The 142,141-nt window shown below is 46.7% G+C and overlaps 2 protein-coding genes across 7 annotated transcripts; one reads left to right on the forward strand and one right to left on the reverse strand.

Moving 5' to 3' along the window:
* Positions 1-26,389: 26,389 nt before the first annotated feature.
* CAST (calpastatin) lies at positions 26,390-91,637 on the forward strand. Of its 6 annotated transcripts, none has more exons than XM_075021108.1 (30): positions 26,390-26,536; positions 31,884-31,949; positions 42,825-42,896; positions 61,732-61,791; positions 66,026-66,076; positions 66,401-66,457; positions 66,626-66,742; positions 68,354-68,440; positions 68,939-69,040; positions 69,828-69,908; positions 70,007-70,060; positions 70,626-70,721; positions 70,869-70,964; positions 71,686-71,784; positions 72,936-73,019; positions 74,005-74,052; positions 76,572-76,676; positions 76,991-77,089; positions 77,785-77,886; positions 78,945-79,028; positions 79,740-79,787; positions 79,957-80,052; positions 80,627-80,725; positions 81,927-82,028; positions 83,749-83,841; positions 84,700-84,753; positions 85,171-85,260; positions 87,994-88,073; positions 89,211-89,277; positions 90,377-91,637. In XM_075021108.1, the coding sequence occupies exons 1-29, from the start codon at positions 26,495-26,497 to the stop codon at positions 89,266-89,268; spliced, it is 2,322 nt and encodes a 773-aa protein (XP_074877209.1). In that variant the 5' UTR covers positions 26,390-26,494; the 3' UTR covers positions 89,269-89,277; positions 90,377-91,637. The 6 variants fall into 6 exon arrangements, with proteins under 6 accessions (XP_074877209.1, XP_074877211.1, XP_074877208.1 ...); XM_075021110.1 differs by having other exon boundaries at positions 61,735-61,791; positions 76,988-77,089; XM_075021107.1 differs by having other exon boundaries at positions 26,391-26,536; positions 76,988-77,089.
* Positions 91,638-95,503: 3,866 nt separating this feature from the next.
* Positions 95,504-116,802, reverse strand: ERAP1 (endoplasmic reticulum aminopeptidase 1). The gene is given in 30 exon segments (XM_075020852.1): positions 95,504-95,574; positions 95,577-95,649; positions 97,583-97,647; positions 97,682-97,698; positions 97,772-97,912; positions 98,779-98,940; positions 99,701-99,785; positions 99,788-99,884; positions 99,975-100,133; positions 100,233-100,244; positions 101,581-101,681; positions 101,791-101,844; positions 102,129-102,211; positions 102,710-102,856; positions 102,858-102,865; positions 103,312-103,395; positions 103,542-103,576; positions 103,579-103,672; positions 104,209-104,340; positions 105,194-105,307; positions 105,872-106,029; positions 106,387-106,507; positions 107,089-107,106; positions 107,108-107,224; positions 109,648-109,670; positions 109,673-109,753; positions 110,790-111,015; positions 111,017-111,169; positions 115,236-115,305; positions 116,552-116,802. Coding segments are annotated over 30 exon segments (2,952 nt in total).
* Positions 116,803-142,141: the final 25,339 nt, after the last annotated feature.

Here is a 142,141-nt window from a genome sequence, read left to right on the forward strand (position 1 = left end):
AGGTGGGAGCACAGTGATTCTCCTGGCTGCAGCTGGGAGCCAGGTTTGCAGCCCCTTCCCTAGGCTGGGACAGAAGGGTTGGGGCTGTGGCCGGACAGCTGATGTTCATCCTGCTCCTGAGAGACCCCAGGGAAGAAAGATGGCTCCGACAGCTTGTCTGTGTTGCTGAGGTACAAATCAAAAAAAAATAGTGATTGTAAAACAATTCAGTCCCTTCTGGCCAGGTTCTCCAAAATGCTGCAGTGGTATCTTAACAAATGGAGCGTACAGAGAATGAACCATCTCATGTGGAAGAGGAGCTTTCCTAACCTAATTTTCTACAGATATTTTTATAAAACACTAGAAACTGTCTTTCAGCACCATGCCTCAGAGGCAATGTTGAGAAAACATCAGCAGAAATGCAGCAGTGATTCCTGTTGGGTAGTCCTGGTCCTCCTAAAGGCAATGGGATGTGTGTTAAGGATTTCACAGAGCCAGTCCTACTCAAGGTTTACAATCCAGCAGTAAGCACTGGGCATCCTTTTTATCGCACACGCGCAATTTGGCTGTACTCTGTAAGATTCTGTAGCTCTGTCTGAACCCTGAGCTCTGTCTGGCAAGGGTAGAAAAGGACATGGATGTTTTTGAGATGTTCGTAGCTTGACAGAACAGAGAATAGGGTTCGACAAGCTGGCAGACTTCTGACTGCTGCTTTGCAGAAGATCACAGGAGATTTGAGGCAATATAAATCAAACAGGCACGGAAGGGATTATGAAATAGGATTAGTGGGCAGAAACATTTTCTGCACAGTGAGGAACAAATCTTAAATGAAACTGGGGTAAAAGGTGTATTAACAAAAGAGCAGCAGAGACGATGGGCAGTGCTGGAAGGCATATCTCAGTGGCCTGAAGGATGATGTTAAAATCCTGCCTCCACACATTCAGAAGCAAACCTTTCACTGGCTTGTCAGGCCAAGACTCCCTTTTTGAACAAGGCTTAGCTAGAATTAAAACAGGGTTTGGTAAGTCGTCCTCAGCATGGAGAAACTGAGTTTCATGATATCTTTATCGGGGCTGGATGCAGCTATAGCCAGCATGACTGCTCGGTGCTTATATTCACACCTACACAAAAGATGGCAGGACCAAAACCCACATAACTGCACACTGGGCTTCTCCAGGTCCCTCCACAGTGCAAGTGATCCCCCCTGAAACTCGGTAGTGCTGTGTCTGCCGATACCAGGATGAGTCTGGCCCTTAGAGTTTGACCACAAGTAGGGCTGCCCCAATGTTATTGACCATCCGTGCCAGCTGCTGAAATTCCTCTGGTCCATCCGATTTATTTTCAGAAGTTTGGCTGCCAGTATAACAGGAGGGAAGCAAATCCAATGGCCTGTTTTTAACAGAAAAGTTGTTTGCACGTCATCCTGGCTGTATACAAGGCTGCCGCAACCCCTGTGAAACAGCCAAGTCCTTTGACTTGCACACAGCAGAGAAGTTCATTCCATAATCTCCGGTGCAGCCGGCCACTCTAATTAACAGCTCTCCCACAGCGGTTTAGGGAAAGGGCTGAGGAAGAAACCACTGTGGCAAGATGACAGCTTGCAGAGAGGCAGCCAGTGCTCTGCTAACAAGCCATGAACATACCCACTGATTAAAAAAGGCTGGTGAGCGGAACAGATTATTCTTGCTCCTACTTAGCAAAATGATCATCTTTCCAAAGATATGACAGCAGGGAGGTAATAGCTCCAATCTTCCAGGATAACATCTTCTATAAAAAAACACGAGTAGTTTAAGGTGTATTTCTAACAACAGTCTGGAGTGTTTGCAAAGATCGGGGGCAGGATAAGAAAAATTTTTAGTTTGGCAGCAGGCACTCAAAATAGTAATATATAATGGGAGATATTAAACGTGGAGGAGAAGTTGGAAAGGAAATATAGCATCATATCGACTGAGATTGTTCAATAAAATATTTGGTGCTGAAAGAGATGAAGGCACCATTAACAGTGGGGAGCCCTGAAGAAAGGATTTCAGGATAAAATTTATTCTGCGCTACTGTCCCAATAGCTGCAAAATGCAAATCACTTGCAGACCCAGTGGTGAAATTCCTTTACTCTCCAGTTGTGTTGCTTCTGTAAGATGCAAATGATCAATGAAGCTTCACAATAAAACCTGCAATGGTTAATAATGCAAAGCTGATATAGAATAAAGGCAGTTATTTATAACAGTCAGTATGAATGTCACATTATTTGGGAAAGCCTCTGCTTTCCAGGGCAAGGCATGATAAGAACTGATATAGGATTTCTCATCCTGATTTCAGCAAAACCTCTCAAAAATTAAGTTCATGCAAGGGAAAGAGTTCCCACATATTGATGCCCTTTTTCTGTCAGAAAGACTTCCATATTTCTGCAAATGATAAAAATCAGGCAAGATCTAGGACAGAGATCAGACTTGTGTTGCTCTGAGAGATGAGCAGCTTCACCTCATCATCCAGCTGCAGCAGCTTGGGGGCTTTTTTCTCAACAAGGATGCTGAGAAGTAGCATAGTGCCCCTTTTTTTGTGTGTGTGAGGGGGGGCATACACTGTCCGTACTCTCACGGTTAGGGGGCTGCTGAATTTCCAGATGTAACCCCAACACCTTTGGTCACAGAAGCCATGCTCTATGACCTGCTGTTTTTGAAGACTCAGGGAGTTCATGTATGGTGAAAATGCCAGTTTAAGCCTCCTCTAAAAGACAGACAATACTGAAAGCAATACTGGAAACCAGCTGAATCTTGTCCAAGATACTAATAATTACTAAATGTATTTGTTTCCTGGGCTATTATTTTCCTAAAGCAAATTCTATCTTGTGTTTTTAGCCTAGTTTCCTAAAGAGCTTTGAATCCTGTGAAACTCTGTTTTGAGGGTTTTTTTCTAGTTGTACAAGAAATACAACAGACCCAGTGGAAGAAGGCCATATAGACTGTCAATGCTGGGAATAATGCCTAGCTGTTTTCAGTTGTCATTGTAACTGGTATTAGCTGAAAGGAAAACTTCCCTCAGAGTTCACAATGTGTCAGGCACTAGAGGACGCTCCACTTATTTTCTCTCCTAACTTTGTTTTGAAGTTCAGAAAGGCATTTTGGCACCTAAAAGGCTAAAGCCTCTCCAGCTGCGTCTTATGGGATCTTCAGCATATACGTCTGTTTCGGCTTAAGCCCAGCTGGTAACAAAGCATGACGAAACTTCTCACTCACTCCTCCCCCCAGCCCTGGTGAGTTGAGGAGGAAAAAATAAAAAGAAACACTCGTGGGTCAAGACAGGGACAGGGAGGGATCACTCACCAATTATGGTCACTGGCAAAGGACAGGCTCAACTTGGGGAAAAAACAAAATGAATTTATATACTAGCAATCAAATCAAAACAAGGATAATGAGAAGTAAAACCAAATCTTAAAACACCTTCCCCCCACCCCTCCCTTCTTCCCGCGCACAGCTTCACTCCCGAGTTCTCTACCTACCCCCACAGCAGCACAGGGGGACGGGGAATGGGGGTTCTGCTCAGTTCCTCACACGTTGTCTCTGCCGCTCCTTCCTCCTCAGGGGGAGGAGGACTCCTCGCTCTTCCCCTGCTCCACCGTGGGGTCCCTCCCACGAGAGACAGTCCTCCAAGAACTTCTCCGTCGTGGGTCCTTTCTGCGAGCTGCAGTCCTTCAGGCAGAGACTGCTCCAGCGCGGGCTTTCCCATGGAGTCACAGCCATCTTCGGGGGCATCTCTTCCCCACTCCCCTCCATGGGCTGGGGGGGACAGCCTGCTGCCTCACCGCGGGCTGCGGGGGCATCCCCTCCTCCCCTCCTTCTTCACTGACCTCGGTATCCGCAGAGGGGTTCTCTCACATCCCAATCCCACTACTCACTGCAGGTTCCCCTTCTGAAATCTCTTCTCCCAGAGGCACTACCACTGTCACTGGTGGGCTCAGCCTTGGCCAGAGGCAGGTCCGACTAGGAGCCAGGGAAGCTTCTAGCAGCTTCTCATAGGAGCCGGCCCTGCAGCCCCTCCCCTGCTACCAAAAACTCCACCACATAAACCCAAAACAACAGCTTTTAATATCTAGCAAGGTGGGTCCTTCTGCTGCAACCTTATTATAAAAGTTGGTAGGAAACAATCAACTAGAAGGCACAAATTTGTAGAGAATAAGGCACCTTCCACTCCCAGGATCACGGAGCTACATGTTTTACTGGATTTTACTTGGGAAAAATTGTCTTAAATTTTAAAATTGCTTTTTATGTTCCTTAAGAGAGCATGAAGTCTTGCTTAGATGAACAGAGCTTGTGCTTTGGCCAGCACATTGCCTTCTCACTTGCTTGTGGGACTTAGCTTGTTCCTGCTGAAGTGCTGACCCTGCGTAGTCATGGACACCGGGAGGAGGACATTCGCCTAGCCCTGAACCACAAAGAATGAAGTCCACCTATAGTGGATTTGTAACGATCCTGACAAACGAGGAGGTAACAGCCAAACCAAAAAAAAAGCCCCTGTACTTCTCCTAGATTAGCACAGAGTGTCACCCTTGCTCCATGTGTTACTCCGCTAGGTTGCATTTGTAAGGAGCTAGAAAGGGGTGTGAACTGGCTGCGTAGGAAAGTAGTTTTCATGTTGGAATCTGACCTTACTTATCGCTGGCTGGCTTGCTCTCGTTTGGCTGTTCTCTGCAGGAGAATATGCAAAGACTGGAAAAAAGCTCAAAAGTCCTTATGTACATGTACCAACACTTCTTAGTCCTCAAAGCATCCAAATAGTTGCAATAAAAGCCTGTAGCATGTATTAAAGATCAGATATTATAAATTGCAAGAAAAGGACAAACATTGAAAATGTTGGCATGTAACCACAACCCAATACAGCTGCCGTATGTCCACTGGAGTCCAGATGTCTCACTTGCAATGACATTGGTGCTTCCAGTGTAAAATAACCAGAATGAAAGAATCAGTTTCATCACTGCATGCAAATTGTTTCATGCAAATTAGATGCAGATTTAGTTTCAATGCATTGACAAGCAGACTGAGAAGAACTGTGATGACAGCTAGAGTTACAGTCGCTCTGGGGGAAACAGCCTGTGTGGTACAATGATATGTTGGTATCACCTAGTATTGGCAATGTATGCGGCTGTTCATCACTGCAGCTGTTTTCTCTTTTGTTCACCAAGAAAAAATGCCTAAAAAATCATCTCATTTTATTTACTTTGAACTATTTAAAAAAAAAAAAAAAGTTTTGTGAGATTTTAGTTTAGGCAACAATTCCATTTTTATATTAAGGACCAATGTTGATTGGCATAGTGTTTGTACCCACTGAGCTCAAAAGCCTCTGAAGGAAAATGCCAGCTTTCATCTGATTTTTGAACACCAATCTTTGAAATTGAGTCAATATGTTCACACCGGAAATATCATTATGATTTCGTCCCCTTTGCTATTGTAAAACAGTGAACAGATACATCTCTTAATGGTCACTAAACAGAAGTCATGCCACAGAAAGTCTAGGAGTGTAAAGTAAATTACTGATAGAATATAACAAGGATCAACCTTGCTGATGATTTTAAAAAACAAGTTATTTTACACTAAGCAGAAACTAGAATTAATTTCCTGGTATGATATAGTTACAAAATATTTTTACACTACTGCATGGCTCTGGTGACTACAGCCACAGATATATAGTAGTTGAAAAGGCTTATTCTATAAGCACGTGGGAGAATTCTCACAGTCGCTAGACCTTGTTCTCAGGGGTGACTTCAACTTACCAGATGCCTGCTGGAAATACAATACAGGAGAGAGGAAACAGTCTAGGAGGTTCCTGGAGTGTGTAGAAGATAACCTCCTGCCACAGCTGGTGTGTGAGCCGGCTAGGGAAGGCTGGTCCTGTTGTTTGTGAACAGAGATGGACTTGTGGGTGATGTGATGGTTGGAGGCCGTCTCAGACACGGCGGTCACGAAATGGTAGAGTTTTTGATTCTTGGAGAAGTAAGGAGGGGATCAGCAGAACTGCCACCTTGGACTTCTGGAGGGCAGACTTTGGCCTCTGTAGGGGCCTGGTTGAGAGAGTCCCTTGGGAGGCAGTCCTGAAGGGCAAAGCAGTCCAGGAAGGCTGGACATTCTTCAAGAAGGAAATCTTCAAGTTGCAGGAGCAGACCGTCCCCATGTGCTGAAAGACGAGCTGGCAGGGAAGAAGACCGGCCTGGCTGAACAGAGAGCTTTGGCTGGAACTCAGGAAAAAAAGGAGAGTTTATGAACTTTAAAAGAAGAAGGGGCAGGCAACTCAGGAGGACTACAAAGACGTCATGAGGTTATGCAAGGAGAAAATTAGAAGGGCCAAAGCCCAGCTAGAACTTCACCTGGCTACTATCATAAAAGACAATAAAAAATATTTCTATAAATACATTAGCAACAAAAGGAGGGCTAAGGAGAATCTCCATCCCTTATTGGACGTGGGGGAAAACATAATGACAAAGCATGAGGAAAAGGCTGAGGTACTTAACACCTTCTTTGCCTCAGTCTTTAAAAAGAAGAGTTGTCTTCAGGGTGCCCAGCCCCCTGAGCTGGAAGACAGGGAGAGGGAGCAGAATGAGCCCCCATAATCCAAGGGGAAATGATTAGTGACCTGCTACACCACTTAAACACACCCAAGTCTATGGGGCTGAATGGGATCCACCCAAGGGTACTGAGGGAGCTTGCAGAAGTGCTCACCAAGCCACTTACCATCATTTATCAGCAGCCCTGGCTGACCAGGGAGGTCCCAATTGACCGGAGGTTAGCAACTGTGAAGCCCATCTAGAAGAAGCACAAGAAGGAGGATCTGGGGAACTACAAGCCTATCAGCCTTGGTGCTGGAGAACGTCATGGAGCAGATCTTCTTGAGTGCCATCACATGGCACATACAGGACAACCAGGTGATCAGTCAGTATGGGTTTATGAAAGGCAGATCTTGCTTGATGAACCTGATCTTCTTCTGTGACAAGGTAACCTGCTTAGTGGATGAGGGAAAGGCTGTGGATGTTGTCTACCCAGATTTTAGTAAAGCCTTTGACACCATTTCCCACAGCATTCTCCTGGATAAACTGGCTGCTCATGGCTTGGACGGGTGTACTGTTTGCTGGGTAAAAAACTGGCTGGATGGCTGGGCCCAAAGAGTGGTGGTGAATGGAGTGAAATCCAGTTGGTGGCCGGTCACAAGTGGTGCTCATTTTTGGGGCCAGTTCTGTTTAATATCTTTATCAATGATCTGGACGAGGGGATCAAGTACACCCTCAGTAAGTTTGCAGATGACACCAAGCTGGGCAGGAGTGTTGATCTGCTTGAATATGAACGGATAGGCTCTGCAGAAGGATCTGGACAGGCTGGATCAATGGGCCAAGGGCAATTGTATGAGGTTTGACAAGTGCCGGGTCCCACACTTGGGTCACAACAACCCCATGCAGCGCTACAGGCCTGGGGAAGAGCGGCTGGAAAGCTGCCCGGCAGAAAAGGACCTGGGGGTGCTGGTCGACAGCCGAATGAATATGAGCCACCAGTGTGCCCAGGTGGCCAAGAAGGTCGATGGCATCCTGGCCTGTATCAGATATAGGGTGGCCAGCAGGAGCAGGGAGGTGATGGTCCCACTGTACTCAGCACTGGTGAGGCTGCACCTTGAGTCCTGTGTTCAGTTTTGGGCCCCTCACTACAAGACAGACATTGGGGTGCTGGAGCGTGTCCAGAGAAGGGCAACGAAGCTGGTGAGGGGTCTGGAGCACAAGTCTGATGAGGAGCAGCTGAGGGAACTGGGGCTGTTTAGCCTGGAGAAAAGGAGGCTGAGGGGAGACCTGATCGCTCTCTACAACTACCTGAAGGGGGGTTGTAGTGAGGTGGGGGTCCACCTCTTCTCCCAAGTAACAAGTGATAGGACAAGAGGAAATGGCCTCAAGTTGCGGCAGGGGAGGTTTAGACTGGATATTAGGAAAAATTTCTTCACTGAAGGGCTTATCAAGCATTGGAACAGGCTGCCCAGGGAAGTGGTGGTGTCACCATCCCTGGAGGTATTTAAAAGACATGTAGACGTGGTGCCTGGGGACACAGTTTAGTGGTGGACCCGGCAGAGCTGGGTTAACAGTTGGACTCAATGTTCTTACAGGTCCTTTTCAACCTAAATGATTCTATGAGTCTATGATGCATTTGTCTACCTTCACAAGACACAAACAGAGCCATGGCAGAGGCACAAGCCTCTTCTGTTCTGTGTGTTGGCACGGATAATCTGCCCACAGACTCCTCTCTTTGGAATAATTTAATATCACCCTATGGATTGCTATCTGTTTTACAAGTGCCATCTCTTTTCCAGCCAGCCCAGTCTCTTCTTTCCACCTCTACTGTCATAATGCACGTGTGAATCTGCAGATTTGCCCTTTTCCAGGGATATCATTATATTAGAAACAGAGCTTGGTGCGAAACCCAGGGGTGGGTACTTGGGCACATAGAAATATCAGTACTGCAGACTCTCAGCAATGCAGATCTGAGGCTCCTGCACAGCGTTTTTGCTGGCTTTTGGAAAGTGTTGCTCTGCAGGCGCGGCATTGCCTCTTCCCACAAAGCCAGAACAGCTCCCCAGGGAGCAATGCAGAGACTTCTGGAGCCGCAGCTCCTGATTACAGCAGTACTTTTGGGTAGTGGGAGATGAAATGCAGGAGGTGCACGTCACGGACAGAGCCATGCCTCGCACCAGGCTGCTCCCGCGCTGGCTTGGATCAGGATATCCCTGTGATTTCGACCCATCACCTCAGGCTTCCTCAAGGGAGCTGCCCCCAGTTCCCCTCGCAAGCCCTAAGAAGGTGTTGTTGGGATCAAGAGAGTGTGTGAGTTTGCTTTTCCCTTATGTCCTCTGTTTCTTCAGGCCCTCAGAGGAGGACTCCTCAAGGCAATGAAAGGAAAGTATTTGGGCTGCCCATATGAATAAAGAGAAACTTATTGGAAACCTTAAGTAAAGGTTTTCATTATGAAATCTTCATTAAGAAATTTTCACTAAGGAGGGTTGCTGCCATAATGAGAAGGTATCTTAAAGGACAACCTGACTAGTGCAAAGTATAACAAATGTCTGTAATAACAAACAACAGCAAAAAGCCTAGCAGCAAAATTCCAGGCTGTATGACTCCATCCCTTTAACACCTTTAAGCTTGCTGCTGGAGTAGGATCAAATGCCTTTTTCACCCCCAAATATACATCTTAATGGGACACTATTTGAGACATGGAGAATGTGTACTGCAGCACAGGGCTGTTTGTTACAGCAGCAAACCCAAAGGTTGATAACGGCCCTTCCAAGGAGAATGGACCTGTTCCCTTGCTCAGATTTAATGAGGAGTCTTGTCCAGCATCTCTGACCCCGCACCCTGGGTGTACGTGTGGGAGCAGCCCCTGAGGGGATGCTGTGGCTCATGAGGGGATGCTGCAGCCCACGAAGGGATGCTGTAGCTCACGAGGGGATGCTGTAGCTCACGAGGGGATGCTGCAGCCCACAAAGGGATGCTGTGGCTCATGAAGGGATGCTGCAGCCCACAAAGGGATGCTGTGGCTCATGAAGGGATGCTGCAGCCCACGAAGGGATGCTGCCATCCTCGAAGGGATGCTACAGCCCACGAAGAGACACTGTGGCTCATGAAAGGATGCTGCAGCCCACGAAGGGATGCTGTGACTCACAAGGGGATGCTACAGCCCACGAAGGGATGCTGCAGTCCACCAAGGGATGCTCCAGGTCACTGCGGGTGGGAAGCCACAGGCAGAGCCAGCTGCGGGGCCTGCCTGTGCCTGGCAGCAAGTTGCCATGGCTACAAGGTAAACTGCTATGGGGGAAAAAAGGGAAAGATGAACTCTGGCAGGGCTGCCAGTCTGCAGCCTGCCCTGCGTGCGAGCTGGAGTGGCGGTGATACCTTGTGCGGGGCGGACAAGGGCAGGAGAATCTCTGACCCCTTGAAAAGCCGCTGCCGGCTCCAGGGCTCTCAGCTTTGCTGTCGAACATGAATTTCCACATGCAGAGGGACCCCTAGGAAAAAATTATTAATCCAAATATGATTACTTCATTTTCCTATTACTCACATGCATTCTTTAGCCTTTCAAACTTAGTTGAAAAGGGAGGTAGAAAGGTTATGCTGGCAAAGAGAGTGCACAGTGTCCTCCTCACAGCAAACACCAGAATTTGTGCTAAAAATAGGGGAAAACAGCCCCCATGTCACAAGGCAGCAAAGACCCTGCTCCTTCTCTATGCTGGGTGTCCAAGCTTTGTATGCTGCTGAACCTTCAGTGATCCATGTGTTTGAGCTTGTTGTGTTTTAATTTTATTTTTTTTTTTTTTTTAGTATTGCATTTTTAAATATATTTAATGCTGTGAAAACTATCATCACATTCACACAGACTCTTTCAGTACAGAATGGGTACCTCCAGTGTGTGGGACAGGAGCATCGCTGAATGTAAAGCACCATTGAAGCCAACGAACGGCAGACGAAAAAATGCCACTTCTCCTACTCCTAGCAAATGTCAGTAAAATCACTCTGGGTTACCTGGACTGAAACCCATGCAGTGTTTTGCCATTGGACCCCATGGGTTACCCTTCCTCTCCCTGCCTCAGTTTCTTCCCCGGGCACCCCAGTCTCTCACATTAAGCTCACTTTGCTACGGGGTTGATCCAGCAGAGCCCTGACACCCCGGCATAGCAGCACGAATTGACCCAGGGCTCGTGGCAGGAATTTCAACCCCCCCAACAGAGTCCAGCAACAGGAGACCACTGCTGCTTTGCTGCAGGCAAGGGGCAGAAAGCGGAGGAGTATGAAGGTACCAAGATTACAGCTGTGGGGATTCAAAACTGTCTGAGGGAAAGATTTCAAGACTAACATCCATCAATCAACAATAAAAAAATACTTAAAACTTCAGGAAATCTTCGTCTGAGGAAGGAAAATACAATGGAAAAAGCTATAATCCCATAGCAGTTTTTCAATCCTTTTTTTCCCTTTTCCTCTTGGTTTTTTCCTAACCAGTTCCTATCCAGGACCCTGGTTCTCCTAGAGCATCCACCTCCATTCAGGTTGGAAGCAATAATCCCTCTTACGCGCACAGACATTTATCTTTGTGGCCCATTACTGGACCTTCAGGAGTGAGACGAAGAGGATGCTCTGATCTGTCTAGCAGAGGCACTGTCTTCAAATATTCTCTTTTTAAACCCTGAGATTCCCCTCTGAAAACCTCTGGCAGTCTTTCTTTAGCAAAGCCAGTGCCTTCCTGAATATTTCTTAAGGACTGAGATGGATTACTTCACATCACCCAGGAATAAACCTCAGCTTTGTCACTGTCTTATTCATATTTGATAGCATGAATTGCTAACAGGCTTATATTTGCATATTAGATTAATGAGATGCTGTCTTCTTGGTCTTGCCTGAAAAACTTTATGATGTGTCAAATTAAAGTCTACACAGATTTGTTTCACGCTCGGGATTTTTTGTAATGTGTGTTTAATTTTCATTTTACTGGAAATTAATTAATGCTGAGTGCAGAGCAGGCAGGTGACAGACACATTGCCTCATGTGAAGGGAGGATGACGAGTGATGCAAAACACACATTTCTCAACCAGACCCGCTGTTTCTGCAGGTTGCAAGGCTCACACCAGCTGGGTGGATGCCAATAGACACGTGTTACCCATAGGAAGATCGAGTGGCTGAAATCACAGAGGTCCCCAGCAGTACACACAGAGCACTGCCCAGTTCTAGGGCAGAAGGTTTGCTACAACTGGGTATCTCTAGCTGCCTGTTTCCCCAAGATGGGAGGAGATGGGAACTGATGCACACCCATCTCTTATCCCATGCTTCCCTAGGCTTGTTTTCATCCAGACCTGCTGACTCCATGGCTTGTATGGTAATGCAGTAACTGGCCCAGGCTAGATGTTTCCCTGTGTTCCCAACAAACACAAATGATCCCAAAAACACAGAGGGCAGGAAAACCACAGAGGTCTGACACTATGCTAGGACAAGAGGATATTTTTCCTCTTGTTCACAGTTTTTTCTACTGTGAATATGTATTCACATCACATAAAGAGTCCCTGCCACTACTCCTCTAATGGTCGGGTAGGACAAGGTTCGGGCACAGCAGCCTGCTGCTTTTGACAAAGCATCACAACAAAACACTGATGCTCTGTGTCACTCCTTGGTTTGGGCTTGCACTAGCTGGCAGTTCAGCTAGCCATCTCATTTGTTTGCTTCTGGAAATCCTTTGGCCATGCCTTCTTTGCAGGACAGCCCGTAACTACTACTTCTCCCCAGAAGCCCTTCCTGGGAGGGCAGGTCCTTGGGATGGCCCATTTTCCCCCAACCTATTGATAAAAAATGACAGAGAAACTCTGATTATTGCATTGCAGAGAGCCCTGTGGAATGTAACCCCAGAAGTCCTCCAGGCACACAGAAAGGAAGGACAACACCATTGGAGGGTTTCCAGTGCTGCTGGTCACCTTGGGCAAATGCTCAAAACGGGCTGTAAATCATGTCAGAAGGCATGGCACAGAAAAAATATTTCTTATTGCCATAGTGCCTAGGAATTCACACATCTAAAGCAGTTTACAATCTGTATGTATTTTTAAATGGATTGAAAATAAGCTTTTTCAGTTTTAGGCTTGTAATACTCTTTTTACCTTTAAGGATATCGTGTAAGCACAGACTCTTCAGAAAAGACCACACTCTTCTATGATGCTCTACCTGACACAGAATGTCAGCTGGTAATAATAATAATAATCAGATATAATCTATATTTCATAGGGTCTTATTTTCATTGATTACATGGGCCATATATTAGCAGATCCCATCACTCAACTGCAGTTTGAAGCAGTGATTAGTCTACGAAAAGGATCAAGAGAGGACCAAGATTATAATGCCAGATTTCTAATATGATAACTGAGAACAGTCGGGTCAGTATGAAAAGGTCTGTCTGGTGATCCAATTATCACTTTTATTTGGATTGGGGGACCCAGACATCCTCCTCCCAAAAGCGAGGACAACCTTTTGATATGTCTTAGCTGTCATTGTGAAGGAAATACAGGTTTTAATGGAAGTCCACCCATGCTATTAAACAAAGAAAGAAAAAACTGAGCACTCCTTTAAAGTGTATTGTCTTTGGACAATCCAAAAAGACTGTTCCCTGGCCAGCATCTGGCAGTGAAAGAGCAGTGCCTGTCCCCACCAGCTTGCTAAATCTTCTGGGCACCACAAGAGCAGAAGCACAGCAAGAGTCTCCTTGGGCTGGCTCAGAACTGCCAGAGCTCTGCCTCGTTTCCCAAAACTGCTCGGCAGGCTCAGCATTTCCCTCACTCCAGAGTGCACCTCTGCCAAAATGCTTTTTCTTGGCTCGCATCAGCAAGAAATCGAAAGCATCTCATCAGGGATGAAATGTGTGCACACACAGAGATGCACATAGGAATCTCCTGGCCATGGATCAGTTTTTAGCTGTTTTCCCTGCCTCCAAAAGGAAAGAAAAGAAGAAGAAAAAGAAGAAGAAAGAAAAAAAGAAAAAGAAAAAGAAAAAGAAAAAGAAAAAGAAAAAGAAAAAGAAAAAGAAAAAGAAAAAGAAAAAGAAAAAGTAAAAGAAAGAGAAAAAGAAAAAGGAAGAAAAAGAAAAAAGCAAATGAAAGCCATGACCTCACCAGATGGCACATGTTTCAGTGTTTCAAGAGAAAATAAGGAATGAACTAACAGACTCTACCAACATGACCTAATCTCTCTTCTGCCAGTTCGACTCCTGTTTATAATTAGTAGTAAATGCATTAAGAGAAATGAAATGGGCTCTGCAGTACTGGCATTTTAGCTGTGTCTTCTCATGTATACTGGAAGAACTGCCTCTCTCTCTGCATCAGATTTTAATTGCAATCAGCCTTGAAGTTGGAACCCTGCAGATAAACACACTAGCACAAACATCTCCTCCAAGGAGTTTTCAACCTTGAGAACCACTCCTCTGCTTCTGGTCAGATGTTATTCAGTTTGTTTACCTCCAAGGCACCCTGCAAGTATGATTGATTTATCTGGATGATTCCTACAGAAGTGCAGTGCCTTGTGTTCCAATTGGACAGTTTTAATTTTCCCAGGCAGCACAAAATTATGTAAAAGCACACACACTGAAGCACACTATGGCAGCTCACACTGCTTCAGTCTCACATCTGACCACATCTCTGGTGTTTTTATTTATAGCAGTGAACCTTTGCTACTATAGTGCCATGTTTTATCTGTTAAAACTGAACTGAAGGCTGTAAAAAAATGGGATGCATCTGATAGAGTCAACAGCAGTTTGTTGTTTCTCAGCGCTAAGGAGAGCATATCCATAGGATAGGTAGTTTCCAAATGTAGGTCTCTCCACACAACCCGATGTCAGCCTGGACACTGACTTTGCAGCCCAATTTCCATTTCCGTACCCTTTCACCATCCTGTGCATCATGTGTTAGGCCCAACATGACAACAGTCCTTCAACTCCAGTCACAGTATCCATGAGTGCATCTCTTTGGATGTGGCAAGGTGTAATAACTTTTCACAGAAGCACAAAAACTCAGTGGCACATCACCAGTGGCCTATTCAAATAGATGGAGAACTGGAAAAACCCCACCCTTATCCTTATTTTCCCCTATAGTGGTAAGAAGCTAAATCCCAGAGTTTAGTTATGCTAAATGGAGATTGCATTATTTTCAGATTCCGACCATTGAGGTTTCATTGCCTTCTGTCCTAAAGTTGTTACAAATAATGACACAAACTGCATCTGAGTGACAGGTGAAAAATAATCTAAGAAAGGCAGGAGGATAACTAAAACTTTTCTTGTTTTCAATCCCAGAAAGGATTGGTTTCTCTGGCAAAGAAAGGATCACATATCTTGAAAAATATAAAGACTGGATGTCTGCTGTACTATGCATGTACAAGGGAAGGGTCTCACGCACAGACCAGGAATGCATGCACCCCAATTTCCCTGACAGCTCGCTTTCGGGAAGCGTGCCTCCCACCACAAGGACCGCAGCAGGTGGCACTGCCAACCCAGCGATTTCTGCCTCCACTCGCCACTTCAGATCTTCATTTATACTAAGATTTTGAGACTGAAGTTTGAGGCTACTTGACTTTTTGAGTTATTGTTGCTGGCAGCTCTCTGCACATTTGCACAACAGGAATATAAAATGGCTCTATATGCAGATAACTGGATTTTTTTCCCCACCTTTCCTTACATATCAGACTGTATATGAAGCCTCACCGAGGTGCCTACAGACAAGGCTCTCTGCATGCTGTGGGAAAAAAGGCAAGATTTTGGACAACGTGATAGATTCACTTGTTTTTGTAACAAGTTTTGCTGCTGCAGAGGGGAAGAGCAAGCTATAAGCTCTGGCAGCAGACAGGATGAGATGAGCCATACAAGGAAATGAGTCACGGCCCAAGGGGGGCAAGGGAGTTCCCGAGAGAAGAGGCAGCAAAAAATCAAAGCCTGCTGTTCTAGTGGGGCATCCTGAAGAGGAGGAGATGTGAGCTGGGGCCAAACATACCATGGGACAAGGAGAACCCAGTACCACCATGCAACTGATGTTTGGAGCCATTTTAAGCAAGAGAAAGGGCTGTCTAGGTCTTAGAGCTTAAACTCCTCCGATTCTGTCTTTCTGCCACATACTTGGACATTTCTCAGTATAGGGGGGTGCTTGAGACTCCCAGATGTCCTCAGAGTATAAGAAAAAAGGTTGAATAATATTATTTAACCAAATTAATAAAAGTTGCTTAATTGATGCTGTTTTGATTCCCAGTGGGAGTGGTTGGAACCAGGGTACTTCAGAGACCACTTCCAAATGACTTAAGGGATGAGAAGCAAGCCTGTGTTCAGCAAACACTAACCTAGGTATGTGTTGCCTTGAAAGAACCTGCACTGCCAGTAGGACATTTTTAAGCATCCAGCAGTCCAAAAAGAGGTGAAAATCACTGAGGTGAAATTTATTTAGCAAAACCTAGAAGGGTCTTAACAGAGAGCTGCAACTGTGAAAGGCAGGGATATAAAACCTGGTACCTCAGGTGGGGATTTCCTGGGTACCTGGTATAGCTGAGGGCTTTTTGGGTGGTTTACAGAGCCCTGGTACACATGGTGGGGAGATGGAGGGGACGGGAGTTGGCACAGCCCCAGTGACTGGGGGGAGGTCCCCCCCCAACAGCGCAGGCGCAGCAATGTCTGACTTGCCCCAAACATGCCGTTGCTCTATGCTCAGAAATTCAGAGCCAACCCAGAATGACTCTTGCAAACCTTTCTGTACAAGATTTCTGGAAGACGAACAACAAAAACAAGGAGTGCAAGTGCAGTCACATCAACAGGTCTGTGCAGAGGGACCCAGCTCATCTGCAGAGTCAGGGTACAGAAAGGAAGGTTTTGGGTTTAACAACCCACCACTGCGATAGTCTCTGCACCACCGCGGATGAGTCACGCTTTGTGCATCTCTTAAAGATCTGGTCTGCAACCCTGCCGTCAGTAAACACGCCAGAGCGCAGAGAGAGAGGAGCGGAGGAGAACAGCAGGATTGCAGTCAGAGGGAAGAAAATCAACTGGCAGCCATCCACCAATTCCAGCAAACCCTGGAAATGGGGCGCAAACAAAGTTCTCCCCAGAGACAAGCCATCGCCCTGAAAGACCGGGGCTGGGCTGAGCAAAGGGCGATTCTGCCCCCCATCTCAGACCACCGTCATGATTTCTCCAAGCCCTCCTGTGCTTTGGGAGTCTCTTTTGCATTTCCAGCTTTATAGGCTGTATTTAGTTTCCCCCCTCCGGTGTGTCCTGGTTCCCCAGGGATGGGGGATTATCTCTCTTTGGCATGTGAAGCATGTCCCCTGACTTTAGCTGCAAACCACGTGTTTTGGCAGCAGAGGCAGAGGATGTGGAGGAAATGTCTGAGCTGGCATCAGGGCACAGATACAGGCACGCTGACACTTAACTGTTTGTTCACCACAAATATCAGCATGCTAGCAACCTGCTGGTAGCGGGTGTGAGTGTATTCAGTCTGTTAGAAAGGATGTAGTATCTTCTGACAGCAGTATGCAGTGCTGGCAGAGCTTTCTGGAGTTTTGTGTAAAAGGATAATGGACTTTGGTGTCCTGGTTTATACACTTTTTTTCCAATTTTCCCATTACAAGAAGGAAAGGGGATTTTCATACATGCAGCTATCTGGACCTAGTTCATGTGAAGTACTGTTTACATACTTTAATGTTGCAGAAATAATGTTTTTTGGACTTGATCTAAAACTCACTTGGGGCAGTGGGAAGCCATTATTTGCAGTGAGGTTTGAAGCAGGTCCCTGGCAGGCACAAGTGACCACATTTCCTCCAGTTATGCCAGATTGTGAGCGGTGGAGGAGGATTTTAATTTCTCCAGTGCCTGGTGTAGGAGGGAGGCACTTGTGCTCATGCACTGTTTGCAAAAATCTCATCTGAGTTTTCAGGGTCTTACGGCAGGGAGTGTTTATTTTCTCACTCGAGGCCATTATTTTTGCCACATTTAACAATTACACATTAATTCTTTGGCTTATTACTCCACCCTGAAGCTGCTGTGCCGCTGGACTGGGGCCCTTCGAGAGAAGAGCAGGACAGATTTGTCATCGACGCTGGCTGGCGGTGAGTCACAGCAGAGGCACGGGGGGAGCAGCAGGCATGGGGCGAGGGCATGATCCACCTCCCAACGTGGGTGCCCGTGGTCCAGCCCCTCTCTCCTGCCAGGAGACTTCCCTGCCTCTTGTCATGGGCATCAGGAGGTAGCCTGGGCACCTTGGATTTGGGGAATGGGGCAGGGGTCCCCTTCTGGTGCCGGGGAGGCAGCTGGGGAGTGAGCAGAGCACACTCACTGCAGGCACGAGCCAGGGTGGTTTGGGCAGGACAAGCCTGGGCATGGTGTGGTTGTCCTGGGCAGCATCATTGCAAGTCACTCTGCAACAAACAAATGCATTTCCTCAGGCGGAGAACTTTCCCTCAGATACTGCTCTGCTGCCCCATGGAGACGTGTAATACTTTGCATTTTGCAATGCTTGGGGCTGATGTCTACAAAATGTGAGCTCCTGCAGAGCCGCCGTGCGTTTGCTGCCCACCCCCATTTGCTACAGTCGTTGTGCATTTGTAAACGGAGTTTCTGTCGCCCACACCTCTGATGCCCTGGGCAGCCTGTGCTGTGCGGCAACGGGCACCCGGACACCCATGCACAGCGTTCGGATGGTCACTGTCCGGGGGGAGGAGAGCATCACTTTGGCTGGCGGGGCTGGCTGGCTCCACCAGACTGCCTTGGGGGAGCATCACAGTCCTCCAGGTAGAAATGACAGATTTGGGGTTTTGTGATGTGCTCAGGACTCTGTTACGTCTCATAATGATTTGCACATCAGCTGGACTGAGATTGTGCTGGGTTGCTCTACCAAGCAGTTTCACCGCAAACCAAGTCCCCTGCACTCCTGCGCTGACGCCTGGTCCTGAACGTGCGTGGAAACTGGTCTTGCTGCAATGCAGGGCTACCCCACCGCACATCTCGGGAGAAACGTGAAACTAATGCACAGGTTGAAATAGGAAGGAGAATTAATCCCCAGAGAGAGCAGTGCGTGCTGAGGGGAAGTTTAACGAACTTCCATTAACGAACGCCGTGTCTGTTTTGAGAGGAGCATGAGCAGAAAGGGGAGCTGTTGCAAGCAGGGATGTCCCTGAGCAACACGCCGCAGAGGCTCTCGCCCTGTCACTGCTGCTTGGCCACCCAGGCGAATCAATCGTTTATATGATCGTGCTACTTTGCAGCTACAAAACAGCTGCAATCAGTTACCAAGGTGGGAGCTATCTGTTTAGCACACAGCGAAAGAAGCAAAAAGTGAGAAGTTTTTTTTTTTTTTACTTGCTTTGAACTGAATGTCGAGCCATGCTGCACAGAGTGCTGTGGTCCTACTTCCAGATGCTCACTTATATCTGGTTCTGTTCAATGTTAGTCCAATTTGCTTTCTTTTTTAATTATGAAAAATGTATAGTGCCTTCAAAAGAACATTTGCCTGCAAAATATTTTCTGTGTTATCCACGTTTCCCTTCAGACCAATCCCAGTTTCTTATTTTCTCACATTTCTGAAACAGGAAAGAATTTCCTGCAAAGCATTGTTGCAATTTTCCATAAAACATTTCTGTACCAGCCTGTACTTACTTTGACTTCCTTTCTGTTGTTTTGACTGGAAGTTATGCTTCTTAAAAGGCACAGATTACAGTATTAATCTAAGAAGAGACTTGTGAGACTCAGTCCTGTAGAAAGCATACATTCGCCAGTGATGAAGAAGAGCTTGAACCACACAACTGAGAAAACATTTGAGCAGGGAAGTAATGGGAAAGCAGTAGATGGCTATAATGGATTCAGGGATGTCACGCTGTAAGCAGAGTTGTCTTCTGAAGATGTGGTTATTAACATTAATGCAGCTTTTAACATTTTAGTCTCACTTTCAGATGAGGCAGTAGTCAGCCAAGTTAAGTACAGGATGAACCAGACACTAACAAGGCTGCTAAATGCACAACATCCACCAACCCTGATCAGGCCAATCCGCAATTATTCAGCAATGTGGTGCTCTTCTAAGGAACAGCACTGTCCGCTCTTATCCTTGTTTCTAGGCAAATGACACAACTCTGATTGGCAAAGTATTTGACAATGTTTTTTCCTAACTCTACAGTGTAATTAATAAATTATTTGTGTGCGTGTGTATATTTGAAATGTGTGTATGATTGCACAAATGTATGCGTCTGCATACAAATACATCTTGCAGACATAATTATGCCATTACGCATGAGTGATGTTTAGCCGAAAGTCACAGTTAGGTTTCTCCCAGCCGGCACACCGGAGGGGACAGGCTATGTAGCAACTTTTCTTCATGGTTGATATAGCCCCCTTTTTAAGCTTGATAATCAGATCAGAAATGTGGGTGACTGAAAGGATTGCACATAAACAAAACTCAAGGTCAATGCCATTATCTGCTACAAGCACCTTGAGTGACCCCAGACATCCCCCAGTCCTCCTGAGCCTCAGTTTACCGGCAGCAAAGACAACAGCCTCCCCCAGAAATGCGAACGAAAGCCTGGGGTCCTCAATCCCTGCAGTTGCAGGGGCTGCATCCCTGTAGGAATGGCAGATGTGTTACAGCTCATGAGAGCTGCCAGAGCCCAGCAATATAATTTCCTTCTCCTCAACAGGAATTTCTTGTTTGCCAGAGGTTACTTCATAACCTGTCACAAGTGCAAAGGGAAATACTATGGAAGTACTCTTGTAATTACTGACATCTTGTTTCATAGGCAGCTGCTGAAAGTATATGAGAAGAACCGTCACTGCCTAGCCAACACAGCATTGGGGAAGAGCTTTCAAACACTAGCAGGGAGCAAAAAACATATTTAGCAGTGTTGGCAAAAGAGCATTTTGTGTTTTCTAACAAGCAGTTGTGTCCAGTACACTCCCAGGAGCATGCTCCTATAGGGCCCCAAAGAACAGCCACAAAAATGACCGTCTTTTGTGGTATTAAAAGAGTCATGGATACTCTGTGCTGCTTGTATCACTAGTAGCTGCAACGGATATCCAAGTACAGGCTTATGCTGTCGCTACTCCTTAGGAAAGCTGAGTGGATTCAGGTGGAGGAGGTACTTTTCTGCCTTTCCTGGCCCTAGAGATTCTCCAAAGTTTCTATGAAAATTCTTAATATTTTGTTGTGTAAGTTAATTATATCTTTCAGTGCTGTTTTGCTTTAAATTATTATTGTTTAATCTTTAGTCAGTAGTCTTTTATTTTACCTGAGAATCATGGGAATACTGGTTAGTAATACAGTGCATTACATCAAATACTTGTATAAAATAGTTGCAAGACAGACAGACATACATGTATGTATGTATGAATGTATATACATACCATATATAAAGTAGTCGAGTGTTGGGGTAGGTTGGGTTTTGGTTGGTTTTTTTTTTTTTTGCTTTTGGGTTAGTTGTAAACTATACTTTGATCTGTCTTGGGCTCCTTCAGCCCTAATTGGGTGTGTATCTGTGCATGGGTAAGACAGTGAGAAAAAAGAAAACATAAACCAAAATACAAACAGAGATGTTGTGTCATGTAAAACCTTTTCTTCATTACCCTGGGATGACTCATCAAAAGTCACCCACATGAATTATTTACTGCATCTTTGCAAACCAGTACAAACAATTTTTAGCTTGTTTTACAGGATGCGTTTCAGAAAACCATGGCTATTTTTCATAACCCTTCCCCTGTGAAGCCTCTATTAATAACAAGAATCTTAGGATTACTTTAATCTGAAGGAAAGTATTGCCCTGAGGGGACCATTGCACACCTCGATGATTAGGGGTAAGTGCAGCGTTGCACTGGAGGGAATGCTATTACTCTCAAGGAAAGCAGTGTTTCTGTGGCAAACGGAGATTAAGTAAGAAAATAACCAAGTGCATGAAACTTTTAATCTCTTGCATGGGTTTTATGATTTGCAAGATACAGCACTGACACAGATAAAAACATTTTGCAAAATCTTGCATGTTGAAAATGTAAACTGTGCTTAAAAGGTAAGTATTTTATTTTACTGGCATGATTTTCTACTGATTTTGAAGCTTTCTAGTGTATAAAGACTTGAAAGTTTACTTCTAAATACATAGAATTTTTTTGCCTCACCTCACAGAGAGCTCTACAAAGTTTTCCTTATCTGCGGTTTCTAGTTATAGTCTGATCTAAGCCTACAGGTCGAGAATCTGAGAGAAATGGTGTTGTCATTTTCACATACATAAATCTTGCTTTCAGCAGAGTTCCTCCAGGTTTATAAAAGTCAGAAATGTCTAGGACATACATTTTACTGTAATTTCATAATTTAGCTTACACTTGAGAGACTAATACCTCATCTCAGGGAAACTGTTTTTAGACAAAACCAGCAGACAGAAATGAGCTGCAGGTTAGCCACTCCTACATAGCTGCAATGTTTGACATTCACTGGGGTAACGCCTAGCTCGTCGTGCTGTACTTCCTTCTGGACCTCACATTGGAGTCATAGCCTTGCACTGTTTGCATCTGTATCCAGTCCAGGGAAATGACTGTGATTTGCTAAAGGCTGAATTTATACTGAAACAAATCAATGATGGGAAACACAAATTCCCAAACCGTTTCCAAATCAGCAGCTAGAACTATTCTGGGGATATGGTGGTCTCACCTTAGCTGCCTCAAATCTCTGCTGACTCCCAAACCTGACAGCACTGTTTGGCTTCCCCAGTAGAAACTGGCTGTGGAGAAAAGAGAGGACCATACACACAGGGGTGGAACAAAGTCCTGTACCATAAAGGCTACAAACATGTTTTTTTCACTGTGGGTTGTATGTGATACATTGTGCCAAAGCTTTGGGATCTGCTCTATTTCAGTGTAACAACATAGAACTTCTGGATAAATAAAACCTTCTGTGCATATCACCCAAGTTCAGCTCCAGTAATTATTCAAATTTAATTTCAAAGTTAATTATTTTTTTATTAAAGCTCAGCTCAGTATTTACGGATTTACAAAATAAAATAAAAAAAAAACCCAAACAAAGAAGTCTATGGAATCAGTGCTGATTTTCTCGTGGTTGGTGTCAAAGTTTGGGACCTCTGTCTGTGGAAAGGAAATTTCCATTCAGCAGTGGGATGGAGTCCAGCAGGAAATCTTTAAACCACACTAAACAAGCAGAGGACACACCATTTATGTGATAAAAGAGAACATGTTTATAACATGTACAAATATATGTATCAATATATAGGGAAAGAAACCTTTCTTTTCAATAGTAAGGATTTGAATTATTGCTTTATAGAGCAAGGATGCTATCGAACTATTTGCTCTTATCAGCAAATAGGATTTCCATTCACTGAAAATTCCAACTTCCATTTACTGAACACTTTGTGAACAAAAACAGTAGAAGAAGAAATGAAATGTACTTGTCTGTCCTTGTTATGGTGGTGTGTTAAAACAGGGTGGGACTGCGTGCATCAAATTTAAAAAAAAAAAGTAAATCCTGATGGTTTAGGTTTTGGGAGGAAGAGAACAGAATGAAAACTTGTGAGAAGTTTCTTGGTAGACCAGAAGAAGAAGAGGAGGAAAGAGATTAAATGAACAACTTGTCTGACTGGTTTTTATACTTACTTTTAGACTTTTTTTAAACTACCCTAGATAAAAATCCAGTTACACAAGAGACTTTGTGCTTTATTTTGTAAATTTGGTAAATGACTCATAAGCTTGCAGTAGTACTATTATGCAAGTTATACTAATAAAATATGTATGCTTGGCAAAAATTTCATCTGATGCTGCCAGAATTTTGAGCACCTTTTTATTCAGAGGCATTTGACATCAACTGGTGCCCTTTGGAGACAGAGTATGGTAGGGAAAAATGAGTCTGTGAGTCTGGATTCCAATTTTAGCCTTCCAATACCTTGAATTACATGTAAACTTATGCATGAAATGTATCTCTAAATGACTATTAAAAGCATACAAAGTGTTTTTTAAATACTTGTTTACATTACACATTATCACAGTAAAGAACCTGTGTTCCTGATGTGGCCACCTGCTGTTGCTCCAGCCCATATACATTGAACAAAGCTACGTCTGGACCATCCATCATCTCCTGCGTCTGTTTCTGATCAGCCCTGCGCAGAACTCCACTACCAGTACCACATAAAAATCTCAGCAGGCATTAGTGGGTTTGTTTGCTTGCAGATGCTGTAAAGGAATAAGTAGAAAATGCAACAGAAAACACAAAGTGACTTTGAAATGACACACCTGCATGGTACAGAATGCTGCAAGAAAAACGTATTTTTTCCTGGTTACAGATAATAAGTGTCAGACTGACTTGGATAACTAGTAGCAACTCCTCCACTCAAATACCCAAATCTTTACCCAAACAAGCAAACTGTTGGAGTGGTGTTCAGGCCTGCGGTAGTTCAAGAGCTGACTCAGGCACCCATCAGCTGAGAGCACTTCTGCTAAGAGGACGAAGTACCTGCTTTTCCATTCCCTGGTAAATGTGTGCTGTCTACACCCTTCACATATCAAAGCAATCTAAACTAGTTAAGAATAATTTATGCAGAAGTTGCCAATAAACAATGGTTTCTTAAAGCAGTGGCAGACTACAGGAGCCTTCTAATAGAAACAACAGTGCCAACCCTTTCGCCCCAAAGTAAGATTTCCTCGCAAGGCTGGAGCCCAGTTGGTTTCCAAAACAGACACATGCAGTGGCTTTGGGAACTGGAGTTTAGCGTCTGGGCAGCTCTCCTCCTTCCTGCAGCTACCCAGTGTTGAAATCTCATCTGTATACCTAACTTCTTACTAGGAGAGCTTAGAATCGATGATGTGCTTCTGGATCAGCAGAACCCTCAATGCCCAGTATGACACAGACCGACATCACCAAGGATTTAATGTATTACTGCCTCATTACTGCGGAACTCCACAGTTTCAATTACTGTCAGCTCCAGTTGCTTGTCATCAGGCACGTAGCAATAAGAGTGGTGAAGCTCACTGAAGGCTTCTTGGAGCACTGTGTCAGCAGGGAGGGTCTGCTGCCTGAGGCCGAGGAATGCAGTACAATCAGTTAGACCTGTCAGAGCGACCCTGGATAAAACAGCACACAACAGCCTCGTGTGAAAGCCATGCATTAAACACGGCCCCTGCCTTCATCTCCGCTGGAACACTTTGCCTAGATGCACACCCTTATAAGACGGTCCTGCGTAACTGCTTTACACTTCCATGGCCAAATGCGATGCAGAGCTCAGGTAAAGGCTGGTTACTTAAAATTTTAGGCAGGTGACCTGTCGAGTGGAATGCAAACCCTGTACACGTCACAGGTTGAAACACTTCAAAGGCCAGCCATAAATCTGCACGGACCTAATCAGAAAGGAAGATCAGGGATGGCTTTAGGCAGACAACACATCTGAACACTCCTTCCTCTCTGGAGGTTGAAGCCATTCCCCAAGGCCTCGAGGGGTTCACCTACACCCACTCGTCTCCTTCTTTCTGTCTGACAGGAGAGGGCAGAAGCACTAATTGGGTTTACAGACTTCCCACTAAGTGACTTACTCCTACTGCCTCTTCCCTGGAGGAAGCAGGGAGTAGCTGCTTAGGTGGTGAGCACTCCCTAAAGACTCAGATGCTTTTGCTTCCTCCTGCTGATAGACATGGCCTCCTCGCACGTGCCTGTGTCCAGGAACCGCTGCTGCTGTTACGTCTTCGGAGTATTACAGCTCATCCAACGGCTGTTCTACCAGGCCAGCCTAAACCTGGGATCCCCTAGCATAGAACACCCCGAACGCCTATTTCTTTTAGTTAATCTGTGCACAAACAAGACCCGGGGGGAGACAAAGCGGGTGAACCGTGCCAACTCCCGCACACAACCTCGGTGTTTGAGTGTGCGTGCACCTACACGCAGCTAGGCAAGTATTGCATTTTGGACCCCTTTCACCGCAGGTTGACTTCATGTTATTAATCACATCGTTCGTGCCACAAGGCTTCAAGAATATTTGTTGCACCCCTTCAGTTTGTTTCTTTACTGAGGTGGCTTCGGAGAGCCGCTCTCGTTGAACGATGAATTTTTCACTCCAGCTACACATCCGCACGAACAGGAGACTTGGCCAAAGCGGGCTCGGGATTGCACCATTCCTGCTGACGGAGGGTTTTCCAGCTGCTGATCAGGGCGGTTTGGTCGTGCTTAATCTTCCTTCAGCTTTGACCGACCATTACCTGTTCCCGTGGTGTTTCCGAAGAGCCGCCAGTACATCTTGGGCAGCTCCTTTTGTGTGAAGACTCGCACGGGCCAGCACATTCGGGGCTCACTCTTAAAAACCCATCAGACCTCCAAAGCTTTCCCATTTCATATCCCCAGCTACGGTGAATCCCCCAGACGTGAGCGTTACCACCACACCGCCCCACATGAAACGTGACCGACTTCAAAACCGAGGGCATTTGCACGGCGGGAAGGCGTCCCTTGCCTTTCGGGACAGTTTGGGCCGAGGCTGTCGGAGAAGCCGGGGAGCACCCGCCGCCCGGCTCCCTCTCAGGTGAAGCCATGACGGGTCAGGAGCTGCCCCGGCGCCAGCCTCCAGCTGAGGGTGGGCTGTCCGTACCCAACGCTTTTCCAAGGGGAAAGCCTTTCATGAGGAAAAGGCAACAGTCTGTGCATTCCCCCCCCCCACAGTTCAACTTCTAAGTAAAGCCACTCTTGTCTCGGGTGAGCGTCGTCGGGCACCGGGGCCCACCGCCTCACGCCCCGTACCCGCCCGCCTTCAGCCCCGGGCCTGAGTCACAGCCGCCGGCTGCCTCCCGCCTCCCCCACGGGGGCCCCCCCCACCCCGGTCCCAGTCCCCGATCCCGGCCCGGCCCCAGCAGGAAGGGGAGGGACCGTCCGCATTGCGAGAGGCCTTGCGGGCGCTGGGACGGCTCCTCACCGCCACCGGCTGCACACCCCGCGGCAGCGCCTGGGGGGGCGGGGGGGTGGGGGCTAGACGGCAAGGAACCCCGCCGCCATGTCGCAGCCCGGGACGGGGAGGCAGGCGCCCCCCGCCGCGGTAAGATGGGGCAGAGGGAAGGGGGGGGGGGGGGGCTCGGAGGTGGGTGCGTGGGGCGGTGGCGGCCACACCGACGCGACGCGTTGCCCCCGGCCGCCCCACGGGCCCCTACGGTGAGGCTGAGGCCGCCGCCGCCCCGCTGTGTGGGGGGGAGCCCGGCGGCGGGAGGCCCGCTGAGGCGGCGGGGTGCCGCCCTGGGGTGGAGGCGGCTGCCGGGGCGCGGCCCGGGCCGTGGCGTGGCGTGGCGTGGCGGTGAGGAGCTGCGGGCAGCGCCATGGCCTTCGCGCGGTGGTGGTACGCCATGGTAAATAGGGGGTTGAGGGGCAAGGGGGGGGGCTGGACGGTGAGGCTGGGGCAGCCCCGGGGAGCGGGTGGGCTGCGGTGAAGGCTCCCTCCCTTCGGGGGTGTTGAGGCTCGAGGAGGGGTGAGGGAAGGTTTTTGTGGGGAACCGGAGGCAAATCGGCGCCTTTTTTTTTAAGCGCTCGTGTGGTAAATTAGTCTTTCGCGTTCGGATGAGAACGTGGTGTTCTCGGGGCGTACTTCCAGAATCCCTCTGCGGTCTTTTACAAGCGGTTCCGAAAAGCGGGCTTTTTCGTGCTGTTGGCTGTTTTCGTCATCTTCCGGATCACGCAAGCTCGCCAGCTGACGAAAACTGTACCGCTCCGTCAAAACACGGTGATTTTCGACGTCGGGCAGAGTTTGTATGGGATTGTTTCGGCTGTGGGAAGAACCCCGCCGTGCGCCTTTTTTCAGAAGCATATTCTTAACTGCAGGTGGGTGGTGGAGCTGCCAGGAATAGCCGTCGCTTGCTAGAGCAAACCACAGCTCTCTGATGGCTCCGTGCAGTTTGGCTGGACTTGGGTCGCTACCCATTGCTGTGACAAACCTGCGATTGCTTTAAAAAGTCTTCTTTATAATTTATTTAGTCATATGAGGAAATGGTCTCTCTACGGAGTGGTGAAAAAAAGGTTTGCATAAAGTTTTTCAGAAAGTGTGCATTGTGTAAGGTGCCTTTCAGGGAAAACATCACTTCAATGTATTTCCTAAATATATAACTAGGGAGATGAAATCTGCTGAACTTTTAGCTGTACTTTTAAATTGCTCTAAGTAGCTTGGATCAGTGTTTAGTAATCTTTTCAAGTATCGTGCATTGTGTCAAGTCAAATCAGTGATGCAGCGTGGTGGACGTGACACAAAGTCACAGGGAAGAAATTTGGGAATTGCTGCATTACGTGATGACACAAATGTTAAAGGCCTTGGTAGTCCTGGGTCACTGAATCCAGGGTAGGAAGAGACACTAGGACAATGTGATTCTCTCTGATCAGGTAGGGAAACCTCTCCTCCACAGGCTCCATTGGAAACCCATTGTTACCGTTGTTGGCAGCAGTGTAGGACCTGCTGGCCTCCACGTGAGACTGGAGTCCTCCCTTGTCCAGTGCACGTGCATCACACAGGGCGGTCTCTGCCTGGAAGACCTTACAGTCTAAAGGATGAGTAAGCAAAGCAGAAAAGGTGGGAGAGAGGAACAGATGCAAAAGAGGTTCACCGGTTGCTCTACCAAGGTTTTTACTGGCTGGTTTGTTCAAAGCAGAATGGGATGGCTGCAAGAAGAACCTAATTTTCACCTTTCCATTACTTGCATTGCTTAGTGGTAGTTCCCCAATACCTCTTTCCATCTGGCAGTTCTCTGAGCAGCATCAAAGATCTCCATCTTCTTCCCAATTTCAACTGAAAATGGAAGGTCAGATTCCTGTCCACATAAAATGACATGTCTCCTTTAATATCTGTAATGCAAAGTTGCTTGACTTCAGCTGAGAATCTTGCAGGGAGACTTCCCTTCTCACCCAGTTACCAAGCATGTCGTCACTGCAGTCCTCTGAGATGCTGCGCAGTGGCTTTGAACCAAAGGCTCATTAATGCTGGTGGGGCTCCTGAGGTCTAGGAGGAATTTCTTGAAGCAAGACCTTTAGTTGAGGTCTGATTTTTGGAAGCGTGGGCTGAGAATGTGGTTGTGTGTTCAGCTGTTAGTATTTTGCTCTGTGCTTTTCACCTAGACCAGTTACTTTCTGGTTTACAAATCAGAAGTTAAAGGTGTGTCTATAAAACAATTGTGTCGTGACATTTGCGGGACATTTGTAGGACAGGGTGAAGATCTCAGGATAAACTTCCTTATTCGTGATACTTCGTTGTGTATTTTGTGAAGCTGTGATTATGGGTGGGTTTGCATGTTTTGTTTTTAGTTAGTAAAGTTGGAAAATATCTTTGGCCAACTTAACAACTGTAAGGAATTGTTGTTAGCTCATTAGTTAAACTAGAAATGTAACTTCAGCTGTACGCCCACTGTTTGTGTGACAGAGCTGGAGCTGCTCCTGTCCACTGGCTTGGTTATGGATATGTTTTTTTGGCATTGTAAGGAAAGTTGAGCAGAAAAAGGAGAGAGCACCCAAAGGAAAGGTAGACTCTCTCATCCACTTGGGAATGTAAAGGAGCAATGCATGCACACTGTCCCAGAAAACCTGAGTTTAGTCTCTGGCTAAGCAGATTGATTTCTTGGCTTTATTTTATATATGTATTTATTTTTTTACTAGAAGGTTCGGTGCTTGGAAAAACAGAGCAGAAAAGAGCTGTGGAAGGGCATTTTTGAAACAGGGTCCCTTCTCATACCTAAAGCATCAGCCGTTCAGGGAAACAGCATGGTCTTCTCAGAAGGTGTATTAGGAAGTTGTGCTTTCCAAGGTTACCTCCTCAGGATGGCAGACTTTCAAGTGAGGTAATACTTTCATAGGCTGTTTTATAATCTGAGGCCAGAGAGTGTCAGCGCTTAATGTGTACACACTGCATGACTCCAACTTATGGGATAAAAAATTACTTTGGTTGAGCCATACGCACTTTGCTCCCACAGTTCACATAAACAGTATTTGGCCTTTAAGTCAAAGTCTCGTTATTATAGGTGCTGTTTGACATAGCCTTCTGGAGGGAAGACAGCATGCATTTAATCTCTCTCCAACTTGAGTTTAGGGGTGGCAAAGTTGTGGTCCTTGTCCTGGTCCATTCCTTCTCCTCTCTGACCAGTGAAGCTGTCCTGGGGTCCCTCAGGGACGTGGAGTTGATATTCTACTTGAAGGGTGGTTGAAGGAATCCTGCCAGCCCCCTTGTCCTGCCCTCTGCAGGCAGCACAGGCTGCTGTACCTGACTGCCTGGTCTGGGGATGGGAAAACAGAAGAGTCTGCCGAGGCGGGCAGATGCAGAAGCCTTGACACCCACAAGGAGATGCTCCAAGCTCCATCCACCAGCTGGGACACAGCGTATCCCCTTCCCCATAATCCTGGGACTGGGTGCCCTATTGATGCCGTGTCCTGCCTGGTACGGGTTTCCTTGGTGTGAAGATGATGAGACAGACTTAGCGAGGAAGAGTAACACCAGATTTGGGCCTGGTAAGAGTCTGGCATGCTCAGTAGGAGCTAAGTAAGGCTCCTGTACTCAGTGTCTTGGTTTAATAAAAGAAAAAAAATTAAAATCTGGGCTTTAATTGGCATTGCTGTTTTTAAAGCTATGTCCAAATTTGAAGAAGCAAATGAATAAAAGCAATAAAATACAAGCAATGCACATAAAGTTGTGCTTGCTTTATTAGCTGAATTACCTGAATTCAGGGCAGCGCTTGGCTTGGCTTTTAGACTGCTGTGATGCCAAGGGTATCCATTTAGGAAGAGAGCCTGGCCTACACAACAGAGTTTTGCTGGGCAGGTGCTGTAGCTCCTAAGCCTGGCTCTGGAGATACAATTTTGTCAGCAAGAGCACGCTCGCTGACGTTGCTTTTACTGGTATGTATGTGGTGTGCTTTTATTGTAGCAGTAAAAAGCACAGATAACTGGGTTAATTGTGTCTACACTGAAAGTGCTATTATGGGGCAGTGAATCAATTCATCTCTCACCTGAAAAGACAAACTTGCGGGGCTTGTTATTCCTCTGAAGAGGCACAATTGGAATATGAGAATAGCATTTTCAATTTTAAAACTTGTCAAGTATCTTAGTGATGCCCAAATTAATTTTAAAAACTTGAATTACTAGAGGTTGTCTAACACAATTTTTAAAATTTTTGTCATGTAACACCATAATGGAAACAGATTAGAGACGTGCTGGTTTTTTTAGTTTTAGTTTTATTTGTTCATTCAGCTATAGTGTTTTCCCAGCCTGTCTGCTGATGTGCTTGAACACATTCCTGTTGAAGATAGTGCAGTGATACATGGATCATTACTTTCTCCCTATAGCCATGTAAAGAAAAATCCATAGGAGCTCATTACTTTAGTGGCTTAGCAAACTTTACCTCCTGCTGCTCAGCCCTCAAAACAGAAGGGGATAAATGGGTCTCAAATCATCTCCTGTCTTTACTTAAAACAAATCAGACATGAATCCTCGTTCCCAGATGTCTCAGTTGCTGTGGGAAGTTACACTAGCTGAGATATTAGATAATAGATATATTATGTTGACTTTTCTACTCATGGTAAAATTTCTTGCTTTTTTTTTTTTAATTCTAAAGATTAAACAATATGCTTTTGAAAAAGATTTTTTTGAGGGACCGTGTTCACCGCTTTTCAGAGATGCAGAGAGTAAAATATGTGCTGGATGCCAGCATGCATGCTGAACGAACTGTGTCTTTCTGTACATTGTCATGCATGGAGAGCAAATGGGATTGCACATCAGATTAGATGAAAACAAGAGGTTTAAAGTCTTGGAGGGGGAGAAAGATGCAAGGGGTTTGGGGAACCTGGAAGAACTGTATTTCCTGAAGTGCACCTGTGCCTGAACTGTTACAGCATTTATTTTTTGTATATCAGCAGCAGAATTCTAGAAATTGTAGTAACAGCTTTCTTCCAGATAGCGAGGGCTGGGCATAATGAGCATTTTAATGTGTCTGAGGAAAGTTCAAATGTCGGAGTGGGTGCTCATGATTGCGCATGTTGTGTTGGTCTCTCTGAGAGCTGTTGAGTTTCTGCTGAAGCCTGTGGCACTGACAGTGTTTCTGAAGCAAGTATTCGGAGAGTGCTGTGCTGGTGAGGAATGAGTTGATAAGCTTAATATCTTCTAGAACTTTGCACAAGAACAATCATGTTATTACGTGTAGTGCCCTGGAAGTCATGACTTTACGACTGTGATTTCACTTTAAGGTATCTAGCAGGTCATTTAGAAATCCTGTCCATTAGTGAGAAGGGAAGCTTAAAATGTTCCCTTCTGTCGTATCGTGGTAGGTGAAAGGAATCACATGTGCACTAAGATGTTTGCGAATTTCCCTACATAGAACATATAATTTAAGATCTTAATAACTACACATCTATTTTCTCTACTTACAGCATGGTGACAAGAAGGCAAGTGGAGCTTCTTCCAAATCGGGAGAGAAAAAAGCAGAAGCGGCAGAGGTAAATTCAACTGTTTTAACATATTGAGAAGAAAAGTTGGTAATGAATTTCCTCCTATACAGATTTTTGTCTTTTGCTATCAAAAGTGCTAGTTTTCAGGTAATTAACTGGTGACTATATTCACTCATTGTTCATTCCAGGAATGTACAGTTTTTGTCTTGTGCTGCTGTGCAGCCTACTGAAAATATTTCTTTGCTCTGTTCATCCTTTCACAAATAGTTCATGTTAGTATTGGTGGAAGAGATCTCAGTGGATGTGTCTGTTCTGCAGTGCAGGTACACTGTGGGACACATCTGATGGTCCTTGTTTTTCAACTGTCCAGAAGTATGGATGAAGTGAGTGCGCTGTGATGCTTCCCACCTTGTCTGCCTCCTGGCTTTTCTTCCAAAGATACAAATCCAAATTCATACGTAGATGTTGCGTGTCTGGGCCATCTCCTGACACACTTGCAAATATGTAGTCAGTGCTGTATGTTAGAAAAAACACTTATTTTTCAAGATGCTGCCTCCTCAGGAACTGGTATTTACTCCTGGGTTATAACATTGAGCTTACACAAGCAACTTTATAGTCTGAGCATAGTGGCTATTGTTGACAATCAGAAGCTTTGTGGGTTGCAGGCAGTGTTAGGATCAGTACTTGGAAGGGTCACCTCTAGCAGCTGCAAGCCCTGTTAGCCACTTGGGGGTGGGTCCTTGTGTGCGATGGTGAGTCAGGCTGGTATCGCAAAGAGGAGGTGCTGGTACTGCTCATTAATTAGTTCCCCAACAGCCTCTGCTATTGCAAGCAGGAGCAGCGCTTTTCCAAGGAATGCTGACAGCAGATTCAGAATAAGAAGGAACTCCTAGAAGGTTCTGATACTAGTTGTCTACTTGTTGGCTTCAAATGTCAATCAGTGGTATAGGGAAGCCAGAAGTAGGTGTGCCTGATACTTTGTTCATAGCAGAAGCTGTTTGGAAAATAAACTTTGTCTAAGCTGTGGTGTGTTTAACTGCACTGCAAATCAAGGCCAGTGAGTGCTTTTCTTACTGTCCTCTGAAGTAGATGATTAAAGCAATTACCTTTCTTTCCTGTCCAAATACCAAGGAAGGCTTGTCTAGCCTGGGAACATGTTCCTCCTTTTCTCTGTAGACAGTTTAGTTTTTTCTTAAATAGCATTGTTGTCTTATACATTCTTAGTTCAATGCCAAATTCTTTGCACATTGTTGCTCTTAATATAGAAGTGCTGACTTTGTGGGAAGTGTGGGAGTTGAAGCCTGTGGTAGGGGTTGTGGAGTTACTGTTTCTGACCTCTCATTGAGAAGATCTGTTTCTAGCTAGCAAAAGAAGGCTGTTACTAAGTTTATTGTCCTGATGGTTTTGCTTTTTGAGTCCTTAGAGTACTGTGCGTGTGTTTCCTCTTGTGAATTTCTTTGTATATTTGACTTGTTCCATTGACTCTACAATGCTTAAAAGTGAAGGTAGATCATAACACTTCTCCTTAGGCCCATTGAACAGCATTAGCTCCACTGTGGTTCACATCTACCTCCAGAACACTCTGATTTTTTAAGCAGTTGAGGTAGCAACTCAGAATCTTTGTACAGCTTTCCCAAGAGTCTGCAATGTTATATTTTTGTTTAAAAGTCAGAGGTTATTCCTGTAGTCTTCAATTTTTGAACCTGAAATTTATAATCTATCTGTCGATAGCTGTGGACAGCCTTGTCTAAAATATTGAGTTTGTTCACCTCCCTTCTAGAAAAGGTTTGGTAATGCATTATAAAAATGACAAGGAAATACAAAGATCTTTGAAGAGTTCATATTCATATTGAAGGGAAAATTGGAAAAGCCCATATGCTCATTTAGCTAAAAATAACAATAAACGACTCTGTCTCTCAGATTCTTTGTGTATACAGTCCTGAAGGAGTGAGAGAAGAAGAGTAAAGCTTTGAAAAGTACAGGTATGAAAGGTCTGACACAGATGCTAATTAGCCATGACATCAAGGAGAACTCGCAGTGAGTACTGTTAAGGTGTAGAATAGGCTTCTTAAACCTTTTCTTCTTGGAGACATAAAAGTAGATTGAAAAAAACACAGCAGGTTTACTGTAAACAGGAACCTGCTTGGTAAAACATGCATGTGTACAGAGGTTCTGAGAGGATTAAATGGCTCCATAAGATTTTTTCCATTTCTAGCATCATAATACAGTACAATAAAATAATGCTTTAAAAGAGTTAGGAGTTACCAGTGTGAATATGATCTATTTAATAACACTGTAGTTTTGGAATTACATGTAATCATAGCAGGAAGTACGTGCACTTTATCTATCAAGTACCAAGAGACATTAGTTCCTAAGATTGTTTCTTCAGGAAGTACTTACTTTTTAAGTTTGCAGTGACTTACGGCTTAACTATCACGCAGTACTTTCATCCTTAGATCTTAAAGCATTGTATAAAGGAGACTAGATGCATTACCTGAGTGACATAGATAAAATGTGGGGAAGGAGAGGTGCTGAAGCACAGAGATGGACTCGCCTTACTTAAGGTCACCCAGCTGCTCAGTAGGAGAGAATAGAAACCAGGTCACCAGGTACCAGGCTGGTGCATGCAGCTGCGTGATAAACAGCATCCTCAAAGCTCAGAGGGGAAGCCGTGTGCTCACTGAAGGCAGTGAGCCTTTCCCTGTGAATCATGGAGCAGGCTTCCCTTCCTGCGTGGTGTCAGTAGTGTAGCTGGCAGCTGTGGCTTGTATCTACTCCTCACTTAAAAATGAAGCTTCTAAAATCCATTGTGTTGTACTACACTGGAGTGGCTGACAATGAATTCACGCAGCTAGAGCTTGCTGACTGGCTGGTAGAGACAGGCATCAGGTGAGTTAAGCAGCTGTTTCCAGCAACCTCCGTTCTGCTTGATGGCTGTCTAGCTTGGAAAGTAAAGGATGCACACAAGTCTTTCCCTGCTGCTGTTCCCAAGGGTCCACATTCACCTCTTCTGCTCAGTGGCCAGAAACATAAAGCTTGCCACAGCACTAAGGCTCCAAGTCTTCCTTCTAGAATGCTAAATTTAGTCTGTTCAGTTTCTGAAAACAAGAACTAAGATGTGGCCTTAAGGCTATATACCCATTTTACTTTAACCCTGATCCTTCAGAGTAGCCTATGGTAGTTACTTGAAAGCATGTTGGTTACGCTAATATTCAGTGCCATTGCATCTATCACAGGAGAGAAGTATCATGGAATGGTTTGGTAAGGACAGGACTGTCATATTCTGCTTTTCAGGGCCATGTCCCTCTTGGAAAGATTGATCTCCTCCATTACTTTATATATGTTATCAAAGGAAAGGAAAGAGCAACTGATATCATCTACCTGGACTTGTGCAAAGCATTTTGACACTGTCCTGCATGACATCCTTGTCTCTAAATTGAAGAGGCATGGATTTGATGGATGGACCACTTGGTGGATAAGGAATTGGCTGGATGATCGCACTCAAAGAGTTGCAGTCAACCGCTCAATGTCCAAGTGGAGACCAGTGATGAGTGACGTTCCTCAGGGGTCGGTATTGGGACTTGTAATCCAAGTAAGATTTCACAGTACATTGCAAAAACCCCTCTACTCTGCTCTGGTGAGACCCCACCTGGAGTACTGTGTTCAGCTCTGGGACCCCCACCAGAAGAAGGACATGGACCTGTTGGAACAAGTCCAGAGGAGGGCCGTGAAGATGATCAGGGGGCTAGAGCACCTCTCTGATGAAGGCAGGCTGAGACAGTTGGGGTTTTTCATCCTGGAGAAGAGAAGGCTCTGGGGAGACCTTACAGTAGCCTTCCAGTACCTAAAGGGGGCCTACAAGAAAGCTGGAGAGGGACTTTTTACAAGGGCATGTAGCGATAGGACAAGGGGTAATGGCTTTAAACGGAAAGAAGGTAGATTTAGATTAATCTAAGGAAGAAGTTCTTCACTGTGAGGGTGGTGAGGCACTGGAACAGGTTGCCCAGAGAGTTTATGGATGCCACATCCCTGGCAGTGTTGAAGGCCAGGTTGGATGGGGCTTTGAGCAACCTGGTCTAGTGGAAGGTGTCCCTGCCGATGGCAGGGGGGTTGGAACTAGATGATCTTTAAGGTCCCTTCCAACCCAAACCCTTCTATGACACTGAAATCCAGTTTACCTCATTTCAGCATTGCCACTCAAGCTTCAAGTCTAGACAGACTGGGGGAGCTACTTGCTACAGGAACGGTCAGCTTTAGGTTGAGATACACATAATCTGTCAATGTAATGATGAGCAACTGAATGTATCTGTACATGGTGTCTTGTGGAAGTAGGCAGATTTGCTGGAGGGACAGAGTTGGAAACTGCAGATGTGTTAGAATATGTAACCAAAAAAAGATACAGGCAGTTCTCTATCAGTGTAATGGACAGTGAAAGTGTCCACGTATTATGGTTGTATTGGGCACTGCTCAAGGACAAAGGTTCAAGTCACAGGGATATACCATAACTCCTTATGTCTTCATTTTCAGAACCTTAGATTTGTTGAATTCACATTCTAAGGAGAATCAGACAGGTTTTGAGAATCTAAATCAGCTTTAATGAAACATTTTCATTCCTTGTGGATGTGCGTATGGTAGATGTTAACAGAAAAGAATCGATCATTGTTGGAATTGGTGGTTGCTCTTGCCCTTGAAGCTGTTGCATATGTTTGCAGCTGGGATGCACCTGCCATCCAGTAAAAGTGAGTGATGTGCTGCTATTTTCCAGTATCTGTCTCTCTGTTTTCTCACTGTGTTTTGACATCATGGTCCTGAGTCAACATATTTGTACCATGCTACTGCAAAGTGTATGAAATAGCAAATTTCCTTTTTTCTCCTTCCCTCCTGATGTTCCAAGGCTTTTAGCAATTTGTATGTAAAGTGTTAGGATGTGAGAGACAGCTGGTGTGGTTTTCCTTTACCCCTCATCTTGACATCTTCAGCTTACGTGTGCCCCTCCACCAATTTCAGATCACTGCAGACTTTGTATGCCATCAAGGCATTAGTGCTCTAGAAGCTTTTGGATGCTAAAATATAAATACTTTCACGGGGACATGGGATGAAATCACTGAAGAGAAACCCAGGACAGTTTATACAATACACTGAAATTAAGAAGTCCCTGAGCCACAAATTGTTTGAATCTATGAGAGTATTTAGAAGGAGTATCAACATGTACCTGATGTATTTCTACATCACTGTACTGTTTTGTATCTGCTGTTGGCTACTGCTAGAGACAGGGAAATGAGGTAAGTGAAATTTTGGCCGGACTCAGCAAGGCAGGTCTTGTGTCGTAATGAGTTGCATGGTCCTGCTGTCCTGTTCTTGAATGCCTTGTTCAGTATTGCTCCTCAGAGGGCTGCCCTTGGGGGCACAGTATGCTTTAGTATATAACCATGTGTGTAATTTGCAAGATCAATGCAAACCAAACATTGCCACTGTGTGAGATTCTGCTCTGAAAACCCCCTACTCTGTTTTGAATTGATTCATGCTTGTGTTATTAACTGCATGTAATCTGGAAAGACCTATCCTCTTTTTACTGTTATAGAGGGGAATACCCCAGAGAGCTTCTGTATCAGTTTAAAAGTCCAGCCTGTGGATTGCTGGTATGAATGTAAAAATGTGATATTAAGAGGAAGATGGAGCCGTATTGTCTAGGAATTTGAAGCCCCAGCTTAGAGTGGAGCCAAGTTTTACCAGATATGGTATGAAATGACCCTCCCTAACACACCCTGCCATGTCGAGTCATGCTTTACAGCATGTACTATGTGCTGCTTGCCCAGCTCATTATTCATAACAGGAAATACATTCTTTACTTTGAAGGGATGACAGTGATAATTGGCGCTGAAGCATTATTGTTCTTATAGAATTGATTCTTTGCCCTGACATCAGGATTTCTGTGATAGTTTTTAATCCTGACGCTTGTTGTTTAGGATTCCTTATCTAGAAAAAGCATTAAGAGTTACTCAGAGTCCAGGGGCATAATGCTGAGTAAAGACATTGTGACTGGTAAAATCCATTGGGGTGCCCACTACTGGTCTGAATTATGAAGGTGTATAAGTAACTTTGATTGGAGTGTTTGTGAGGTTACTTTCTAGTTTGGTACCAAATCATTTATTTTAAACTGCATTGTTTGTTTGTGGTTTTTTCCCCCTGCACCAAGGGCTGGGGGGGCTGGCGGGGGTGTCCACCCCCTCGGCCCGGACATGCCAGGGGCACCTGGTGGCCGCAGGGTTTCTTCTGCCATCCTTGGTGGAGGTGTGGAGGGCTTCTGAGGACTACAGCACTGGCCGCACTTGCCTGTTTTCCCTTTCTGTTTTTGTTCTTCTTTGGCTGAGGTGCAAAAAGTAGTTGAAAAATAGCATTATTTCAATTAAGCTTTGGTACTCTTTGGGTTCTGTTATGATGTGAGGCTCTTCCCACCATAGGAAGAAATAGAGTGTGATTGCTGCTCAAGCAATTCTTGAATGAATGATTGAAAGGTAGAGGCTTAAGTGCTGCTTATGGTTGTCAAAAGCATTTCCAGGACAGAGATTGCATGTTCTTTCCTCATGTGATTTTTTTTTTTTCCCCACCTATGTGAATGCATGTACCATATGCATTCTCATTGCAGTATTAAAACAAACACTTGAATATTACAGTCCGAAATGAACATTTAATCTATATTTCTAGACACCAGACTTAATGAGTGACTTCCCTTGGAAAATCTACATTTCAAAGGGACATGTATTTTATTTGCCCTTTATTAAACATGAGGGAATTAATATTCCACTATGAAACAGTGTTTTGGCTTTTTGTTTTGAAGCACTGCTAATAATGAAAAGTAGATTATAAGTACCTGTATGCCACAGCTTTTACTCCTTCACACACAATTCTATACAGGCTTTTGATTCTTCTAATTCATTTCATAAAGAAGATATGCTTTGGTAATTCATTAGCTCTGTTATTATCAGGTTAGGAAGCGAGGTGTGGGTACAGCTGCAACGTGATTCTTCAGCTGATTGTGTCTGAGACTGTCACAGAGAAAAAATACTGTTCCACTTCTTGTAGGGGGAGAAGATGGGAACAGCTCTGATGGATTTGTTGATAAAGGGTGCCAGAGCTAGTTTGCCTTGAGGGAGCATTGTGGAGAGGATGCTGGGAAGCTAACATCATTATTTTAATAAGCTTAAAAGAAGGATGAACCAAGCATGATGTGGCCAATTTTTCTGCTTTTACAGATGTATTAGGGGGGTAGATACCAAAGAAGTTAGTGTTGGAAGATGACCCTGGAAACTAAAATGTATTACTCTATTTAGCCTATCGTGGTCAGTATTCGGTAAAGAATACTGATCTGATGTGGTGGCTTAACTTTCCATGTAGTTTATCTCCAGGTAGTCTCTCTGTACTCCAGAGGAGAATTTATTTGCTTCTTTTTCTTCTCTCTCTCCTACCTTTATTGCTGTACCACTTACCATGAAACAGAGAAACATTTGCGTTAACAATTTTTTTCTTTATACTGTTTAATTGATAAACATAAGCTCATGCATAGAACCAGGATTTATTTCACTCTTTTAGTTTTTTTTCTAGTTCAGACTGGGGGGGAGAAAAAAAGGCTAGCCTTGTGCCTGAAATTTTTGAATATATTGTCAGGTGTCATAAAAACTCCTTCTGCAAAACAGTACTTTATTTGTGGATTTTCAGAGCATCATAGTTATGTTAGACATAGTCTTAGGTACCAAAGGTAACTCCTGAACACCATGAACCATGAGGTCCTGAGCCAAAGGCTGAGCCTAAGGTGGAAATCGATAGCTGTGGTACTGAAGGCATACCCAGAATACCGATTGCTCTTCAGAGGTCTGCTCTTTTTTGACAACTTTTTTCTTCTTTTCTTCTTGAAAATGGAAGGGTAGCACTTAAAATTTTGCGTTCCTTCAGCAACTTAATAACTTATTTAAAAGTTGAAGCATTTGTGGATAATGCTTATTACCGAGTCTTTAATGCACTACATCAGAGATAAAACCCAAGGCACTCTGCATCTTGGTACTGTTGCTACAATATTGTAATGCTTCACACCTCCGTCACCTGCCTTCAGGAGCATTGCCACTTACGGCTGGAAGACTGCTGCTTTCTTAAGGGAATTTAAAATGTTCATTGTAATGGGGGTTGAAGGGTATGTGGAAGGAGAGTGCTTCTTTAAGGATATGTGGCCAAAGGAGCCATAAGAAGAAAATACCGAGACAAACCTGACCGACATATGATGAGGGAGGCTATGATAAGAATAAACCTGGACAGTGGCACTAGTTGGACGTGTGGAGAGTGAGGACGTTTATCTTCTCAGCTGGGAGGATAAGGAAAGGGAGGGAGACAGATGGGCAGAGACATAAAACCTGAGCAATTAGTGTCAACGAAGGCAACAGCCAGAAGCAAACCTGGTCAGTGGCAGTAGTGGATGGACTCTTGAGTAACTGCAGCACACCGGGACTTTGCAACTGGTGAGGCTGGGAAACGCGAGCGTCCAGGGTGTTGGAAGGGGTCGGTAGGATGGTGCCGGCTGATGGGGCAATGTGCAGGGCTCACAGCCCAGAGCCCGGTGCCGGCTGGTGGGGCGGGGGGGCAAGGGTCTGTGTCCTCCCCACACTGGGTGTGCGTGGGGTGTGCATGTGTATCCACCAGCAAACGTGAAGCCCGGCCAGTGGGTGAGTAGGTGTCCCCAGGTCTGGGCAGGGGTGCCAGTGTTGTACCACAAGTGGGGTTGTTTACCCAGTGTGCGAAATGCCAATATACACACAGAGCAGAGGTATTTTATTCCAATTCATGTTTGTGCAAAGACGGGGGCTTGGTGGTAATCCACAAAGCTAGCACACCTCGTGTAAATGGGCAAGCAATTTATACAGTTCAGTTATACACATTCAGTTTCCAAAGTTCTTCCCCAAAACTGTTAAGGGTAGTCGCTTATATAGTACAGTTTCTATTGGGTTAAAGTTTCCCGCTTCTAATTAAAGATACGGTGTTCTTTTATTCTACAGTGCATGCTCAAGGAGAGTGGGGGGGTAAGTCTTTTGGTCTTGAATTGAGTCGGTGGTCTGATCTCCCTCTGCTGCCTTTACCTTTCCTCCAGTTATCTAAGATTTTTTTTGCTGACTTCATGCCTATTAGCAATTATTCAACTTTTAGGTGCCTCCTGGGGTGGGATGTTCCCTTCTTATCAGTCTTTTAGTTCTCCTTCAGGGGCACAGTCGTTAGCAAAGCATGCCTTGTGTATGCAAAGGATATCTTATTTCGCAAGACCTTTGTGGTCTTCTCAAGTACATCACTTCTCAAGTACATCACCTGGGGGACATGAGGGGCCATGCCAGTGCACAGGGGAACACAGGACTGTGCCTGTGCTTGTGACCCCAGAGGGTGCCAAGTGTGTGCTTGCACTAGTGACCTCCTGCCTCTGCCAGGCCCAGAGGAGGGGACATGGCTGTGGGTGCTGGTGTGTGATGTGGGTCCTGTGTAGGGGTGCTGCTGACAGTGGCGTAGCTGGCTGTGTCAGTGTCCTGTGTGTGTGTCTGGGATTTGTGCTCAGCTTTGCCAGGCGCTGGGCTGGGCTTCAGCAGCTGGGCAGGTTGGTACTGGTCTGTAGTGGCGAGCACTGGGCTTCAGCAGCGGTGCAGGAGGGTCCTGGGCTGGAGCATCTGGTGGAGGTAGCTGTGCTCCTAACATCCCTTTAACAGGAAAAATCACTATTCCACTTGGGTTTTGCAACATACTGTGAAATCTTACCTGGATGTCTTTGCTTCCAGTGCGGCCAATACTAAGTGTAAAATCCTTGATGTAAATATCCCAGTTTGTGCCAGTCTCCGCTGTTGGGCCACGTTTTTGTTACATAAATGGCCACAGAAGGTGGCCCACTGCCCCAGGTTCTGACTGGAGGTTGACTGTTGAATCTGCAGCTTTGTTTATTCGAGGTGCTCTCCTGGTTTTGGAGCTAAATCAGAAAGAGAACAGGAGGTGGAATTACCTTAATGACAGAGGTCTCTGAGTCTCCCAGTCTGTAACAGTACCTAGTCTCCCATCAATTGCAAACTGGTGCTTCTGACTTTGCATGCAAGTTTGCTGATTGAATCTCTCATCATTCTGCAGACTTCCCTGCTTGTAGAGAATAATTAAAGTGTGAACGCTTTAGTTGTGTTGTGAATCATGAGCTTCCACTTAGCAGAGAAAATGAATAGGTCTTACCCATCTGCTGCCTCCAAAAATCTGATGCTTTTTGCTGTGTTCATTACTAACAGCTTATTTTCCCAGTCTTCATTAGATGTGATTTCAGCAATTGCTGAGTTTTTGCAGTGGTATTTATTGGTACTTGATAATAATGGCATTGCATTGGTCGAAAACTAGAGGTTCAAAGGGGGCGTAATGGTTTTGTTTCAGTTGCAAGAGTATCTATTAACTAGAAAAGACATCATTTTGCCCTTAGCTTTGTATCTTTACTTCCCTGCCTGAGGTGTAATGTTAACCTTCTGTGTTGTCATTCAAGTTATATCCGTACAGCAATAGCTTTCCCATCTTACTTTCATTGAAACTTTTCATTGAAGTATATATGGTTGCTGTTGCTTTAAATTAAACAGAGTTGCTCTGCCACAGGAAATAGCACAGATTTATATATTGTCCATAAAACAGTACAAGAGAACTCAGCCTGTTGTGGGCTGGGCAAAACTGTCTGAAATGAGTCTATGTGAATTAAAGTTACATAGGAGAATTTATTTTTGGATTACTTGCTTTGCATAAAATGTTCTAATGGACTTTTTTTAGTGTACCTTTTTCCTATACTGGGGTTTTTGGGGGGGTTTACAGTTTTACTTGGCTTTTCATTTTCTTCATCAACAATTCTGATGTTTATTATGTCTTTCTTTTATTTTGTAGAAGAAACCAGCAAGTCCTAATGTCAGCCAACCCCCCAAAACACAGACAAGTGGAGCACCTTCTGCTGTTAAGGTAATGCATACTTAAGGAAGTGCTCTCTTTTAAAAGTGAAAAGGGTATGGTATGACTTCATCCCTGCAATGGGATAGAAAATGGGTTTGCCAGCATTCAGCAACACTATGATGCTCTTCATGTCTTGCTAGAAATTGTAGTGAATTGAAATGAAAGAGGAACATAGATCAGCAGAATGCCAGCATGGACTTCTTGAGGAAATAGACTTGGTAACACTCCCCCATTTCACGTGTTCTTGTTAGTCTCCTAGTTACTTTAAAAAATCCTGGTCCCATTTATATCAGTGGCAAATTTCATTTGACTGATGGGGGTATGGTTCCTTTTTGAACCTTAGGTATTGTTTGTATGTTGGGATTCTGTTTACTCGGCAGGACCTGATGAGATCCAAGCACCAATAAGTGTCTTTGCTTTCATAGCACCTGGAGCAGTTCAGTCCTTCAGGAAGTTAGTGTAAGAGGTGTTATAAAGATGACTTGCATATTGGAGTGCAGTTGATGCTTAATGAAGAGAAGTGGGGATCACATTAAGTGTGCTCAGGTCTTGCAAATTGTTGAAAAAGGGTGTTGAAAATACGCTTTCTGATGGCTGTAGTTGGTAATCCCTGTTAGGTGCATATTTGTTATCGATGAGCGGAATGCATGTCACTCAAAAGAGAAGCACCGATATGTTTTATTGAAGTAAAATAATAATTTGACAGAGTTCAGTAAGTTTGATGGAATTTAACAAAGTTTAACAGTGGTTTGACATGCTTCAGTAAGATTGTTGGCAAGGTTCACCTTATTAATTACTTCATGGAAGAAACATACAAAGGAAAATAGAGGTAGAATCGAGTTAGAAGGATTCATAGAGAGACCGGAGATGCAAAGAGTAAGGAGGACCCTCCTGTTGAGTCACAGGATTCAGAGTGGACCCTCTTGCTTTCTAAACTCCTTATGGGGCCTAGCTGTGGCTAGGTCCAATCTTAAATCTCAGACTTGGTCAATGATTTATGTCTAATGGAATTATCCATACAATATTTGTAATAATACTGAGTAGCTACACAGATAAGGAATGTTTCATAGTATTAATTCAGCATGCTATCGGTCACTTACCAAGGATCTGTGTGGGTAGGGGATCTCTCTGCCTTGGGCAAGGAAGGATTTCTTAGTCTCAGGTAAGGAATTTCAAACCTTGAGAGGCGTCCCTGCTCAAAGGGAGACTTACCTAGCATGCAGTCCAGCTGCAATTCAGGGAGAACTCAAATTGGGCCCATCCTAATGGTGCTATTTATAGAGTGAAGTAGTTGGCTGCTAGTCAGTAGTATAGGCAAGAGAGATGCCTTTGTTTTAGCTCTGGTGTCTTGTTCTGTACTTTGGTTATCTTGCACTTCTGGATTCCCAAACCACCTTTCAAAATATTTTTCAAGACACCTTCACTCTCCTGTATGTGAGCCAGGGGCTTTCCAGCTTGCCAGTTCACCCCCAGGATGTGAGGCCGGTTGCTCCTTAGTCGGCTGAACTAGAGTACGGTGAGGAGTCCGTTTAATCTGCAACGGTGTTCCATATCTGGAGATAGCCCAACGTTTGAAAGATCCTACCGGCAGCAAGTGTTCCTACTTTTGAATGGGATTTTTTATTTTCTTAATCAATGCTTTTGTAAAATAATACTCCTAAAGATATCTCTATGCTACCTAAGTAATTATTTTTCCTTTCTACGCAGTGAAAGAGGACACAAGGATATAAGTCCTGTTGTTCCTTTCTTTCAATGCTTTTGTCACTAAAGACAGCCCAACGTTTTTGTTGCTTTCCTTTCTATTCCTTGCAGTTTGCCAGGGCCTTTCTCCTGCTAGTTAAGCTGGATGTAGTTGTCTGTACGTAGTTCCCCTGACAGCTGTACAGAGTGGGACTTTCTTGCGTATAATCTTTCTGTGTTTCAGTCACCAGCTGCATGGTCGCGTGGGAGCTCACATCTAATTTGCTAACTAACACATCTTTAAGTCTCTTTTTCTGTATGTATTCTTTCTATCATAAGCCTATCTTTTACATTAAGTGTGCAAGGTACAATTTCCAGTGACAGTATTAAGCATAAGAACTGGAAGGTACTGTCATGAAAAAAATGTGACGTAATGCAATTGTCAGGAATTGCTTTATATTAGGTTATGGCAACTTAGGCTATGTGTTTTAATTCAGTACTTGGTGCTTCTCCAGCTTCTGTGACATTCCAAAATATTTATTAGTAAAGATTATGTACTATGAAAATACTTACCTCCTGCTGTCTAATACTGACTCTTAATCAATAGCTATTTTAAGTTTAACCTTTTTAGTTCCCACCTGGCTATGACTACCTTTCTTCAGTTAGGCTAAACCTTCTCTTAATTATATCTTTTAACAATCTCCTGTGATCATGTGGCCTTATTTAAAGTAGAGCAGAACTCAGAGATTTATTGCTCTGTTCTTGCAGTTTGTGCCACCCGTATTTTTTTTTAAGCCATTTGGCTAGCTGTACTCTTTTCTGCCCTTCTTTTTGTCTCTAAAAATACCTATTCTAAAGAAAAATTTTGCAGGGATTTTTTTTTTTTTTAACAGGAATTTTACAGGAAAGGAAGTATTTCTTGAAAAGGCAAGGCAGCCTTCTCTCTTTTGCTGAAAAAATAGATCAGATCTTTTAATGCAATCAAAGATATTCTACCAGTTTTTAGACAACTTTGGGACTGCTGTTTCTTCCTTTTAATTTTTTCCCTGATGTAGCTTTAATCTGTCCTGCATGCAAAATCTCTTTTGATTCCATAATCATTTTGTGAGTCAATAATATTTTTCACTAATGTACCTTATCCCAGACAAATTTCTAACCTCTTTGAAGAGGCGGGTGAGGTGGGGCAGTTAAGTTGCTCCAGATAGAGCTGTTCTTTTTTTAACCTAGTCTTACCCTGTGGTGAAATTACTTGATCTAAATTGAATAGCCAAAGGGGTTTTTGATGCCTCTATTATGGCCTAAGTAATTTTTCTTTCAGTTAGTATGTAATAATAACTGATGGCTTGCATTCTGCTTGGGTCGCCTGTATTTCTGAGTTTAAGATACGGGAACTTGCGTGATGAATGTTTGTCATTGCTTAATGCCTGGCTAATATGTGGGTAGCTTAATTTTCCTGTGATGCTATCCTGTAATGTGGACTACTCCTAAGAGCAAGCACTTACCTGTCTGGCTTCGTTTTCGTTGCACTGTGTATCTGAACGGCCATTCTCTTTATGTCTTAATTTTATGCCTGTTCTCTTTATTATTTCACTCTTAAGTTCCTGGCATTGCAGATAGTATTTACTCACAGCTTCCGCTCAGTGTTGACATACAGGGATTTTATTCAGCTGCATATGTGTCCACGTGGTATAAGGAATCTTGTCTCCTCTTTTTTTATACCTGTACGGCTTTTGTGTTCTCTGTGTTAAGGGCACCTAGGAAGTTTAATCGGCAACCTTGATGTGCCCAGTTTCTGTATGACGCAAATGTAAATGAATAATTTAAAGATAGTCAACAGAAACAGATGTTCTGACTTCTGTCTGTGACAAGTCTGTCTTTTCTTTTTGATGTGAAGTCCTGTTTGACTGTACCAGGGTGTTTTCAGTAAACATGTGCCTTGTACTAGTACCCTGTCAGATAAATGGCGTGAATAGTCAGATTCAAGTAAGGTTATGATCATCAGGAATATTTACTGGTTGCTCATGAGCAGTCTTTTCCATGTATACATGAACTGCCAAGGTGCACAAACTAGGAGGTCATTGCTACCATTATTAGCAGGCAGCAGTGAAGAGGAAAAACTGAAATAACCGTCTTCCTCTGCAGAAGGTACTCTGGAAGCGCTGCTGTGTGTTCTTTTACAGCCTTTTAAATTGTTTTTGCCAGTTCCATAGCCAACAGGAAAGCCAATTTCTAGCTTGATGTTCAATCATAGCTACTAATAGAAGGCACTAATATTTGAACACAGCTGGATCCAGCTATCTTCCTTGTATCTTTGTGTTCTTATGGTAATTTGATTTGATATCAAATGAAGTTTTACTGCTTTTTATGTAGCAGATTTTTGGAATTGGTCTTAATGAGTTCTTAATGAGTAATTTTCTTTTTGTTGCTGGCTGCTGTAGCTTAGTGAAGTGAGAATCTTTGTCCATATTCCTTTAATGGACAATTTATTGAAGCAGCTGGAAGAAATCAACAACAGTGGAAATTCACTAAGAACTGTATTTGTTTCAGACTTGACTGATCTTGAATATTTTCAGAAGCTTCTTGATCTTAATGATTTAAGAAATTTAAGGTTAGTTACTTTCAGCTGGCATCCAAATTAACACAGTTTTAAAGGGGGATTCAATCTGGTTTCTTGTGCAATAAGCACGGAAACAACAAGAAAAAAAGAGTAATTACTAAATATCTTTGAGTGAAGTCCCTACTATTTCTGCAGCAGACTGGAAATTCTGTCACAAGTTTATCTAGATTACGATCAAAAGTGATTCCTACTGTCAGTATATTTGCAGGGTGGGGTGGGGGGGAGGTCTGCTACATACCTTACTTAACTGTCACTAAATTTTTATTTTGTGAGTTTTGCACAGGCACCTTATTGTGAAGGAAGATATTTTTGAGTAGAAGGCATCTGAAGTCACAGTACTGTTTGGGAATGTCCATGGAAATGCGTGAATTTATTCCTGTGTTACCACTCATATTGTGAAGGTTGGAGAGGCTATCTATAAATTTTGAGGTTATTCAGGAAAATATTTTAAAGGGCTGAGAACTTCCTTTTCATGTTCTCCTTAGAGTAGATACGTGTCATGGCACACAGATCTCCAATTTATAGGTGTTTTGCAGCAAGACCGTGGCAAATCACGGGGCTGTTCCTACAAGCTGCCCTCAGAGCTGTTGTCAGCGTGTAGTCCTGCATGTAAAAATCATGAGAACTGTGTCGGTGCGGAGAGCAGTGCTGGTTTTCTTGGTAGCAGAGGCACGCTAAAAATAGACCACAACATTAAAAATTGGAAGCTGTAGGAGTACAGAAGCTGCCTCCTGCTTGGAATAGCTGGCTTTGTGTAGTGTTACGGGATGTGGCGTCCGTCACCCGAGGTCATCTTCATGTTTGCAAAGTAGGGCTGTAAAAGAAGCCTCTGATACAGAGACCACTGCAAAAGTTGGAAGGTGTAAAGCTATGCAATGGTCAAAATAATACAATCATTTCACAAAAAAATAAAGTATCTGTACTTCACTCAAAAATTTTATTATTTTCCTCATCAGTCTGTGTCGCATCTTTGGGTGTTTTCCCCTTTCTACTTCCCTTCTAGGGCAGACTTTTTGTTTCTTGTTCCCTTGAGATAAATGGCAGCATAGAGGCTGTTACGAAAAAATGGTTGACGGGTTTGTTAGTGGTGGCAGGGCTTTTTCCTTAAAAAAAACCCTACACCCCCCCGTCCTATACTACAGGTTTGAGAATTTGCTTCTATAGAAAAAAAAAATAAATTCAAGAGCAGGTCACTACTGGTATTTCCGGAAGCACGTTTTAACTCGGAAACTCACATAAATTATTTGGGTTTGTTACGCTTAAAAATAGTCCTAATCAGCCGGGTTTCAGTGGCGCTAGCTGGTCTAGCCATCTCAGTTTCTTCTGATTAATAACATTTGTCTACCGTCAGTCCGAATTCAGGGAGGGGGTGCCCCGTAAACTTCCACTAAAAATATCAGTCTGCTGAGGGGAGCCGAGCCGGTTCCTTCCCTCAGCCCCCGTGCTACGAACTGAGGAGAGGCGGAAGAACGAACACCGCTTTCTGGGAGCCAACCGTAGCTCCCTCGCCGAACCGCGCCATCCTGGCCGGCATTTCGTCCCCGTTTTGTGCCGTCGGCTCGGCGGCAGCCCCGTCTGGTGGTGCTGGCGGTGGCCGGGGGGATCCCGCTCCAGCCCCCTCCAGCAGCAGCGCCCTCAGGAGCGGGAGGCGGGTTTTTCCTCAGCCTCGCACCGGCCTGTGAGGGGACCGGGGCGGGGCGGAGGGCCCGGACCCGGCGGTTCGGTTTCCCGCCCAGGCTGCGGGCAGCGGCGGCGGGCTGGGCCGGAGGCGGGACCCCGGCCGTGCCTGCTTGGGCGGGCGGCAGCCGCTCGGGCACACCGGGGCGCCGAGGGCCGGGCCGGCACCTCCCGCGAACCGAAACCGCAGCGAAAAAGCAGCCCTGTCCCGAGGTTCGTGCTGGGAGCGGAACGCACCAAGTAGGTTGGCTGTGGCTGCTGGCTTTGCTTTCCTGCCGCCTCGGCTGTAGGCCTGTTGCGGGACACGCCTGTTGCAGTCCTCTCTTTCTTTTTTTTTTTTTTTCTTCCCCCTTTTCTGGGAATTTTGCGGGCTGAAAGAACGCGAGCTGCTGACTTCCAGGGCTTCAGATGCGATCCTGACATCAGCAGGCTTGAAGCGCTCCAGAGCTAGCTGTGTGCAGTGAATTGGCTTCTGAAATTATTTTAGTGTGTTGGGAACTGTCTTTTTAGACGCTGTGTAAGACTGCATGTTTTACATGTTACACAACGTGACATAAGCAGTCTCGAAGAAGAGAGGGAAGAGGAAGAGCGGACTTTAAAAGTGCTGCCTGAGTTATTCTGTATTTATATCATTTATATTTTTGTTTGGGGCTTGGGTGGTTTTCTTTTGGGTTTGGGTTTGGGGTTTTTATTTTCCTCATAGCCCACACTGTTCTCGCTTCAAAAACCCGTATCATTTTTTTGGCATACAAATGCAGAGCTTGGTATGCTTATGGCACATACAGAATATTGCGTAGTCAGGATGTGGGGATCTGTGAGAGCAGCTTCTTTGTTGAAGCGTGCTTAGGTATCAATAACATATTGACAACAGGAGTTATTATATTGATACCCAAAAGATACTAAAATACCAGAGACAACAAACATGGGAAAAATAATACTTTTCAATAAATTGTGTATTATTGTTCTTTCTGTAGTAGTAGAAATTAGATAGACAGGTGTTGCTTTGGTTAGGCCACTATTTGATTATTGTTGCCAATATACTTATTTCTTATCTTTCTTTCTTCAGAGAAAGTGAAAATAGTGTGTTAACTAACACAGGGCTCTCAAACGTTGCAGACACCTCTGCTGAATTCTTTATCTGTTATCTTCTTTTGACAAGTTTTCTCAATGCTGTATTTTTTTAAATTGATATAAAACATTCTGGATAATAATTTCTTCAATGTAAGACATTTTCTTTTCTATACAAACGTATTTGCTACTGTCAGACTTTTGTGTAAAGTGGTGCTTTTTTGGTTGTTTTTTTTTTTTTTTTTTTTTTTTTACAGGAGTGATTAGATATGTGGGGTATGTAGAGCTCGCAGAAAATTCTGCTGCTGATCTTCAAGTTTCAGGGACGAGTTCCTTGGCCAGTGTTTCTTACAGCTCTAGTTCTGGAGCTTTGCACCTTAAGCAGACACTCCCAGTTTGAAATCTAGGCAAAGTTGTGTTGCCCTGAAGGTGGTGGCTGTTGGAGGACTGGGAATGAGGGTAGATGAGAAACCTCCGTCTTCAGAAAGTAAAGGAACTGCCTTTTCAGTGAGTTGGTCTCCAATGTGTTCATTCTCATAGTTTCTGCGCTTTGTTTTCCTGAGGGAGGAAAACCTGCACTCAAAAAAGCCTGGGAATTTGTCCAGAGTCTCTTCTGCCAAAGGAAGAATCTCATCGGGGTGCAGGGAGGTTGGTGGCCTTGTGGGCCCCTCAGGAGCTCTTTAAGGCTCAGAAACCTTCCTCGTTCTGGAAGAAGTCAGCTCTGTGCCTGCCTTTATGCTTTGCTTAGTAGAAGCACTTGAACCAACTAGAAAACCCACATTTTTGATCCCTAGGAATGAAGGCTCTGTGAGGCAGGACAAGGCCTCACAAAGGTGGAGATTTTACATTTTTTTTAATGGAACAAGGATGTGCTTATTTCTCCAGAGCATGCAGAGAGCCCTTCTGAAGCAATTTTGAGAGATGCTGAGTTAAGAGCCAATGCTGAAGCAAGAAATGCCCAGTCTGGCTCTTTTAAAGTGGAGGTAGTAAAACAATGTTGAGTTTTCCTAAAATGATCTAAGAACAAAATCCAACAACACACCCAACGGTTATGCAATGTTATCTTTAGATTATATTTTAAAAGCAGAATTCTATTAAAACTCCTTGACCTGGTGATTTTTGTTTACCCTCCTATCTTATTTTCTGTTCGTTTTCATAGCCAACACCACTGTGACAATGTGTTCATGTGGCTTCATGAATAATATTTTGTTTCTGCATCCTGGGGGTGAAAAATCCAGTTTCTAACTCAGAGTATCGCTCACTAGCTCTTGTGACTGCCAAGTCCCCATTTTAACTATTGCGTAGTTTGATTATTGTAATACAAATAACCAAGCTTATAACTTCGGAGACCTTCTATCTTAAGATGAAGTCCTCTTTTATATAATATTTCTATCTTTTTAAACCCCTCTTTAAAGAACAGTGGTTTTGTTTGCAATTCCCTATTTCTATTCCAGCTCTGATGAGGAGGGCTTTGCATGCTGTCCCTTGGTGATACTACAGACCAAGTGACACAAATCCTAGCTGAGCTCAGCAGCTGTGTGTGGCATGTAGCTGGCACCTAGTCGCGTGTTTTCCTGGTGTTTTCTTATCAGCTTGCAGTTTGGTGCTGCAGATAGCTTTGGAACGTTCTGGTGTTTAAAACATGCAGAAATGGAAGCAGTTAGCTGTAGTAATTACAGCTAAATACTAACCTTCTGCAGGACGTAGAACTGAAAAGAGTTTTTTTGAACTATCTACAAAAAAGGAGACCTCTGCTGCAGTGACCAGCTCGTACGTTACTGTAATGCCTTGTTGTGCAGAGCGAGAACCTGAGAAGAGTGGTGACAGTGCTGGTGTGCTGCTTCTAATATTTGAATATGACTGAATGAAAATGAAATTTCAGTATGTGCCAACTTGGAGAATGTATTGTGATGGAAACAGGAAGTTTCCAAAAGGAGGTAATCGAAGAGCTCATTTTAAGGAGAAATAAGAATGGGGAGTTCAAAACAAATTATTGATGTCAGAACTCTTTTCATGACATCTCTCTCTACATGCCCAGTGAGGAGTTTTACCTGATGCTCAATAGTGTGGCTTTTCTATTTTTCCATGCATAGCCGATGGGAATTTCAAGTTAGGTAACCCATTCTGTGATCAAGTGGAAATACTGAGATCACTCTTCATCTAAATGACAATAAAATGAACATCTTTGACAATGAAAAGTAGGTTTGAAAATAAAATGCTTTTATTTGCCTGATAGTGTGAGTTGAAAAACTTTTCAAGTGAAACATAGCCTCTGTTTGATTCTGGAGAGGTATAATCTGGATACAAAACCAGAGCTTTCTTGCAGTCTTTGCTTTTAACTCCATTTAAAAGAAACAAGGAGTGTTTAGCCAGTGATATTAAAGTGGCGGTCTGTTTGCAGACACGCAGAATCTGAAGGCAGCAGATGAACTCTGTTACCCTGCTTGGCATATACTGGCTTTCTTTCCAGATCACTTGCAATAATCATGAAAGGACGTTAAGGAGAAGTTGCCCTTGTATAGTAAAGGTTATAGAGCAGTAGCCATGCTCCATACTTAAGTCTAAATAATTTCTTTGGGCCACAAACTGAACTGTCTGTATGTAAAGGTTCTTTGTGTGTAGGTATTGTACATGCTCTGTGACCAACTAGCAAACTCTATTCCTCTGCTTCCAAATGAAGTAAACAACCAAACGAAAAAACTGTGAAAGCATTAGACACAGTAGGAGATAGTATGGAATGTGTAGTGCTTCTCACAGTCAGATGTGGGATGGTTTGAAATTTTTCTCCATATCCCTGACTTCCTGTGTATAAGTAAGCATAAACTGAGGTGTTGGAAGTTTAAGAAAAGAGTCAAAGGGTACAAAAATTATTTAAAGTCAGTTGTCATTCACTGCCCTCGGTTGCTTTTTGTTCAAGCATAAAACTGTTTCAGAGTCTTAACAGTGACTTAATAGTGATTAAAATGAAGAAAAGCAAACATACCAGTATCAAGCTTTGGACTTAGCATAGGTTGCTGAAATCCAGAAATCTTAAAACAGACTTCTAACCTAAAGGTTGTTTAGGAGATCAGTTAGTTTCTAGGTGGTATGAAGCCTTGTTTTACACTGTGGTAAATATAATACTGATCTTATTCACAGATTGTGCTTGGTAATGCTTGATATAGTGTGACCAAATTCAAATACAAGTAAGTTATCTCAAAAAAACACTGCTTAAAAACCTAGTACTTTAAATTTGAGTACTGTGGTTAATCAGCCTTATCTGATACGTAAAATTCAGTGATTAAATATTGCCAAGTTTATCTTCTCTGCCAAAATGGCAGCAATTTTATTTTAGTAATCAAAATAGAAGAAAACAGTATCAATCTGTGTTACAGAAGTTGTCTGGGTCAATGTGCTGCGATTGTCAATAAATTTAGCAGCACTTGAGGCTGCAAAAATGCTTCATGAGCTAATTGGCTTTTCAATTTCTTGGTTCAAACCAGTCTCTTTAAAAAATTTGTCATGTTTTTATTTCATGAGAAAATGGCTTTATTTCCGATGTGCTTTTTTATCATCTCTAAATGGTGGTTGATCTTGCTCCTGGGTATAGATTAATATTTCTTGCAAATACTTATTCTGTGTGGTGAAAAAATTGCAAAAGAAGGAAATTTCAGGGTTAATCTTTTCCACCATAGTAACCCTGATCATCTTTTGAATTGAGTTTTGCAGAGAGGCATGGTCCTGTGTTACCAGTGGTCTTTGGGTTTTGTCTCTGAATTATTAACAGTCAACTTTCTGATCTGGAAAAGAAGCACCAACATAATCCTACTATTTGTTATTAGTTTTACTGTCATTTAGGAGGAAAGCATGTGTGAAGGTTGAAGGTTGTCAGATAGCAAAGCCACTCCAGGAGCGCTCCAGAGATCGCGCTTCAGACAGGAGTGATGTCCTGATGAGGCTCTCCTGATGGTTGAGTTCTGTGCGTAGTCCTCCAGCCACTCATCTCCTCGCACACTGGCCCTTCCTCAGTCTGTACCAAGAGTCATGGTGCAGTTTCATTTTGATGCCTAGCAAACTTACCTGCTGAGGTTTGTCTGTCCTTGGCAGATGAATGTACTTTAGCTCCACTTCATTTTCTTCTTCATGTTTGCTCTGAACTGAGAGTGCATATTGGAACAGAACAATACTATTTCCAAATTTCTTAGCTCTAAGGGGGAGTCAGTTTATCTCTAAAATTACTGTTGTTGTTATCTTTGACAAGTTGTGGAAATTTAAACTATTGTTATAGTAATAGGTTTTACATATTTTTAGGTTATTTTCACGCCAGCTGAGTTTATGAATGTTAAAAGCACAGGAACCCCTAGAGGTAGGGGTTTTTTTGTTGTTACTTTGGGTTTTTTTTAAGATAGATATTTAAAATCATGGGTACTGAAGAACTGAAGCACAGAAACATGAATTCAACAAACTATTGAAATGAATCTCCATGCTTACATATAAAAATCCTGTTTGGTATGGTTTGCTTTATGGCAACCAGCGCGACGTTGGGGGGCTTTGCTAAGTTACAGCTGCGATGAGCTCAGTGACATCACAGTAACAACACTAGGAAAGAATTTTGGGTTTAATTAGAATTCAGCTACAGAAAAAGTAACTGTCCTCCAAGGATTTTTTTTCCCACCCCCTCTCAGTAGCTGGCATGGGCACTAGGCTTTGTTTATGACATGCAGCGTTTGTGAATTTCAACAGTGATAATAGGCTTTGGAAATGAAAGAGGCATGCTGGTAGTCACATGTGGCAAAGTCATTAGAAATCGCTGTGTAAATTGTTCAGGAAAGAAATCGTGTTGATTACTTCTACAAATAAACTCATCACAACAGTGTTGTCCCACAAGTGGGGTTCAGTACCTGATATGCAATAAGCCAATCTTACACACAGAGCCGAGATATTTATTTATTTATTGTTTGCGCAAAGATGGGTGCTACGAGATAGTTCCGCAAAGCTAGCACACCACATCAAAGAACTGCAATGTATTTATCCTGTTACATGATTAGTAAAAACCTGCCTAAATTTACATTCATTGGTTAGTAGTCACCATCTCATATACTATTGGTTCGTGTCCTGGTTTCGGCTGGGAGAGAGTTAATTTTATTTCTAGTAGCTAGTATGGTGCTATGTATATAGACTGGGGGTAGTTGGCAGGGGGAGGCAGATCGCTGCTTGGGAACTGATTGGGCATCGGTCGGTGACTGGTGAGCAATTGCATTGTGCATCACTTGTTTTGTATATTGCAATTCTTTTGTTATCATTGTCATTTTATTATTGTTAGTATTTTCTTCCTTTCTGTTCTATTAAACTGTTCTTTTCTCAATCCATGAGTTTTACTTTTTTTTCCCTGATTCTCTTCCCCCATCCCACTGGGTAGAAGGGGAAGTGAGTGAGTGTCTGCGTGGTGCTTAGTTGCTGGCTGGGGTTAAACCATGACAGTTAGTTATGTATCAATTAGCCTTGCCTGCTTTGTAAATTAGCAAGCATGCTCCTTGCAGGTGTGTGGGGGCAAGTTCTTCCAGCTTGGAATTGAGTCGGTCGTTGCGATCTCCCCCTGCTGCCTTTACTTCTCCCCCAGTTCGTGCTTCTTTGGCAATCATCCGGCCTTTGGCGCCTTCTGGAGCAGGATGTTTCCTTCTTATCAGTCTTCAGTTCCTCTTTCAGGGTATAGTCCTTACCAAAGCATGCATTATTTAGACAAAGTAACCAGGCCTACACAGTGAAGCTACTGATTAATGGTCATCCTAAATCAAGCAGTGTCACTACGACCTAGGCATTAACCAACATACGGCTTTGCTTAGTTTACATTTTAGCTAAAATCAGATTGCAAAATAGTATTGGGCAACTATTCAGACAACTATTCAGCAGCATTTCCACATAAAATACTCTCAATGCTAAACTATATAAATTACCCAGACTACAACAGGACAACATAGCGGCATATATAGTAGAAATGTTTTATGTATATATACCAGTGTCTGAATAATATACAGGTACTAACTGAAAACCTGCATCTTGCTATTCCATTTCATTAAATTTTTAATATTAAACCTCCAAAAAATTAACTGAGAGCCTGAAATCTGGGAAAGAAGATCTTTGTGTTGCTTGTGTGTGGGTTTTTTATCTTTCTCTTAAAAAGGTGTTGTTTTTCTTAACAACTTAATAGCGGAACTATGTATAAGAACAGTAATTACAAAATAATTGGGTATTTCTGGAATTACTTGGGATAGAAAATGACACATAAACACTCAAATTTGTAATTTTTAACTCAGCTATTATAGGTACTGTAATAATAAAATTTATATAAAGAGGTAGTATCAGTGCTACATTTTTTCCAGTTTTAAATCACTGCATATCTTAGCTGCTGTGTAACTTTAAATATATATGTTTATATATATTTTTATATATATATTTGTACATATACACACAGAGAGATGTTAGCTCAGATTGTGTCTTGCAGCTCCACTTGGCTGAATGGAAAATTAATGGAATTGTGTTTATGCCATGGATCGTGGTATTGATTCTTCAGCGTGGATGTTTTCGGAAGACTGTGCATTGCTTTGCTCACAGTGTTATGAAGTACACTGTGAGATGCTGGAATGGCCTCGCAGTGTCATCCTTGCCCTACCTTCTGCCTGCTGACAGCCTTTGAATGTCTGATGGGGAGAGAGTTGGGTAGCCATTACCACGCACCATCAAAGCAAGTGAGAGATTTAACCTGTAACAGCTCAAGTGGGCTTTGAGCAACCCAGTCTAGTGGAAGGTGTCCTGGCCCATGGCAGAGGGGCTGGAACTAGATGATCTTTAAGGTCCCTTCCGACCCAAACCATTCTGTGAGATTCTATGGAGTAGTACTTTACACTTAAGTGAAGTAATCCATTATTTTTCACCACAGTTCTCTAAAGAGCAATTGCTGCCTATGTCTTACAAACACTGTTAATTAAAGCTTAGTAACAGAAGCATTCATGTAAAGAAGCAACCATTCGTAGTCAGGCAGATTAGGTTTTGCCTTGCATTACACAGCTGTATTGAAGTAACCCTTTAAGTTAGTAATGCTGAAATAATAAAGTTGATGTTAGCTTTAAGACTGAGAAGCAATCCCAACTCATTCATATGTAAGGTATGTAAGCCCAAAAGATTACTCAGGTGGCTCTTCAGTCCTGTGTCCTAGACTGAATACAGCTAGATCACTCAGTAAATATTTATATAAGCTGGGCCAAAGGCTGCCAGGGCTGGAAATGCCTGGTTCATCTAGGTAGCCTCTGCCACGGAGTGACTCGTCACACAGGAAGGAAGATCTTTGAGCTCTCACTTGAGAGGTTCTTTGCTATAGAATAAGCCACTTTCTTCCTTTCTTCCTGTTTTCTTGGCCCCCTGCCCAGAGGACAAAACATCAGGTGCTGACTGGCTTTTTCTGTCACTAAGTCCCTCACTTTTTCTTTTTTTTTTTTTTTTCCTAAACCTGTCTTCACATCTTTCTTCATTCGTCTGTACTGCAGTGTGATGGCCAAAACTGTCCTAGCACTTGACCTAGAGAAGCTCAAGCCAAAAAGATGGAAAGTTATTCCTGTGTTTTACATTTATATTTATGTTGTCACAGTAACAGATTTTTAACTCTGATTCCTCTTTCCTTGGTTGTTTTTGGCAAGAGTATCTCAGCCTGTGGCATTGTGACCTTATGTGTTTTTGTCAGTATTGCTGCCTGCTTAGCTTTTGGGTTTTTGTGTTGTTGCGTCTGATCTCCTTCAACCTACCACCAGCCTGTTGGAGGCCCCTTCAGGAACTCCCTGAAACGTTCAGGTTGGAAGCTGGCTGAAAGCAAGATGGTAACCCAGTGTTACACACTTAACTTCCCTGTTTCATTCGAGCAAATATCACCTCAAGTACTGTCAGAAGTTGCAGTGACAGCATGTCCTCCTCTGGAAGCCCATTCGTTCTTACCCACCAGGCTTATTTCCATGTTTGAGTGTATTGAGTGTTGCGTTGTCTTTACCTGCTTTATTCTTGAGCAATCTGTTGATACTTACTTATTCTTTTGTTATCATCTAAATGTGTCTGTATTGTTTGCTTGGTAAACATTTTCAGTATCTCTTCTGTTTTTGAAAGTAGGGGATTGCTGCGTTGTGCTCCTTTCTAAGGGTGGGCAATGACCTTCCTCAGCCTGATTAATCTTCTCCATTAATTTCCAAAATTTATAGTTTTAGTTGACGATAGCTCTCGCTACATTGCATATGGAGTGGTTTCAGTGATTTTCAGCTTTCTGTAACCGAGAGTTCTCACAGATTTCTTCACCTGCTGTTTTCTTTTTCCAAAGGATGTTTGCATCCAATTCTCTGAACAGTTAAACTTATTTTCTTTTGATGTTTGTCACCTTTACTTTCTTTTTCTTCTCCTGTTGCACTTTCCCTTTTACTTCCAGATTTCTGAGGTACCTGCAGTGAGAATAGATAGCCAATTTTTGGTAGGCTTTTTTGTTTTGTTTTACTTTACTAACCCACTTTTTGGCTTTTGTGACGGTTCTCTCTCAACGGTAGCATGAAGACTGTCCCACTAATTTGAAAAATGAGTTTCTAAGGGCATTCATTCTCTTACCAAATTAGATCCCAGGTGTCTTCATCTGCCCTTCCTGGAAAGCCATCCTCTAACTCATGGACAAGAGCACCTGAGATCCATTGGTCAGTTCCTATGCTTGTCTGTCTGTCTGTGCTTGTCCTGCCTGCCGAGTGGGCTGGTGAGAGCACGGGCTGTGACCCCGCAGCCGTCATGCTGCCTGTCAGCCCTGCTAGTAGGTTGGGGTAATTAACAGGTACCAGTCTTCGCTTCACCAGTGTTAACCTGTAACCTCTTCTCTGAGCCCCTCCTGTGCTGGTCGTGGGGATCTCGTGCTGTCAGTGGGTTCCTCTGCAGGCAGCACCTCCATGTGTTCCCTGCTGGTGAGCTCCATGTGGTCCTGGATGCTTTGCCGTGGATTTTGCCTCCTGTCCCTTTCTGAAGAGCCGTGCAGCAGCCATCCCCCAGCCCGGGACCCCCGGCTGCCCCTTCGCTCGCAGGGGACCTTCCCCATGGGTCAGGACTGGGGCTGGCACGGCATCCTCCACCACCCGTACCTCTGTCCGGGCAGGACCCACGGGGGTGCAGCCGCTGGAGGAACAGGCGTCGGCACCAATGACGCTCGTTTTTCCATCTGCTGTCAGCTCTGCCCTCCGGTGCACAACAAAAAATTTCCTCTCTCTGTGGGAGCACCTGCCTGGCTTTCTCTGCCGAGGCCCAGCCTCCAAGGCGAGTTGAACTCTCCCTGTTCTTGCTTTTCTATTTGGCAGCGTAGCCCTTTTGCGAGGGGGTGTTTGGCACAGGCCGCGGCAGGGGTTTGCCACCCGTGGGTGCAAGCAGGGTGTGCCTGCCCGGGACAGCCGCGGCGGGAGCTGTGCGTCAGGCAGTTATTATGCTGGTTGCTAGGCAGCTTTTTAATATTTACCTCCATGCCTGACACACGTCTGTGTGTTGCTTCTTCGCCCCTTCTGCGGTCCGACTGTCGGCCTGCAGCGCATGCAGCCGGTTAACAGCTGGGCATGGCTGGCTATGGCGCACAGCCCTCAGAAGTGGAAAACCAGAACAACCTGCAGTAAAAAGAAGTCCCCTAGAGTCAGGCTGGTGTTGACAGGCAGTGTGGTGTCTACCAAACGAGGGGTTGGACCTTGGCAGCTTCTTGTGCTGTCAGTATGCGAGGCTCAGCATGGTTGCAGGCCCCGCGTGCTAAAGGGCTTGGAAGGACAAGGGCCCCCTTCTTTGTTGTACTGGCTGTTTTGGGGGAGAGAGTGGAAAATCAGAGGCCTTGAATATTGCAGAATTCAGGCAAAAAGTGCTGTAAATGAAGCGGGGCACACCATGCCCCCGAGGGAGCCAGATGGTCACAGTGGTGCAGCAGTGCCTGCTTCTATAAAGGTGGTCTGCCAGAGGGTGCCCTTCCCACTTCTCCCCTCCAGCTTCCCAGGATGGGGTTTTGTTTCCCCGAATCAACCCTGAGTGTTTACGGGGAGGGTGGCTTGGCATTCTCCATAGTCACTAATCAGCAGCCGTGCATTGAACTGTTTTCTATCCCCAAACTACTCTTCTTCCTCCACAAGCATTTTTAAACTCCTCATCTCTTAGTTTCTGCTAGTTACTGCCATCCAGCTGGACAGGCTAGAAAGAAGCAGCAGCTGGTTTCTTTGGGAGGTTTTCACTAATCTCTGCAGGTTGTAGTGGTGCTGCTGTGCTGGAAATTGAGAGAGTTTTTCAGTGTATTGTAAGAAAAATGGTTTGGTAGGAGTTTTCTGAGCAGAGGTAGGGAGAAGGGCTCAGGTAAATGTGTTTTTATTAAATGGACAGGGACTAGGGTGACTAATGTGAAGGCGTAGAATAGATACCTACTTCTTAGTCATGTAGAAGGAATTCAGATTAATTTCATGGAGAAGAAAGATAAAGAAAGGAAAAACTATTAAAGAGCAAATTAAGAAAATATGGTGTTGCCTACAGATTACCTGGTGGTGGTAGTGGAAATACATAAAAAGGTTGCTCAAAACCTCTTGTTCCCTGTCCTGATGTAGGAGGCTCTGTACATCCTGTGTATGTCTCCGCCTGTACAAAAGTTCCCGTCTATTACTTAGTCTATACATATATACATATATGGAAGCAGATATCATTTGCTTATATTTCTGTAGTGTGACAATTGCACATTCTCTCTAGTACATATTTAGAGTAGTCAAACCTCTTACTAAGGAGTGCAAGATACCAGATACGCTGGCGGGGAGAGCGTGCTGTCATCATCATAATGTACCTTTTAAATTCTGTACAACTTTTATCTTATTGTTGGGAAAGGCTTGTACTATGAAAAGTTACGGAAATGAAAAAATTTTCCATGTGGAAGTAAGAAGTCACCCTAGGTATGGAATAGTAACATGGCTTCTGAGTTCATTCAGGCAATACATTTTCATACAGCAAGTGGCATGGTAAACATGAAGAGAAAATCTAGAAAAATCGATAACTTATGTTGTTCATTTAAATGTAAACTGTCAATGTGTTGCTGTGATTGAGATGGCAAATACAGCTTTGAGCAGAGGAACATGAAGCAGGAGTAGAGAGGTAGTATTACATCTGCATAAAGTATTTATGACACAATTAGAATATTCATTTCTAGGCTTTGAATTTTGATACAGTCACAGCAAAATTAAAACATGCTGTTCTCAGATTAACACCACTGAAGATAGGAAAACAGACCGTGTCATTTGCAGCTTTTCCAAAAGGGTCACATGGTATCTAGAAACACTTGTGTGTGTGTTACGTACAGATTAATTGTTCCTTTTTATGTCAAAATATTTGAGTTTGCTAATTTAGTATTAAATATTTTGTATGACAAACTAGTAAATCCAAAAGTACAGTTTTTGTTGAAAAGAAAAGAAGAAATGTGGACAAATCCTGCACAGTAAGTATATGTGCTTCAGTATGAGAGCAGCATTTGAGTTTGTATTGATCCTTGATATGAAATTTGCTTTCAGTACATGTCAGAGAAACAAAATAATGTTGTGAGAAGATCTATGGACATTATGTTGTCGAAATCTACATACATGTATTGTAGAAATACAGGCAAGACAGAAGATCTAAAGTCATAACTCTAATTTTCTGTAATAATTTATTCTTAGTTTTTAGCTGGTTAACTAATGAATTCAGGTTTCTTAGCTTGCTTAATAGAAGTATGTCTAACAAAGGTGAAATTAATTAATTTGCCTTTTTTTTTTCTCTCAGAAGCAGTCCCCCTCTGCGGATGAATCAAAAACACAAATTATGAAGCCATCTGAAACAAAGGTATGAATTCCTGAGAAACTCATGCTTGCAGTTAAGCACAAATATATGAAGCAATGGAGGGCTTTTTTTTAACACTTTGATACTGAGTAACTTTACTTTGCATATTTCTTGTCTGCAACTTAGTTTCCTCTTCGAAAAATATCTAAGAACTGCTATACAATGCACTCAGAGGATTTTGTGACAGCAATAAGAAAAATTTTAATTAAAATTTCTTATTTTAGTTCAGTCACACTTTGTGACATGTTTATAGCTCCCCCCAGTGTAATTACAGGGTTATTTACCTAATGATAATTTTTCACATATTCAGAGAATTCAGGGCAAGTTTCAGCTTTCAGTTTACGTACAACTGCATCTTCTCATTCATCTCATATCTTTGCCTGTCTGACAGCTTCCTTTCCTTTGTCCTTTATGCTTGTTCTGTCTTGTCTTATGACTAGAACTTCTTTAGTGTTGAAGCTGTGTCATCAATCATGTACTTTACGTGTTAGAAGAGAGTCATAATCCTCCCTTACGCCTCTGTTGCCTAACAGAATTTACGTATATTATTTAAACAAATGATTACTGATTCTCTCCCTCTTTCATTTTCCATAATTGTCACAGTGAAACCAACAAAAATACTGAATACCAAACTATACCCGCAGGGACTTGTGCAGTGGTAAAAGTTAGGACTCCCTGCACCTTGTGTAAATATGAATAAAGGAACACATAGAGTAGTGAGGTTAGTAGAGGCCTCTGGAGATCATCCAGTCCAGCCCTCCAGTCCAGGCAGAGCCAGCTCTGCAGGTAAATCAGACTGCTCAAGGCCTTGCCAGACAAACTTGGAACACCTGCAGGTGCGGATTGCGCAACATCTCTGGGTAGCCAGTTCGGGTGTTTGGTCACCTTCATTATGGTGATTTTTTTTTCCTTTTATCAAATGGAAAGTTCCTTTGCTACAACTTGTATCTGTTGCCTCTTGTCATTTTAGCATGCATCTCTGGAGACAGCCTAGCTCCATCTTCTCTGTATTTGAAGTTAGCTGTTAAACTCCCCTCAACTTTTTAAAAACCCTTTTCCTCCATGCATGCATGTAAGACTTAGACTTGTAGCAGTGAGCTGGACGACAATTAAACCTTTTCCATTTGTGCATGATCATCATTACTTATAAATGAAGGTATCTGCAAGTCTCCAGTTTCATCTTCCTGTTACATTTGTGAGCAAACTCATTTGTATCATGTTTGTTACTGTTGCTGTTCTCCATATGGTTTAACCCAGACAGCTATCTAAAAATCATTATGGTCTTTCCCTACCTGAAATTTAAAATAACTCAGAAGAATGTGGTGAATCTCTGATCAGATCTTTAAAACTGGTAGTTTTCAAGATGAGACAGAAAGAGAGCAGAGGCATACTTCAGCGCTGTGAGACTTGGTAAACACAAATCCCTTTGAAACAATGTCCTGCATTTGCATGTGTAAGACAATTAATGTTTTCTTTTACTGTCTGTTGCATTATTAATGTCTTCCTCCTGCTGGATTAAGCAAGATATCTGCATTTTGACAGTAGCCTTCTTTAAAAAGAAATAAGGTTGCTGAGTCACTTCCATTTCTAGTCCTAAATTTCTTGCAAATTAACAACTCTTTCCTAATTGCCTGCTATAACCACGTCTCATTTGTCTTAGAATCTCTCTATTGTGCAACTACTCTTAAACATGCTCTGGACCCCTCGAGCATTCAGTTCTGTGTATGTGAATCCTGTGTCTCAAATTAACCCTCAGTATTATGCCCATCCAAGAAAGCTGTGAGTTACTGCAGCAGAGGAAGGAATGTGGAACTTCTTGTTTTATAGGCGAAGCCTATAGGTGGAAAGCCTGGAGGCCCAGGTTGGAGAGCAGGCACCCTGTGGCTTTTGCTGGAGGAATGGAGGAAGCAGGGTGCTGCCACTGTCCTGCCCCCCCCCCCCCCAAAAACAATTGCCATTCAGCTTTCTTCCTTTTGCACACATTTGTGCAACTGCAGTGTAAACTAGGGAACTAGTTAAAAAATATTTTTCTTTTCCAGGCTATTTTCAGCTTCCGGAGTCAGTTTAAAATGTGGCCTCTCAGGTAGTGTCATAGTGCAGGTGGAAGCAGGCAGTAGAAGGGGAGGTGGAACATCTTTTCCTCCATAGGATTTCAGTGTATGCTGTAAAGTGATGCTATGGCTTCACGCTGTGACTGCTCACAACTGACTCTGTTTAAAGGATGACTGAATGTATGGTCTCATACTAAAATTGTTGGTTTGACTTGCTGGTAATAAATTTTTTTTATTGGATTTGAACTTAGTTATTGCTAAAAGCCGTATCTAAATAGACGTGTTTGTATGTGAGAGCATGTGTGTGTTCATGATCACATGTTTTAATGTGGCCTTAGCATCCTCATGTGTGTGCAAGTCTTGAATAAAAGCATTGCCCATATGAGTCCATATATTCTTCAGCTTTGTCATAGATAAATTCACAGTATGAGCAATTCTGCACATTTTAAAAAACATACAAGAAAATGAATAATGCATAGCCTACACAAAAAAATACATTAAGTATTTAGTAAAATCATATTTACAATATATTTTTTTAAAAAAAAGGCATGCAGTTGCTAATAACTAGTTTGATAGGCTGAGAATTTGAATTTATGTTCTGTACAGCTGTTGTTGGGTGTTGACAGAAATGCGAGTAAATACATTTTATTGTCCTGCAAAAAAGATGTGTGTACTTTTCTTCCAAAAAACACATAAGGAATATGTGCAGAAGTGGCAGCATATAAAGTATGACTGAACCTGAAAAGTACTGTGTTTTAATCAGGGTAGATGTCAAGAGAAAATCCCAAGGGGGGAATCTGAGTAGTCAAGTGATTTTTTTCTTTAAATTTTTTTTTCATTTCCTCCCACCACTGCTTTGGAGTTTGGGAAATTTTTGTCCTCCCTCTATCAATATTTTACTTGTTGTGACTTACTTGTGTGTGGTATTGTGTTTTTTACTGTGGTCTACGGCTCTGAGACCTTTGCCAAGCTTATACCTAGGCATCTACGTTTTTATGCATGTTCAGGATTTCCCAACCAAGTGTCCGTGGTTCAGTGAGTGGTTGTGAATACTTGCATAACAAATGGTAAACAAATTTAGGAAATTTCTCGACGTGGTCAGCTAGCAAACAGAAGCGGGATATATGTGAATGGTAATTAATGTTTGCCGGCTGAAATTAAAACATTACAAAGCAATGAAAAAATTTAAATTACTACCTAATAGTTGGGGGGTTTTTTTGGTTGTTCACTGACTTTCAATAGGCTACCAGGGGAAAAAACCTATTCTCTCTTAGTAACTTTAAATATGCTCAGTGTATTAGGTTGGAGGAGATAAGGGAGGCTTCTGTCCGTGGCCCCTTATTTCCTAAGTAGAGTTCAAAACTTCTCTGCTGCAGGTGGACAGAGCGCAAGGAGACACGGCACTGGTGTCCCCTGCCGGCTCCAGAGGAGGCGTAGGGTTGTCAGCCCCAGTGGGGGAAAGGGCCCAGGCTTCAGGGTCTGCATCTCCCACTGTGCACTCTGTGCACCCAGTGCTGTTCTAGCAGATCAAATCATGCTTCCCTGGCTGGGTCCATGTGCTCCCCTGGCCGTGCAGCGGCCAGAGCTGCTGAGGCTCGTGCAGAAGGCAACAGCCTGCTCTTTGGCATCTCTAGATGACTTTCCAGTAGCCACATTGGCTCTTTTTGTCTTAATCGTAGCACAGTTGAAGTAGCAATGGCAAGAAAAAATAGTAAGAAAAAATATGGTGAGGAGGCTGGCATTTTCATTTCTCTTTCTTCTTATAAAATACAACTCTAATTTTTCAGTGTTTGTTCTTACATGTTTCTCCTAGTAGTAATTTATTGTTTACTGTATTTTGACTTGAGGTGAATCACAGGAATCAGTTTTGTGGCAAGGCTGCAGAAAATTTTCAGGTGTAGATCAAACTGTTCATTATATTTGTTTAATATCTTATTTCCCTCTCTTTTTGATCCTTCATATGAGGAGTGTGTGTGCGTGTTTGCACATGTTTCAGTGCTCTTCGATCACTGGAGTGGAGGTCTGTGCCAGGATGTTGTAAACTGCAGGATCAAAGCACTGTATATTAGTTACATAGCATGTGTGCTCATGAGTGTGAGCCTGTCCAATATTCTTCTTTATATAAGCCAACCCTTTAGAAATAACCAAGCATATTAATCTCTGAATATATGTTGCTTATATTTCAGTCCACACCAACAACCAAAACAGAATCTGGAAAAGACACCCAGTCAACCAAGGTAAATACTTAACTTTCACAAGTTGTACTTTGGCCTTCAATTAACTTTGAAAGAAGAGGCTAAACTCTTTGCTACTACTGTGCCACATGAAACTGCCATGTAATTAGTAACACACCTGTGTGCAAAAGAGCTAGTTTCTGACTGGTGTGGAAATGCAGTGTTTGAGGGGAACAGTCAGAATGCTTTATTGCTTCACCACAGCTCAAGAAGTGTTATGTTAACCATCTTTAAATGTCTTGTGCTTGTTTGAACTAGTGTAGATCATGTTCCATAGCACTGAATAGTGGTAAGGGTAAATGGTCTCAATTTTTCATTTTATGACAGCCAACAGACTCTCAAAATAAACAGCCATCTGAAGAGATGCAAAAGGAACCCAGTGGTGTAAGTTTTTTTTCTCTCCCCCCCTTTTTCTTTTGTGAGGGCTTCTTGTGGTATTTTTCTTCTTTCTTTATTTCTTTTATTTAAAAAAAATAAATTAAAAAACAAAACCAAACAAAGCCAGCCCATAAGTATTTCAGTATCTAATGATAATAGTTTATCTCTACACAGGCAAAAAGCCAAACCTCACCTTCTGTGACAACAACTTCTAAACCAAAGAATAAAGGAGAAGTAATTACAACTCAAGCTGACCAGCCTCCACAAGCAACCTCCATAGAGACAGCAAAGGTATAGTAGAAGTACAAATCCAGTTTTTATTATGTTATTGTAGGTGTTAGAAATCCATGTCAAGACAGATTCTTATGCTGAATATTGTAAAGTGAGACTGAGCCCCCGAAAATCACAATGTAGAAAAGCTTAAAAGCTGTCCTGTGTTTAAAGGTGTGTATGACAGACCACCTTGTGGTAGTTTAAAATCTGGGACATAGAAACTTAACATTTTACCTGCTGATTAACTTAAACAACATCCTGAATATACCACTTCCAGCTCACCCAGGACAGCATTAATGGATAAGCATCAACTGCAGATAGAACTGCCCAGCCAGGTGGTATTAGTAGTTTGTGCTGATTGGTTGGTGATCCTGACGTGCATCCATCTCTTGTTGTCTTCTCCATACATCTGTTTTCATTGTCCAACACAGTCTGGCTGTTAGCCAAGCAAGAGATACTAAGATTATTACAATTGTGGGCCCATTCCCTTGTGTTATGTGTTTGGGTCTCCTCTGTTATTCATGCAAGCTTTTGGCAAGTTCCTTGCAGGTACATGGGTGTAATTGGTTCTCTGTCAGTCTCTTGCCTTGCCCCTTCACTACAGAAGGTAAGCAGAAGGGACTGTCTGGTCAGTCACGCAAATGTATGGTTTATATGAGCATTGCCATCATGGAGCTCCTTCACCTGTGGACTTTCAGGCATGTTTGTAGTAGGAATGTTGGCTCCAAATGCAGCAGGTCAGCGGGTTATCCGTTTGCAGTAGGGCAGCCAATACGCCCTGACTGCAAGACTCTGAAAAAAAAGTGGGAAGAGCAAGGTTAGGGAAAAAGTTGGGGAGGAGTCATTTCAGAGAGACAAGCTGGAGCAAAAGTGTGTAGTAGAGTCAGGAACTATATCTTTTGGTCTTCTGGTCGGCATGTGTCTGGGTGACAAGGCCAGAGTAACATGAAGGACTCCTGCAGCTCTGCTAGAACCCACTTCTTTTGCAGTAAATGAGAATGCAGTAATGCAGAAGTCTGCATTTTGTATTGGTGATGCTCCCGCACCTAACTCCCTCAAGCAGCTTTTCACCCTATGTATTTGAGCAGTATTTGCTGCTGGTGTTAATGGTGTATTGAGAACTATTGGGTATAAATGGAAGCTTTCAAAAGAGACTTGGAAGGGGCCTCATAGTCTTTCTGCACTGCAGATTTCTTTTACTGGCAAAGTAAAAGAAAGAGGTGGAGTAGTTAAAATAGCATGCTTTCTTTCTCACAGCAAAATCACACCTGGAGACAGAGTATGTCTCCACAGTATTGCAGGTAGATGGTAACTTGCTCTGCCCAAACTTCTGGATGTGGTGCAGGTGCATTAGCCAGCTGCTGAGTCAAAAAAAATATGTGTGGCCTCAGAGCTGGATGTTTTCAGCTGGGCTTAGTATCATGCAAGCTGCAGCTACTCAACTCCCAGACCACTCAGCCAGTACGCAGAACGAGCTTATCATTTTTATTCAAAGTGTAGATGAAGAGGGACAATAGATATGCATGCTTGAGTATTGAACATCCCTGTTTTACTTTGTTTTATCTCTAGAATTTTTAACACGGGGCCATATAATAATGCTGTCTCTTAATTTTTCTTTTACTTCTCCAGCCTAAGTCTGAGAAGATGTCTGTAGCGGCTGGTGCAGGCACAGCTGGTGCAAGTGTGGTTGCTGCAGCTGATAAGTCAAGTACTGAGGTTGGTAAACACAGTCCCAGGCAAATGCTTCCCTCATAAAAATGTCTCAGAGAGTGTTTCTCTCTCTGAAACACTTCAGTTTCAGAAAAAATAAATTGGTAACTGCTGAAGTATTGCTACTTAGTAGTTATGTATAGTGGTGAAGGACTATCCGAAAGAATAGGTAACAAACTAGTGGCGGGTCATTTGTGTTTTGTCATATAGGACTTGTTTATAATCACTTTTACCAAAACTAGCATAAAATTAATTACTTTTTATCTTCAGTTATGTTTGTATGCATGTATATCAGCTGGTATATAAATACAAATGATCTTGTTACTGACACTGGGGAACGAGTTTAAAAACAGTTCTCACTGAAAAATTTGGCAAGTGCAGGACCTACTGAAAGAGAGCTTTTGGTTTGGTTTCCAGGAGTTTTCTACAGATTCACCAGATGATTCAGATTTTTTTTTTCTTTGTACAGCATGAAAAAGCTATAATGGTTTGCTTACTTTTTAGCCTGGTATGGATGAGTCGGCACTAGATAGCCTAATAGATACCCTTGGTGGACCTGAAGAAGATGTGCCTACTAGTCCTGTTTACACTGGTCCGGAAGTTACGGTATTTTATATTTTTAATTTTTATTTTTTAGAACATTATCTCTAAAATATGTCTGTAGTTGCTGACTCCTACGTTGATCCAGTATTTGTCGCTTTGATCTGCTAAGAGGTAAAATAGAGTTTGCACAGTTGCATTTTAGCATTGTTTTCAGTAATACAGAAATGATACAGCTATGTATGTATTGCAGTAGAAAACAGTAAAATGTCAACAAAGAAAGTTTTTTGCTTTTTGAACTGACTTCCAAGCATGGTCTCCAATGGATTTACAAAAAACAGTGATGAAGGTATAAGAGAGTGTAAATAACCTAGGAGATTTCATTTCTACTTGAGAAAGAGTAAAACATTGAGAATTTGGGGAAGAATGCATACTTTTCTGAGTTAGAATGGGACAGGAACAGATGAAGGATTAAGATTACAAGCTCAATGCCTCAGTGCAGTACTCAGCTGTGATAAAAATTTTGGAATTTATAAATATTTAAAATTCAGTCTAGGTACAGCCATACATTCTATGGTCTGAGACTCTGAAATGGCTTATGTTAGTGCAGAAGGAATCTGGCAATGGAGATGCGGTTTTGCTGGATGACATGCACTGTTGAAGCTAGTCAGGATGCACGTGCGTGACACTGGGTTCTGAAAGACACTGTATAGCCACGGTCCAGGATTGGCCCTCTGACCTAGCCAACCCTTGCATTTTCTTTCCAGAAGCATCACTGTAGATAGCTCTACATTAGAAATTTCTGTCAATAAGCAAGAGTACAAAAACATTCACGTGTGCATTCTTTTCATAGGAAGATATATCTTCAAGATACTTGGAAGAAATGGGTAAACGGGAAGGTAGTCTCCCTCCAGAGTATGTTAAATTGTTGAAGGTTAGTGAGTTAAAAAAAAAATTACTCTTCATGCATGTTTTCTTTCATATTGTATGGTTTTTGCTTCCCATTTACTATGAAATTAATTCTTGTTTTAGAGCAAAGGGGATGGCAAAGATGGAGTCCCACCAAAAGTAGATGAACGAGATGAAGTAAGACTTACACTTTATATTGGAAGGTGAAAATAACCCAGTTATCACTGAATTCCTAGGAAAATTTAAATGTCACCTGTCTCCCACTTCCTGGGATTTTTGGGAGAGGGCTGTGGGGTGCCGGATAACATAGGTACTGATAAAACTAAATAGAACTTGGCACAGATGTTTTTAATAAAGAAGTAGGAATTTTCAGGACACTGACTGAAGCTGGAACAAGTCAAATAGATGCACATAGAGGTAATAATAACAAAGGGAAGAAATAGTAGCTGTGTATGCAGGGGTCTCTTTGTAATATCTTTAGCAAAGATGACTTGAATTTCTATGCTTAGAAAGAGAATTCTGTAAGCCAGCTTAATTTTACTGTTTATAAGCTTACCATATAAAAATGAAAGCTTATCTGAAAAATCAATTGACGAGTGAGGGGAAAATACCTTTGTTTTTTCTGTGCTTATGAGGTCATTGTGTGAGTAAGCATGGAGCACATTCAGATTTTAAACCCAGTTTGATAGCTTTGATTTTTGAACTTTAATAGTCGTAACTTAGTTTGTGTTTTCTTTCTCAGAAACCAATGACAGATGATGAGCTTGCAGAGGCCCTGTCTTCTGACTTTACCTGTAGTACTGCTTCTGCTGAAGAAAAGAAGACAGGTCTGACAGAGGTATCGATATTTTTCTTGCCATTGCATGCCTTTATTGCAATGAAACATTGCCATTTTTGTCTTAATACTTCACTTTAAAATGATCTTGACAATTTTCCCCTTCTTTTTATTTTTGCAAATTTGCCTGTAATTTCATATATCTTGTAGAAACCGAGTAAGGAAGGAGAAATTGTGCAAGCACAAGCAGCAAGTTCAGTCAAGACCTCAGTTCCTCCTAAGGAGAAGAAAACAAAATCAAAAGAGGTATACATAGTAATTCTTTGACTAGTCAACTTCTAATTAAAATATACAAGCACATGTCGCATTTTATGTGTGCCTAATCTTGTAAAGATGCTCATCATCCTCATTTTCTGTTGTAAATCCTGTTTATTGTAGAAAGTGTAGGAATAATAGGAATTGCCATTGCTCAGACTCTGCTGTACCTTAAAGATCTGGCCTTTGTGGGTCAGATGATTTTCCTTCTGCATTCTTCTGCAGAATAACTGTGGTTCTTCTGACTAGAGGCAATTGAGTAGAAAAATGTATGTGTTTTCTTAGCTATGAGAGGTACGTTTAAAACTTGGATATGATGTAGTTTTCTCATGTTTTACAAACCTTTCTTTTTTCCAATGTAGAGAGCAAGTGTGACCTTACACTTTCTGGGTTTGCCATGTCAAAGCACACGCAATTATGTTATGTGATACTGTGCACTTTTTTGCTTTTCTGGTTTTTTTTGTTGGGTTTATTTTTTTTTCCTTTCCCCCCCTCTGTAAGAGGAGATATGTCTTGATTAGACTGTACTAATCGTATCACATAATTTGCTGCATTCTGCAATGTGATGTTAAGGAAATCAGGTACGGCCAAACAGAAATGACCAGTCTGGTGCTGGCTGTTAACTTCATATATTGTGTAAAAGATAAGTAAGATAAAACCTGTGTCAGTTTCAAGAAATAATGACATGTTTTGCATATTCTCTTAAATACAGGAAATTAAAGATGATGCAGTGGAAGCTCTTCTTGATACTCTTGGTGGACCTGAACCTGAACCTGAAGAAGATCCTACCCCTGTTGTAGAGGTGTCAGAGGTATAATCTTACTCCTTTTTACAGCAGCTTTCAGACTTTCCCATGGAATCCAGAGTACTCTTTATTAGATAGTGTACAAATGTGTAAAATAATATCAAAGGCCTAAGGAACGTCTTGAGTCTTACCTGATTAAGAAAATTAAGAAATGAAGAAATCCTGAGTGGGTACGGGTAGAATAGAATATAGCAAAATGGTCTGGAAAATGATAAGCATTTCATTTGGCTATACAAGCATACATACATACACCTTTCCTTGTGTTAACTATAGTTGCTCTGGTTTTTTCCCCAAGCACTGGGTACAATTTATAGCAAGCTTTTGTTTTGCACATATTTGATGTTTGATTTTTAATTAACTTTTTTCGGGTTTTAGTGCATGTACTCCTTTCTCCATCAGACGCCATTACCTTTCTAATTTGGGTCTTGCCTTTTGCTGTGTCTTGTAAGACTTTGTTTTTCTTCAACAGCTAGATTTTAACAGTAGCCCTGGGTTTGCATGTTAAACTTTTACTTTTTAGTTTAGTTCTGCAAACTCTGCCTATAAGCCTACTAATACCAGTTATTTTCCCTTGTCTTCACTTACAGCTTAGAGAAAACAAATGACAGGGAAATAGTAGAAAGTCATTTGTTGCTGAGGGAAGATGTTGGAGCTCAATTTTGACAAAAAAAGAGCATGTTGTATTGGAGATTTAGTCAGTCTGGGCCTTCAGATAACTTGGTGGATGGATTACTTTATGAAGGAGGTCCAGAGAATTAAAAGCTGTGTTTCAGTAGCAGTGATGGAGAAAGAGAGAGAATTATGGCTTGTATAATCCAAGTAATGAAATCCAAGGAAAACTGAGGATTTTGTACACCCCAAAAATTCTGAAAGTACCTGCCACAAAGTTACGGCTCTAAATAGCATCCAGAGGTTTTTTAGAATTTAAAATAATATAGCCATATTCACATATGGTACTGATTCTTAAACCATGGTGATTCTACCACAGAAATTTGATATGAAGAAATTGAGGAATTTTAATATCTTGATATATGGAATAATTTTATCTGATGCTGGTACTTCTTCCGACAGTACGCTGAAGAATCTCAATAGTGAAGTTGAATGTAATTCGAGTTTTTATTTTAATTTTTCTAAGTGATTTTTTTTGTTCTTTTAAGGCAAAAGCTAAAGAGAGAAAAGAAAAAAAAGCTGGGGAACGTGATGATACAATACCTCCAGAATACAGGTTAACACCAGAGTTGGTAAGTTTTTCATATCTCCATTGCTTTGTAAATAGGGCACTACATCTGACGCTTTCTTTCATCACAGAGAGGGAGAGAACGTGGGGAAAACAAGCAAAACTAGTATTTAATCAGTGGCTTTCTCCTGTTGGTCATTTTTGTGTCTCTAGTTTCCTTCCTTTCCCTTGTGGGTGTGACTGGGTTTTTCAGGTATTCTGAGCAAAGATCTGATCTTCCCAGGTCACACATTCCTTCTCCAAGAGTGGTATTAGTTGTTTCTCATACTAAACCTCAGTGTTGTAAAATCCATCCCTTTACAGAAGTGCCCTTGGGTATCACTTTGTAATGTAACCTTGAAACACTGTTGTAAAATGGTATGAAAAGTACACTCATTTTTTAAGACCATCACTTCAACTGATGGAGATTTGTTCAAAGTTAAGCAAAACAACAATAGAACTGAAGTTCATAAAGTCCATAAAGTTCAGAATTTAAAGTTTTTGTGATGGTTGTTAGTATAACTGATGTTAGCAAGGTTGCTATATAAACTGGCCTTGCTGGAGCTGAATATTAACATTCTGTTTTGAAAGGAGCAGTTTTACCCCTCTTTTTAAAATAGATTTCAAGACTGCCTGACTACAGACCAGGGATTTAACCCCCTATTTGTTCAAGTCCAAAAGTTTGTCTTTTGCACTCAAAGCTTGTTTTACTGCTGGATGAATTCCTGCTGGTTTACTATGGAATTAATTCCTGCCACATATTGATACTGATAGGAATGAACACTTTTTAGTCTCTTGGCCCATTTGTTCTGTGCTGACATCACATGTGCTTTTTTTATCCACTTACCTGGCCATGTAAGAATTCCCCATGTTTAGGGGAATTCCTGTTACTGTGTCACTGATTTAATCTTGTGTGTATCGTTTATTTTATATTGTTTTGCTGGTGATTATGGAGTATGGCATTTCTTATAACAATGGAAAAATGTCAATAATACTTACTTTACTTTTAGGATAAAGATGGAAAACCAATATTGCCAAAGCCTGAAGAAAAACCTAAGGTTAGAAAACTGACAGTATTGTAGGAGTGTGAATAGATACCCTGTTTTCTCCCTCTTTGTCATCACTTCTCTCTGTGCCATTATGTAAGTCTCGTGGTCTGCTTGTGTGTTTACTTCCTTGCACAAAAGCTGCTGATCTGAAGTGTCAGGTGAAGATTGGTTTTTTTGAAATTCACTGGCTGTGAATTAAGAGCTCATAGTAAGAAAAAGGTTTAGAGATTACCAAGACAGGAGAGACTTACAGAAATGACTGCTGACACAAAGAAAAACTGTATGGACAGTTAGTGTAAGGTATTGCATAGAAGTCTGTTGGAGCTATTGAAGGACAGAGAGGTGAGGCAGGAAAATCTTCTGTTTTCTTGACAGTTTCCTCTCATTAGTCATCAAATATAAAGGAACACAACTGGAAAGAAGGAAGAAGCTGCTGTGGACATTTTCCTAATCACAAAGAACAACTTGGACTTTGCAAAAAGTATCCATTATGGCCTAGAAAGTGCAAGATAGAATGAAAAGATTGAAAGAGAAAGTTAGAAAGATTGATTTAAAATGCAGAGAAAGAAAACAAAAATTAGGAAAAGCAAAGGAACTGTGCACTGGAGAAACTGAGGGCTTCACTTTGGACATACTGTCAGTTGAGGAGTGCTGCCAAAATTGAAAAAGTACAGAAAACCTCCATTCTTCTGAAACAAGTGTGAAGGTCAGGACCAATCTGAGCAAGAATGACACTGTACCTTTTTAGCAGAAATGTGAAGTCATTTGTGTTATTCAAGCTTGAAATATGGAGGAACGCAAAGGCAGTGATGAAAAGACTTTATGTCTCTAAAATTTGTGTGTCAGGTCTTAGACATGCAGTCATCTTGAGTGGGTGATATATGAGAACTGTACAGAAGGAACACCTGCTAAGCATGTCATAAGGAAAAAAATAGAGAGCAGCTACGCTCGGAGAGAAGCAGGCACTAATGTTAGGAGACAAGCCTTTCTGTTTCACAGGGAGCACAAAAGAGATGGCACAGAAAAAAAAAAGAAATGCTCCAGAAGAGGAATGTGGCATAAGTTAAGGGAGGTTGGTTCATAGTTTGACTAAAGTCCAGTACAAAACCAAAGCAGAAAATAAGCTCAGAATCATGAGGTCTTATGCCAGAAGAATTAAGTGGTTGGTAGAAGAATAAGTATCCCTATCTTCTTCCACCTCTATCAATCAGAGACACACATATAATTGAATAGTTGTTCTGTAAGTGATTTACAGGGGTATTGAAGTCATATGTTACAGTATTTTTCTCAGCCCTATGTCACTATTTATAATTTGAAGAAAGCGATTTTGAACAACATGTGTTTGCCAGTATTGCTGTGGTATCACCTGTGATTTAGAACTGTGAAACCAAAACCAGTGAAACAAAGAAGTTAGGTCAATGGCTGAAAAACCTTCATTCATTTACACTTCTTCCTTGATGCCTGGTGAATACAAAGTTCTTCTTCCTTCATGATTTCAGCTGGGGTTTCTGTTACTTTGAGCCCTGACTCAGCATACCCTTAAGCACATGCAGTGGCATTACTTTTGTGAAAAAAGTTATTATTGCCTAAATGCTTTTTTGATTTAGTGGTTGCAAGAGGAATTCAGATATTATGAAAAGTGAGGCCTTATGTGATGAGACATTTTATAAAGACTTAGGGGCACTAATCGACAAAGGAAGGGAAGAAGGAGGGAAAATAAGAGACTCTCATTTAGAAATGTCATTTTACATATGAATTTGACCAAATGAGCCCTAACCAATTAAGTTACACGTAGCAAGAGAATGGCAATCACTGCTAGCAAAGATTTGAACATTTAGGTGTAAACAATAGTTTGAAGGATCCTAGGAGCTTTAGTAATAGGTCACAGAAGTTTATAGATCACATAGTACTAGATCACATAGTATCAACAGGTTGTAATAGATCACACAGTCAGGACCTAAAACTGCAGTTTATTCACTTTTCCCTAAAACATGTGCAGTGTAAACCACTGGGTGTCAGCAGTCAGTGCACAAGCTAAGAGAACTCCCAGGTGACACTGCCTCTGAGGGAACTCTACTTCTGCTGGAAAAAAAGAAATAAAATTAAAATGGGAGAATCATAATCTGATGGTGCTGCTTTCCACTACCAATATGTAATTGATACTTGAAGTATTACAAGAACATGATGCTGTTACAGTAAATACTATCTAGTAAATATTAGCATTCCTTTTTTTTTCTCATTAAGAGGTTGTATTTACCTTTTCAGTAGCCCTATAAACAGTATTGAACATAATGTTCTCTACATTATATTGACTTTTGGTAACAAAGCAACTGACGCATTCTGAAAAGTGGTTTTCTTAATTTTATGCACTGCAAAATTTGCTGGTTTGTTGCACATAAATGTGAAAGGTTATTTCGGTGTAGGCTACAGAAGTTTTCCTGCTTTCTGAGTAGTTGAAATATAATTCTTGAAAAAATAAATTAAAAACAGGCAGTGAGTCACCTGTACCACATATGTCTTTTTTGCAGCCTTTGAGTGAATCTGATCTTGTTGATGAATTTTCAAAGGACTTTGCCTGCCCTGCACAGCCTGCAGTCCAATCCAAACCATCAAAGCCCAGCAGCACATCCAAAGTATGTCTTTCTACTTCACTGAAGATGCTAACACCTGATAGTTTTGCTAAGACTGGATAATGCTACTATTCTTTCAAGAAAAATATTTTCTTCTGTTTCTGTCTCCCCCCCACCCCCGCCCCCCGGCCCCATTGTCTTCAGTGGAACATGCAGTATTAGCACTTAGTCTTTAATTGAGGGGCTTCTACCTTTAAATTTAGATTTTTCTGTCTTGTTTTGTACTGTATTTAAAAAAAAAAAAGCTACTTAACAGGTACGTTTTGGGTTTCTCAGTGTATTCAGTAAAACGCAGTAAAATTTTTCTGTTTCAGAAGCCTTCGGATCCTGTGTCTGCAAAAACTACTAAGGATGAAGTAGTCCCTCGTGCCACAGCTTGCACTGTGCAGTCTTCAGCTCCGTCAGCTGTGTCTTCAGTGAGTAGTGTTAGCTGGAGCTAAAGGAAAACTCAGTGCTTCGTTTATGCAGTGGTATAGCACATTTTCAAGATGCTTATTTTAGTATTGCATATTCTTCCTCCATAGAGGTAAGCCACAAAGGCTGAGTGCTTTCCAAAAAAATCAGGTCAAGCACAAAGTGAACAAGGAAGGTCAGTGACCTTCTTAATAGAGGAAGTCAAACTAACAGTTCTTGTGGTCTACTCTAGCTTTTAATGCTCTAAAAGGGATGCTGTTTGTGAACATAAGAGATGCTGCAGGGAAAGACAAATTCTACCAGAAAATCATAATTGTTGTACTGAATGTTTTGGAAGATTGCATTAACGGCTGACATTCTTGCATGTCTTCTTAGAATATATATGCTTCTATTAAAAAACTAAAACAAACAAACAACCCCCCTGTGGAACATTTTAGCTGTGAGTAAATCTTTAGAAAGGAGAAGCCTGTTTACAGAGCAACCTCTGTCAAAGTTTCCTTATGCTTTGAACTCAGCAGATCCCAAGTATGTGAAGACAATTAGGGAGAGAAGCATTACAGTTTTATAGTTTACTTCTCAATTTTTACCTTAAGTAATGTGTGGGTGGCGGTGGTAATATGTGAACAGGTTTTTTTCTTCAGCTGCAGCTGAACTCCAAACTAAGAATCGTTTTTTTATTATATTGATACCCTTACAGGTTGGTCACGTGGCAGATGAAGCCCTGGAAGCCTTGTCCAGTAGCCTAGGAAAGAGGGAGCCTGATCCAGTTGAAAAGAAACCTGCTGTGGACAAAGTTAAGGTAGAGAAACTATCAGACCTCCAAAAATAGACTGTTAATGTAATTGTCTTCAGCATTACTGTATTTCCTCAGGCTAGAAACAATCTAGAGATAATATTTTCACTTTTTTTAAAAAACAAAATTTACTTGTGAAACCGGTTGTGTTCTGCTTAGGAAGTACTAGTAGGATTTTAACACAGTGAGTACCTTTTCTTAATAATTTTGCCTATTAACAGTACAGTAGTTCTCTCAGCTTCTGAAAACTGCATTTCTATAGTGTTTTACTGCTGAACCAAAGCAGAATTAACATGCACGTTAGAGGTAGCATACTGTATGGTCCCTTTTCAAAAGGAACCAAATTTATGATGAGTTGTTTAAATTAGGAATAATTCATAAAACTTTGGATTTTGTCACTGATCCTGTTATTTTAGCAGAGAGCCTCATAAGCAAGTCACTGAAATATGTATGTTCTGTCTAAGGGAATGCTGTTCATAGTCACAGTCTGAATGCCCCCATTTGCCACTCCAAACCATGGGCCAGATGATATTGACTAGAGCCAAAAATAGAAAGGACAGTTCTTCTGCTGGGCTGGAGCTCTATCAAACAAAAGTTCCCACAATTAGCTTTACTACCTTTTCTTAGTTGTCATCTTCCAACATAACTTGATGGGGGCTAGTCCTTTTTGAAGTTGGCTACTGATTTCTCTGTTCAGCCTTCCTTTGCATGCAGCCCAGATAGCTGTTGAGTGGATTTCACAAAAAAATCAAGAATTAAGGCTCAGAGGTATAATGCTATTTTGTTATTGGTCCATGCTTGTCTATTTACTAAACTCTGTAGATCTTCGTTGAAATAGATGAAGCTACTTCTGACATACACAGGAAGAAACAGGCAGAGAAATGAAGGCTTTTTCAAGAGAAAAGGCTTTCTTTTAATTTTCATGAGATTTTTATCTGGTAGTTGGATTGAATTAGACTAATTGGAATCAGTAAACTGAAGACTTTGAAAGCTTGCTCATGTGCATTTCTGTTAGGATGTAGTAATTTGGTTTTCTTAATACTATTTTTGTTTTGCCTTCATAGGAGAAAGCCAAACAGAAACAACACAAAAAACTGGGTGAAGATGAAGAAACAATTCCTCCAGAGTACAGATTAACAGAAGCAAAAGTAATTTATTTAATGTCTTGTCTTAGTCTTACTTCCCTTTCATTCTTCAGAATATGTGGATGAAACTGAAACTCCATTTTATTTTGAAATGTTGATGTTTAGTTCAGCCATTTTTATAGTATATAAAAATTGCAGTTTATAGTTCCTGAATATCTGACATCTAGCATTAGATGCCTACATAGGCACAGAAGTGGTTTAGATGTAAGTACCTACACATGAATAATTTTGGCTGAGATCAGTGCACTGGAGTCTTTTTAGCTTTTTGTATTTTAGAACTTAATAAATTGTGATTGGTCAAAGCTGTTAAAAAGCCCAATGCTTCAAGGTGGTATCACCACACGACTCATTTGACATAAATGAGTTGCTTAGGTATAGCCAAGACTTGCACAACACCTGCCACAGCTGCCATTGTGAAAAGATACGGCCTTTGTGGACTCCGCATCCAGGAGTACTGTTACCAGTCTGGGAGTTGGGATTTTATTTATTGATTGTGCTATCTCCGTCGAAATTGAACAATGAAGTAGGGAAGCTCAGAATCCCACACATGTTCTTAAGTTACAGGACCTGGATTTTTTTAAAGGAACCTAGAGTAACAGCAGTAGATGCTAGAGATTACTAGATCCATTGTTCAGTGAACGCTCTCAGAGTACTTGTATTGCATGGTCATTTAAGGACTGCTTAGTTTAATATAAGGGGATTTTTGTTTTGTAGGATAAAGATGGGAAACCACTCTTACCAAAACCGGAAGAAAAGTTCCAGGTAAAAAAGTTAATATTCAGATAAATGTTGCATTCATTAATTACTTACCCAAATGTCAGGAAGGTTTCCCAGTCTTCAGTTGAAAAATGGAGATAGAGTGTGTTACCTGCTCACTTTTTAATAGATGAAAAGGCTTAAAAGCCTCTTCTTTTTTTCTTTTTAATCATAGCCCATGAGTGAAAATGATCTTTTAGAGGGTTTGACAGAAGGATTTTCCTGTTCTCCGTCGCCCTCTGCACCATTACCTACACCAACCGTAACAAAGGTGAGTGTATGTGATTTCTGAAAATCTGTTTTATTTTCAAATTTTTTAAACAATCTTGATAATTTATTTGTTTCCCTTAAAATTTATGTAAAATTTCCTAAATAAAATTCAATAACTAAAAATTAAATAAGTATTTAATAAATAAGTAATTTTTGCAATAAAGTAATAGAAGAGCAGGACTTTAATAATAAGAAAAAAACTAGGTAAGTTAGTTGTCATATCTTTTTACCAGTTGCTTGCATAAGTAATGCTCTGGAGTTGAGAATTTTAGAAGTGTTACTTGGGAATATAGAGGGGCTTGGGGAAATCTTACCTCCTCTGAAGTCACATTAAACCTACCTCTGACTTAAGCTGTGCCAAGGTTGAGATGGCAGACTGAATGTGAACAAATTGAGATGCAAAACAGTTGCAAAAGCTTCTCAGGGAGGGGTTTCAATCTGAAATAAGTAGAGCTTCTAGGAAAAATAAAGTCCTAGAAACAAACTGTATGGGCATTGCCTTTTCAATGCTTGGAATTTGATGCATATTTTTCTCTTAGTCCTTGTGTTATTAATAATGCTGTGTCTTGTTTCAGAAAACCAAGGAGGGTGAAAAGCCTGCAGATTCCTCAGACATTATCTCTGCTGCAACAGTTTCTTCAGTGCACTCAGCAGCTCCTCTAGCTTCTACCTCAGTAAGCAACCTCTTCTGTAGATCCTGATCTCAAACTAAGAACTGACTAGTGAAGAGAGAGAGGAGCATGACCCGGCCAGTTTTACCAATATAGTCTGTTGCAAAGTTGAATAATTTATTGCTAACACTGGCGATTGGGGGGAGGAAGATGTTCCCTCTGTGGGGGAAAAAGTGTGAGTTTCTGGACACTTCATGTTCAACTGACTGCAAAGACTGGTGTGCCAATTTTGTCCGAGTTCTGCTCGCTGTCGTATTTCAGCCTGCCTTTGAAACCTCCTCACCTGTGGTTGGAAAAGGAAGTGCCCAGTCCTGTCCTGATTCCTCCAGAGTTACTGAGGACATCAGAGGATGCGTGCATTTCCTTGCTGTGGGTCGATGCGGGTAGTTACCTATGTGCAAGTGGTTCCATTTTTAGGCTTGGGCCTTTAGCTGAACCACACCTTTCTTTTCCTGGTTAGGTAATGAGAACATTTAAAATAATAACAGTGTAGTCATTACCGTAGTGGCAAAGTCATCTTTTAAGCCTCTAAGAGGAGGAGTTCGAGGTTAATGGCGGGACAGGCAGCGCCATGACCTCATTTTAATACCAGGAGAACTTCCCTTCTTTGCATTTAGTGGCAATGTTGCTGGCTCAGTCTTTCTCCATTTTGATCTGTGCAGTGGGAGCTCCCTCTAGTGTTGCCAGCCTAATTTGAAAGGGGAATACAAAGCTCCTCCCATCTGGCTTTTAGTTGATTTTAAAAGGGTTTTTTTTTCTAACTCGTGTTTGAATAAAACTGGTGTAAATTAGCAAAAGACCATAAATAATGTGAAGATAAAAATGTTAATAAGTTTTAATTCAGATTGACACTTGCTTAGCAGCTAATCTGCAGTGATAATGATGTTTGCAAAATGAATGGCAATTACCAAAACCAATATTTTCATAGAACTGTGCTCATTAGATCAGTTAGGCTTATGTGTAACAAAAGAAAGCCATTAAAATAAATTCCATAACGCCTTCTTGAAATTATGTTTTCTGGAGGTCTAAATATTCTGTAATTTTTTTCCCCAGCTATTGCACTACATTGTAATTACAAAGGGAGAGCTGATTGTTCATTGTTCACTAAAGTTGACAGTTCATTAGTCAGTACTTATATTAGCTTGCTGAATTAAATTATTTTTACAGCAGATTTGCTTTCATGAATGTGTTTATACTTTGTTAGGGAGGAAAAGAGATGGATGAAGCCTTGGATCTCCTGTCCGATTCCCTGGGAGAGAGGGAACCTGACCCTGATGAGAACAAACCAGTTGTGGATAAAGTAAAGGTAACAAAAGACATTCTGAAACTTATGCAGCCTGGGGGAAAAAAAACAAAAAAAACCCAAACAACAACAACAAAACCCAAATCTGAGATACTTACCTTACTTCTTAGAGATTTTTTTTTTAATGGTATACTGCAATACTTCTATACTTGTAGGAGTATACGATGTGATTTTTTCAGATGTAGGAGGAAGGTTACTAGGAAAAAAACCCATACCCTTGTGTTGTCCTACGTGTAGGCATATCAACCACTCTTCAGTCAGCTGCATTACTGTGTGTTTTGTGACAAATGTTGAATTAGTTAATACACTTTAGCCGCTTGGAGGTAAGTGTTGAAATATTACAGGAAGTTTGCAGTAATTTGATTTCAGTGCTTTTTATTGTCATTATTCTAATTATTTTTCAGATGTCTTCTCTGGCCTCTGTTTCTAATATTAATTTTGTGGCCTTCTTTTTGTCAAACTTTGACTTCTATAACCCCCCCAAATACCAAGTTCATCAACAGATGTGTTAATTTAATCAGTCCCATTTTTTAACTTACTTGTTTCTGCTTGTTTTGTCTTCATTCAGTTTTTTTTCGTATAAGTGTATAAAGACCTTTCTGCTAATAAGAAAATCAGATGCATTTCTGCATAATAGTGGTAGTAATAGCAAAATGTAAACTGAAATACTTAAGGTAAAGGACATTACTGGGGATAAAAAACACCATAAGCTGCCAATGAATAAATTTAGGCTGGAATCTAGAAGGAGATTTCTAATCTCAGACCAGGCTCCATTGTGGAGGTTGTTGGCTGCCTTAGGAACACGTTTATACAGTCTGGGTAGCGTTGTCCCTTGCCATAGCAAGGGAGCAAACGTTTGAGATGTGAGATCTCAGCAGCTCCTGTGCTTCCATGGAGCTGTAGGAGCCCAGCTTTCTTCATGTGTTGTTCTTTACAAAGGCATGGAAAATGCTTATATTCAAAAAATGCAAAATAAAAGATAAGAGATCCTTAAAATGTCTGTGTTAACAAATACAAAAATATTCTTCAGCGATATCCTTAAGAACCTACTTGTATCTAAATCAGGTGTCTTGTTCGGCATGTTTCTGGTATGTTTGCCAGAAATCAAAACAGCATAGATTGAAATATAAACGTACTGGAAGGAATGCTTCCCTCCTTGATGCAGTTTTCAGGAGCGTGTGGTGCTCTGCCTTCTAGTTGTGTTAGATTTGAAACTGACTCTGGCTCCTAAGTCTGATGGGAAATACAGGCCACTCTTGATCAGTTTGGGTGTGAGGTGGATAAGTGCCCTGGGTTCTGCTAAAGGTACTCAGATGCATTCACAGGTAAGACATTGCAGGAACATCAGCTTTGTGTTAAAGCTACAGTGCATGGAGAAGATTTGATGCGTAAGTGTGGAATGACTCCTTTTAGTCATATTGTTGAAAAGCAGAATTGAAAGTTGACATAATTATTTTTTTTAATGTTGGGATGCTGCTGTATATTATATATATATACATTTAACTTAGTAAATATGAACACTTATTGAGAGCTAGTAGTTTAGAACTTTCAGGCATGAAACACACTTCATAGTGAAATAAATATATGGGGTTTTTTCTGGTAGTTTTAAAATTTTAAATTCAAAGAAGGCATCTGTCCTAAGTTTAATGAGCACTCTGACTTACTGTTTGCTAATATTTCTAACATCAGTATTAAAAGTTATTAATAAATTAAATGCTTTCAGGAAAAAGCTAAATCTGAACACAGAGACAAACTTGGAGAAAGAGATGATACTATCCCCCCTGACTATCTAAAACTTCTGGAGTCAGGTGAGCAGGTAAGGAAAAGCTTTGTTAGTTTTTATTTGCAACACCAGAAATTTGTGCATATGAGCCAGTCTGTCCTCTTTGGAATTACGAGAAGAACAGGGAAGCTGAATAAGTGAGTAAATCTGTGTACTATATTAATGTATTTGGGTTAAACTTGTAAATACCCTATACTTACAGAGTAGCTCTGTATATCCTTGCATACATTTAATTAAAAAAAAAACAAAGGAAAAAAATAGTTGTGGTTTGCTTTGTTTTGTTTTAATTAGGCAATCTGAACAAATAAAAATCACTTTGAGCCACCCAGTAGCAATCAATATCCTGGAGATTTAGCAGTATAGATTCCAGTTACACTGGCTCAGTGTTTTAGGTGCTCCAGAAAACCAGGTGAAAAAATGAAGTGTCTCCTTTTAAACAGCTTGGCTCTGTAGTCTGCTTTTAAACAGGAGAAGCTTGCAAACTGTGGGTAATAACACTTAATTCATTCCAAGTAGTTTTGTTCCAAGTCTGGGGACAAAGTGCACATACAGGTATTACCTTGGTGGTATACCTAAAGCCCTGTAAAACTGCTATTCACTGGAGCACGTGACTGCTCTGACAGTGATTTGATCTTTTGTGGATCGGGAAGCAGTTTTTACAGTACACTACAAGGATAGAAAGATGATACCGCAGACGTAGTCAAAGTAACAGACCATGAAAACACATCATGATCTGACTTTGACTACATAGCACGAGAAAGAAAGAAATCCGTTCAGAACGGTGCAACTTTATGGGTAATCTGTAAACTCCCAGTGTCATACGTAAGTACTTGTATCTTAAAACTAACCTGACCAGTTCAAAATGAGGATGTAATTTTTCTTCTTCCCAAGGGTGAACCAGTAAAGCCAACAGCAAAGGATGATGTGAAACACAAAGAACAAAAGGTAACATTTCTGATACTTTTGTTCTGTGTTTGTTTCATGCTGTGTGCTCTGATCTTTTCTTTGAAGTACTGTCATTGTAGGCTCAAGGTGTGATTCCTTGCAAATTCTCCTAAATGTTATTGAATGCAGTAGGTAACAGTAACAGTGTGGACAGTAAAACTTTTGTGAAGAGTAAGTCTTCACAGTAAATACAGGTTTTATGCACAACTACACTATGAACATTAAGGTCCAGCATTCAAAGAAATTGTGTATCTTGGAAACATCAAATAGACATCTCTGTTCTAACATATGTGTAGAGCTCAGGTATGTTTTTTTTTTAAGAAAGGGATATTTAAAGCAGACATAAATTCCTGAAACATTAATTTGACTGTGGGATGTATTGCATATTGTGTGACTTCAGAATTAAAATTATTGCAGAAGCCTACAGATGACTCTGCAGCTATTGATGCCCTGTCAGGTGACTTTGATACTTGTCCAAAGGCTCCTGCCAAACCACAGCACTCAAAGGTAGGACATTTTCTGCTAATAACTTGCAAAATAAACAGTTTTTCAGTAGTCTGTTGAAGTTCCTCACTTTTCTCTGCAGTAGCTCAGTTTAGGTTTAGAGCTAGCCTCTTTGGAAGATGCTGTCCAGATGCGGTGATTGTCTTACTGCTATAATGGAAATTTGATGTGTCTTGCTGTATACTAAATGTTTGGAAGAAGGAAGGTGTGTGGTATTTAGAGTCTTCTAGAGAGGTAAGACAGGCTTGGAGAAGTAAGTGGAGCAGAGAATTGTGGTAACAGTTTTTGTACAGATTAGAGTGTCCAAAAATTGTAGAGAAGCAGGGAAATCTTTCTTCAATGATTGCATGCGCTACCTAGCAATAGTTGTAGGCTGGAACAGAAAAACAGTTCAAGAAAGTTTTGCAGAGAGAAATGCTAGGAGTAGAAAAGAGTTTTAGTTGTGTTAGGGAAGATAGTAGAGCTGACAAGAAAGGTGAGGAAGGAATGGACTGGAGAGGTCTTATCATGAGAAATGGAGCATGCATTTGTCATATAATCTTCTTAAACACAGCTGACAGACAGCTGTCAGACTTTACCCAGCAAAGTGCTGCACATGTGAGGCTATATGAAATGAACTGGCAGCAGAAGCTGCATAAGTCTGGAGGTCACCAACATGAGGATGGTGTTGGAGAAAGGATGGTTGTGCTGGAAAAGAGTGTGAAGGAGGGGATGGAGGTTTAGTCCACATGTGAGAAGAATGACTGTCAGACGTGTTTTCTGCTTGCTCTTAACTCGAGTTACCTTGAGTTTGGACAGAGGGAGAGGTCTTGTACAGCTTTGAGACATCCACCATGCCACTATGGTCACCTTAGGTGCTTCCTTGGCAGAGGAGCCCAAGGGTGCTCTGAGGCAGCTGGTGGGATATCGGTGTGAAAATCATGGACTCCTTTTGTTTCTACAAGTGCTCAAACCAGTTAAGAACCAGTAACTCCCTCCTGTTAGCCATTTGCTCCCTTACTCTCTATCATGTGCTAAGCAGAAAGGAGGCTTGCTGTCAAGTAAATTAATGTGCAAGGCCAAGTGCAAGGTCCTGCACCTGAGTCAGGGCAACCCCCTGTATCAATACAGGCTGGGGATGAAGGGATTGAGAGCAGCCCTGCCAAGAAGGACTTGGGGTACTGGGGGATGAAAGGTTGGATGTGAGCCGGCAATATGCGCTTGCAGCCCAGAAAGCCAACCATATCATGGGCTGCATCCAAAGCAGCGTGGGCAGCTGGTCAAGAGAGGGGATTCTGCCCCTCTGCTCTGCTCTGGTGAGACCCACCTGCAGTTCTGCGTCCAGCTCTGGGGTCCTCAGCACAGGAGAGACAGGGACCTCTTGGAGCGGGTCCAGAGGAGGGACACGAAAATGGTCAGAGGGATGGAACAGCTCTCCTATGGGGAAAGGCTGAGAGAGTTGGGGTTGTTCAGCCTGGAGAGGAGAAGGCTCCACAGAGATCTTACTGCAGCTTTTCAAAGGGGGCCTATAAGAAAGATGAGGACAAACTTTTTAGCAGGGCCTGTCGTGATAGGAGAAGGCGTAACGGTTTTAAACTAAAAGAGGGTAGGTTCAGACTAGATATAAGGAAAAAATTTTTTACAATGAGGGTGATGAAACACTCAAGCAGGTTGCCTGGAGAAGTTGTGGATGCCCCATCCCTGGAAACATTCAAGGTCAGGTTGGACGGGGCTCTGATCAAACTGGTCTAGTGGAAGGTGTCCCTGCTCATTGCAGGGGAGTTGGACTAGATGACCTTTAAAGGTCCCTCCCAACCCAAACCCTTCTATGATGTGACATGTTCTATCCTATGCCCTGGTCCCTCACTTGCAGGCAGAGGGTATGGTACACACTGTTTTGAATGGTGAGTAGCTGTTGTACTCAGCTCAGTAAAGCAGCTGCTGTTGCCTCTCATCTGCTACTGACTCCTGCCAGCCCGTCCCTGCCTTTTTCCTGTAGTCATGACCTCCCTGCTTCCTGCAAGGAGAAAGAAAAAACAAAGCTCAGATTTACAAGATCTTTGACAGAACTAGTATATTAGCAGTCAAAAATTAAATCTCTTGGACAGACACAGCTGTGGAAGCATACATAACCAGTTCTCCAGTGAAATTCTGCACTAGCTTCCTTAAGCTTATCCTACAAGGCACCCAGTTACCAAGAGCGAATTATAAGTTTGTCCATAGTGAAAACATTGATTATGATCATCTGTGCTTTTATGCTGTGTTTGTTCCTCTCCTGGAGGGCAGAGAAGAAGCAACTTTGAAACTGAAGTTCAAATCAGATGTATTTCCTGGGAGGAAATAGCTGTGTTTCCAAATTGCTCTTCTGACCACTGCAGTGCTTCCCCAGGTTCTTCCCTGGACATGAAATCCTCAGGCGGCTTAAGGCAAACTATTGGTGTTTTAAGTGCTGTTTTGTTTGGTTATGAACTTCGGAGCTAAATCTTCTGCTGCTGCGTTACTGCTTTGTAGTAAATCTGCCCATACATACCAGCTTTTTTATCAGTGTATGCTTTCTGGTGCTCTAGTCTCCCCAGTGTAAGGCTCCAGATTCCAGCATGCTGTGGACTACAGGCAGTAATTACATGCACATATCCTGCGTTGAGCTCTCTCCCACCTTAGCAACCACATTTAAATAATGTGTTATGGCAGGTGAAAAAGCAGGAGCCATCAATTCTCTATTCTGTTTGTAACTGTAATTATTTTTTTTCTTTGGAGTGTAGGACAAAAGTGGAAAGGAAACCATCACCACTAAACCGACCCCAAAGGGTAAAGGAAAACCAAAAGACCCTAAAACGGTAAAAAACATACATACTATAATATGGACATTCATAGTTACCACACACTATAAACATGAAAGATGGGCAATTGGATTTTGGATTCATAATACATGAATATTACTTTGGGGAGAGTTTTACATCAATAGATTGAACTTGATCCATTTTTATAAGCATGTACATAGGAGAAAAACACCTGTCTATTTCAAGGGAAATTTTCAATAAACAGGGGCTAAAATACGTTCCTTTCAGAGAGAGTGTGGTCTTCTACAGGAGGCTCAGTGCATGCTCCACAGCCTTCTCATTCCCGTATTTGCTGATCTGAGAGTCACACTTCGCATGCCTATAGCTGACTCGGGATCCCCATCACTTCTGTCTTTTCTTCCAGTTTTAAATAACAGCATTCTAAAAGTGATTAGAGTGTACTCCTTCAACCACACATCCATTTCTCAAGTTATTATCATAATTTATTTTAAAATAATGAATTAAAAGTTACATACATTCATAAATAAGTATGCAGAATGAATCTGGTGGGAAAAAGAAGGCAGCTGTTTCTATATTAAAAAAAAAAAAAAAGAAAAGAAAAGGTTGCTTGGTTCTTGTCATCCAGAAATACAGAAAATGGATTTAGGTGAGGGTGAAACTTTTCCCATCACGTTGTTCTCTCCCAGGCTGCATGCAGGTAGATGCCTGAATCAGATGGTAATAACTGCTCTGGAAATTTTATGTTTCACATTTCAAGTGTGAGGGGATTTTTCATTATTACGAAATTGCCACACATGCCTTTTGTCTTACAATTCTTGATGTAAAAGCGGGGGGTGGTCTTTAGCTCCTCTTCAGAAGGACATATTTTTTTAATGTTCCAAGTTGTGACTGGATCACTAGCATGAGTAAATGGATGTTGAGAAATAGGATGTGAAGAGGTCAGTCACATCCCTCTTTATCTGAAACTAAGTGATGGTAGAAACATGAAAATACATATACAAAACAGAAGTTATAAATACTGTTGCTAAACTTTCTGCATTTCAAGTGCAGATCCTGTTTATGTCTGAACTGTGATTTCTGATGAGTATGTGTCACTGGGTTTGGGGGTTTGGGGAGTTTTTGGGTTTTTTTCAGATTTTTAGCTTCCTATCTCATGCTTCTCTTGCTTTTTAGGCAAAGGGACAGTCCTCCAGCAGCAAATCTGAGAAGCAGAAAACAAGCTAAACATTAACATTTTGGGGTGAGATTTCTTCCTCTCTCTTCTCTGAACTACCACAAACAACTCATGCTAGTGTTATTAAAGCTAAGTTTTATTGACAGTCTTTCAACTGAACCTAGACATGGTTAGAGACGCTGTTAGACACAGCGCTTGGAATGACTTTGAAATTCGGTGTTCCTAGGCAGAAGAGGACTTACTTTTTCTCCACACCCTTTGTCCATACAGTTTGTACAGAATTACTTCATGTAGCTAAATTCCTTTAGGTTCATGTAACAAAGAATTGCAAGGCATGACACACTGCTTCCCTAGTAAGACCTTTTTATGGAGTAATGAAGACCAAGCACACTTCAGCTGGTTGTTTCTATCTTTAGGACAGCGAGTTTATGTCGTTATTTCTGCACCAGGCTAATTTTGGAACAGGGTGCAGAACAGATATACAAAGCCCCACAGCTAAGCTGGCAGGTAGAGCAGATATCAGTGTTCCACTCTTGGCTTTCCCGGCACAAACACAGCCTTGTTCTTTGCACATGTTCTGTTGCCACCACGTACTTCTTTGTACTTAGCTCGATCACACCCTTAATGTAAGGGTAAGTAATGGGAGTCTTTCATCATCGTCATTAGTTCATGGAAGTATTTACTTTGATGCTTGACACAAGTGCTTCAGGCTGGAGGGTCTCCTGGGGTCTGGAGGAGATAGGCAAGGGCATGTCCAGCGCTCGGCATCATCCACCCACGTGCGAGCCAGCAGGGTCTGAGTTCTGGCTTTCTGAAGAACCTGCAGAGGAGCCTCTCTCCTCTGGCAGCAGAGGCAGTCCTGGCTCCTCTGAGAGTGTCAGTAATTATATGCAGCGAAATGCCCTGCGAAGATTTGGCAATGGACTTCGAATGGGCAAGAGAAAGATGCGTTGTTACTGCCTATCTGCAGTGGACTGCTACCCTAGCTGCAGTATCACTTCCAAATAATACCTGATCTCTTGTGATATTAAGTCTTCCTGGATTTCTTTCTGCCACTAGAGACTTACATTTCCAACAATTCTTCCCAGATTTATTTTGTGGGTTTTTTTTTCCAATTTAAAGAGTATAAAGCACTCTAACTTTTTTTTCTTTTTCTTCCCCCCAGGATCTTGGTGCATCATGTTAAATCTCTTCTTTCTGTTGGTGGATAAATATTCCTGAAGAACAATAGCTGGTGCAAAAAGCATGTGGTTATTCTGGGTGGTTTTTGTACAGCGATACTTGCTGGACTTTTTTCATATTTTCTTCTTTCCCAGTAGTAGATTAAGGTGTTGGTTTTTTCCCCCCCCAGCCATTCATTTTATTATACTCATATACTTCAACTTTTTTGTAATTTCTTCAGTTTTCAGAGGGAAAGAATGCTTTATATTTGCAAAAAATATATTTCATAAATGAATAGCAATGCCAAAAAAAATCTGCAGACTTTTGCACATAATCTCCACGTAGTGCCTGTAAACCTCAGAAGAATTTGTATTATGTGCTAGCATTTTTAACATTGCAGTGAATGCATTGAGTATTCTGGAATATAATGAGCTTTAGTTATCCTCAGCCCACCTCAGCCTGGCTGTGCAGTCTTTTCTCAAGCCAGTTCCTGGTAGGAAACCATAAGTAAGCTGTGGGTAGCTAAAGAATGAGAAACTGGGGATTAACCGTTTCATCAAGCGCATCCAGTAATAAGTATTTTGGATGCTGTCTTAACTGTAGTTAAAACAACAAAAACACCAGATAAGGATTTTAGTGGCTTTTTTTTTCTTTCCAATTGTATCTGTACTGTTATCTCGTAATTTCAGGAGTCTCCTGGACTGAACAAATACAAATCCTAGTGTAACAATGACACCGTTACCATCACAGAAGAGGAAATAAAGAAGGTACATGAGCCTTAGCAGAGATCAAAGAGAAGTTCAGGTCAACAGGCAGACTTTTTTTTATCTTACTTTGCACTGTTTCTAGTCCTTGCTTCTGTTCCTCGCACTCCAGAAGGGAATGCAGAAATAGGGCAGAAGTTAATGCTGCAAGGAACAATGTCACATTCACCTGCTCTGCAAGAGAACAGGCACGAGTAGGCGCCTCTCATAAGTCTGCTGCAGACAGGGCTGTCGCGACTGAGGTGCACCAAGTGTTTTCCTCTGTCTTTATAACCTGCAAAGCATCTTTTTGCACATCCTTATACACATACTGCTTCACCTTTAGCTTGCAGAGGAAGGTCATACCAACATTTGTACTGATACCAAAATCAGACTCTAGTATGTAGCGTTGCAGACGAAGACAGCCCGGAGATTTAAGTTGGGGATATTTAGACTTTTGACTGTACTTCACAGTCTGTACAGAGAACCTGTGTCACACTAATAAAAGTTTTTAAGAATGCATTACAGTGTTTGTAACTTTTCATTTATTAGTGCTGTTATCTGAATAGCTATTGTAAGACAAAAGAAATCATAGAAATAATTAAAAAATCCCAAACATTGGCATATTGAAACAATACAATGCATTTAAAAAAACCCTGCAAAATACTTGTCAGTGATGCTTCACGAAGGCCCTCACAATCTGATCAAGATGCAGCTACAGGTTTTTCCCCTTTCCTTTGGTTTTCAAAGCTGTGTTACAGTTAACTAGGACCAAATTTAACTTGTGGGCTTCCATTGTGTAGGGAAGCAGCTAAAAGATTAAGACTTAAGTACAAGAGACAAAGTGATTATTTTGCTGAAAAATTCCAATTAGCGTATTTGTTGAAATGTACAATATACAAGCGGTTAACAGTCATTCTCAGGCAACAGAAGAACCACTATGTTTTAATGAAGCATGTGAACCCTGCCCAGCATCCCTGTGTCCTGAGTGAGTGGTTTGGACCCCTTAAAGAATCACCATCAAAGGTATTGGCAAAAGTGATTTAATAGGAATTTACAAAAGTGTGACTTCACAAATTTCGATGGCAAGGTTCACTCTATTACTTAATACATGGATGAAGCATACAAAGAAAAATCAAGTTGGAATCAAAACGAGAATGATTTATACAGAGACCAAAGATGCAAAAGGGTAAGGGAGAAACATACAAAGGAAAATATTAGAATCTATTTTTCATGATTTGCGTGGAGGTCTGAGGGGCAAAAAGGTAAGGGAGACCCTCCTGTTGAGTCATGAGGTTCAGGGAAGACCCTTGATTTCTAAATGCCTGATGGAGCTTAGGGGCAGCCGGATCCACTGCTAGTCCCAGACCTGGGTAACGGTTTGTATCTAAAGGGATTATGTGTGTAGCAGCAGTCTGAGGTTCATTCACATTTTGAGGTGAATTACAAAATTTAGCAGAATTTGGCGATTTTAACATTTACAGAATGATTCAATAGAATTTACTACAATCACAACAGTGACAGTTACAGATTCAAAAGGGCAGTATTTATACTATACTTGCTGTCAGATACCTAGGTCAAGTCACACACGCACACACACCAAGATATATAAACAGAGGTATACTTGTTAAAAATTCCTCTGGAGTTCAGTGAAATATTCATGCAAAATGTCTTGGCATTTTTCTCAATGGGCAAAGGGTTGAGGCTTGAGGAGTGGAGGGCATCAGCCCAGTTCCTGTTGTCGGCTCTCACTGACGGTCCTCTGATTTTTGCAACTGGAGAGTTTGTGAGCTCGGAGAGGCATCCGCCGCAGAAGGAGCAGCTGGTCGCAACCCGCTGCAGCCCAGGAGAGCTCCGAGGGCTTCACTTGGTACCACTGTTTATAGGATCGGGAGATGATCGGCTTTAGTCGGCAGCAAATTACTGGAATTCCAGAAACACTGGCACCGTTTCACTCGAGCTATGATCCAGACAAAAGGGATGTTCCAAGGCTGGCAGGGGATGACTGCTCCCACTCTCATTCTCCACGTCTGCCAGGCAAAAGGAATTCTTGGTGTGGCCAGTGCCGCTCCCTGCCTTAGCCATGCAAGAGTTCCTGGCACGGTCAAGGGCCGCTTAACCAACTCGTTACACAAAGGCCAAGGCCTAACGGGAGTTCCTGAGGCCGTGGAGCAGCCCAGGAGGTGGAGGGAAAGGCACCTCCACAGCCTGTACCTGTTCGGATTCTCTCTGGACTGTGCAGGCAAGCAGTTCAGTCTTACGTGCGTCTGGTTTTGCAAGCGCGCTTCTGTCACAGCGCACAGAAGTCCCACATGTTTATTGCGTGTCCACTCATACAGCTCGATCACTGAAATTTATTGTGTTGAGATAAATGACATATCAACATACCTGTTTCTGATGCTCCCTTTGTTCCGTAGAGATGGCTGCAAGGCATCAGGATACACACTGGCTAATTGATGCTTCCTCAATTAAAAAAAAAAAAAGAAAAAAAAAAAAGGTGGGTGGGGTGGGAAGTGGAGCCAGAAGGGGACTGTGGTATACTAGGAATACTACTAAATTTTCTCCAAAGTTGAGAAACTACTTAAGATTAAACAGTTAATGCAGAAAAGAGCAATGCAAATTACTGTTCACAACAGCAAAAGAAATGAATGTGCAAAATGACACAAATGAAGTACTTTATCTAGAATCACGTAGAAAGATTTTTTGTTAAATTGTCTTTTCAGCTCTGAAAACATTTTAAAACAATCAACAGTCAACAACACCTGAAATCCCAGAAAATGCTGTGCACAACCTACTCAGAATTCCTCTTTCCCTTAATGAGTTAAGAGGTAGAAGGTGCCTTGTACATAAAAGGATATGGCGAGCAAAAGGAAACGGTATTTTCTGCAACACTGTGACAGAGATTTTTGCCCTCAGTAGCAGAACTCGACAACCTTTCTGAACTCTGATGAAGCAGGTTTCAACTTCTTGGGCAGGTGTAATTTCTAGTTGCAAGAAGAGCAAGCAAGGCACAGTCAAAAGCTTACGAGTAGTTCCAGATTATGCATTTTTCCCCAAGTCTTTGTTAAAGTTTCTGGCCACTTCAGCATATCAGTGAGGAAACTGAGACAGGTCAGAACTGCAGAGGAAATAAATGCCATGGAATCATGTCAAGGGCATGGTTCTAAAAGCAAAGAAATCAAGTGTATTCAAGCACATGTGGTCATTAAAAAAAACCAAAACGACTAAAGTTTTGTACAGAAATAAAAGGTTTTTGCAAGCAAACAGAAGGCCATTCATCACTGCCTTTTAAAAAAAAAATACCCTCCACCAAAAAAAACCTCCCAGCTTCAAGATTTCAACTTAGCTTTCATAAGTAACTGTTCCTTTGAAGCACATGATACTAATAATTTCTCTCCTTAGAGCAATTAGCTTACAATTCTTATCATTACCCTACAGGTAAGATACAAAGACCATTATGAATGACTGTCCTTTTAAATGTCGGTGAGTACATGTGACAGTGGCTGCATTTCAATTAGGTGAATCAGGGATAATGCCAAGTAAAAATTTCTGCTAGAACAAACCAATGGTTAATAATCTAAAGTAAAATTCACTGACCTTTTTTTTTGTACGTGAAATATATGTGCTCATGACCTAAAAGCACAAGAATATTACCAGTGCCCACAAAGTATTATGTCAGCAGCAAAACAAGTTGGGCAGAGCTCCTGAGAGAGGGGACAGAAGCACAGCCGGGACTCGGCATCACCCGTGGGCAGCATCCACACCACCCCAACTACCTCCAGCCCCGAGAGACTACAATAAAGCTTTCACAGACGTAGGCCTTCTCATACTTTGACAGATGCAATTACAGTAGATACTTGGGGGTTTTTTAATTACATGACGCTCGATCTGAAGTACGTTTGTAAATATTACTCTCTGGAAACATGAAGCATAAGGATAAAGACACCTCAAAGGTGGCTTTCCTCCAGAGCTTTAGTGCAGTTCAGCATTCAATAGAGCTGCCAGTTGTACCTTTGTAGGAAAGATACCGAAAGGATCAGCATTTGGGGGTGAAAAGTTTCTCTTGGTTGGTTGTCTCCCAGTACCTTCTGCTTTCTCAGAAGCAATGTATTTCAGATTTCTAGTAGCCAGCCTCCCCTACACCTCAGTACAATGTTCATTGTTCCTTTTCTCTTACAAGCATTGCCTGGTGAAAAAGATCAGTGAATGGTGTAGTTCTGTTCCCAGCAAACCACAACCATCAGAGAGAAAAAATACTGAGCAGCAGCATTAGGCTGCCTTACAGGTCCTTCCACGGAAGTTAATTTATACAACTGAGCTCTCCCTCCAGCCCTGAATTTTCACTGCTTTTCAGTTATTTCTGACAAACATAAGCAAGGTGCCTTAATTTACAGATGGTTGTTTTGCAACATTGTTTTGAGTTTCTCAAAATTTCGATCTATCCATTGTATATTGTCTCAATGGTTTCAATAGCTTGCTGGACACAGTGAAGCCGTGCACTTTTTTCCCCCAGAGAACGGAAGAATTCTTTCACCTGTGGACAAAAATGTGGAAGAACAGTTGATGAAGAGACAGCCATGTCTCTCAGGTGCACAGGAAGACCAGCAAGAAATCTGTGATCCTCGAACTTGACCTTGGGTCTTCCACCCCTCTTCCCCCCCCACTCCACACCAAGAACAGTTTTTTATAAAGGTTTCATAGCGGCTGGATCTCACAAGCTGAGGAAGACTACATTTCAAATTCAATTGTAAAAAAAACACTGCTGAAAGAACTGTTAATGTCGTGTGTGGGGATGTGTCTGGTTCCTGCTCATTCAACAAACCCTTACAACCATTTAAGCCGCGGCACCCACAGGCAGGACGGCAGCATTTCAGTGCAGATGCCACTGGGGAGAATGAACATCCCCTGCTCTGCCTCATGGCTGCTCTGCCTCGTAACACATGTTCACCTGATTAAACCTGGTTCATGTCCCAGACTGTGAGCTGAAACGGCTGCTCCTGCTGATACAGGCAACGGGGTGGGACAGGCACCAGACCTCGCAGCTGTTTTTAGAGTGACTCCGTAAAGTCATCTACCTTTGCCTGCGAGCCACTCGTTCAACCCATTTGGAGAGGTAGCAGTAGCATTGTTGATGGTAAAGTACTTCCAGACATTTTCCCTACACAGGGAAGTCAGTGCCTCTTTTTAGTTTTCTAAAAAAAACCCCCTCTGAGTCCCCCAGTGCTTGGGAAGCCACTAGTCTCATCCTTGAAGCACCGAGGAATGCAGCCACTGGGAATCTGGAGGCTGCTTCCACACCTGGAAGCCACTGTGCTCCCTGTGGCTGCTGGAAGTGTTAGCAGATGCCCTCCTCACCTTTTTTTTCCTTCCTTTTTTTGTTTTTAAAGGCAGCACTCCTGCTCACAAGGCTCGTTGTGGAAACTTAACACAACCTCAGACTTGAGTTAGTGTTAATGGTAGACAGATAATTTCAAAAGATACAGTGAGTGTTCATATTGTGTAAATTAAAAACATAATTTTCTGATAATTTACCTTGATGAGTACAATACAAGATGCAAATACTTGTACAAAGTACAAGAAAGATACCAATAGGATACAAGGAAGGGAGTTGCTGGATTTTTCTCTCTCAACCTTATACTGACTTTGTGTCCACAGATGTGTACCTAAGTCCCACGGGTCCCCACAGGAGATGCGGCCACATTTCTGGGTAGGACACAGAAAGGTCCCTGCAGTCCATGCCACGGGCCAAGACACTGCTATTGACACACTGTGAGAGTCCACTCAGATGTAAATGAAGACTGAGAACTAAGTGCAACACAATGTACTGCTCCCTATATCCTTTCACTTTATATTTACTACGGTTGCATTACTTATGGCTGTGTTTTGCCTTAAAGCAGAAAATTTCAAACTCGCAACAAAAGCAGCAGCTTTTGAAAAGAAATCGTCGGGGATGCCACTAAATCTGCACATTGACCAGTCTGGGGTTTTTTACAGAGATTGTGGAATAAGTAGACAAAACGGTTATCATATATGACATCCAGGACCATGGAGGATTTTCCCCAGAATAGAAGATGTAGAACAGTGGTGTATTTCTCACTGTCCTTCAGCATTTTTCTTCTGTCCGCTCAGTGAAAACACCTACTTTTGTTTTTCCCCACTACTTTCCAGAGTGGGCAGAAAATATCAATAGAGGCAGGTAAACCATGAATGCTTTGGCAGACAAACATTCACACTCCGCACCCAATCCCACTGCCTAAACAAAGAACATCTTTCTCCTTGTCATTGGCTTAATGCTCTCCCTTGAGAAATCTAACTCATCACTGCTATAATCTTTTTTCAAGGAAAAGGCAGGACATTACCCTAATGCTTCATAACTGGTCATGCTTTTACCTTGTTAAGATTTAATCCAAATTTTCATTTCAGTTATACTGCAACTACTTTTTAAAACCAGAATCCCAATGGCTTACCTGTGCAAGCTGTGACCTCGTCGAGTACTGGCTTGTCACTCCCCTGACAATTCTTGCTACGGAATCTGAACACCGTCAAATCTGGCAAAAAAAAATCACCTCTACTCAGAAAATGTCTATTTTTGTAGAAAGTAGAATTTTAAAGTACAATTCGGTAGAGAGAGCAGTACAACAGCGTACATTCCTTACTTTTCTACAACTTTGTCCCAAATTTCTTTTAAAAATGTCCAAGGTAGATGATAGCCAGATGAGGTTTTGGCAACAAATACAACAATAAATGGAAGATCCTGAGTTCTTATGATGTCACCATGCAGACCTTGATCCATTAACCTAAGAATTAATAACAGAAATGGAAGTTGTTTAGACCAGTAGATAAAGTTAACAAATTACCATTCCCTTAGTATTTGGTACTATAGTAGAGAGAGTTCACATTTCTCAAGGTCCTGACACATCATTTCTGCTGGGTTACTTCCAACCTGTCACAATGTACTCCTCCACCACATCCATCTTTCCCATTTCTGTTACTTTCACAATTACAGTTACTTGGCAGACCTGTATTCTGAAAACAAAGGATAAAAATGAGGCTACATTTTGCTCCTACTCAATTTCCAAATTAATATGAACCTCACTGCTGCTCATGACTAAGGTGTCCGAACAGCAGCGCAATGCAAAGAATAAATAGTGACATTACAAAACAGCTAACGTATGTCTCCAGTGATGTCTGAACAGAGCTACATCAGTTTCCCATACCATCACCCCCATTGAATGGCAGAAATCAGGTTCACAAAAAGTACGGTTTGAAGCTGACACCTGGAAAACTCAGTGGTGCTCAGCTCTGTTAAAAGCAGGAAACCTCAAATTTTTATTAGAGATGTACAGCATATGTACCTGTAATCAAAACAACGACTAAGGTAAATAAAGAAGAGTCTGCCAAGCAAAGATAAGGTATCTGAAAAGCTGTTTTACGGTATTTTGTCCTAGTTTGCTACTGCAAATTCTGAACGCATTGACTCCTGACACCAAAACACAGGAATGAAAAGGTGCAGCCACTTCCTCTGACCATATTAACTCTGTAAAGTACTTTATACATCATGGAATTCAAAAGCTATAAAACAAGACTCTGAATAATTCTACTTCCTGTTTCAGCATTCATAAATTTTCTCCAAACACATTTCTGTTCCTGTGTAGCTACTTACCACTGAAGTTCGTCCTTACTTCTGCTGAGGTTGAGAGCTAATTTCATGTTCTTTCTCTCCACACTGAAAGAGTGCATTCTGCATCTACTAAGGAGGAAATCCTGGCCTTCGGATGTTTGTGCTCCAACAGCACACACTGTTGTCTTCACATCTGCTGGCAAACTGCAAGAAGTTGAATACCAAGTTACTCTCCACTTCGTATTTGTATAAAGCATGTAGAAACACAACCATGTCACTGTCACACATCAACTGGCATAGCAGACAATTTATTAAAAAATACTGGTCCCTCAGGTGTGTTAGAAAGTGATCCCTGTGCCTAGGATACAGTTAAATGTATTGTTCCTGCCTTGGAAATGACTTCCAGAAATTCTGGACTCGGCATTCCCTTTTTTTTTTTTTCTTTATTTTTGTATATTCCTTTCATGACTACACCCAGTCAAATACCAATACAGTCTTCTTTGGCCTGCCCCAAACAATCCCTCAGAGACATTTTGGAGGGTGTTTTAGGGAGTTCTTATGTCATGATGAGAAACAAAAATTAGGCGAAGTTCATGAACAGCAGTTACCTGGTTTTACAGTGGGTATAGGTCAATCTTTAGACACAGAAATGAATGAATACCTGTTATTTTCACTTTTCTGAACATCTTTAACAGCCCAAGTTGTGGAGTACCACATGATGTATGTGCTAGTCTGGACACATATGCACCAAACTGTAAAGGCACTGGGAAGCTAAAGTAAAAGATACAAAACTAAGAAGCTCAACATCAGAGTGTGGAAAGGACTGAAGTTTAGCTCTTTTCATAAATTAACTTAAATTGTAATTAATTTAATTGGAATTAACTTAAATAATTGGAATTAATATATAAATTAAATTACTTAATAAATAACTTAAATGTAACTTAAATTAATAAAAAGAACAGACCTCAAGGTTCCATTGGATTTCTGCCATTCTGTAAAATACCCTTTGGCTTTGTCCACACGTGGCTGGTACCTGTGCAGGCACGCAACAGCAGGAGCGAGTGCCTAAGCAACGTCTCAGACACTAAGCCTTCATCACGCTAAGACTGCTTGTCAATCAGGTATTTAAACAGACTGACTATATACTCCTAAAATAAGGTAACAATAAAGATATATTTAAAAGTGCGTTTTACAGGGTACAGGCAGAGTTAGAAAGTTCTAGATACTTACAACGTTACCTTTAACTGTTTTTCTGTACCATCCATATCCCTCCTCTCCATGAGCCTGTATATAGCCATTAGTTCATTCATGCCTTGGAGTACAGGCACGATTTGTCTTTCATGTTTCAGATATAAAGTTAAATCAAAAGCTTTGGAAACTGACCATTTTTTTTTATTCTAAGGAAGTAGAAGAAAGGGGATAAACAAGTTGTAAATAAACTTAAAAGGCAAACTTAAAAGCAAAATCCAAGCCAAAAGTTTTCCAGAAAACTATACAAATAGGAAAGCCTTATAGGTATTTCCAAATCCCTTCTGACTTTGCTTTTTGGAGTGAAATGTGGCTGAGCAGCTACAAAAGCTATGAAACCTAGCATTTAATCTTTGCAGTAAGAAATGGACTGTAAGAGAAAGATTTAAAGATCAACATTTTCCCCCCATCTCTCACATGCCAAGGTTATCCCAGCACAGCCTCTCCCTCGTGCTCTTTCCCCATTACTGCTTTTGCTCTACAAACCACATACATACGGAAGGAATCCAATGACTCAGATAATTTCCTCATCAACACCTTTCTAGCTCAACATGTAGATATCGAGCCTGCAGTAAACCTCAAAGCTACAATCCCAGCTGTTTCTTCACTGTCTTTACCTGACTTTGCAAACTGTCTTCTACCTCTGCCAGGACACATCTCAATGGTTTCTTCTAAGAGCAGAGAAAATGCAAGACGTCTTTTCTCACTCGCCCTGTTCATTTTTTCATCCTTCTGTGAAACCTTTTTTCTGCTTCCTTTCCATGTCAGCTCCCTGCACACATTCTCATTTTGTCCTTATTCACCTGCCTCTTCTGCCTCAAAATACAAGCATGTTCTAGTCATCCATCGTAAAACGAACTCTGCTTAACCCAATTTGCATCTCTAGTTGTCCCTTCTTCCTTTCCTCTCTAAGCTCCTTGAACATGCTGAGCAATCTTTCTTCACTCTCCTCTTTTCAAGCTAGAAGGACCTTTCTTCTGCTGTCCAGACGAAAATCTTGGCCAGCCCCGCTGACATTGCCTTGTGAGCTGCCACATCAAATTCCTCTGATCTTAATTATCTTCCAGCTCTCCCCACTACCCTCTTTCTTGAACACCATACACTCAGACCCATAGTTACTCCTGTTGGTTCCTTAGGTCTCTGTGCCAGGCTATGCACAACTGTTTGCAAAGCACCTCTAAGACACAGCCTTTTCTAACACTCCACAGAACTAAGACTAATCACGATCACCATTGCATCACATCTTTATGACTGTAATAGCCTTGTTTCTAACTGACAAATGGCACTGGTACCTTTCCAGGTGCAAAAACATTATCCTAGTCCATCACTTCACACTGGCATCCTTCCATTAACATGTTCCACTGAACACAACACGTCTCACTTAGCCGGCTTGGATAAGTCCACTGTAATCAAGAGAAATCCTTGGTTTACACAGCTGTAAGCAAGAAAAAAATATGCTCTCAGTCTATTTAAGCAGATTTAATGAATACTATATACATTATCAACACTTCCTTCTTCTGTGGTATATACTCACAAATACAGAATTAGTATGTTTTTCAGACTTGGACAGAAGGCCTTACCTCATGACCTGGATACCTTGTTAATGAGACTTGCTCTGTCTTTGCTGTTAATCACTGTATAGTTCTCTTTCAAAAGGTTGATCAGATGATCCTGCCCATCATCTTCATAGTGCACCATTCCCATTCGTGTCCACAAATTTAATGAATGAATTTAATGATAAATATGAATTTAATAATAAATAATGAATTTATTTATTGAATAATGAATAATGATAATAATGAATTTAATAATAAATAATGAATTTAACCCACTCCACCTCTTCCGGAAGGTTAGTAAAATCTGGAAACAAAAGCGTAACTCCTTTTTTTCTTTGTGATTCAAACATATCCTAGTACTATACCTAGTAATACTGTTACTCTCATTTCAGTGATTTAAAGACATTAAAGCAGCATGGTTTCTGAAAATATTAAGAGATCATTACAGCGATATTATTGAGCTGACCAGTATTTGCTTCTCCGGGACTAGTTGTTCCAGTTCCCCATTCTGAAAAAAAACCTGCAAAACTAAAAGGCTTGCAAACAAACTTTGAATAAATTAATCACCGAAATAGTCAAAGAAATTACCTGCTTTAGTTGTCATCAAAAATCTCTGAACAGTGTCAGATTTACTGGTAATGTAGGTTAGTGGCACATGCCACAGGTATCTACTGCAAAACAGAAGTGCTTTGTTTAATGGAAGAACTTCACCAAAGTTTCTCCAACTTGTCCCAGTTTAACCACCGAGTAAAATCTTTTGCCCACACAGTAGCAGCAACAGGCTGCACTCACACCTCTGACTTCAGTGCAGTGCCAGATGCATCTTGCTGCCTTTCATTTAGTTTGCCTGGCAGGTCACGGACACTAAAGCTGCCACAATATGAACTTTCCAGCCTAGTACCACTAGCATGTCTCCAGCTCAGGCTCACCCCGCTCACCCAGATGCCCAGGCACTGCAGCTCTGCAGCTGCTGGCACCTCGGCCAGGCACACAGGGTCCAACGACGCCTACGAGTACTGCTGATCCTGAGCTACACAGGGACAGACTCATGACCAAACAGCTCAGGGAGCATTCCTTAAGAAACAACAGTAAAAGCTCTTAGCATACATCACTGTCTGCCATTCGAGAGTATTTCTGTTTGCGTGCTGAGATTTCCCCATTTTGTTTACCCTGTGGGTGGAGGAGAATCTACCCCTGTCACGTAGTACTCTTGCTGCAGGTGGACATTCTTCCCTCTCACTGTGACAGTTAGCAGGGGAAAACCTTTCTGCAGTGTCCAAGTGCCCATTGTTGCCCTCTCATCAAGAGTTTCTCCTAGTCCAGTGCTTGTTTTTAGTAGCAAGGGAAAAAGAAGACATGTAAGAAGTGGAAGATGGCAGTACGTTGCCAGTGAAACAGAAATGGGTATGTAAGAACTCTGTACAAGCTGCTGGGTATTTGTAAACTCTACAGAGGTATGTTTAGACTGGATATCATGACGTCTCCATCTGGTTTTCTTGTGCACACTTTCATATAGATAATGGCAACTCTTGAAGTACTGCTGTTTTTCAGTCAGCCCTGGGCACAGGAGCAGAATTTCTGTCCAATCACAGAAAAAAACAGATTTCCAATGGAACGGAAGAAACTTACACTCTCCCTAGAACCATGCTTAAGTGGCAAAGAATGCTTTTGGAAGGTGCATGTATCAATGCCATGGCACAGAATAAACCTGAGGGCACAGATACGTGTGTCAAATTCCTAAATACTGATGGATAAAAAACTAGATGCTTACTGCATATGAAGATGACTGTTGGCTTCTTCTGCAAAAGCCATCAGCTTGTGGTTCATTTTTGTTAGTAACTCCTGTAGGGCAAATCTGAAAGGGAAAAAAAAAGTTTTGGTCATCTCACTTTGATGTCATAATCATAAGTACTGGTCACAGTCTTCAGTAATATATTAGAGAGATGCATCATTCACAAGAAGTGATGAAATCTAAAAAAAAAAAAAATAAGGAATACTTGCATTCATCATGCTGTTCCACGGGTCTTCATTTTTTTATTTCAATAGCTGTATTTCTGCAGGTACTGCACAAGTCCAGCTTTAAACACACCAGCAGTCAGGTAGTCCCTCAGCATACTTAATATACAAGATCCCTGAGAAGAAGAGTGGCAAAGTGTTTACAAAACTACTCCTTACCTAGCAAGATGCTTGCTTCAGAAGAATTTCAGCATGCCACTCATCTGCATAACAGTACATTTTTGTATGTGTCTCTGATTAAAAAGTAATTGGGTTTTACGTATACTGAAATAGTACTTCTTTGGGTTTGTGTGATCGTCACTCTTAAAAATATCACAGATTGAGTAAGTTACACTATTATTTTTTTAATTACTATACAAGCCAGCACCGTATAATGCTCCAGTGAAAAATGGTCCTTGGGTTAAGAACTCCCCAAAATGGTTTAAGACTAAATTGTTATAGAACAGATGGAGGAAGTAAAGGCTTCCTCATTTTAGAAATCAAAAAGGCAACTGCCATTTGAATCCACCCAGGTGTTTTGAACAAGGAACTATTCAAGTCATAAACCCATTAATACCATGTGCCAGGTATTCTATGTAGGGGTGAAATCAGTAAGATACAACTGTATAGTACAAGCAGTACAACCGAAATCAGTAACAGTTTTGTATTTTACCTTCTCATAAGAAACATTATCAAACATCTCTAAAATTTGAGCTGGACCTTCCACAGGAGTAGATAAATGTTGTGAGGAATTTAATGTATCCACTGCCATGGCATGAAAGCATCTCCTTAAGAAATAGTCTTCCTAATAGTAGGCAAAACCAAATATTACTACTACATTTTGCTCTGTGACCACTGAACCCCTATTCATTCACTTTTCGGTCCATTCCACGTGATCTTTAAATCATACAAAGACAGCAAACCATATCTTTCTTTTATTCCAGAGCATAACTCCCGCCAAACAATAATACAGCGAAATAAGTCCTAGTGTTCTAAACTAACCTAAATAGCTGATCTAGTTGAAGATGTCCCTGCTCATTGCAGAGGGGCATTGGACGAGATGACCTTTAAAGGTCCCTTCCAACCCAAACCATTCTGTGATTCCATTCTATCATTCTGTGATTCTAAAAATAGTTGAGCTAGTGAGGCTTAAAGACACCTGCACATTCCAACAGAGTGGTCAGTAACCACAAAACAAATTACCCCCTCCAACCTACCCCCCCCAAAATGGTGAATTTTCCTATTATCATGCCACTGCAGTGCTATGGCAAAATTCTGCCCAGATGCATTGTTCTTCTCACTTTGGTAGAAAATTTCATGTATCGGACCTCTGATAAAGCTAGTGGAAGGATTTTAGTGTTTTCAAGTCTCACCCTATTTGATGAAATAAGATAAAATACTTTCTTTACACTTTTGGAAGTCTAAATGTCTTTAAAAAAAGAATACACTTTCACTGCAATCATTAAATTCCATCATAAGTTCCTGAAAACATGTACATGTAGGTAAATCAACATCCCTACTCTTCAGAGTTAACATCAGGTAATCCTCACAAACAGAAATTTAAAAGTAATTCACAGCAAAAATCTGCTTGATCTTTATCCTTAACAAGTGGATTCAGAAGGCAGTTACAAAACAAAAATACCGTAACTGCTGCTTACAACTCTCAGTTCTCAATGGGTAATGCTGACTGACATGAACTCCATAAACTTTGCAAACCCTGCATTTAACCACAGATCATTCCACCACTCCATGGTAATGAGGTTGCCAAACCGCTGCGGGAGGGAGGGGGGAAGAGCTTCTGAAATTAAATACACAATTTATCACAAAAGCTGCTACTGACCTCTAAGAAACTGCATTTATAGTATGCTATTGACCTCTAAGGAACTTTTTGTAGTGATACAGCTTGCTCTGGCATCTTCCCATTGCATTTCTCATTTTAATGGTAATACACTAAAACACTGGCTTCCACTCATGTACCAAGAACCTTGTAAAGAAACCACTTTTGGCAGGAGAGCCACATACAAAATAGCTAACCTTTCAAAACTTTTATGTTCCTATTTTGGTGACCTGCAATTAGCTTCAAGGGCTTGGTGCAAAGGCCCCGCAGCATTGCAGTCGCTGAACTGAACACATTTACTTTTACAGCCCTCCACGTCTATGCAGCCTGCCGGGACTCCTTCACCAGAAACAGTGCTCATGATTCACAGAAGAGCACCTTCAAGCCAAAGCAGCTATTTTCAGCTTATAGCGCCAAGATCCCCCTACCCACACAGAATCCATTGTCCCCGACCCCTCCTCATGCTCATTCAAACTCCTTATTCTTCCCCAAATCTCACCTGACGAACCGGCTCATGGGCTATTACCATACTACTAATCCAAAGTTTAGAAGATGCTGAGGACTTTTCAGGGTTGTACAACAACACAGATTCCTGGTATGTGGGCCATCCCCAGTTTTCCATAGCACCAGACTGAGAATCAGGAATAGCTGCTAAACCTAGAAAAAACATTAAAATAGTACTAGTATCATTTTAATCCATAAAGAACTCGCTCACCTGCTCATCCCACTTCCTGATTGCTCCCACACAGGCACAGGTATCACACATGCTTCCAAGGGCTCTCTTAAATGTAATCACAAAAGCATACTTTAAAACAATCTCTAGACAGAGCACAAGGATTTGAAGTTCTCAGTGAAGCTTTTCAATCTGTCCTTAAGTTCTGTGAAGCAGCCAGTTTAAAAGTCTGTGAGCCTAACTTTGCCCAGTCTTAATACTCTAAATTACTGATTTTTACTGCTATTTTACTCTCTATGCTTAATAATGTTCTCGAATACATCAAGTCATTTAACACTTACCTTGTTTAGGTAGAGGATATGGAATGCTGAAGTAATCCTCGTCGAAGTCTAAAAGTTTCACTGCCCCATCCAACACATAATCAGCTTGGTTGGTCTTGTCTGGCACTGTGCACACAGAAATCTACAGCAGACAAGAAGGCAGCACTTCCAATACCAGCATCAAAAGCTGACAGAAGTTGTTCTTCATCACAGTTACTTGAATGACCACAAAAAGGGATGCTAGAGCACACACTTAACCGTTCTCATACAAGAGTTACTAAAACATTTGCATAAAAATATTATCAGAATTAGGAACACAAGTTTTAAAACTTACCCACCAGAACCACTATGCCCCTACAAAGACTTCTACAATTTCCACCCCTACCATGCTAGGGTCATTCAACTGACACAGGTTTATTTTAGTGCTGATTCTCCATGAAAACTGTATTTCATTTGCCCTTGATTATATAATCTTACATGAAACAAACTATGTTACCAATGCATATAATGATAGAAAAAAGCAAGCCTGTTACCAAAATCTTCTGAAACTAACAAAGCTCAGTATGCAAACTCATCATCCAATTACAAACCAATTTAATTCTCTCCTTTCGTTCCTGTAAAACATCGAGATATATAAATCCAATGATTTAACTGAAAAGTAAACCATTATGTATTCACACAGACTTAACACAAAAAAGCTCTTATAAAATGAGACAGAGTTACCTTAGCTCCATGACCGGTTATTTTTGCTGATGGATTTAAAATCTGAAACAATAAAGGCCACAAGGTACGTAGTCATCTTGACAGTGGTATCAAAATGGTCCTTAACAAGCCAGGGCATTATATTCACAGATTTCACCTAAAGAACAGGCACAGCCCATCACCCAGTAGCACCACCTGTGAGGACCTTGGCGCCAACAATTGTTGTGTTTCTCCTCAGTTTAAAGGGACTACCTTTTAAAGATACTACATTTTAAAGATAGTACATTAAAGATACATTGGAAAGAAGTCATCCCCGTGGCTATTCTTCCCCACACAGATAAAAAAACACATACATGTTGTGGCGGGTTGACCCTGGCTGAATGCCAGGTGCCCACCAAAGCTGTTCTATCACTCCCCCCTCCTCAGCTGGGCACGGGAGAGAAAATATGACCAAGGGCTTGTGGGTCGAGTTAAGGACAGGAGAGCTCACTCACCAGTTACCATCACGGGCAAAACAGACTCACTTGGGGAAAATTAACTCAATTTATTGCCAATCAACCAGAGTAGGGTAATGAGAAATAAACCCAAATCTCAGAACTCCGTCCCTCCACCCCTCCCTTCTTCCCCGGGCACAACTTCACTCCCGGATTCTCTACCAACGCCCCCCAGCGGCACAGGGGGACGGGGAATGGGGTTTACGGTCAGTTCATCACACGTTATTTCTGCCGCTTCATCCTCCTCAGGGGCAGGACTCATCACACTCTTCCCCTGCTCCAGCATGGGGTCCCTCCGATGGGAGACAGTCCTCCACGAACTTCTCCAGTGTGGGTCCTTCCCATGGGCTGCAGTTCTTCACAACCGGCTCCAGCGTGGGTCCTTTCCACGGCGTGCAGTCCTTCAGGAGAACACTGCTCCAGCATGGGTCCCCCACGGGGTCACAAGTCCTGCCAGAAAACCTGCTCCGTGGGCTCCCCTCTCCACAGATCCACAGGTCCTGCCAGGAGCCTGCTCCAGCGTGGGGTTCCCACAGGGTCACAGCCTCCTTTGGGCACCTGCCTGCTCCAGCTTGGGGTCCTCCCCCGGCTGCAGGTGGAGATCTGCTCCACCATGGACCTCCCTGGGCTGCAGGGGGACAGCCTGCCTCACCATGGTCTTCCCCACCAGCTGCAGGGAAATCTCTGCTCTGGTGCCTGGAGCATCTCCTCTCCCTCCTTCTTCACTGACCTGGGGGTCTGCAGGGTTGTTTCTCTTACATGTGCTCACTCTCTCTCTGGTTGCCGTTTCTGTGTCTGTCCAGCAACCTTTTTTTCCTTCTTAAAAATGTTATCACAGAGGCATTACCACTATCGCTGATGGGCTCGGCCTTGGCTGGCGGTGGGTCCATCTTAGACCCGGCTGGTGTTGGCTCTGTCGGACACAGGGGAAGCTTCCAGCAGCTTCTTACAGAATCCACCCCTGTAACCACCCCCGCTACCAAAACCTTGCCACACAAAGCCAATACACTTGTGTATATACAGGCAGTTTCATTTGTAAGCATTACTTAGTTCTACATTGGCAAAAGTAGAAAAACAAAAATACTGTTCACTGCTTCAGTTATCCTCAGTGTCTGCCAGCACATGACTGAATTAATCTCACACAACTTCAGCTGAGTAGAAGCTGTATAAATCTCAGCAGCCGTTCTTACACGAGAGAAGTGAACTTCTCCAGACCGTGGATCAGGTACCACAGATATCTAGTTAAGCATAAAATGAGTTGTGTGGTGGAGGTATCCATTTTCCCCTCTTGGTTACAGAGGGCCTTAGCTAACTAACTTAGACCTGGAACGTGTTTAGCCACACTGAACTGTAACACTGGCACCCACTCCTTATTCATTACTTTATCCATTTCTCTACAAAAGAATTGATTTCTTATACCAACTTTCAAAGTGTTTCATATCTGAAAAGTACTGGGCGGGGGTGGTGGTGGTGCTGTTCCCTCAGCTATAAGGCTTAGTTTCCTTGCAAACTAGCAACAAATAGTACAGAAGAAATTATGAAGAATCTCTTACACCCAAAGTAAGATCAAATGTACAAAATGTAGTTCACCCTAGGTATGCATACATATTTATAATTGCAAACAATATTTGTTGCTATTAAGTATACGGCACTTTCATGCTGAGATTTTTGTTGAACTCCAAAGTTTGGGGTTTTTTTTCACAGAGACACTCCTGCTTATCTGACAAGTAAGTTAATACACATGAATCGTGTACTTATTCATATGTATTTCATCATTAATCTTAAAATATAAGATCAACACGGAAAGCATTTTGTGAGTAAAATAAAGATTATAGACACACATTGGGCTGACCATTCTTGCATCTCTGCTGAGAAGCAGGAAGCCACACGCATTATTTTATTCATTCCTTTTCAACCTTGTGCCAAGACCACCAGCAGCAGCACCACACACTCCCATAAAAGACCTGCGGTAATGTTCAGATCACCATTCCCATTAACAGCAACTGCCTGGATATTCTGTTCTCATTTTGCTTTCTCCTTTCAACGGTCATCAATCAACAGCACACCATTAAAAGTATCCACCCACAACTGGGGTATTGGATAGTGCAGGTGCTTTGGTTCCCGCCTCACCTTAATTGAAAACCTGGCTTGGAAGGCTGGTTGGTGGAAACATGGGTGTGTGGATTGTCGGGCTCATAGCTCACAAACGAGTTTCACCATGTCTAGTGCACGCAGGCTACTCATGGGGGTTACAAAAGTGACCCAGCCTTGGGTTGCCTTGAGGCCCTGTCTCTCTGCAGAGGCAACTCACAGGGAGCTGTGTAGGCAGCTTAGCCCTGGGTTGTCTTGATAAACCCTAAAGTAAACAGGGCAGTGGCTGCACCATTCAAAGAACCAAAACCTGAACTGAGCCTTGAAATCCCTTAACAAATAGTATGCCCTGAGTCTCAATCCAACCACTATTCAGTTGCTGAGGAAGCAAGGTAAAAAAAACCAAAACTGGAGGGTTTCAGCTTCAGTTTCAAATGACAACCTTGTGTATTCAAACAATCACAGACTGATGAAGGAAAGATAAGGGGAAACTCCACTCAGATATACAGAATCCATTTAGGCATATATCATAATCCACTCAGACATAGTCATACACACCATTTCACAAATCAGGGGATAAAAACTCTAAGATTCAGGTTGGAAATGGGGGGGAGTCACTTCTCCAACTATACAGTTGGCTTGCGAAGGAAACCCTTCCACCCCCTCAATCGGGACACTGGTCAAGGTAACTTCCCTGGGACTGAGAGCCCTTACCTGGAGGGGTAAGTGAATATTGTTTATGCTTTAAGTTTGTAAATGCGTTTGTGGTTGTCTGTGAATCGCTTGCGGTTGTAATAAGGTACTACTCCTGCCTTAAAAAATCGCAATAGTGCATTCCTCCATTGTATCTGTAAAACCTGTAATGGTGACGTATTAAGTCTGTAAGTGAAGTTCAAATAAGTTGTTTGCTTGAACCTTGCAGTTAAGTCCTTTTCCATCACAACAGGAAGGCCATTCGTGCAGCTGTCAGCAAAACTGTGCTGCTGCAAGCACTCTAAGCAGGGGAAAAACAAAGGGTTTAAGTCACAGACCTTTGTAGGTGCAGTGTTCACCCCACCAAGGTGTGAAAACAGAGCCGTTTCCCACCTACAAAATAACCACAGATACTCCCCAAAACTTTTGTGTGTCAAGGATTACGCGAGTGCCCGCCGAGGAAGGCCACCTGCTCCAAGGGCTGCTGCTTCATTCCCGATGCCTCCCGTGCCGCGCAGGTGCTCCCAGCCTGGACGGCAGCCTGGCTGATGCGCGGGTCCCGGCTGTGCCGCACAGCCAGAACCGCTGCGGTGGTGGTCCCGGCGAAGGCCGGGGTGGTGAGCTTTGGATGGACGAGGAGGGGGTAACGCAGCAGGATGATGTGCTCGGGGGAGACTCACTGCGTCCCAGGGCAAAGGCCTGCTGCTGCCCCTGGCACTGCCAAGCTTCTCTAGAGGGTCTGCCTGGCCCCATGAGTGCACCTCCAAGGGCTGCGAGAGGCCCTGGGCTTCTCTTTTAGGGTCTGCTTGGCCACACGCGTGCCCCTGCGAGGGATTTGAGAAACCCTGGCCTACTCTGGAGGGTCTGCTTAGCCCCACGCGTGCCCCTGAAAGGTCTTGGGGAGGCCCTGAGATTTTTGGATGATCTGCTTCGCTCAAGGTTTATCCCTGAGAGGGCTGTGAGAGGCTCTGGGTTTCTCTGGAGCGTCTGCTTATCCCTACGTGTGCCCCTGACAGGGTTTGGAGAAATCCTGCGCTTCCCTGGAGGGTCTGCTTGGCCCCACGCGTGCCCTTACCAGGGACTGGAGAAACCCTGGCCTTCTCTGGAGGCTCTGCTTGTCCTGATGCGTTCCCCTGCAAGGGCTGTGAGAGGCTCTGGGCTTCTCTGGAGGGTCTGCTTGGCCCCGTGTATGCCTCAGCGAGGGACTTGAGAAACTCTGGGCTTCTCTGGAGGGTCTGCTTACCCTATGTTGCCTCTGTGAGGGATTTGAGAAAGCCTGGGCTTCACTGGAGGGCCTATTTGTCCCCACGCATACACCTATAAAGGCTGTGAGAAACCATGGCCTTCTGTGGAGGGTCTGCTTTTCCCTCCGTGTGCCCTTGACAGGGTTTGGAGAAATCCTGCGCTTCCCTGGAGGGACTGCTTGGCCCCATGGGTGACTCTGTGACGGAATGGAGAAAACCTGGGCTTCTCTGGAGGGTCTGCTTGTCCCCACGCATGCCCCCAAGTGGGCTGTGAGAGGCCCTGGGCTTTTCTGGAGGGTCTGCTTCTCCCTACATTTGCCCCTGACAGGGTTTGAGGGATCCTGGCCTTTTCTGGAGGGTCTGCTGGGCCCCACGCATGCCCCTGAGAGGGGCTGGACAGGCCCTGGGATTTTTGGAGGATCTGCTTCACTCAAGATTTATCCCTGTGAGGGCTGTGAGAGGCCCTGGGCTTCTCTGGAGGGTCTGCTGGGCCCCACGCGTGCCCCTACGACAGCTGTGAGAGACACTGGCCTTTTCTTAGAGGGTCTGCTTCTCCCTGCGTGTGCCCTTGACAAGGTTTGGAGAAATCCTGGCCTTCTCTGGAGGGTCTGCTTGGCCCCACGCGTGCCTCTGTGAGGGATTTGAGAAAACCTGGGTTTCTCTGGAGGGTCTGCTGGGCTCCATGCTTTCCCCTACGAGGGCTGTGAGTGGCCCTGGGCTTCTCTGGAGGGTCTTCTTTGCCCCACGCGTACCCTTGAGAGGGCTTGGAGCAACGCACAGCTTCTCTGGAGGGTCTGCTTGGCCCCATGTATGCCTCAGCAATGGATTTGAGAAACCCTGGGCTTCTCTGGAGGGTCTGCTTGGCCCTATGTGTGCCCCTGCTATGGCTGGAGAGGCCCTGGCCTTCGCTGGAGGGTCTGCTTGACCTCACATGTGCAACTACGAGTGCTGTGAGAAACCCAGGGTTTCTCTGGAGGGTCTGCTGGGCCCCATGCTTTCCCCTGCGAGGGCTGTGAGCGGCCCTGGGCTTCTCTGGAGGTTTTGTTTTGCCCTATGAGTGCCCCTACGAGGGCTTTGAGAAACCCAGGGCTTCTCTGGATGGTCTGCTTCGCCCCAGGCATGCCTCAGCAAGGGATTTGAGAAACCATGGGCTTCTCTGGAGGGTCTGCTTGGGCCCACGCGTGCCCCTGCTACGGCTGTGAGAGGCCCTGGCCTTCTGTGAAGGGTCTGCTTTTCCCTATGTGTGCCCCTGACAGGGTTTGAAGAAATCCTGGCCTTCCCTGGAGGGTCTGCTTGGACCCACATGTGCCCTCGAGAGGGCTTGGATCAATGCAGAGCTTCTCTGGAGGGTCTGCTTGGCCCCACGTATTCCTCAGTGAGGGATTTGAGAAACCGTGGGCTTCTCTGGAGGGTCTGCTGGGCTCCATGCTTTCCCCTACGAGGGCTGTGAGTGGCCCTGGACTTCTCTGGAGGGTCTCTTTCCCCCCACGCATGACCTTGAGAGGGCTTGGAGCAACGCACAACTTTTCTGGAGGGTTTGCTTGGCCCTATGTGTAACACTGAGAGGGTGTAGAGAAACCATACGCTTCTCTGGAGGGTCTGCTTGCCCCCACGTATGCCTCAGCAATGGATTTGAGAAACCCTGGGCTTCTCTGGAGGGTCTGCTGGGCCCCATGTTTGCCCTTGAGAGGTCTTGGAGAGGACCTGCGCTTCGCTGGAGGGTCTGCTTGTCCCCATATGTGCCCCTCTGAGGTCATGGAGAGGGTCTGGGCTTCTCTGGAGGGTCTGCTTGGCCCCATGCTTGCCCCATTGAGGGCTGTAAGAGGCCCTGGGCTTCTCTGGAGGTTTTCTTTTGCCCCATGAGTGCCCCTACGAGGGCTGTGAGAAACCCGGGGCTTCTCTGGATGGTCTGCTTGGTCCCATGCATGCCTCAGCGAGGGGTTTGAGAAACCCTGGGATTCTCTGGAGGGTCTGCTTGGCCCACGCGTGCCCCTGCTACGGCTATGAGAGGCCCTGGCCTTCTGTGGAGGGTCTGCTCTTCCCTCCGTGTGCCCCTAACAGGGTTTGGAGAAACCCCAGGTTTCTCTGGAGGGTCTGCTTGGCCCCACGCGTGCCTCCCTGTGGGATTTTAGAGGCCCTGGGCTTCTCTGGAGGGTCTGCTTCTCCCTGTGTGTGCCCCTGACAGGGTTTAAGATATCCTGGGCTTCTCTGGAGTGTCTGCTGAGCCCCACGCATGTCCCTGACAGGGGTTGGACAGGCCCTGGGATTTTTAGAGGATCTGCTTTGGTCAAGATTTATCCCTGCCAGGGCTTTCAGAGGCCCTGGCTTCTCTGGAGGGTCTGGTTGGCCCCACAGGTGCCTGTACAAGGGCTGCGAGAGGTCCTGGCCTTTTCTGGAGGGCCTGCTTGCCCTGAGTCGTACCCTTACAAGGGATTTGAGAAACCCTGGCCTTCTCTGGAGGCTCTGCTTGGCCCCAGGTGTGCCCCTGACAGGGTTTGAGAGATCCTGGCCTTCTCTGGAGGGTCTGCTGGGCCCCATGCATGCCCCTGAGAGGGGCTGGACAGGCCCTGGGATTTCTGGAGGATCTGCTTCACTCAAGATTTATCCCTGCCAGGGCTGTGAGAGGCCCTGGGCTTCTCTGGAGGGTCTGCTTCTCCCTACATTTGCCCCTGACAGGGTTTGAGGGATCCTGGCCTTTTCTGGAGGGTCTGCTGGGCCCCACGCATGTCCCTGAGAGGGGCTGGGCAGGCCCTGGGATTTTTGGAGGATCTGCTTCGCTCAACATTTATCCCTGAGAGGGCTGTGAGAGCCCCTGGGCTTCTCTGGAAGGTCTGCTTGGCCCCACGCGTGCCCCTATGACAGCTGTGAGAAAATCTGGTTTTGTCTGGAGGGTCTGCTTGGCCCTACATGTGCCCCTGGTAGGATCTGGAGAAACCCTGGGCTTCTCTGGAGGGTCTGCTTCGCCCCACACCTGCCCCTGCTAGGGCTGTGAGAGGCCCTGGGCTTTTCGGGAAGGACTACTTGGCCCCGCGTGTGCCCCTGCGATGACTTGGATAGGCACTGGCCTTCTTTGGAAGGGCTGCTGGCCACACGCGTGCTTCTGTGAGGGATTTGGGAATCCCTGGGCTTCTCTAGGAGGGTCTGCTTGGCCCCATGAGTGCCCTTCCAAGGGCTGTGAGAGGCTCTGGGATTCTCCGGTGGGTCTGCTTCACCCCACGTGTGCCCCTGAGAGGTCTTGGAGAGGCCCTGGGGTTTTCTGGAGGGTCTGCTTGGCCCCATGAGTGCCCTTCCAAGGGCTGTGAGAGGCTCTGGGATTCTCCGGTGGGTCTGCTTCGCCCCACGTGTGCCCCTGAGAGGTCTTGGAGAGGCCCTGGGGTTTTCTGGAGGGTCTGCTTGGCCCCACGCTTGCCCCTACAACAGCTTTGAGAGACCCTGGTCTTTTCCTGGAGGGTCTGCTTGACCCCACGTGCACCCCTGCAAGGGCTTGGAGAAATGCAGGGCATCTCTGGAGGGTGTGCTTGGCCCCATGCGTACCTCTACGAGGGCTGTGAGAAAATCTGGGCTTGTCTGGAGGATCCGCTTCCTTCCTAAACTCATTCCATTGACTGGGAGGATAGATGAAAACACCGCCTGTGCTCCAGCTCACTTTCACATTGCCCCAAGACACATACAGTCTTGTTTTGTTCCAAGTTGCCTCGTCGCAGCATTGCTGCACCCTACACGGAACAGTAGGAGCGGATGACAATCCGTGGGCTTCACCAGGCTCAGCAGCCCCTCGGTGACATTGCCAACGCGAGCCCCTGCTAGGCAGCAAAGCCCTCGAGAGCAATTGTCTGGATGGCAAGCGGGTGCTTGCCAAGTGCCCTTCGGTAAGGAATCTCCAGTTACTCCTACTTGATGCGCTTTCTGGTGGCAGGGGTTCTCGTGCGGCTGGATGGGTGGATCAGCTCTGCGCGGTTGGCTTCTCCTGGATCCTGTCTCTTACTTGTGCGCTCTTCATCCTCCACCCCAAGAGCACCGAATCTATTACGCGGGGCACTTCAGGGGAAGGTTCTTCCCTCTGCTCGCAGCAGAGACAAGGAAGGGTCCAGTCTTCTTCGCCTTGTGAGTTACTTGGGTGTTTTAGGGTGGTTTCGAGGATTCCCAAGAAGGTAATACACACACACTGACTATAAGCGAAAGAGCAAGCTTTTTATTAACTACACACATGCGTTATGCGAAGGGTATTTTACAAAGCAAAAAAACTATTAACATACCGACCCAAGGACTGTGAAGAAGAAGATGAACCATCCGTACATTCTTGTGCCGTCTTGCGCCGCGAGCCCAGTCCAGCAGTCGGTAGGTGCCAGCTTTACGTGGGCATCCCCACGGAGGCAACGGTGACCTAGCCGTACACCAGCCCACTGCTCTTTGGAAAACTCCGGTAGTTTATACATTTGTGGAGGAATGGGTGTCGACACTCGCGGCCAATGAGTGTCGAAACACGCCTCGATTGCAACATAGGAAGCCTATGGCACATGCACCCGCTGGCCAGGCACGCTGCACGTGCCATAGTCATCCCTTCTCTTGGTTCATGGGCTCTGTGCACGTGGCAAATTACCATAATCCATCAGTCACGTCCGCTATGCTCTAACCAATAGCAGGGCTTTTGCAAGGTAAGCAAAATTATGCGTGGTGCCTTGTATTCTTCCATTATCGCACGTACTACCTCCCCTAAGCTTGCTCTACTTTCTTATCCCTATGGTCAGCATTTCAAACAATAGACAATAAACTCTGTTCCCTGTGCTGACTACGTTTTTAGTTACCTCTTTCTTACTCAGTGTTCATCCACAGGCCAAAATTCCATCTTTTAACCCTTCCATACACATTGGGTCAGGCAGCTTGAGGCTGAATTCAGGCTAACCTTCCCCTTGTGCAGCCCCAGGGCAGGGCTGCCGCTCAGCCTGGGACAGCGCGCGATACCACGGATCGATCTCCCGCTCACGTTTCCAGAGGCTGAGCTGCCTGTTGAGCTCCTCTTGTGACAGAGCGACTTGTTTGGAGAGTTCTTCCAGCTGGGCACGCTTGCAGCTCGGAGATCCACCGCTGCCTTCAGAGGCTCGCTGGCAGCGCTGGGAATACTCTGAGGGACATGGCCCAGTTAGGCTCTCTAAAGCAGGGGAACGGTCCAACGCAGATGTTTCCCAGGTCTCTATGCCTGCCACTGCTCGCATCCCTCCTGACTTACTGTTGAGAGATCCTTCCCAGACCCTCCCCACCCGTTCTCCGAGTGGAGGTCTGGTATCCCGTTAGAAACTCCCTTCCAACAAGGGAAATCCTGTCCGTGACGCCAACTAAGATGTCGCGTCCCGAAGTTGGAGCGTCTCAGGTTCACGGATTTCCTTTGTCAGAACTAAGGTGAAACGGCACCAGGGAAGTTCAAACAACAATCCATGTGGATTCAACCTGGCTAACCTTGCCCAAGTACAAGTGCACTCATCAACATGAACCTTGCATCCTGTCATTAAGCCGCTGTTTGAAAAGAGAAGGGAGGTGTAGAAAAAGAAGCGGACAAAGGAACATGAAACTGTGTCAGAAGGAGAGCGCTCCCGTTGGGTCAGGAGGTTCAGAGCAGACCCCCTTGCTTTCTGGCCTCCCTCTTAAAGAGGAGCCCAGGGGCGGCTGGATCCGCTCCTAGTCTCAGACTCGGTCAACGGTTTATGTTGGAAAGGATGAGGCGTAGGGACTGTGGAAAAGAGAGAAGAAGAAGAGGGAGAGAGAGAGAAAGATAGAAAGGAAGGAAGGAAGAAAGAAAGAAAGAAAGAAAGAAAGAAAGAGAAGAAAAGGGTTTCACCAGTCCTGGGTCCAGCGCTGGTCCAGCCAGCGTAGAGATCCAGTTCCCGAGGGAGCGTGCTGAGAACTCGTTCTCCCTTCTTTTGTAGGGTGTTAGTCGGTGGTCTCGACACGCGCCGTTCCCGTTCCTGGGGTTCTCTGGAATTAGTCGGTGAGCTTTGGGGAGTTGCCTCTCTTTCCCTGCCGGCATGACCGCTTAAGCTAGAAGCACAGTCCCATCCTCCGTGGGGCCCCCTCCTCCAGGCGCATGTGCTGTGCTCCTTCTCCTGGTCACTTAAGATAAGGGATTGCGGCTCGGGAGAAGCGCGGTCCGCAGGGCCCTCTCCTCCGGCCACATTGTCCTGTTGCCAAACCTCCAGCGTCCTTACAGAGACCGTCTTCTCCGCCAAAGCTCCTGAAGGAACGTTTGAGACATTGACTCTAATTTGTCAGACCGTCACAAGGCCTCCGTCCAAAGGGGGAGCGCCAGCGCTGGGGAGTCCCGCCTGTGGCAGGGGAGGCGCGCAGAGGGACCGGAGGCTGCGGCCGGAGACAGCGGCTGGTCAACTCCCCTGGGAGAGCCCGTGTCACGGGGGGGATGCCCTGCCCCGTTGGCAGGTCATAGGGCCCTTTGTGACCTCCTCTTGCGGCAGCTAGTGATGCCCAGCGATGGCACGGAAGCCACACAGTGTCCGGGACTCTGCCAAGGACAGGACATGAATCCCGCTGCTCGTGAGAGAGCCTCTAGGTGCAAAGCACATGTTTCCCTTTGACGCCTGATGCACCAGGGGTTTCCCCAAGGCTCTGCCGTCTCCACCAGGTAAGAATGCAGGGCTGGGGCCGGGCCAGCGCCACAGGGACACCAAGGGGCCTGGGCCCAGCAGGCAGGCCCTTCCAGAAGGGGCTGGGGGCAGGAGAGCCGGCGCCAGGGCTGGGGTGGTGCCCGCTCGCAGACGGCATGCTGCAGGAGATCCCCCCGTCCCTGCCCAGCTCCTCCGCCCCACCACCTGCCTGCTCCAGCCAGGCAGCACTGGGATGGGGCCGCTGGCCGTGGGCTGCCCCCTCCCCACCCTCAGCCCCTTCCTCTGTCTCCCCACAGACGTTCCCCCCGCAGGAGCCGCACGCTCAGGGCGGCAGAGGGTGAAAGGGCTGGGCTGGCCGCAGAGGAGCAGCAGCGGTCAGAAAGCCCTGGGCGGCGCAAGCTGCGCAGCAAGGACTTGGGCTCCGCGAGCCCCGCCGCATGTGCGGAGGAGGATGAGAGCTCCAGCATGCCCGCCATAAGTGAGCATCGACAGGACCCCGGGGGACCACCTCCTGCCTCAGGACCCAGAGCAGGGCAGGGAGAGGCAGCCGGGCTGGCAGGAGGCAGCGCAGCTGCAGGGCTGGGACCTTTCCTGCCCTGGGGCTGCTAGCGGCGTCCTGGGGGAGACGCCAGGGGCATCGGCACCCTGGCCGGGGTCTCGCTGCGTGCAGGGCAGCGGGCGCAGGGCCGGGGAGAGAGCCCCTCTCTTCCCTCTACCTCCTGCCTACAGCTCTCCCTGCTCTTGTTCTTCATCAGGTGCAGCTGCTACCGACTCCCGCTGCCGGCTGACGGACGAGGAGAAGGAAGCCCTCGACTGCTTCGTGGCCTTTCTCCACAGCACCGGCAGGGTAACTGCAGACTTTGTCGGCAGCGAGGTGCTGCCGTGCCTGCTGCCTGCGCGCGGGCTCTTGGAGGGCTGCTGGCTGTGCAGAGCTGCTCCCCTGCCGGCCCCCGCCGCCCTCCCTGCAGCCCCTCGAGCCCCTGCTCCTGCTGGCCGTGCTTCTGCCCCCTCACCCTCCCTCTCTGTCTCTCTTCTCCCTCGCTGTCAGGAAGAGGCCTCGAAGCGGAGGTTTCTGGCCGCCGTCCGCACGCTCTGCGGAGCCTGGCTGCAGGGCAGGTACCGGCCGAGTTCCTCGTCAGCATATGAGATGCTGAAGAAAATAGAGGTGAGGGAGCGCCCAGTGGGGCTGAGGGAGGGCGGCAAAGCTGGCCGAGCCCCGGCCCGGCGCTGAGGGCAGCCAGCACTCGGGCGTCCGGGCACAGGGAGAGGGCGAGAGAGGCCTCCGTGGCAACAGCCCTGCCTGCCACGGGGCCACCGCTCCGGGTGCCGGTGCCGGCTGCGGACTGGGGCCGGGCACCGGCAGCTCCCGTGCCCCATCCCGGCCGTGCTCTCCCTCCCCAGGTACTATGGCGAAAGGAGGCCCCTCGCAGCACAGACGCCGTGATGTGGCAGCAAGCCGTGCTTGCCATGGCTGCCGTGAGGTACCTGCCCCAGACTCTGGCCGGGCCAGGGCCTCCCCGTGGCGTGGGCCTGATGGCACCAGGCATCCCCTCTCCTGGCAGGACCCTGGCGGCACTGTCTTCGGGCCGGCGCTTTCCCTCGCGCTCGGTCTGTCGGTGGGCCAGATGGGAGGGCGGAGGGTGCTCCGGGGCTCCCCGGTGCCTCTCAGCTTTTCCTGAGGCTGCGTTCGGGCTCCGCCGGCCGCGACTGCCCTCTGTCACCGGCTTAGCAGCAGAGGGGAGGGAGGAGATTGCCTCCGCGCATCCCTTCCCCGCCTCGTACGGCTACCACCCTGGGGACTGCCAGCCCCGATGGCTGCGGCCACCTTGCCGGACGGGGAAGCCTTGGCATCCACCCGGCACCTTCTCTCCTTGCAGTGAAGAGAATGAAGGCCTGCTGGAAAAGCACCTCTGCCCCTGCATCCACAGCATCTTCTATCTTCCTCCGGCGCAGCAGACGGACAGCGAATGTGCTTCGCTCAATGCTGAGGTGAGTGTGGGCTGAGCGACGGAGAGCCCGCCGGTCAGTCCCTGTGCGCATCTTCCGAGTTGGCTTTGGCTGCTGGAAGATGACGACAGAAGGAAGAGCAGGGAGACCCGGAGGCCTCTCCTGGGCATCAGAGGGTGGGCAGCTGAGGCCCACTTCAGGTGCAAGTGACTCGAGCCAGCGTCCTGCAAGGAAGAAGGGCCGGTGCAAGCACCTCACCCGCTGTACCCCCTCGCAGATCCTGGGAACTCTGGACAGCGTGCTGGAGGTGCTGATGTACGGCGCTAGGCTGAGCTCCAGCAAAAAGACAGTGGAGACGATCTTGCAGGTCAGGCGTTTGCCGAGAGCAGAGCTTACCCTAAAGCGACGCGACCTTCCGGAGCGTGCACGCCCCAGCCCCGAGCCCAAGCAGCGGAAAGAGTCTTGACTGTCCTTCCCAGGCCCCCTGCTCTGGCAGCTGGCACCGTTGAGCCACTGCCCTTGCCGCCCACCCCCTTCACACTCTCCCCCCCAGATGGCAGCAGGCCGGAGGTCTGCTGGGACGTGGCCACGGTGCAAGGGGAGCCCGGCCCTGAAGCTCTCTTCTTCTGGCCTCCCCAGGGGCCGTGGCCCGGCCTCCCTGGCGCAGGCCCCCCTGCAGGTTCCCGTCCTCCTGGAGATGGGACACACGGCTATTTTTGGGGTAGCGCGTGGAAGGGGACAGAGGCGGCTGGGGATCCGGCTGCCTCCCTGAGCGCGGCAGGTCACCGACGGTCGGCAACGGTCCCCGAGGCGGCGGGGCGGCCGGACCGCATTCCAGGCCTTCCTCCTGTCTGGGGGAAGCCTTGGCGGCACGTTGCCGAAGCCCCGCCAGGTGCTTGGCAGAGCCACCGCTCCAGGAGCCGCCGCCATTTCCCAAGGCCAACAGCTTTTCCCTTCTCAGGTCCTGCTGCCCTTCATGGCATCCCAGGAAGTGGCTAGGCGCCAGAGGGCTGTGGGGAGGGTTCTCTGCCTGAGCCAGCTCTGGATGTCCTCTTTGATGCTGGAGGTAAGGCGTCTGTGGCGCAGGCCACCTCTCGGCACCCCTCGCCCCTCCCCGGTGCCCCAGAGTAGCCGGTAGCTCTGGGCTGCCTGCGAGGGAAGCCTGGGCGCAGGGCAGGGGATTCGGTAAGGCTCAGCCGTGCGCCAGCCTCTTTGCCCCTCTCCCTGGGAGCTGCTCTCTCCCGTGCCTTTTCTCTCGGGAGCCAGCTCCGTCCCGGGCTGTGGGAGCATTTTGCAGGCCCGGCTCCAGCAGCCCTCCCTCCCTCCCCTGGGCTGCTGCCCAGCGGCTTCAGCGTGGAAGGCCTGCGGGGCGCTCAGGCCCTTCCCCTCCCCACTGCCACTGCCCGCTCCCGGCCCCCTGGCCCCAGGGCTCCTGCTGCAGCCCCGCAGGCGCTCCCTTGCCTTGCCTTCCCAGCACTTCCCTTGCCTTGCCTTGCCTTCCCATCACTTCCCTTGCCTTGCCTTGCCTTGCCTTGCCTTGCCTTCCCAGCACTTGCCTTGCCTTGCCTTGCCTTGCCTTCCCAGCACTTCCCTTGCCTTGCCTTGCCTTGCCTTCCCATCACTTCCCTTGCCTTCCCTTGCCTTGCCTTCCCTTGCTTTCCCTTGCGGGGCCCGCTCTCGGAGGCGAGGGCTTTCGTCCCATCGGCCCTGCTACCGCTCCTTCCTCTCTCCCACAGGCCGTGCCCTTCAGAAAAGGCAACTTCTTCCTCTTCAAAGAGAAGCCTGTGCAATTCCTGGGGCAGCTGATGGGGCACGTCACTCTGTCCTGTGCCGAGGAGGACCAGGGGATCTGCTGCGTGGCTGCGGAGGCGCTCAGTGCCTTGCACAGCTTCATTCTGCTGCGACAGGGTGAGAGATGCTGGGGCCTTCCAGCCACACGGGCCCAGGCGAGGCGCCGCACCGCCTCAGCCCCCCTCCTCTGCTAGAGGAAGGAGCAGCCAACTCCTGCGAGGCTGGAGCAGGGGAGCAGCCGTGCTGCGCCAAGCCCAGGGCCCAGGCAGCCCGCCTCGGAGGGGCGGCTTGGGGCCTGTCCCGAGAACCCTTGGGCTGGAGAGCCTGCGGCAGCAGCCTCCCGGGCTTCTCTCCTCCTCCCGAGCAGGCAGCCAGACCCAGCTCTCGTGCCCTTCGGCAGCCTAAGAGGGAGGCTTTCCCCTCCTCCCCCTGGAAGTGGGCCCACCACCATGGCTCTGGCTCCCCACGGAACGGAGAGCCGGGCGCAGAGCTCTCCCTCACACCCTCGCCTGCCGCCTCCAGCTCACCCTGTGTCTCCCCTCCTGCCCAGGCTGCCAGGCAGCACGGGAGGATCGAGAGCTACCAACGCAGCGGGAAAGCGCCAGCACTTTTTGGCCCAAGGAGCCCGCTGACGAGACGACGGTAACGAGCTTCTCCCTCACTTCTCTCCTTGCTCGGGCGAACTGGTGCGTCAGCCGTCGCGGGGAACGGCATGGCCTCCCGCCCGTCGGGCTGCGGGGTCCCGCCGCCTCTCCGCAGGGAGGAGCTTTCCCGAGGCTTTAACCCAGCATCAGTGCAGCAGCTCCAGCTGTCCCGGCCACCGCGAGCTCCGGTGGCCGGCAGAGCTAGCGCACCGTGACCTCGCCGCCCCGTGCCCCTCCTTCAGCCCACAGGGCAGCTCCCTCTCCTCTCCACACGCCCCATGGCTGCAAGCCCTCCGGAGCAGCCCCTGCTGCTGGCCCTTGTCCTGGGGCAGGAGGCCAGCGCCGCCCCCGCTTTCTCGCTCCAGAGCCACCCCCGCTGCTCAGCCGTGCCCCGCCAGCAGGGCACTCACTGCGACACCTCTTCCCTCCCTCCCTCAGGTGTTTGGGAGCTTCCTCCTCCCGAAGGAGAGGAGCGACTGCCTCCTGACAGTCTTGAGGAACATGGCGCACCCCAGGGTCTCTGACACCCAGACGGTTGCCAACGTGCTGGAGGTGGTCTTGAGACGCTCGTGCTCGGAGCTGACGGAGGTAGGCAGCGTGCGGCCGGATCGCCCTGTGCGCCTGCCCTGCGGGGGCCGTTTCCGCCGCCCCGAGTCCCGGGCTCGGGAGCGCCCGACGGGCGGCCTTTGAGGCCAGCAAGGAGCGACGGGAGGGAAGCGGTTCTCGGTGGCAGCCGGGCCCGTGGCTGCGCTGCACCCCGCTGCACCCCGCTGCCTCCGCCAGGTGGAAGAGATCACGCAGGCCATCTACAAGCAGCTGGCGCACCTCAGCCAGGAGCCGCTCCAGGACATCCTGAGGATGACCCTCGTCCAGGTGGCGCACCTGAGCCCTTTGGAGGTGACCGACAGCCTGCTGCGGGCTTCCCCGCACTGTGACGGGTAGGTGGCCAGTCAGCCTCGGGGGCAGCTCGGGACCTCTGGGGCCCGCCCAGGCAGAAGGGGGGGTGGCCGATGCGGCCCCCCTGACGGCGCGCTCGGTCTCTGCAGCACTGCCAGGGCCATGTGGAAGATCTTGGCCTCTGAGCCCTGCCTGGCGGACAGCGTGCTGAGGAGGCTGCTGCTCCTGCAGGAAGACGCCATCCAGCGCGACAACAGGCCATCCCAGGACGAATGCAGCCGCTGCCGTTTCCTGGCTGTGAGTGTCTGCGTGAGGCCTGCTCCCCGGCCCGGGGCTGCGTGCCCCTCTCCAGCCCGTCCCCCCCTCTCCGCCTGCCCCCAAACCCGGACCTCCCCAGGGGCGCCTGGGCCAGGGGCCTCGGGGCCACAGCCAGGCAGGGCAGCACGTGCTGCTCGGCCCCGCAGCACACGGGCAGGCAGCCTGCCCCTGCCTCTGCCGCCCTTGGCGGCTCTCCTCCCTCCTCGCCACCGCCGCCTGCCTGCTCGGCCGCCGGGAAGCCCGGGGCGGGGGGGCTGCCTGGGCAGAGCAGGCTGTGGGGCTGGGGAGGGTGAGCCCCGGGCAGCCAGCAGGGCCCGTGGGGCCGGCTGGGCCGTTCCCTCTGGAGCACGAAGGCTCGGCTCGCGTGCCCGCACTACGAAAGGGAGCCGAGCCCCGAGAGCCCCCCACGGCTGAGCTCCGGGCCAGGCCGCCGAGCCGGGCTCTGCCCTGGCATCTATCTCCCTCAGCTCAGGGCAGCGCCTGAGGCCCCCAGCCCCAGGCAGTGCCGCGGGACATCTCTGCAGCGAGAGCGCTCCCTGGTTGTTTTCCGCAGGTAGCTAGTGCCATGCACGAGATCTTCCTGGTGCCCTCCAGCCGAGTCTGCATGAGCGTCCTTGTCGACGAGCTCTTCGTGGCTGTGGTCCTCCAGATGTCCTTCAACTTGAAGAGCCCGGGGTGGGGCTGCTGCATCACTGGCAGCCGCAGGAGGGAGGCCAACCTTCCTCCAGTCTGCCCCATCAGGTGCTCTGTCCCTGCTCCCTGGTCTCTGCCCCGGGCCCAGCGCTGGGGCTGGGGCTCCACGGGTGACCGTGGTTTGCTCTGTGTGCAGGAGCGTGGTGAGCACCATGCAAGCTCTGTTCCACTGCCTGGGCGGCGCCTCCCTGGCCAAAGACATCGGGAGGCAGGGGGCCTGGGACGCGCTCCTGAGCCCCGAGACCTACCCCACCGGTATCGCCGTGCTGACTAGGTGAGAGCCTTCTCGGTTGTCCTCGTCTCTCCCGGCGTTTCTACCCTCGGGCCGAAGGACCCCCCCGCAACAATCGCCTTCCTCGCGGCCGGTGGGGCACAAGCAGCCAAGGCAAGGCACGAAGGCAGCCTTGCCCCGTCTGGCCTGGCCTGGCCTGGCCTGGCCTGGCCTGGCCTGGGGGGAATGGCTGGGGCTGGCAGCGCAGCCCCAGAGAGGTTTGCCTGCCCAGCTGGCTGCCGCCAATGCCTTTTTTCCCCCCGGCCAGGGTGCTGCGGCGTGAAGCACCGGCCTGCTGCGCCTCCCTGTTCGCACAGGTGCTCAGAGGTCTCTGGGTCTACCAGGACATCGGCACCATGGCCGTCTTCGTCGAGGTGGGCCTGGTGGCGAGCGCTGCCTCTCTGAGGGCAGGCGGGGGGAAGCTGGGCTGCGGGCATGAGGCAGAGGGCAGAGGCAAGGCGGTGAGGGCCCTCTGCGGGCCCTCCTGCCTCCCGCTTGGGCTGTGACCAGCCCTGGTGCCTTGCCCCAAGCCAGCCGGGAGCTCTGCTGGCCGTGCCAGGCTCTCACTCCGCTGCCTGGTGCGTTTCAGCTCCTGGACGACGACGACTTTGAGCGCGTCAACGGCGCCACCCTCGACATCCTCTGGTTCCACCTGCGGAGCGAGAGCTTGGTGCTGCGCAGGATGGCAGTCGCGAGCCTCGCCACGCTGTCTGGGAGACCCAAGAAGGTGAGCAGGGGCAGCCGGGCACAGCGAGGGTCTCCGCCTGGGGCTGGGCTGCAGGTGGGGGTGCGTGCAGCAGCTTGCTCGGGCTGTGCCGCGAAGCGGGAGCGGTGGGAGCGAAGGGTGGCTGCTGCCCCGCCGTCCCCCATTGGGTGGCCCCGAGCGCTTCAGGCCAGGCCCCGGGCTGTGCCGCACACGGGCGGACGTCTGCCCGACCGGCGCCGCACCCTCTACACGCAGAGCGGGTCTGCCAGCTCGGTTTCTTTTTGCGGTCACAAAATGAGATTGCCTGTTTGGCGTAGGCGGTGACTCTGCAAGGCCTGCTGCCAGAGGTCGTGCAGCGACTGCAGGACGACGACTGCGGCATCAGGACGGCAGCCCTGACTGTCCTCAGGAACACGCTCTGCCTGGTGGACAGGCAGACGGCTGTCCCCATCGCGCTGCAGCTGCTCACGGTGCTCCTGCCGCTCTTCGAAAATGTAAGGCGGCGGGAGAGCAGAGGCTCGGTTAGCATGCCTGCAGGGGAGGGGGGCTCGCGTGCGTGGCCCAGGGCCCGTGCGTCCCTCTCCGCACGTGTTCTTCTCTTGCCGCAGAGTTCTTCTCCTTGCCCTCACCATGGGCTTGGAGGAGCCAGGACTGAGGTCCTCCCCTCCTCCTTCTCTCCTCCTAGGAGTCCAGCTCCGTGCGCGAGCACTCCGTCCTCCTCCACAGAGATGCGGCGGCTGTCGCAGTCGGCACCCACGCAAAGCAGGTGAGGAAGGAGGTGCGGAGGAGCCTGATGCCCCTGTTCTTCCACCTGCACGACAAGGACTACAGCGTAGCTCAGGTGGGCATTTCCAAGCACTTGGAATGTGCCTCAGTCGGGGCCCAACCTGCAGAGTCCCTGGGGAGGGCTCAGAGCCCCTCCCTGCCTGCGGCCGCAGAGCTGGCAGCAGCTGAGAAGGCGGGCAGGGGCTCTTCCTACCCCTGCCCTGCCTGACGCAGCAGAGCTTGGCAGCAGTGCGCAGCCACAAAGACCTATGCCCCAGAGCCCCCGTGGGCTTCCCAGCGTGCTGCAGGTGTCTAAGGCCAGGGGGTGGACCCCCAACCCTTGCCAGCCCCCCGCTCTCGCTCTGCCCAGGGACCGCCAGGTCCTGGCCCCTGGGCGGCGGTGCCATCTCCCCGTCTCCGGTGCTCTGCAGGCCTCTCGGGAAGCCCTCCTTGGAGCTGCCAAGCTCCTGAAGCGGAGGCAGCTCCGGAAGCTGCTGGAGACGGAGCAGACCTGGAGGGTTGCTGAGCGCCTGGTAAGGACGGCCCCGAAGCCCCACAGCCAGCCTGGAGAAGCCCCTCTCCCCCGGTGCCCAGCGCGTGGGGCTGGCAGCTGTGCCCCTGCGCCGCTTGCCGGCAGCGCACACGGGCTCCCTTTCCCCCCCCGGCGCCCAGGGGTGCCCCGCTGGGCCTTGGCGGCAGGGTGGCACCGCGGCACCCCGGGGAGCACCCTGTCCTCGGCTCCCTCCAAAGCCCAGCACCAGCCCGCTGCTGGCTGGATGTCGTGGGTGTCCGGGCACAGGAAGGTAGGGGAGGCCAGCCTGGGCCTCAGGGGAGGCTCTGCGCCAACCCGGTCCCCTCGTGCTCTCACCAGCTGGCGGAGAACAGCAGCAGAGCGGAGGAGTACCTGGACCAGAGCCTGCCGTACCTGCAGAGCCTGCAGGAGCCCTTGCGTAAGGCAGCCGTCAAGTTCCTTGGTGAGCCACGAGCCCGCCGAGGGTCCCTCCCTGCGCGCCGGTGGCTTAGCCCCAGCCACGGCTGCTGCCGAATCTGCCGGGCGGCTGCAGAGCCCCGACTGCCTGATGCGGGTCTGGGCGCCCGCGGGGCTCCCTGCCGCCCTCTCCCACTCCTGCCCACGCAGGGGGGGCTGGCGGGAGCCTCGTCAAGTCCCCGGCAGCCTTCTTGGGCTTCACGCTCAGGGGACCGCCCTGGGGTCAGCCTTGCCCAAGGGGAGGAGGGTGCGTGGCCAGTCCTGTGGGGCAGGTTGGGGGGAGCTGGGCCGCTGGGGTGGGCAGGCCAGTGGGATCTGTGAGGGGCTGTGTGTGCCTAGGGCTCGCTGGGCAGCGGCTGAGGGATGGGCCCCAGGAGAAGCTGCAGGTCATCCACGAGGGTGAGTGAGGGCAGTGGGGTGTCTGCGGGGGCTGGCAGGGAGCAGGAAAGACCCTGGGTAGGGAGCGCAAATCCCTGCCCCGGCCAGGGAGGGCTCTGCTCCCTGCGCGGGTGAGGGGTGGCGTGGACAGAACCGGGGGAGATTTCAGGGGCACGTGGGGCAGCGGTGGGCAGCCCCTTCTGGCCGATGCCGGAGCCCCTGCCTCCCTGCAGGCCCTGGCCGATGCCGGTGCCCCTGCCTCCCTCCTGGCCCTGGCAAGAGCTGTGGGGGCTGGGGTGGCCCTGGCTGGAGGGGCTCCTTAGGTCCCCACAGATCCGGGCCCTGACCTCAGCTCCGTTCCTTTCTGTCCCAGCCCTTCAAGGCAAGGCGAACGACAGCAGCCCCTCGGTCTCTTCCCTGGCGCTTGAAACCCTGCGGATGCTGGGCGCTGCGGTGGAAGAGCCTCCCTCCGGATTCAGCCTGCGAGCGCTGCGCTACCGGCTCCGGAGGGCATGGAGGAGGATGACCCGCACCCTGGGAGATGGCTGGCTGTGCTGCCGGAGCTGTGTGCAGGGCTGAGCCCGGGGTGCTCTGCACGCTGGCTCCACCTGAGCAGCTGGAGCTGCCCGCTTGCCAGCAGCCCAGGGCCGTGCAGGACACACCACCGCACCCTGCGTTGCCCAGATTCTCCAGATCCCAGCCTGGATGGACGCCCGCGCTCCCCAGCACTCCCGTTTCATGGGGAAGGGAACAGGAGGGCCACGGCCCACGGCTTCCATGGACGTGCTGGCTGTGAAGCCGCAAGCAGCAGCCACGTGCAGCAGCGCTTTGGACTGCGACCCAGGAAGGAAATGCGCATCCTGCAGGGCGCAAGCAGAGCCCTGAGCGCAGCCGGCCTGCGTGTCTCCCTGCCATTGGTAAAAAGACCGTGGAACTTCACGTGCTGTTTGAGCTCTTCTCCGCCGTACCGACACCTCCCTGTCACCCCCCGGACACCCGTAGGGGACCTACTCCGCCAGCCCTGCAAGAGGCCCTGTGGAGCCCTGCTGCCTGCAAGTCCCCAGGGGAACCCTGCAGGTCCCCTGGGCACGTCTGTGGAGCTCTGCTGCCACCCAGGCAGATGGAGGGACCACACTGGGTCCCACTTGCACCCCTGGGCAGCCCTGCTGTCCCCAGGCCGCCACAAGAGCCCCAGCAGAGCCCGCACATGGCCCTGTGGAGCCAGGCTTCTCCCCAGACCCTGACAGCGTCCCGGTAGCACCTTGCATGGGGACTGGCAAGGGCTGGGAGAGGCCCTGGGCTTCTCTGGAGGGTTTGCTTAGCCCCGTGCGTACACCTGCGAGGGCTGTGAGAAACCCTGAGCTTCTCTGGAGGGTCTGCTTAGCCCTACGTATGCCTGTGAGAGGTTCTGGAAAACCCTGGGCTTTTTTGGTGGGTCTGCTTGGCCCCACGCATATCCCTGCGAGGGCTGTGAGAGGCCCAGGGCTTCTCTGGAGGGTCTGCTTGGCCCCACGCGTGCCTCCCTGTGGGATTTTAGAGGCCCTGGGCTTCTCTGGAGGGTCTGCTTCTCCCTGTGTGTGCCCCTGACAGGGTTTAAGATATCCTGGGCTTCTCTGGAGTGTCTGCTGAGCCCCACGCATGTCCCTGACAGGGGTTGGACAGGCCCTGGGATTTTTAGAGGATCTGCTTTGGTCAAGATTTATCCCTGCCAGGGCTTTCAGAGGCCCTGGCTTCTCTGGAGGGTCTGGTTGGCCCCACAGGTGCCTGTACAAGGGCTGCGAGAGGTCCTGGCCTTTTCTGGAGGGCCTGCTTGCCCTGAGTCGTACCCTTACAAGGGATTTGAGAAACCCTGGCCTTCTCTGGAGGCTCTGCTTGGCCCCAGGTGTGCCCCTGACAGGGTTTGAGAGATCCTGGCCTTCTCTGGAGGGTCTGCTGGGCCCCATGCATGCCCCTGAGAGGGGCTGGACAGGCCCTGGGATTTCTGGAGGATCTGCTTCACTCAAGATTTATCCCTGCCAGGGCTGTGAGAGGCCCTGGCCTTCTGTGGAGGGTCTGCTTTGCCCCACGCATGACCTCCAGAGGGCTGGGAGCAATGCAGAGCTTCTCTGGAGTGTCTGCTTGGCCACACGTGTACCCCTACGCAGGCTGTGAGAAAGCCTGGGCTTCTCTGGAGGCTCTGCTTGTCCTCATGCGTTCCCCTGCAAGGGCTGTGAGAGGCTCTGGGCGTCTCTGGAGGGTCTGCTTGGCCCCATGCATGCCCTTGAGAGGGCTTGGAGTAATGCAGAGCTTCTCTGGAGGGTCTGTTTGGCCCCATGTATACCTCAGTGAGGGATTTGAGAAACTCTGGGCTTCTCTGGAGGGTCTGCTTGGCCCCACGTGTGAACCTATAAAGGCTGTGAGAAAGCCTGGGCTTCTCTGGAGGGTCTGCTTGCCCCCACGCATGCCTCTGTGAGGGATTTGAGAGGCCCTGGGCTTCTCTGGAGGGTCTGCTGGGCCGCATGTATGCCTCAGCAATGGATTTGAGAAACCCTGGGCTTCTCTGGAGGGTCTGCTGCGCCCCACGCATGTCCCTGAGAGGGGCTGGACAGGCCCTGGGTTTTCTGGAGGATCTGCTTCGCTCAAGATTTATCCCTGCCAGGGCTCTGGGAGGCCCTGGGCTTCTCTGGAGGGTCTGCTTCTCCCTGTGTGTGCCCCTGACAGGGTTTGGAGAGATCCTGGCCTTCTCTGGAGGGTCTGTTGGGCCCCACGCGTGCCCTTTTGAGGGCCGTAACAGGCTCCGGGCTTCTCTGGAGGGTCTGCTTCGTCCCACGTGTGCTTCTGTGAGGGATTTGAGAAACCCTGGGCTTTTCTGGGGGGTCTGCTTGGCCCTGTGAGTGCCCCTGCTATGGCTGGGAGAGGCCCTGGTGTTCTCTAGAGGGTCTGCTTGGTCCCACATGTACAACTACGAGTGCTGTGAGAAACCCAGGGTTTCTCTGGAGGATCTGCTTGGGCGCACACGTGCCCCTGCGAGGTCCTGTTGAGCGCCTGAGCTTCTCTTGGAGGGTCTGCTTTGCCACACGCATGCCCCTCAGAGGGGTGTGAGAGGCCCTGGCCTTCTGTGGAGGGTCTGCTTTTCCGTACGTGTGCCCCTGACAGGGTTTGGAGAAATCCTGGCCTTCTCTGGAGGGTCTGCTTGGCACCACGCATGCCTCTGTGAGGGATTTGAGAAAATCTGGGCTTCTCTGGAGGGTCTGCTGGGCCCCATGCTTTCCCCTGCGAGGGCTGTGAGCGGCCCTGGGCTTCTCTGGAGGTTTTGTTTTGCCCTATGAGTGCCCCTACGAGGGCTTTGAGAAACCCAGGGCTTCTCTGGAGGGTCTGCTTCGCCCCAGGCATGCCTCAGCAAGGGATTTGAGAAACCATGGGCTTCTCTGGAGGGTCTGCTTGGGCCCACGCGTGCCCCTGCTACGGCTGTGAGAGGCCCTGGCCTTCTGTGAAGGGTCTGCTTTTCCCTATGTGTGCCCCTGACAGGGTTTGAAGAAATCCTGGCCTTCCCTGGAGGGTCTGCTTGGACCCACATGTGCCCTCGAGAGGGCTTGGATCAATGCAGAGCTTCTCTGGAGGGTCTGCTTGGCCCCACGTATTCCTCAGTGAGGGATTTGAGAAACCGTGGGCTTCTCTGGAGGGTCTGCTTGCCCCCACGTATGCCTCAGCAATGGATTTGAGAAACCCTGGGCTTCTCTGGAGGGTCTGCTGGGCCCCATGTTTGCCCTTGAGAGGTCTTGGAGAGGACCTGCGCTTCGCTGGAGGGTCTGCTTGTCCCCATATGTGCCCCTCTGAGGTCATGGAGAGGGTCTGGGCTTCTCTGGAGGGTCTGCTTGGCCCTACGTGTGCCCCTGACACGGTTTGGAGAAACACTGGGCTTCTCTGGAGGGTCTGCTTGGCCCCATGCTTGCCCCATTGAGGGCTGTAAGAGGCCCTGGGCTTCTCTGGAGGTTTTCTTTTGCCCCATGAGTGCCCCTACGAGGGCTGTGAGAAACCCGGGGCTTCTCTGGATGGTCTGCTTGGTCCCATGCATGCCTCAGCGAGGGGTTTGAGAAACCCTGGGATTCTCTGGAGGGTCTGCTTGGCCCACGCGTGCCCCTGCTACGGCTATGAGAGGCCCTGGCCTTCTGTGGAGGGTCTGCTCTTCCCTCCGTGTGCCCCTAACAGGGTTTGGAGAAACCCCAGGTTTCTCTGGAGGGTCTGCTTGGCCCCACGCGTGCCTCCCTGTGGGATTTTAGAGGCCCTGGGCTTCTCTGGAGGGTCTGCTTCTCCCTGTGTGTGCCCCTGACAGGGTTTAAGATATCCTGGGCTTCTCTGGAGTGTCTGCTGAGCCCCACGCATGTCCCTGACAGGGGTTGGACAGGCCCTGGGATTTTTAGAGGATCTGCTTTGGTCAAGATTTATCCCTGCCAGGGCTTTCAGAGGCCCTGGCTTCTCTGGAGGGTCTGGTTGGCCCCACAGGTGCCTGTACAAGGGCTGCGAGAGGTCCTGGCCTTTTCTGGAGGGCCTGCTTGCCCTGAGTCGTACCCTTACAAGGGATTTGAGAAACCCTGGCCTTCTCTGGAGGCTCTGCTTGGCCCCAGGTGTGCCCCTGACAGGGTTTGAGAGATCCTGGCCTTCTCTGGAGGGTCTGCTGGGCCCCATGCATGCCCCTGAGAGGGGCTGGACAGGCCCTGGGATTTCTGGAGGATCTGCTTCACTCAAGATTTATCCCTGCCAGGGCTGTGAGAGGCCCTGGCCTTCTGTGGAGGGTCTGCTTTGCCCCACGCATGACCTCCAGAGGGCTGGGAGCAATGCAGAGCTTCTCTGGAGTGTCTGCTTGGCCACACGTGTACCCCTACGCAGGCTGTGAGAAAGCCTGGGCTTCTCTGGAGGCTCTGCTTGTCCTCATGCGTTCCCCTGCAAGGGCTGTGAGAGGCTCTGGGCGTCTCTGGAGGGTCTGCTTGGCCCCATGCATGCCCTTGAGAGGGCTTGGAGTAATGCAGAGCTTCTCTGGAGGGTCTGTTTGGCCCCATGTATACCTCAGTGAGGGATTTGAGAAACTCTGGGCTTCTCTGGAGGGTCTGCTTGGCCCCACGTGTGAACCTATAAAGGCTGTGAGAAAGCCTGGGCTTCTCTGGAGGGTCTGCTTGCCCCCACGCATGCCTCTGTGAGGGATTTGAGAGGCCCTGGGCTTCTCTGGAGGGTCTGCTGGGCCGCATGTATGCCTCAGCAATGGATTTGAGAAACCCTGGGCTTCTCTGGAGGGTCTGCTGCGCCCCCCGCATGTCCCTGAGAGGGGCTGGACAGGCCCTGGGTTTTCTGGAGGATCTGCTTCGCTCAAGATTTATCCCTGCCAGGGCTCTGGGAGGCCCTGGGCTTCTCTGGAGGGTCTGCTTCTCCCTGTGTGTGCCCCTGACAGGGTTTGGAGAGATCCTGGCCTTCTCTGGAGGGTCTGTTGGGCCCCACGCGTGCCCTTTTGAGGGCCGTAACAGGCTCCGGGCTTCTCTGGAGGGTCTGCTTCGTCCCACGTGTGCTTCTGTGAGGGATTTGAGAAACCCTGGGCTTTTCTGGGGGGTCTGCTTGGCCCTGTGAGTGCCCCTGCTATGGCTGGGAGAGGCCCTGGTGTTCTCTAGAGGGTCTGCTTGGTCCCACATGTACAACTACGAGTGCTGTGAGAAACCCAGGGTTTCTCTGGAGGATCTGCTTGGGCGCACACGTGCCCCTGCGAGGTCCTGTTGAGCGCCTGAGCTTCTCTTGGAGGGTCTGCTTTGCCACACGCATGCCCCTCAGAGGGGTGTGAGAGGCCCTGGCCTTCTGTGGAGGGTCTGCTTTTCCGTACGTGTGCCCCTGACAGGGTTTGGAGAAATCCTGGCCTTCTCTGGAGTGTCTGCTTGGCACCACGCATGCCTCTGTGAGGGATTTGAGAAAATCTGGGCTTCTCTGGAGGGTCTGCTGGGCCCCATGCTTTCCCCTGTGAGGGCTGTGAGCGGCCCTGGGCTTCTCTGGAGGTTTTGTTTTGCCCTATGAGTGCCCCTACGAGGGCTTTGAGAAACCCAGGGCTTCTCTGGATGGTCTGCTTCGCCCCAGGCATGCCTCAGCAAGGGATTTGAGAAACCATGGGCTTCTCTGGAGGGTCTGCTTGGGCCCACGCGTGCCCCTGCTACGGCTGTGAGAGGCCCTGGCCTTCTGTGAAGGGTCTGCTTTTCCCTATGTGTGCCCCTGACAGGGTTTGAAGAAATCCTGGCCTTCCCTGGAGGGTCTGCTTGGACCCACATGTGCCCTCGAGAGGGCTTGGATCAATGCAGAGCTTCTCTGGAGGGTCTGCTTGGCCCCACGTATTCCTCAGTGAGGGATTTGAGAAACCGTGGGCTTCTCTGGAGGGTCTGCTTGCCCCCACGTATGCCTCAGCAATGGATTTGAGAAACCCTGGGCTTCTCTGGAGGGTCTGCTGGGCCCCATGTTTGCCCTTGAGAGGTCTTGGAGAGGACCTGCGCTTCGCTGGAGGGTCTGCTTGTCCCCATATGTGCCCCTCTGAGGTCATGGAGAGGGTCTGGGCTTCTCTGGAGGGTCTGCTTGGCCCTACGTGTGCCCCTGACACGGTTTGGAGAAACACTGGGCTTCTCTGGAGGGTCTGCTTGGCCCCATGCTTGCCCCATTGAGGGCTGTAAGAGGCCCTGGGCTTCTCTGGAGGTTTTCTTTTGCCCCATGAGTGCCCCTACGAGGGCTGTGAGAAACCCGGGGCTTCTCTGGATGGTCTGCTTGGTCCCATGCATGCCTCAGCGAGGGGTTTGAGAAACCCTGGGATTCTCTGGAGGGTCTGCTTGGCCCACGCGTGCCCCTGCTACGGCTATGAGAGGCCCTGGCCTTCTGTGGAGGGTCTGCTCTTCCCTCCGTGTGCCCCTAACAGGGTTTGGAGAAACCCCAGGTTTCTCTGGAGGGTCTGCTTGGCCCCACGCGTGCCTCCCTGTGGGATTTTAGAGGCCCTGGGCTTCTCTGGAGGGTCTGCTTCTCCCTGTGTGTGCCCCTGACAGGGTTTAAGATATCCTGGGCTTCTCTGGAGTGTCTGCTGAGCCCCACGCATGTCCCTGACAGGGGTTGGACAGGCCCTGGGATTTTTAGAGGATCTGCTTTGGTCAAGATTTATCCCTGCCAGGGCTTTCAGAGGCCCTGGCTTCTCTGGAGGGTCTGGTTGGCCCCACAGGTGCCTGTACAAGGGCTGCGAGAGGTCCTGGCCTTTTCTGGAGGGCCTGCTTGCCCTGAGTCGTACCCTTACAAGGGATTTGAGAAACCCTGGCCTTCTCTGGAGGCTCTGCTTGGCCCCAGGTGTGCCCCTGACAGGGTTTGAGAGATCCTGGCCTTCTCTGGAGGGTCTGCTGGGCCCCATGCATGCCCCTGAGAGGGGCTGGACAGGCCCTGGGATTTCTGGAGGATCTGCTTCACTCAAGATTTATCCCTGCCAGGGCTGTGAGAGGCCCTGGCCTTCTGTGGAGGGTCTGCTTTGCCCCACGCATGACCTCCAGAGGGCTGGGAGCAATGCAGAGCTTCTCTGGAGTGTCTGCTTGGCCACACGTGTACCCCTACGCAGGCTGTGAGAAAGCCTGGGCTTCTCTGGAGGCTCTGCTTGTCCTCATGCGTTCCCCTGCAAGGGCTGTGAGAGGCTCTGGGCGTCTCTGGAGGGTCTGCTTGGCCCCATGCATGCCCTTGAGAGGGCTTGGAGTAATGCAGAGCTTCTCTGGAGGGTCTGTTTGGCCCCATGTATACCTCAGTGAGGGATTTGAGAAACTCTGGGCTTCTCTGGAGGGTCTGCTTGGCCCCACGTGTGAACCTATAAAGGCTGTGAGAAAGCCTGGGCTTCTCTGGAGGGTCTGCTTGCCCCCACGCATGCCTCTGTGAGGGATTTGAGAGGCCCTGGGCTTCTCTGGAGGGTCTGCTGGGCCGCATGTATGCCTCAGCAATGGATTTGAGAAACCCTGGGCTTCTCTGGAGGGTCTGCTGCGCCCCACGCATGTCCCTGAGAGGGGCTGGACAGGCCCTGGGTTTTCTGGAGGATCTGCTTCGCTCAAGATTTATCCCTGCCAGGGCTCTGGGAGGCCCTGGGCTTCTCTGGAGGGTCTGCTTCTCCCTGTGTGTGCCCCTGACAGGGTTTGGAGAGATCCTGGCCTTCTCTGGAGGGTCTGTTGGGCCCCACGCGTGCCCTTTTGAGGGCCGTAACAGGCTCCGGGCTTCTCTGGAGGGTCTGCTTCGTCCCACGTGTGCTTCTGTGAGGGATTTGAGAAACCCTGGGCTTTTCTGGGGGGTCTGCTTGGCCCTGTGAGTGCCCCTGCTATGGCTGGGAGAGGCCCTGGTGTTCTCTAGAGGGTCTGCTTGGTCCCACATGTACAACTACGAGTGCTGTGAGAAACCCAGGGTTTCTCTGGAGGATCTGCTTGGGCGCACACGTGCCCCTGCGAGGTCCTGTTGAGCGCCTGAGCTTCTCTTGGAGGGTCTGCTTTGCCACACGCATGCCCCTCAGAGGGGTGTGAGAGGCCCTGGCCTTCTGTGGAGGGTCTGCTTTTCCGTACGTGTGCCCCTGACAGGGTTTGGAGAAATCCTGGCCTTCTCTGGAGGGTCTGCTTGGCACCACGCATGCCTCTGTGAGGGATTTGAGAAAATCTGGGCTTCTCTGGAGGGTCTGCTGGGCCCCATGCTTTCCCCTGCGAGGGCTGTGAGCGGCCCTGGGCTTCTCTGGAGGTTTTGTTTTGCCCTATGAGTGCCCCTACGAGGGCTTTGAGAAACCCAGGGCTTCTCTGGATGGTCTGCTTCGCCCCAGGCATGCCTCAGCAAGGGATTTGAGAAACCATGGGCTTCTCTGGAGGGTCTGCTTGGGCCCACGCGTGCCCCTGCTACGGCTGTGAGAGGCCCTGGCCTTCTGTGAAGGGTCTGCTTTTCCCTATGTGTGCCCCTGACAGGGTTTGAAGAAATCCTGGCCTTCCCTGGAGGGTCTGCTTGGACCCACATGTGCCCTCGAGAGGGCTTGGATCAATGCAGAGCTTCTCTGGAGGGTCTGCTTGGCCCCACGTATTCCTCAGTGAGGGATTTGAGAAACCGTGGGCTTCTCTGGAGGGTCTGCTTGCCCCCACGTATGCCTCAGCAATGGATTTGAGAAACCCTGGGCTTCTCTGGAGGGTCTGCTGGGCCCCATGTTTGCCCTTGAGAGGTCTTGGAGAGGACCTGCGCTTCGCTGGAGGGTCTGCTTGTCCCCATATGTGCCCCTCTGAGGTCATGGAGAGGGTCTGGGCTTCTCTGGAGGGTCTGCTTGGCCCTACGTGTGCCCCTGACACGGTTTGGAGAAACCCTGGGCTTCTCTGGAGGGTCTGCTTGGCCCCATGCTTGCCCCATTGAGGGCTGTAAGAGGCCCTGGGCTTCTCTGGAGGTTTTCTTTTGCCCCATGAGTGCCCCTACGAGGGCTGTGAGAAACCCGGGGCTTCTCTGGATGGTCTGCTTGGTCCCATGCATGCCTCAGCGAGGGGTTTGAGAAACCCTGGGATTCTCTGGAGGGTCTGCTTGGCCCACGCGTGCCCCTGCTACGGCTATGAGAGGCCCTGGCCTTCTGTGGAGGGTCTGCTCTTCCCTCCGTGTGCCCCTAACAGGGTTTGGAGAAACCCCAGGTTTCTCTGGAGGGTCTGCTTGGCCCCACGCGTGCCTCCCTGTGGGATTTTAGAGGCCCTGGGCTTCTCTGGAGGGTCTGCTTCTCCCTGTGTGTGCCCCTGACAGGGTTTAAGATATCCTGGGCTTCTCTGGAGTGTCTGCTGAGCCCCACGCATGTCCCTGACAGGGGTTGGACAGGCCCTGGGATTTTTAGAGGATCTGCTTTGGTCAAGATTTATCCCTGCCAGGGCTTTCAGAGGCCCTGGCTTCTCTGGAGGGTCTGGTTGGCCCCACAGGTGCCTGTACAAGGGCTGCGAGAGGTCCTGGCCTTTTCTGGAGGGCCTGCTTGCCCTGAGTCGTACCCTTACAAGGGATTTGAGAAACCCTGGCCTTCTCTGGAGGCTCTGCTTGGCCCCAGGTGTGCCCCTGACAGGGTTTGAGAGATCCTGGCCTTCTCTGGAGGGTCTGCTGGGCCCCATGCATGCCCCTGAGAGGGGCTGGACAGGCCCTGGGATTTCTGGAGGATCTGCTTCACTCAAGATTTATCCCTGCCAGGGCTGTGAGAGGCCCTGGCCTTCTGTGGAGGGTCTGCTTTGCCCCACGCATGACCTCCAGAGGGCTGGGAGCAATGCAGAGCTTCTCTGGAGTGTCTGCTTGGCCACACGTGTACCCCTACGCAGGCTGTGAGAAAGCCTGGGCTTCTCTGGAGGCTCTGCTTGTCCTCATGCGTTCCCCTGCAAGGGCTGTGAGAGGCTCTGGGCGTCTCTGGAGGGTCTGCTTGGCCCCACGCATGCCCTTGAGAGGGCTTGGAGTAATGCAGAGCTTCTCTGGAGGGTCTGTTTGGCCCCATGTATACCTCAGTGAGGGATTTGAGAAAGCCTGGGCTTCTCTGGAGGGTCTGCTTGGCCCCACGTGTGAACCTATAAAGGCTGTGAGAAAGCCTGGGCTTCTCTGGAGGGTCTGCTTGCCCCCACGCATGCCTCTGTGAGGGATTTGAGAGGCCCTGGGCTTCTCTGGAGGGTCTGCTGGGCCGCATGTATGCCTCAGCAATGGATTTGAGAAACCCTGGGCTTCTCTGGAGGGTCTGCTGCGCCCCACGCATGTCCCTGAGAGGGGCTGGACAGGCCCTGGGTTTTCTGGAGGATCTGCTTCGCTCAAGATTTATCCCTGCCAGGGCTCTGGGAGGCCCTGGGCTTCTCTGGAGGGTCTGCTTCTCCCTGTGTGTGCCCCTGACAGGGTTTGGAGAGATCCTGGCCTTCTCTGGAGGGTCTGTTGGGCCCCACGCGTGCCCTTTTGAGGGCCGTAACAGGCTCCGGGCTTCTCTGGAGGGTCTGCTTCGTCCCACGTGTGCTTCTGTGAGGGATTTGAGAAACCCTGGGCTTTTCTGGGGGGTCTGCTTGGCCCTGTGAGTGCCCCTGCTATGGCTGGGAGAGGCCCTGGTGTTCTCTAGAGGGTCTGCTTGGTCCCACATGTACAACTACGAGTGCTGTGAGAAACCCAGGGTTTCTCTGGAGGATCTGCTTGGGCGCACACGTGCCCCTGCGAGGTCCTGTTGAGCGCCTGAGCTTCTCTTGGAGGGTCTGCTTTGCCACACGCATGCCCCTCAGAGGGGTGTGAGAGGCCCTGGCCTTCTGTGGAGGGTCTGCTTTTCCGTACGTGTGCCCCTGACAGGGTTTGGAGAAATCCTGGCCTTCTCTGGAGTGTCTGCTTGGCACCACGCATGCCTCTGTGAGGGATTTGAGAAAATCTGGGCTTCTCTGGAGGGTCTGCTGGGCCCCATGCTTTCCCCTGCGAGGGCTGTGAGCGGCCCTGGGCTTCTCTGGAGGTTTTGTTTTGCCCTATGAGTGCCCCTACGAGGGCTTTGAGAAACCCAGGGCTTCTCTGGATGGTCTGCTTCGCCCCAGGCATGCCTCAGCAAGGGATTTGAGAAACCATGGGCTTCTCTGGAGGGTCTGCTTGGGCCCACGCGTGCCCCTGCTACGGCTGTGAGAGGCCCTGGCCTTCTGTGAAGGGTCTGCTTTTCCCTATGTGTGCCCCTGACAGGGTTTGAAGAAATCCTGGCCTTCCCTGGAGGGTCTGCTTGGACCCACATGTGCCCTCGAGAGGGCTTGGATCAATGCAGAGCTTCTCTGGAGGGTCTGCTTGGCCCCACGTATTCCTCAGTGAGGGATTTGAGAAACCGTGGGCTTCTCTGGAGGGTCTGCTTGCCCCCACGTATGCCTCAGCAATGGATTTGAGAAACCCTGGGCTTCTCTGGAGGGTCTGCTGGGCCCCATGTTTGCCCTTGAGAGGTCTTGGAGAGGACCTGCGCTTCGCTGGAGGGTCTGCTTGTCCCCATATGTGCCCCTCTGAGGTCATGGAGAGGGTCTGGGCTTCTCTGGAGGGTCTGCTTGGCCCTACGTGTGCCCCTGACACGGTTTGGAGAAACCCTGGGCTTCTCTGGAGGGTCTGCTTGGCCCCATGCTTGCCCCATTGAGGGCTGTAAGAGGCCCTGGGCTTCTCTGGAGGTTTTCTTTTGCCCCATGAGTGCCCCTACGAGGGCTGTGAGAAACCCGGGGCTTCTCTGGATGGTCTGCTTGGTCCCATGCATGCCTCAGCGAGGGGTTTGAGAAACCCTGGGATTCTCTGGAGGGTCTGCTTGGCCCACGCGTGCCCCTGCTACGGCTATGAGAGGCCCTGGCCTTCTGTGGAGGGTCTGCTCTTCCCTCCGTGTGCCCCTAACAGGGTTTGGAGAAACCCCAGGTTTCTCTGGAGGGTCTGCTTGGCCCCACGCGTGCCTCCCTGTGGGATTTTAGAGGCCCTGGGCTTCTCTGGAGGGTCTGCTTCTCCCTGTGTGTGCCCCTGACAGGGTTTAAGATATCCTGGGCTTCTCTGGAGTGTCTGCTGAGCCCCACGCATGTCCCTGACAGGGGTTGGACAGGCCCTGGGATTTTTAGAGGATCTGCTTTGGTCAAGATTTATCCCTGCCAGGGCTTTCAGAGGCCCTGGCTTCTCTGGAGGGTCTGGTTGGCCCCACAGGTGCCTGTACAAGGGCTGCGAGAGGTCCTGGCCTTTTCTGGAGGGCCTGCTTGCCCTGAGTCGTACCCTTACAAGGGATTTGAGAAACCCTGGCCTTCTCTGGAGGCTCTGCTTGGCCCCAGGTGTGCCCCTGACAGGGTTTGAGAGATCCTGGCCTTCTCTGGAGGGTCTGCTGGGCCCCATGCATGCCCCTGAGAGGGGCTGGACAGGCCCTGGGATTTCTGGAGGATCTGCTTCACTCAAGATTTATCCCTGCCAGGGCTGTGAGAGGCCCTGGCCTTCTGTGGAGGGTCTGCTTTGCCCCACGCATGACCTCCAGAGGGCTGGGAGCAATGCAGAGCTTCTCTGGAGTGTCTGCTTGGCCACACGTGTACCCCTACGCAGGCTGTGAGAAAGCCTGGGCTTCTCTGGAGGCTCTGCTTGTCCTCATGCGTTCCCCTGCAAGGGCTGTGAGAGGCTCTGGGCGTCTCTGGAGGGTCTGCTTGGCCCCATGCATGCCCTTGAGAGGGCTTGGAGTAATGCAGAGCTTCTCTGGAGGGTCTGTTTGGCCCCATGTATACCTCAGTGAGGGATTTGAGAAACTCTGGGCTTCTCTGGAGGGTCTGCTTGGCCCCACGTGTGAACCTATAAAGGCTGTGAGAAAGCCTGGGCTTCTCTGGAGGGTCTGCTTGCCCCCACGCATGCCTCTGTGAGGGATTTGAGAGGCCCTGGGCTTCTCTGGAGGGTCTGCTGGGCCGCATGTATGCCTCAGCAATGGATTTGAGAAACCCTGGGCTTCTCTGGAGGGTCTGCTGCGCCCCCCGCATGTCCCTGAGAGGGGCTGGACAGGCCCTGGGTTTTCTGGAGGATCTGCTTCGCTCAAGATTTATCCCTGCCAGGGCTCTGGGAGGCCCTGGGCTTCTCTGGAGGGTCTGCTTCTCCCTGTGTGTGCCCCTGACAGGGTTTGGAGAGATCCTGGCCTTCTCTGGAGGGTCTGTTGGGCCCCACGCGTGCCCTTTTGAGGGCCGTAACAGGCTCCGGGCTTCTCTGGAGGGTCTGCTTCGTCCCACGTGTGCTTCTGTGAGGGATTTGAGAAACCCTGGGCTTTTCTGGGGGGTCTGCTTGGCCCTGTGAGTGCCCCTGCTATGGCTGGGAGAGGCCCTGGTGTTCTCTAGAGGGTCTGCTTGGTCCCACATGTACAACTACGAGTGCTGTGAGAAACCCAGGGTTTCTCTGGAGGATCTGCTTGGGCGCACACGTGCCCCTGCGAGGTCCTGTTGAGCGCCTGAGCTTCTCTTGGAGGGTCTGCTTTGCCACACGCATGCCCCTCAGAGGGGTGTGAGAGGCCCTGGCCTTCTGTGGAGGGTCTGCTTTTCCGTACGTGTGCCCCTGACAGGGTTTGGAGAAATCCTGGCCTTCTCTGGAGGGTCTGCTTGGCACCACGCATGCCTCTGTGAGGGATTTGAGAAAATCTGGGCTTCTCTGGAGGGTCTGCTGGGCCCCATGCTTTCCCCTGCGAGGGCTGTGAGCGGCCCTGGGCTTCTCTGGAGGTTTTGTTTTGCCCTATGAGTGCCCCTACGAGGGCTTTGAGAAACCCAGGGCTTCTCTGGAGGGTCTGCTTCGCCCCAGGCATGCCTCAGCAAGGGATTTGAGAAACCATGGGCTTCTCTGGAGGGTCTGCTTGGGCCCACGCGTGCCCCTGCTACGGCTGTGAGAGGCCCTGGCCTTCTGTGAAGGGTCTGCTTTTCCCTATGTGTGCCCCTGACAGGGTTTGAAGAAATCCTGGCCTTCCCTGGAGGGTCTGCTTGGACCCACATGTGCCCTCGAGAGGGCTTGGATCAATGCAGAGCTTCTCTGGAGGGTCTGCTTGGCCCCACGTATTCCTCAGTGAGGGATTTGAGAAACCGTGGGCT

This window comes from Buteo buteo, chromosome Z, assembly GCF_964188355.1.
Source record: "Buteo buteo chromosome Z, bButBut1.hap1.1, whole genome shotgun sequence".
Classification (NCBI taxonomy): domain Eukaryota; kingdom Metazoa; phylum Chordata; class Aves; order Accipitriformes; family Accipitridae; genus Buteo; species Buteo buteo.

What these genes read in the sequence shown, in the direction of transcription:
- CAST (XM_075021107.1), top strand. Translation starts at nt 26,495, where the DNA reads ATGTCGCAGCCCGGGACGGGGAGGCAGGCGCCCCCCGCCGCG. An exon ending in AAGACACCCAGTCAACCAAG is followed by an intron (nt 66,077 to 66,400) that starts GTAAATACTTAA and finishes ATTTTATGACAG; the next exon opens with CCAACAGACTCTCAAAATAA. An exon ending in CCAAACCACAGCACTCAAAG is followed by an intron (nt 85,261 to 87,993) that starts GTAGGACATTTT and finishes TTTTCTTTGGAG; the next exon opens with TGTAGGACAAAAGTGGAAAG.